At 41.9% G+C, this 139822-nt stretch overlaps 6 protein-coding genes and 1 long non-coding RNA gene across 16 annotated transcripts; 4 read left to right on the forward strand and 3 right to left on the reverse strand.

The window, feature by feature from the left end:
- Nucleotides 1-27621: 27621 nt before the first annotated feature.
- Nucleotides 27622-36385, reverse strand: LOC149919382 (uncharacterized). Of its 3 annotated transcripts, XR_016464035.1 has the most exons (5): nt 36238-36385; nt 32363-32563; nt 31540-31666; nt 30301-30505; nt 27622-29403 (listed from the first exon to the last, which is right to left on the reverse strand). It is a non-coding gene; the product is annotated as an uncharacterized LOC149919382 (long non-coding RNA). The 3 variants fall into 3 exon arrangements; XR_016464034.1 differs by lacking the exon at nt 36238-36385 and having other exon boundaries at nt 32363-32677; XR_016464039.1 differs by lacking the exons at nt 31540-31666; nt 36238-36385 and having other exon boundaries at nt 32363-32677.
- A 63-nt stretch (nt 36386-36448) lies between these two features.
- HSPA14 (heat shock protein family A (Hsp70) member 14) lies at nt 36449-47539 on the forward strand. The gene is made up of 14 exons (XM_031589530.2): nt 36449-36602; nt 36694-36774; nt 36851-36933; nt 37761-37809; nt 38505-38598; nt 38698-38788; nt 39309-39413; nt 40172-40333; nt 40748-40903; nt 42109-42211; nt 43508-43723; nt 44112-44285; nt 45200-45270; nt 46673-47539. Exons 1-14 carry the CDS (start codon nt 36546-36548, stop codon nt 46749-46751), a joined length of 1521 nt encoding a protein of 506 aa, XP_031445390.2. The 5' UTR covers nt 36449-36545; the 3' UTR covers nt 46752-47539.
- Nucleotides 47540-48425: 886 nt separating this feature from the next.
- Nucleotides 48426-58269, forward strand: SUV39H2 (SUV39H2 histone lysine methyltransferase). Of its 3 annotated transcripts, XR_004166414.2 has the most exons (7): nt 48521-48627; nt 49258-49403; nt 50369-51040; nt 52325-52471; nt 53992-54121; nt 54205-54352; nt 55203-55287. XR_004166414.2 is itself a non-coding variant. In XM_031589638.2 (6 exons), the coding sequence occupies exons 1-6, from the start codon at nt 48609-48611 to the stop codon at nt 55310-55312; spliced, it is 1224 nt and encodes a 407-aa protein (XP_031445498.1). In that variant the 5' UTR covers nt 48426-48608; the 3' UTR covers nt 55313-58269. The 3 variants fall into 3 exon arrangements, 2 of the variants coding, with proteins under 2 accessions (XP_031445498.1, XP_031445576.1); XM_031589638.2 differs by lacking the exon at nt 54205-54352 and having other exon boundaries at nt 48426-48627; nt 55203-58269; XM_031589716.2 differs by lacking the exon at nt 55203-55287 and having other exon boundaries at nt 54205-55196.
- Nucleotides 58270-58387: 118 nt separating this feature from the next.
- On the reverse strand, nt 58388-68966 carry DCLRE1C (DNA cross-link repair 1C). The gene is made up of 14 exons (XM_031589439.2): nt 68838-68966; nt 68699-68750; nt 67781-67865; nt 66793-66852; nt 66181-66236; nt 65825-65926; nt 65464-65536; nt 65163-65303; nt 64571-64672; nt 63864-64000; nt 63236-63290; nt 62740-62828; nt 61820-61920; nt 58388-60584 (listed from the first exon to the last, which is right to left on the reverse strand). Exons 1-14 carry the CDS (start codon nt 68944-68946, stop codon nt 59599-59601), a joined length of 2148 nt encoding a protein of 715 aa, XP_031445299.2. The 5' UTR covers nt 68947-68966; the 3' UTR covers nt 58388-59598.
- An 83-nt stretch (nt 68967-69049) lies between these two features.
- Nucleotides 69050-74530, forward strand: MEIG1 (meiosis/spermiogenesis associated 1). 4 transcript variants are annotated; one of them, XM_031590098.2, is made up of 6 exons: nt 69050-69164; nt 69607-69699; nt 70297-70429; nt 70498-70646; nt 72130-72292; nt 73860-74530. In XM_031590098.2, the coding sequence occupies exons 4-6, from the start codon at nt 70543-70545 to the stop codon at nt 73986-73988; spliced, it is 396 nt and encodes a 131-aa protein (XP_031445958.1). In that variant the 5' UTR covers nt 69050-69164; nt 69607-69699; nt 70297-70429; nt 70498-70542; the 3' UTR covers nt 73989-74530. The 4 variants fall into 4 exon arrangements, with proteins under 4 accessions (XP_031445958.1, XP_031445825.1, XP_031445739.1 ...); XM_031589965.2 differs by having other exon boundaries at nt 70514-70646; XM_090135108.1 differs by lacking the exon at nt 69050-69164 and adding an exon at nt 69203-69223 and having other exon boundaries at nt 70514-70646.
- Nucleotides 74531-85997: 11467 nt separating this feature from the next.
- Nucleotides 85998-92114, forward strand: TMEM243 (transmembrane protein 243). 3 transcript variants are annotated; one of them, XM_031590421.2, is made up of 4 exons: nt 85998-86319; nt 89277-89327; nt 90012-90116; nt 91921-92114. In XM_031590421.2, the coding sequence occupies exons 1-4, from the start codon at nt 86242-86244 to the stop codon at nt 92041-92043; spliced, it is 357 nt and encodes a 118-aa protein (XP_031446281.1). In that variant the 5' UTR covers nt 85998-86241; the 3' UTR covers nt 92044-92114. The 3 variants fall into 3 exon arrangements, with proteins under 3 accessions (XP_031446281.1, XP_031446346.1, XP_089991271.1); XM_031590486.2 differs by lacking the exon at nt 85998-86319 and adding an exon at nt 86330-87424; XM_090135145.1 differs by lacking the exon at nt 85998-86319 and adding an exon at nt 86330-87410.
- On the reverse strand, nt 92012-120495 carry DMTF1 (cyclin D binding myb like transcription factor 1). The gene is made up of 17 exons (XM_031590296.2): nt 120303-120495; nt 114674-114790; nt 114047-114166; nt 113652-113746; nt 112906-113020; nt 109907-109983; nt 108554-108711; nt 107726-107758; nt 106495-106604; nt 105315-105543; nt 103481-103632; nt 101807-102022; nt 99194-99279; nt 98369-98527; nt 97328-97714; nt 94567-94714; nt 92012-93747 (listed from the first exon to the last, which is right to left on the reverse strand). The coding sequence occupies exons 2-17, from the start codon at nt 114780-114782 to the stop codon at nt 93638-93640; spliced, it is 2304 nt and encodes a 767-aa protein (XP_031446156.1). The 5' UTR covers nt 114783-114790; nt 120303-120495; the 3' UTR covers nt 92012-93637.
- Nucleotides 120496-139822: the final 19327 nt, after the last annotated feature.

Here is a 139822-nt window from a genome sequence, read left to right on the forward strand (position 1 = left end):
ATGGTGGTGACGGGATGATGGCTGGACTTTTCCAAACATAATGATTCTGTGATTCTAAGAAAGCCTGCGTGAAGCCAAATTCTTGCCACTGTTTGGTAGCTCTGCTAAGCTGCTCCTCATTGTACCATGTAGAAACTGAAGTGCAGTGTAACTGTTTTGGCTACATGCCCTCCAGTTCCGCCTGCACACAGGAGACTGGCAAAATGAGTGAAGCACAGCAGTGGAAAATACATATCCATTATCTTACTACCCTTTGCCATCTCCAGAAATCCATAATGACTGAGGTCCAAAATGCATTAAAAGCCTTTGAACCACTCATTTACAGAAAATTACCAGCATCATTACAATTGGCTGTTTCTAGAGGTTAGCAGGTGCCACACTGCATGCTATGATACAAACAAGAAATGTTAGAAGGGACCTGAAATTGGTAGCAAACAATAACACTGCTGGAAACTGTGTTATGGATTAGAATTTATGGATGTATAATAACTATTAATAATTTTAGCAGGGCTAATCAAAGTTTTTTTGCCTTGGCTTTTTTCTTTGTTTTGTTCAACAGACAAATCTTTATTAAAAACAGAAATAATTTCAGTTAAGATTTATACTTTTTCTTTGGGGGAGTGAATAAAGAATTGAAATTTCAAAGTACATATTCAGGTCTCCATGCTGTTTCTGTTCAAACGTCTTTGGAAGGACTGGGAGAGGATGCAGAATCAGGACTGGTTTTGGTCACCTCCCAGACTTTGCCTCATTTGCAGTTTTTCAGCATAAGGGAGTTTCTCTTTTCCTTCCACCTTTGCCTTCCCACTGAATTAGGAGGCTCACACTACTCTGCCTTTATCTCTCATCCCTTCCCTTCCTACAAGAGCACTCCATCATTATGGTTGAGCCAACTACCACTGACCTTAGAGCCACAAGCTAAAACACCTCCCGAAGCTCATCAGCCCTGAACATGCATTTTTTTTTGGTCTCTTTTGGTGGCAACCCAAGGAGCAGCACCACCAGCCACACCTTGCCAAGCTGGTGGCTCCCAGCACACCAGGAGTCCTAGCATTCCAGATACCCTGATTAAACATAACATAGAATTATAGAATCATTAATGTTGGAAAAGACCACTAAGATCATCTAATCCAACCATCAACCCACCACCACCATGCCTACTGACCCATATACCTCAGTGCCACATCTGCCATTAGTATTTCTCATTACATACTACATAGCTTTGCTAAGGCATTTTGAAGGGCAGGTTAGGTTTTACTATTGTGAAACAAGGGTAGTTCAAAGAGTAACATTAAGAAATAAAAGATGAAATGCAGGCTCAGAGGAGAGGAAGGTAAGGTGTATGGGAAAGTGCTAAGGGGCCAGACTCAACTACTGCAGGAGGTTTGAGAGCAGAGGCTGGGTTAAAATCACGAGCACTCTGTCAGAAAATAAACTCATTTTGCTAGATTGTATAGACTCAGTTCCTCTAATGCCTTGCCCTGGCATAGCCCCTCTTGTTACATGCCCATATGGGCTAAATGAGACACTGCTTTGTAACGTCACTGCAAACTACAGAAATGATCATAGCTTTGTCTAGCACCCAGCATAAGTCTCCTAGGAACAGCACTAAAGCAAGCTGGGCTCCAGATGCTCCTTTATATATGAATACATGCATTCCTCTCTCTTGGGGTTTCAGATCTAACCAGGCAGATCTTACTGAGAAATTATCCCTTGCACATGTGATTCTGCTGATTTTGCTAAAAAATCATGCTCCTCTCTGTTGCTGGTAACATTTGTTAATAAAGTGGTGGTGAAGGGAACCAACACAATGGGATTCAACCAGCATTTGTATCCAGGGTGTTTCTCTGCAAAGCAATTCCACAAGCAAAACTAATGATGATGAAAAATGACATAAGTGTTAATATTATTTCTGAGAAAATGCTAAATTGCACTCGCCTGGGGTGCTGCAAGAATGGTTTAATAGAAATCTCCTTGTGTCAGTTTTCTTTCCAACACGTGCAACTGAAGCCCACTGGGAAAATCCTCCTGTGGAGAAGACAAATCCCCCTGGAAACAGGAAAGCTCTCCAGAAATACTGCCTCTGTGTAAAATAAAATATTCCTAAGATCTAACCTAAATCGCCTCTCTTTTACTTCAAAGCCATTCCTTCTTGTCCTGTCACTATCAGACCACGTAAGAAGAAAGGCAGAGCAGCCTGCTATGTCTTGCTCTGAGAGGTACCAGCTTCTACTGAATGAGCTGTGGTGTGGTGGGAGAACAGAGCTGCCCTGAGGCACACAAGCCCTCTCCTGTCCTTTCCCATCATAGAAGCAGCTTTGATTTCATCCTGCTGAGGACAGGCCAAATAAAGCACTGGCAAGTCACAACCAGAAACCAAAGAGGAATTCCTGGAACATGGACATTTCTAGCAACAGTTATTCCCTCTGGAGCAAATAGTGCTGAAATCATACAAGGAGAAAAGAAAAAAAAAAAAAAAAAAAAAAAAGCAATCCAGAGATTAAGGGAAGGAACAGAAGAGATTAGGGGAGCAATCAGTTGCTTTCAGTCCATCTGCAAGAAACCATGAGCAAGAGGGACCCAACCCACCATGGTCAGTCCACAGCCAGGAGCATAGACCTGAAGGATATGAACTGTAGACTCCTGAGCTGGAACAGCTTAATTTGAGCAGGCAGGAAAGGCCCAGCTGTATTTGGAAAGTGCCTGAGGGAATGTCCCAGCACACTGTGATGGTGGATGACTTCAGCTGTTGAGGTTGGGCCAGATAAACCTTGGCAAGATGAAAGCCAAGAGAAGGAGAGGAATTTCAAGGTGAAGCTGCTTTGTACACCGTTTCTAAGCTAGAGAAAGGTGCTTGGAAATACCAATCTCCAGCAATGAGTATTTCAAAGGGTATTTCAAGAGATGGTCAAGAGGTGTTTCAACAGTTACCAAGACTTTCACATGGCATTTTGTGGACACTGGAGTGTTCTTCTCCTGTCCTTCTACCTCAACTATGCATCTACTCATGTATCAACTTGTGGCCATTTTTGTACCTTAAATGCTGCTCTGTTTCACTCAGTCACATGCAAAAAGACTCACTTCTTCTCATGAGACAACACTATTAATCTTCTGCCTGTGGATGATGGCTCAGGATAAATAATTTTCATTTACTCCTTGAGTTTATTGTTTGAGCTTCACAAGAGAAGGAACTGCCGCTGCTTCCTCTCTGAAGCTGTGCACGGTTTCAGACCAGAAAGGATCTCAAGATTTAGTACTTAATTTCACATGCTTTTCTGTTGAGCAAGCCAGATGATAAACTGCAGAATTCTTGTGCAGTGGAAACAGACTTGTCTTGGAAATTATGAGACTGTAACATTCCAAATATTGTGCATTATTATATTTGGCTGAAACAAGGACAATCTCTTCTGTTTTTTTTCTTTTTGTGCGTGATTTTCTGTTGTTTCTTTTTGTAGTAGCAGTTGTTGTGTTTCTAATTATTCATTTGCAAATGCCACAATTAAGAAAAGCTGCAAAGGGTGGAGGCTGTATGTAACAGGATCAGCGTAATGAATATTAGATGCTTCTGTCAAAGAGATAAATGTCTGTGGAACGCCTGATTGAATAATTGCAGACAAACCTGAATAAAAAAATCTTATGTATGTACCCCAGAGAGTGGAGAAATAGGCTACATGAAGGACTGAAGTTCACTCGGGTTTTAAGGTTCAATAGAGAAAGCAGAACTGAAACTATTTCTGCAGTACAATATTTACATTTTCTTTTAACCTTTTGAAAGCCACGTAAGTTCCCAGCAAGGGCAGCTGGAACCAAGAAGTTTAGGCCTATAAAGGGGAGCAGGCCCACAGAGAAGGACAGCAGCAGACAGAAGAGCCTTCAGACAGGTTAGTGGAAGCAGTGGAAGAGTTGGGCTTAACACTGAAACAAGATCTGCCTAGGAAGACTTCAAGAAAAGGTGGATATGTCCAACCGCCTATGGGGTTGGTTCCTATGAATGGTGAATTTGTTGACTCTTACCTTTGCTTTGTTTCTCTACTCAGAGCTTGTAAAATGTCAGGACTAGAGGCAGCTATCAATGTGTACAGGTGTAAAGGATGTGCTGTTCCAAGAGAAGGCAACATTTTGTTGGTGCTTTGTTTCAGGGCAGCACAGCTAAGGGTCCCTTCTGCTATTGCTGCGACGTTTTCCTGCTTAATTAAAGAGTTACCAAAAAAAGCACTAATTCAAGCAGAGCAGCTGGAAAGCTGTGGCTGCTTGTGTTTGGACAAGAAGATGAAAAGGGCTACATTCAAAATGCATAGCTGGGCCCAAATTACAGGAACCTGCTATTATTCCTGGAGGGGTTTTAGTCTTTGTGTGCATCCCTAACCTAAAAGAAAGTTCCCTGTGCCTATTCTGAAACCTTCTGAGGCCTGTGAATTTCAAACAGCATTTTATGTCTGATTCTCAGGCACTGAAATCGATGACAAAGCCTCTTGGGATGAACCCACCTCATCAACCACTTATGTCCAGCTGTGCCTAGTTGTTTCATTAGAGGAACTAATGGCCCAAAACATTTGTTTATATTTGCCACTGTTGGCACACTTATTCTGTAGTCTTAATGCTTCCATTAAGATTTTTGTAAACATCACTATTTAGGCATATTGTTTGGAGGGAGGTTGGATGCTTGCATCATTGGTGAGTTGCTGTCAAGCTGTTGCCATTCATATACGTTTTATGTTATCACTTAGCCCTGGTATGTTAAGTATAGTACTTTTACATAGTATAGTTCTTAACCTATAGCTACAGGACAAATAAGAAAAGCAGAAGTGAAAACAAACATTTTCCTGTCAGAAACATTTGATGCCATAAGGCATGGTCTCAGAAGGTCTCAAAAATGTCACGGAATCATAGAATCATTTGAGTTGAAAAGGACCTTTAAAGGTCAGCTAGTCCAACTCCCCTGCAATGAAAGGACATCTACAGCTAGATCAGGTTTCTCAAAGCCTGGTTCAGTCTACTATATCTGGATACAATTATATATCTTTAATATACACATAGTAGATTATCTGTTAAGTTCTGGATTTATTGAACACTTTGTCTCTGGGTCAATGTACAATCATGTTCACGGAAAGCTTTTTTATATGCAAAGTTCATAGAGTCATATCAGAGCCATAGAATGGCTCAAGTTGGAAGGGACCTTATAAAGCCCATCCAGTTTTAATCCCTGCTGTGGACTGGGTACCCTTAATTAGATCAGGTTGCCCAGGGTCCCATCCAATCTGGCCTTGATCGCCTCAGGGATGGGGCATCCAGAGCTTCTTCTGGGTTGCCCATGCCAGTGCCTCATTACCTAAGGTCCTACAGTCTACAAAGCAACTCCTGAAGGGCTGATGAGCAGTTAGTTGCTGGAACAGGCTCTTCAGAGACAAGCTCTTTGACTCCTGAAATTAACCCCAAACCAATACAGCGCAGAGGAGCCTCAGTGAAAACATTGGTCCCAAGAGACAATCAAAACTGAGCTAGGATCTTGTTAATCTTCTGTGCTTGTTAAGCTTCTGTGCCTTGTGGTTGGAGGTAGTCACCCAGGCTCCAGTGCAAGCTTAATGTGTGTCTAGTCTCGCTGGCTAGGTTTATCTTACCTCAGCTCTCTGATGGAGAGAGCAGTCAAGACTTGCATGGTCCTAAACTCTTACATGGTCCCTGGGAAGCCATGTACCCTTTTACGCATCCTGAGCTCAGCTCTTCTTCTTTACTAAGGAAAGATTCCACCCCCCAAGTGTCAACTTGTCTCTTCCTCTTGCTGCCAGCGATGTATGGTTGTAGCTTCAGCAAAGGGGAAGGCTGCTTAGCAGCCAAACCTGGATCAGTAAGAACACACAGTATTGACAGAGTTTGCTTTATCAGTGACACAAATGCTGCTGAGCCACAAGACAGCTGAGCAACGATGTGTCAAGTCATAAATAACTCATCATGAGGAAAGTGTGCACTGTCTGGGCATAGAGCCATAGCATTCATCCTTAGATACGCATTCAAATCAGCTCCATTAGTATCATATTCTTCTGTAATTACTCCATTGATTCAAACTGCATCTTATCTCCTCTCCAAGGGCTGCTAACACCCTTTAATTTACTGGGGTGCAGGATGAAAGGCAATGCTGATGTAACACCCCTATGTGTTCAGAGCAAGGCTAGGGACCACATACAAAAGGGCTATGAAAACCTACGAATGCCAAGCAATATCAATTCTGCAGGTGCTAAACTCTGTAAAAGCAAAAGCAGTGCTAATGAGAAGTAGTTATTTCCATTGCAGCATCCCAGGACCCTCATGCTCACCCTAAGAGGAGAAGGGGTATGAACTCTTCAGTGATCCTGTGCCTGTGATGAAACCCAAAACCTGTCAAGTTTCATGTGGTCTCCAATTTCCTCACGGAAGTTTCAAAGCGCTCGTGTTACGTTACCTTGTTTTCAGAAGTACTTTTCATGAAACTTCACAAATTCTGCTCCTTAATCCCATTTAAATGAGGCTCTTGTGACTTCTAAGATCTCCCTGAAAGCTTTGCTATTCCTGTTATTATTGCTGGCACACAGGAGGCTCGTTACTACTGAGAGCTGCTGGAATAGGTTTCAGGGTGAGAGGGGGCATGAAGGAAGCTCTTAGGCTGTCTCTCATCACTCCAGTATGCAGGAGCTGTCACAGAACAGCAGCTGAAAGCTGCATGACCCCTCTGCAGAAATAACCCAGCCAATGGAAGCTGAGAAATGAGGGGGTAGGAACCAGATATAAGAAAGAAAAAAAAAAGATTTTTTTTTTGTGTGTGTGTGTCAAATAGAGTAAACTGCACCATTTTGGCCAAAGTCACATCTGGAATAGCAATTTCCTGTGAAAGATGAAGGGGGGTTGGCAGAATGGAGAATCCTGCAGGCATGAGAGGGGTAATGGTGCAGAGATGTACCAACTTGGGGTCCTTTTGATTAGAACTTGCTTCTATCAGCAAGATGGATTTTGTGTATGCTCAAACCATGGAAGTAATCGAGTTTTATGTTGGCCAGGATGAAAGGCTCTGCGCTGCACAATGCCATTACCTCTGTATTTATGTGGGAGTGGAGAGCAAAGAAAAAATGTAATGAGAAAGTCTGGTTTCATTTAGGTGTTGTTTATATTCAGAGTGAAGAATTCCTAGCCCACACACACTCTTCCCAGACACTGGGGCTAAAGAATCAAGATTGAGAGGAAGAGATGAAAGGAAAACATTACAGTGCTGTGTGGTAGTAAGAGAGGTTTCAGTGGTAAAGCACAAGAAATCAGTCACAAAACTGAATCCAGTCCAATGACTCTCTCAGGCTTCTTTGAGGGCTCTGGCCAAGTCGCCAAGGCCATAAATTCCCAGCTGAATTTGCCTAAGCGTTAAAATGTAAACATCATTAAAGTACATGGCAACATTCTTTGAGGTGCTAAGCTCCTGAAAATACTTGGGAAGGCAAGGGTGTTAATGTTCCTCTGGCAAACAGAGTGCATAGCTGAGTGCCCAGTCTGAGCATTTTAAAGGGATGGGATTTAACCTCTCAATTTCATTTGCTTGAATGAAAGCAAATTTGCACCAGAGTATGCTTGCAGAACATGAAGATAGATTTTACCTGTTGAACTGGAGAAAAGACTATCCTCATGTAATGTCCATGATAAAATGATATTAATACTCTTCTGTTGAAGGAGGGAAACCTTCACAGAGGTAAGCATACAGTTCAGTATCAACCAGCAACTGGTCTCCAAGTAATGCTGCTCCTCTTCTGCCAATCATTAGCTGTTAATTAGAAATCAAAATACTTAACCACTTTCAAAATTTGAAAGACTGTACTTGGACACTGTGGTCCTGCAGGACCGTCCTGCACCCAGGGAGGCTGAACACCAACACTTGTGCCCATTTTCCCATTAGCAGTGCTAGGAACTTGGCCCATAGCCTCCCAAGAACAGCATTTCTAGGAACTGGTTCTACAAAGCCACAGATATGAGTCAGGTATGAGTGAGTTATCAACCAACCATTCATATTCTCCATGTGTTTATGGAGTTCACCTATGGGCTTTACCTAGGCAGCCTCTGGTATGTACCTCCTACTCAACTGTCCTCATCTCATGTAGTGCTTTATCTCCATGCAACAAGCATTTTCCCCTGCTGTAAATATGTGCTGTAAATATGTATAAATTGTGATCAGGCTCTATTTTACTGTTGATCTGTTGAGTTGTGCAAACTGCCAAGCAAGTGGAATCAAGCTTGATTGATGCAATGCATTACTTAAAGCTCTTAGAAGTGAACTGTGGCTACATTGTCCAGAGAAAGAGTCACAGAATAAAATGGGGATGATAACAGAAATTTATCATCTTCTTTGTGTGAAGAAATATTTATGAGGTTTCTTTTCATTTTCCTTGACAGCTGTGAATTTGGGAGCCTGACATCATTATCTCATTATCTTGCTATTCAGACCAGTTCTGATCCAAAATCTAGTGTTTCAGAGGCTCAAAAATGAGCATCATTGGATCAAATGACTCTCGAGGTTCTCAAGCAAAGAAACTAACCCAGGTAACAAAAAAAGCTTCATGTGAAAAAGAGATGTAGTTACACAGTGAAATTTTGAAAGTGGCCATAAGGTCCTCTAATGACGTCTACCTACTGTAGGAGCATGACTGACACTTTATGTAGAAAAACACAGGTAAGAGAATTGACTTCAGTGAGGCTCCCTGGGTACAGTGGGAAGTATAGCTTGTTCATCAGATGTATCCCTCCCAGGATCTCTCATTTGAAGTCACAGATCCTGTGTTTCTGGAGTCCCAAACAGCTTGAAAGGGCAGAGATGACTCCATGATGCACTGGAAGATTTTTGAGTTTCTTTTGGTTTAGAAAAAAACAAGCTGAACTCTGGAGGTCAATAGTGTTCTAGTCAGGTGAATGCCATCACTAGTTACAAAGCAATCACTAATACGCTTTTGTTGACATGAAACATTTATTGCAGTCACAGTTGTTGGTTCAGCATAATAGGGCTTTCTCCTTAGTTTCCACCCTTGAGTTTACCAGTGGCTAAAATTGGACTTGGAAACAAAATACAGGAATTTTTTTGATGTAGCTGTGGTAAAAAACTAAGCAAGCAAGTTTCAGAGTGTAGTTTTGGCAGCTCTGATTTATGGCCTTGTAATGGCTGATAAAGACCTTTCAGATAGGACAGAAGACACAGAAGAATTAATTCCTTACATGTCAGAGTCAGGAGAAGATGCTAGATGTGAAGAACTTCATTGACTTTTAATCATGCCTTATTACCAAGGCAATCTGCAAATGTTAAAATGATGGTCAGTTATTTACAAGCACATTGCTGCCACAGGAATTTGTTATAAAACAAGTCTAACTCAATCTCTTCAGTAATTATACCAAATCTAATTTTTTTTGGAATCGTGTATATATTGGATTTAAGGTTGGCTCCATCTGGAGCAGATGCAGTCTTCACATAAAGAGAATAATTGATCAAATTTTGGATTTGGTTACATGCATGCAACTCCACTGTATTACAAAGTGTGTGACTACATGTCCCAGTGGGGAGGGTCAGCTGGAAGAACTTGTTAATTAGTGCATTATGTGCTCAGAGTAGAAATTTTATGTTGCTATTAGTTAAAAACGAAACTGATTCTCTGCTTGAAAAGGGTTATGCTGACAGGTAGGCAGCACAACTCTTGGTACTGAAAGTCCTCAGTATATTAGTCCTTAGTCCCTTGCTGATTTCAGTTCAGAAATGAAAGAGACAAATTAGCATATGCATTTTTCTGCAGGTGACTTCAACATTTGCTTAATATTTTTTTGTGAGATCGTGAATTAAAGGTGTCTTGAATAGCACTGTGAGATTCTGGTGTTGATATAGCATGTTTGCTTTTTGCCACCTAGCAGTTAAAAGTTATTTTAATGTAAAGGTTTCAGTATGATTCTGTGGGAAAGAGGACAAATCTTGACCATTAGATAGCTTGAGAAACTGAGATATAAAGGGAAGTTCAGCAATGTCAAGAGGGAAGGAAATCTGTGTCTTCCATTGGGCTTCACTGGCTCCTTTAGCAAAGTTTGGGTATTGTTTCGTAGACTCATAGAATCACAAAATAAAGAGCCAAAGCTCTATCCGAGTCCAACTCCTGGTTCCATGCTCTTGACTGTTTTTAACTTCTCTATTACTGATGTACTTTGTTTTGTCAAAGCAGTGCGGATCAGCTGTCCAGATTGGAGCTTTCTGTATTGACACAGACTTGCATTAGCAGTAGAAGGCCTGCCAGCTTGTGATTGTTGGAACAAAAAGATGGTTGTAATGGTCGGGCACTGGCACAGGCTCCCCAGGGCGGTGGTCACAGCACTAAGCCTGCTGGAATCTTCAAGAAGATCTTGGACAATGCTTATTTAAATATACATCAGTTATTAAAAATATGTTTGGTGAAATACTGAGGTGAAAACTGTAGATAACTTTGGTCAGTAAATGTTTGGTGTAGTATTTCTGTATCTGTATACTTCACAGGCTGCAAGACCTTTGGTGCTGCTCGTGCAGCCCATCAAATACCAAGGGATTTGCTTGGATTTCCTGGGTGGAATGAAGGAACGTGTTTTAGGACAGGCATGAACTCTGCTTTGGGGACCAAAATGCCTCCATCCCCTGTTTTCAGGCTTCCCTGGGCCTTCTTATTTCCTCTCTGCCCTCCCACAAAGGCTGCCCATGCCCTCCCCATGAAGGACCCTGTGCTCCCCTTTCTCACCCTATGGTCCATATGTTCCTTCAGTCCTGCATTACAGTCCCTTCCCTCAGATAGATGCCAGATGTCCATCTCCTTTTCTCTACATCTTCCTCCTCCTCATGCCAGGAGCTTTGTGTGGTCTCTACCCCACCACACACCATGACCATAACCTCTCTTTCTCTTCATTATTGTGCTCTTCTCTATTCTGTGCTGCAGTCCCATTGCTGGGGCCGGCTTCTTTTTCTCCATATTTACCACTCTTTCCCTTCTGTGGCAAAGATGCTCCTTATGTTGTGGGGATTTCATGAGTATCATGAACAATACCCCATAGACCTTGGCTGAATGCTGAAGGGCAGCAGAAAGCCCAATTCCTAACTGCAACCAGGAGTTTCCTCTCCCATTGACAGGAAAATGTCAAGATGCACAGAGGAGGTTCAGCAGGACCTCAGGCAAGAACACACATCATCCTGATATATGTGCTTTTGTAGTTTATTCTTAAGAAAAAAAAAAAAAGTTATGGACACATCTGTGCATCAGTACATCCTCAGCCCTTCAACATTGCCTTTTCCATCACTGACCTGTGAAATTTAGTGGTTGAAGAGCATTAGAGGAAAGACAGTGTGAAGTGGTTGGAAAGGAGCATGTCAGAGCAGAAGGAGGGGAGAAATTGTCACAGAAGTGTTATTAGGCCAAAAGCACCATCTGTGTTGCTGTCTCAGAAAAGAGTCCGATCTCAGTCCGACTCCATTTGTGTGTGTGTGTTAGCAGCATATAAGCGCCGATACATCAGAATCACAGAAATGCTGGTTGGAAGGAGCCTGAAATAGTGGTCTACAGAGCTGGGGTTCTGGCAACAGTAGCATAAACCAACTGAAAACCCAGTAGCTCTCTTGGTTCTCTTAATACTATAAATTCCAGCTATATTTCATATTAAACCGTTTTCAAACACTTCTCCCGCAAGGTCAGGATCTTTGCCAAGCAATGATTATTTGATTGTGAAAGAGAATCAGAGAGACCATCTATAATCATCTATACCAGGCATAATGTGATCTGGCAGGGAACTTGCTAGAGAAATGAACTACTAAAATAAAAGCTGTAGTATAAAACTGTTGAGTCACACATGTGGCTTCTATTCTTCCTTGTTTATCAGTGGAAAGAAAAAAAAAAAAGCACCACATGTTCTCCAGTTACCTAACCAAGAGAAATTGAGAACAGCTTTATTTGCCTATCTCTATTCATTATTTTAATGGTATCAGTGGCAAAGTATTCAACTTTGCGATCTACTCATTCAGGCAATATACTAAATTCACCAAAGCTGTACTCAAAACCTCACTGTTGCCTCCAAGCACATCCAAGTTTAAAAAAAAAAAAAAAAAGGAAAACAAAGGTTCTCCAACCACTAATGTTACAATTTCGAGATACCCGGCTGAAGACACAAAGATGCAGCATTCACTGGAGTCAGTGTTAAAAAATGCCTGTTCCTGTCAGGGGATTTTGGATCAGATCCAAAACAAGTGAGGATCAATAAAAGATAGGAAGAATCTTGACAATGAGAAGCACTGTAAAAGTGCCTGGTATTATTACCAACATTCCACAAAGCTTCTGATAATAGCACAGGAAAGCAGTATCTTTTCTATCTATTGTATTATTTGAGTAAGAATAACCCATCTTGACTACATTCCAATCAATACAAGATAAATACTTCTATGGATTTTTCCCCCTTTTTATACTTTGTTAAAGAGAGCCAATTCTCTTACCTTGCTGCACAGTAACTTCTAGAGAACTCACCTTTGGCACGTGGATGATGGATGGTCGGGGGATGTGAGTACAGAGCGCAATAGCATCATGGTTCAGCTCATTAGCAGCAAACACTGATGGCTCTGTGGTAGCAGACAGTGGCTGAACTGCAGTATGATTGCTAGAACTGCTGTTTGTGCGGCCGTGCTTTTCAGAGTACCAGAGAGCTTTGAACATCCCCTCACTGCCCCTCTCTTCTGCCTGCCTGAGGCTGCTGGCTGCTCGTGCAGCTGGCTGCTGGCACACAGCTGAGGTCTCCTCGGTCTTCTGCTCCTCCATGGCTAGAGAGCTTGTGTTGGGCTGGTCAAATGGAGTGTTTTCGTGTGCATTTCTGAAGCAGGTGAGCAGGGCTGAGCAAGGGAAAGGATGCATCTTGGATGACAGGTTATCGGATCCGCTTAGCCTGCTTTTCACAGCAGCATAATCAACAGGCTGCAGAAGAGAGCCCAAAATGAAAGCCCAGGCATAATGTCCTTACAGTCTTCCCAGACTGAGCATCCCCTTTTTGGCTGCCAGACGCACCCAGAAGCGGGGTACTGCATGCACATCCCTTCTGCCCTCCACTGCAGTCAGCCCGTTACCTCCTCGCCTCTGCCTGCTCCTATTGTCAGCAAGCCAAAGAAGTGCCAACACAATGAGAATGTTTGCAATAGTTGCATGCTCTTCCTCTGAGTTGTCAGCAGCTAAACAAAGCCCTCACAATAGTCCCATAACCCTGGCAGGCTACAGTTACAGAAACGGAGGCTGCAGCATCAGGCGGTCCTCAGTTAATAGTGCTGCAGCCTCAAGTTACCTGGTGAAGGAGGCAAAAAGATAATGTAGCCCGAGCTCTCCAGCCATAATAGCATCATCATGTGTATCAGTATCATCATAACAATAGTATAACTTGCTCCAATTACACTGCTCTGATATTTATTAGCCATAAAAAACCAAAATTGTTCATCTGTCACCGACTTAGATTGGAAATGCACTTTCAAGTTCTGGTGTGGTTGTTCATTGGGAAGGGAAACTGAGAGGTAGCTGTGGTCAGGGAGGAGAAGACAAGGTGCTGTGGAGACACCTCATGTTCATGTTCTCTCTTTTAGCATGGACAGTGGAAGCTCCTTCACTGCAATGCAGCATCACTGCTCCCAGGTATACTCCAATAGCACCTACTACTCTTCTGACCCTCTGCTTTTTGGGGAAAATCAGGGCAGCATGCCATTGAAACTCAGCTGCTGTTGAGTGGACACAAGAGGAGATGTTTCCTTGTACAGTGTGAAGTGTCTTGAGGCTGGCTGCTAAAACAAGAATATATGGGGAGGAGGGAAGGAAGGAGGGAAGGAAAGAGGAAAAGTTTGTGCTTAGAGCATCTGTCTCCATAAAATACCAAGTCGTCTTCTTTTTGTGCTGCCACCAGTTTCCTGTGTGGCAGTAGAGATGTTATTCAATATCTATCTCCATCTGTAAGAGGGTGGAGAGTAATTACTTCTTTTTTTTTTTCTCAATGTGTTGTTTCAGTCTCATCGTGAAGGGTTATAATCTCTTGTTTTTGAGATGGTGGTCTAAAAGATGTAATCTCTTAATTCAAATGTGGCTTCTATCTGCTAGCAGTATTCAAGGTGAAATCTTGACTTTTGATCTTTTCCAAGAAACTCATGAAGTTTTTGAAACTCTAGAAAGTTTTCTGTGTTATCTTCTAAACTCAGCTCTGTACTTTTGAGAGTTTGCCTCGCAATTGGGCTAGATATGGTACTCTTTGGGTATTCATTGTCTCTGCAAGCATTTCACTGTGACTGCATTGAAAACAGCCCTTCCAGCAAGGGCTAAGCACTTTGGTTATTTGGAGAGCCTATTTTGTAGCATATGTTCACAACACATACAGAGAAATCCTGGAGACTGGATGCAAAAGGCTTTGTAACCCACTGTGGCTGAGACCTTAAGTATGAACGCTGAGCTAGTTGAGGCTGTCCCATCAGTATTGGATTGTCCTATCACGATCAGACTGTGTAAAAAGCAAGTCTCCCTCCTGTTCATAAGCTCTCTTGAAGTACGGGAAGCTTGCAAAGTAGTCTCTCTCGAAGCCTTAGAATCATAGAACCATAGGATTATAGAATCCTTAGAGTTGGAAGGAATCCTTAAAGGCCAACTAGTCCAACTCCCCTGCAATGAACAGTGACATTGTAGCTAGATCAGGTTGCCCAGGGCCTGATCCAACTTCACCTTCAAAGTCTCCAGGGACAGAGCATCCACCACATCTCTGGCAACTTCCAGTGCTTCACGACTCTCACAGTAAAAGACTTTTTCCTTATATCTAACCTAAATCTCTTTAAGCTTGAAGCCAATTCTCCTTTTTCTACTACAACAGACCCTACAAAATAGTCTGTCTCCTTTCCTGCAGCTCCCCTTTAGATACTGAAAGGTTGCTATTGAAGCCTTCTCTTCTCCATGCTGAACAAGTCCAGCTCCCCCAGCCTTTCTTCATAAGAGAGGTGTTCCAGCACTCAAATATAAATATAAATATAAATATAAATATAAATATAAATAAAAGAGATTGAGATATGTATAATTGATCCCTATATGTATAACTAATATGTGTAATCTTTCCCTGAGTTTAAAGACAATGTGAGAGACTGTCACCAGTGGAGAACTTCAAAATGAACTGGTGGTACATGTAACAGGTGACAGTTATGAGCCCCAGCAATCAAACCCACCCTTTGGTCTTCTCCATTTACGATGTTTGGTTTTGGCTTGAGCTCATCACCGTAGCTAACACTGATGATATGATTCAAGGTTAATTTCATTTGAGCCAATCTCTTTGTATGCATTAAGCAGTTTGCTAATCCCAATTTTACTTGTGATGAGATATTATTCAGACAAGTGATGAGACTTGCTTTATTTCTCTTGAATTTGCTCATAAATTACTGATGAGTTAAAATGTGCGGGCTTAACGCCTCAGCAAGCTGAACATTTCAAGTTAATGGAGAAGGTGAATTTCAGCCAACTCTTGACCTGTCTTTGGTATCATTCCTGCAAGAGAAAAATTTCCTTCAGGTGGTTGATGGATATTATAATCTTTTCTTAGCAAAAGACATCGAATTATCAGGCATGGCTCAGGCATGCTGTTCTTCCAGCAAGGGCTAAATAAGTTGGTTATTTGGAGAACCTATTTTGTAGCATGCCATCTTGCTTGCATGTATATTATCCCTTTTTTCCTCACCACTGTGCCTTTACAGTACCACTGATTCTCCAAACATCTCCCAAGTCCCTGTTTGTCTGCTGGGAGTTTCTAGTAGCTTGGTGTTTCCCTGCTGCTCCTCTTTGTCATCATGCTTTAAGCCCTAGCCTGTATCTGCTCTCCCCATGCTAGCTGCAGAAGGAAAATGTTCATTGTGTCAGAGTACGTTTTAGGCTAAAACTGAACTGGTAATGACCAGCACAGCTCCACCATGTTGGAAGCTTTTTCTCCCCAGCTACTTATTGTCCAACATCCTTTAACATGGTAACCATTGTCATAACTCTTCAACGTCATATTCTGTCCCACAAAGACAGGAGCATACACAGTCCACAAAGTATGGAGGTCAGAAATGGTGAACTGAATCCTGCTTCCCGCTGACCATTTTTCATAGCCTGTCCAAAATTTAGACAAAAATCAGCTAAAGTTCTGGCTTCCTCTACTTAATATACCCTGTCTATAGATGCATAACATATATGTTCTATAGAAAAACATGAGTAGGATATGAAGAGACTGTATCTAAACCACAAAACACAGCTAGGAGCAGCATAGGAGTACTGAGATGGAGCTTAATGGAGGGCAAATCAGAGAAGAGCTATGCAGATGGCAGAGGACCAGCTCCAAGAGAAGGTTTAAAGGGCTTAGTTGGACACACAATAAGAAAGCAGTAAGATAAAACACTGTTTTTATTTGCAAAGCATAAGGATTGATGTTAAAAAAATGATTCTGGTAGTCCAAACACTCCAGTTTTTTTTTTTTATTATTCTCCTGTATGAGGCATCACTGGGGATAAGTGATGGGATTAGAGGGACCATCAGATTTACAGAGTTTTGGAAGTCCCCATATTTATAAACAGGAAAACGACCTGAGTAGCAAAAAGTAAAAAGTTACTTAATTGTAAGCTAGTTTAAAAAAATTCACAGTGACTCCAAAATCTCACTTGTAGGAGGTTGTGAAAAACTCATTCCTTGTTATACTTAAAACCCCATTGGACTAAATGAGGTAGAGACCGAGTAAGCTCCCCTCTTTGTGGGACAGAATATGATGTTGAAGTGTTATGACAATGGTTACCCTGTTAAAGGATGTTGGACAGTGAGTAGCTGGGGAAAAAAAGCTTCCAAAAGCTGCTACGAAGATGAAGGCAGTGAAGGACTTATATCTTTCTCAACAAATTGTGCCCTCCTGCAGCATTTCAAAACAAAAAGCACGATGATAGCAAAAGTCTGATGGATGCATACATGTACTCTTAATAACAATTGAGAGTCCTTGTTCAGATTTTCTGTTTTCAGCTATGCAAATAAAATTCAGACTGACGTCCTGGGCGTGGGAGCCAGCAGCTCTTGTGAACTGGGTCTTGATATTGCTGTTGAAATGGGTACAACCAAGATGATAATGTTTATTTAGCTATCCTCCAGCTGGGCAGTGAGAGCTGGGAAAATCTGAAAGTTGCTTATACACAAGTTTGTTTTTTTTACAGAAAGCATCAGTTTCTGAGGAAACTTATTCTTCAAGTTAACTGTATAACAGCCAGTTGGCTGGCTTAGCAGCAATTCATGTAAAACTTCCATCTGAGCTGAGGTTGTCCTTGAGACAGGAGCAGAATCTCTTCTGTCTGTAGTTTAATGGATTCGGGATTAAAAACTGTGTTACTGTTTGTAAGTAGCCTGTTGTGCAATGCTGACACTCAAAGACTCTGAGCCAAAAAGGTGTTTTCATCTGATGCTCTTTGAATGATCAGGTTCATTTATGATCTACGCTGCCCTCCTTTACACAGCTGAACTTCAAAATTTCATACATTTACAGCAATTTTCCATTTTTTACTCTCACCCACTAATATTAATGTGGTGTGACCACACAGCAAATCAGAAGATTATGTAAAACAAAAGTGCAATGACAAAACACTTATTCAGCTTCACTGATTTTATTTTATAGATTTCTTTTGAATTTATCAAGAAGGATGCCAGCCTCAGTGCAGCCTTTTTAAAATACAATAGGCCTGCCTCATTTTTACCCCAAAAGGCAAGTCACATTCAAGGAGTAAAATAAGAGGTTTATCCTGTGTCTCATATGCAGCAGGTGCAGCCCTGGACCCTCACGGCCTGATCCAGCACCAACCAGTTCACAACACACCTTGCTAGGACTTGATGAGCACTGGATTGTGATCTACAGAAATAGACATTCTCCAGCCAGCTGCAGGGCAATGCACAGGTTGGCATACGGCTGCAGCAGATTGCCAGAAGCCCTTTTGGAAATGGTTGTGCTGACTGCCTGTGTCCCAGTGGGGATTTTCCCCGACAGCTCTAATGTTCTCAGCTTCTGCACAACTGGCACGTGGGAAGGGGTTTCAGCCTTCCCTTGGCTACTCCACAGCCATGTTCCAGCTCCCTGCAGCAATGGGCAGGCCCTAGCATCAGCCAAGCAACTGCGTTTGGGGCATCATCCTCTGGCTGCCCCTTCCTGCTCTGCTGGCTGAGCCAAACCCCTTCCTGCCACACACCACAGATGGCTAATTAGTATCATGGGGAGAGCAAAGCTGCTCTCTGGCCTTCTGTGCTGGAAAACAACTAGTCATTTTGCAGATGACATCCATTGCTACTCTGCCTTTGCAGAGTGCAAATCCAAGCAGCACAGACCTGCCCTCGGGCACTGGTGAGCTGAATGGAGGACACAGAGAAATGAGGCGTGCAAAAGAAGAGAGCAATGTCTGGAGCATCTTGTCATTGAGAGCATGGGTGAAGGGCCTCATGGAGGTGCCAATAGCTGCCCTTGCTAGATGTCCTCTCTGGCTCCCGTTCACTCTCCTCCTGCTCCACAGTTCTTGATGACCCTTGGAGATTTTCCTCTGGCAGGAACAGTTGGTTTTCAGGATCTTTGCATTCCCACTGACCTCTTGTCTGAACCCTACCCAAATCCACCTAAAAATACCATCAGAGCTACCATCACAGTCTCTGACCCTTCAAATTGTCTCTTGTCGCTTGACTATGTTAATTACAATGTGCCAATTAGCTCTCAGTACAAATTCATCCAATTTCTTTGACTCAGAGCCCTTCACTGACCAAGTCTCCAGGGCCAATAAGTCTGGGAGATAATCTATGGATCTGAGAGTCATGGATTTGTCTCACACAGGCACAAAATTGCCCTCTGAAACTGCTGATGCCTGGAGAACTCCTTTCTTCCCTCACTTAGGCTTGAAAGACACCCTCACAGGATTTTCACATATTGTTCTTTGCATTCTGCATGCCTGCTGAACAAAACCTGACCTTCATCTCAACAGAGTGACAATTTGTAACTAATAAAAATAAAATCAACTTAAAAGGGGAACATAATGAAATATTTTTTGAAATGTATAATTGCAGTTTGGTTTATATTTCCCTGCAAACCTCTGAGTGCCTTATATAAGCACTTCAAAAATGCTAACATTTCATTTATATGATGAAAAATATAATCTCTTTTTCCTCTGTTAAAAAAAAAAAAAAAAAAAAAAAAAAAGTTCTCATCCTGGCAAAATAACAAGAACAATAATAACAATAATAATAAATTATGGATAAATAAAAAAGAATACCAAAACAATTACCACCTCTCAAAACCATTTGGTAAATGATCGTTGTTTGGGGAAAGCCAATATTAAAAAGAATCTATATAATGGCTGTGATCAGAGCCAAATGATTACTTCAAACAGAGTTCAGAACCATTTTCTGTTCTCAGTCTAATTTTGGCTATGTCTGCACATTGCTTGGCTTTCTTCACTTTGCAATGTCCATGATTGATTCTTGGGAAAATGAAGAGCAGAGTCTGTGGCTGTAGCTCTACTGAACCAAGGAACAAGCCCAGCCTCTAACTGCACAAATCTCACCTCATGTAGAAGCAAGTGCAACAAAAACTTCATTTACTGAGTCTAGGAATCATAGCTATCAGCTGTGAGTGAGATCTACATAGTAAAATTTGAGCCCTGATGGCTGGGGCTGCCCTGCAACACCGTGCTTACTGCCTATGCAGTGTAGGCAGTTTGGGACCAACAGGCTGAAATACATATGTGTATTCATGCAATGCACTTGCTTGAGATTTGTTTACAGTGCTGGAAGGAAACACAGATGGTGGGGTTTGCTCCTGCCTCTGCAGACATTTCGCTGACTCAGATCCTTGCTTAACCCTCACAGGCGACGATCCAAAGGTATTATTGTAATATTCATAAAAATAGATTATCCAGAACTTTACCCGCAGTTCCCCACCTACAGAAGTTTTAACAGAGGGATATCATTTTTACAGACATTTGGACCATGAACAGGTCCATGACAGATCTATCGCCACTGCACCTCCATACCACTTCCACACTCCGCCTATCGTAGTTTAATTGAGTTCCACAATTAAAACATCTTCTTTTTCTTACACCCACAGCTCACAGGTGCAGCTTTCCACCACTTGACTTGCAGGGCTGGATTCTGCTGGCTGCAGCTGGCTGCCCAACTGAGCCCAAAATGCATCTAGCAGCTGTCTTGCTCCCACAGATCGCTCCAATTTCTATGAAAATAGTTTCAAATAGCTGTTTTCCCCTCACTTTCAACTTCACGGTGATACGATCAGGTCATGACAAACCACAGCGTGGGTGTGTTTTGCTCTACCTTCAAAAACAAATATTTGGCAAGAACAGAAGTCACTGGCATGCTCAAGGTGCTTCAGGATGGGAAAATATGGCCCTTTATATACATGCCTCGAATATGAAAATAACAGCCAAGTTTCAGCAGCAACTGTGAAAATCTCATTGCAACTGGGTCTCTCTGCATCAGGTGTGGGTATGCAGGTGGCAGAGGAGCAGCTGAGGCTGCTGTGCTGCAGAGGACCAATGCCTCACATCTCCTACACCCAAACACCCTTAAAACTGCTGATCATAGGAGCTGGTCTTATGCAGACAGAGAGGGCAGGCATTAACTGGGGGTATTAAGAATGTGAATTCTAGCAAATAAATAGATGTCAAACTTGGCTGGCCTGAAAGTTGCCCAATGCTGGCTCTGCCCGCCCCATGCTCTTAGCTCCCTCCTGGGATTTTAGTTATTTTGGGATAGCTACCAATTTCATAGTTGCATTTTGAGATCCCATGAAATCTCTCAGTTTGCAAAAACTCCTTAGAAAGGCTGTGGGGAAGCATTCACTGATAACAGTGTCACATCTAAGAAGCTCTTGGCTCAGCACAGCCACATGCCTCCAATGCTCCCAACAAGACACTGCTCTATCTCCATCCATAGGCACAAGCACAGCCAGAAGGTCACATCCCCCCTGGTCCTTTGAACAAAATCTCTTTTTGTAGTTCTCTTTCCAGCAACAGTATCCATTGCTTCAAAACTTCCTCTTGCTTTCTCTCACCATGTGATGCTGGGAGACAGAAAGCCTCTCTTTTTCCAGAGTCTACAAAATGGTGGTCTCAGCAGTAGGGAGAAAATAGCTTTTCAGGCCGCTGAGTTTGCTGGCATCAGCAAATGTTCACTTACAGAATGAGACTCCTCCAGAATGCTGCAGGCTGATGGCAGCTATTTTCTGCATCAGCTAATTGGGTATGGGAGTCCCACCTGGTACACAACACATTTCCAGAGTAAACATTTTCCTTCTCCCTATTTTTAAAACTATTTCTTAAACATGCAGATGATGTGAGCTCCTTTCCCACCAAATAATTTTGCATAGGAAACCCTATCAAGCTGTGGTACAATGGAAATTTTGGGGCTCTGCTGAACTCATTTGACTCATGGCAGCAGTGAGTCTATCCTCATGTGATGCACAGCTCCATGGTCACACATCAGGCAAATGAAGTCATGGCTGCGGACACAAGAAACGTGGAACTCAAAATAAATACATGTTCTTGGCCACGAGGAAAACTGGTTCTTTAAAAACTGCAGGCAATGGGTTTCATTCATTTAGTGAATTTTTTTGGCAATGAAATACATATCTGTGTTTTTTGTACATAGCTTTACCTCACTGCAAAATGATACAGTAACTTTGGATAGGAAATGCAGATCATCTTACTCAGGTACACTTGGGAGGAAAATGGAGGTAGGAAGAAAGTTTCAAATAAGTTCTGCTTGGCCAGGTCCCTAAAGTTTATACTCCCCTCCTTTGTGAAGTGCTAGAAAATCTTAACAAGATGGAAGTGATGATGTGCAAAGGCACACGTCTGGAAGACAAGTAACATCATCACCAAAGCACGGCCTTCATTCACTACCAGCTGACACCCAACCATCCCAAAACTGAGATTTTACACTTCAGGCCATAACTCCTACTCAGTTTCTTCCTACTGAGCTACTGTGAAGCTCAGCTCAAGCAACATGTCCCAGACTGGATGGTGACATTATCTGCTGCAAGTGGAAGGAGATCTGGTCAGAAAGGCAGTTTGACTGATAACTGATAATTACTGAATTAGGAAAAGAAATCTGGTGCTTCTCAGAGGTTCTAGCTGCCACTTTGCTTTTCTTCAGTCTACGTAAAATGGCAAGTTCTGTGTTACATGAAAAATTGCTCCCTTAGTCCCTTTCTCAGGGAGGAGAAATCTGCCCTGTCTTTTCAACAAAGCTGCACCAGTGGGCAGATGGATTCAGCCCTCCAACTAGGTAAAAATAAAACAATTGGGCTGTAAGAAAAACATACAGCATTAGTGTAAAATCTGTTCAGAGTCTTAATGTGCTCAGTGGAGCACTTCAGCCGCATTTGACACATTCATTTCCATGCAGTCCTGCACCTCCTTGTTTAGTGCAGATGTACCCAAATATCTTACTAATACATACTGTTTTTCTATCCATCTATCTGTCTACTTATGTTTGTGACGAGAAATACTGAAAACTTGCTGAGAAAACAGGCAAGACAGGCTTAATTCAGTGACTTCAGCACATCTCTCTCATCCAGTGCAGGCTGACATGATACAGGACCTCCAGCAGATGCACATCCTTCCAGGCCAGCTGGAAGTTCCACAGGGTCTCCTGGGGCGTACTAAATGGCACTAGAGATGCTCAGACAAGTGAATCAAATCTAAGTTTACCAGACAATGCAAGACTGTCAAGGGTCAGAGGTGAATCCTTAGTTGCTTTTTTAATTTGTAACACATTAGAAGTTTGGTCATTACTCCTGGGAATACAGGAAAGGCTCTTCCCTCCTGCCTGTGCTACATACGTGCACTCTGATTCTCTTATTCTTTTCCTTGTCTTTGCCAAATCTCAGTGACTTAGCTTTGAGTTACACCTAAGAAAAAGAAAAAAAGGATCCTGCAGTTTGGCCCATCCTCCTAGGAAAACACAGGCACAATGCCTTCCCACTAGTCTGCTCTAAGACTGCATCAGTGCCTATGAAAATTACAGCATTATGAGTTCATTAACCCCAATATTATGAAACAGAAAGCATGCCTACAAGTAACCACTGAAACTGAAGAAAATGCAATCTGAATCCTTTTCCTACAGGCTTGTGATGTGGCACTGAATATGGAAATAACAGCCTATTTCAAAGGCATCCTACACACAAAAAGGCTTTTTTCCTAAGTTCTGGGTCGTGTTTTATTTTTCTCCCCCAGCTAGCAATAAGCAGGTCTCACTTTTCCAGAGTGGCTCAATCAGATGAAGGTTTTGTCCTGCCACTGCTGCCAATCTCAGGCTTTGGGACCAGCCCACCAAGGCTGAAGCTGCTCACTCATGTCTCAGTTATGAGTCTGTCCTGCCGATTTTCTCAACTTTCCTGGGCACAACAATGCAGGCTGGGAGATGGCACACTTCCCTCTGGTGGGGTTAGAGGGGATTCTGCTGACTCCAGTGCCAGGACAGGAGCTTTCTAAGGCAAAATGAACTCTGTTGTCCGTTTATGAGTTGTACTGATCTTCCTGCATCATCTATTTCTCAGCTTAAAATTCGGCTGTACGGGATCTACCTGTATGGAGGGCTAATAATTCATTTAAACAAGCAAAACGTCCTGGACTAGCAGGATTTTTAGGGAGGGAAGATTTAGGTTGGATGTCAGGGGGAAGTTCTTTACAGAGAGACTGGTGAGGTGCTGGAACAGGCTGCCCAGAGAGGTTTGGATGCCCCGTCCCTAGAGGTGTTCAAAGCCAGATTGGATGGGGCCCTGGGCAGCCTGGTCTAGTATTATATGGGGAGGTTGGTGGCCCTGCATGTGGCAGGGGGGTTGGAGATTCATGATCCTTGAGGTCCCTTCCAACCCTGGCCATTCTGTGATTCTGTGATTTTCTGGTTGTGTGACCATCCATTGTATAAACACTGAATAGCAAGGGATTTGAAGAATGCCAAACAAAATAAAATGTATCACAGTAAAATATTTCTTGATCTTAAATATGAGAGATGAGAGCTCAAATTATATTGAAATCCTCTGAAAACTTCAGTTTAGCAGAGTAAGCAGAGGCAGCAAAATCCCTGGCTACCTATGGATTTTGGCAGAATATAATACAGGTAGACAGAGATGTATCAAAAGAGTTTAGTGATCTATCAAAAGAGATTAAATAGTTTATGTTTTAATTTATGATTGCTTCTAAGCTGCTTTAGACTGAGTGTATGTGGCAAGACTCTGCAAAACAACAAACAAAAGAAAATGTAGGATCGTTCAATAGTTATTCCCAAACAAAGACCTATGGGGTATGGAATAAACCCCATGGTAAATCACAGATACAGATTAGATGAGGCATTCAAGAACTGTGGGGAACTTTCTGACCTTCCTGAACTAGTAGGAAAAATTCACAAAATCAAACAGATCCATACCTTCCTCAAACCAGTCTGTGCTTATGCTGTATAACTGCAGAATCTATCACATTATCATTCTGGCATTGGAAATTTTTGTTTTAATTAGAGCATAGCATGTATTTACGCCCTACTGATCATCCCATCCATGATAAAGATTACAAGTGAAACTCACTATTCCATCCTTTGTGCACTACAGTCTGGCTTTAAAAACACAGACTCAGACTGTTTTTCCAGGATTTGGCTTTATTCAGCAATAGAAAAAGGATATCTGCAGGGTCCCTGCCTCTCTCTTTTACCACTAAAATGAAAGGAACGAAGCTTTTAGGAAAGCCTTGATGCTGCCCACAGAAGGTGCAGCCAAATAACTCTGTATGAGATTACAAGCTTATTTTTCCTAAACCTCAGCTTCTGATAAAACTGCATGAACATACAGTCACATGCCGTGTTTTGTCAGAACTCGCTTAGCCACAACCACCAGCAAGCTGAGAATGTATCCTCGGAACCCTCCCTTTAGCTCCCAGCCTAAATCTTAGCAGAGCTCAGAGGCAGCTCATGCAACATGGCCAGAGTGATTTAAACCTGCCTCACGTCAGTATAACTCGTGCTTGTAAATTACAAACTCTACTGGTGTCGGCCACACTCAAAATCAATGGAGAACCTAATCTCTGCTCCAGTTGGGTATTGATTGAACTCCATTGACTTAAATTCAAACCTACTAAATCAATAGAGCTCCCTAGCACCGACACAAAATCTCAGGTTAGAGGTACTTCTATCAATGTAGCTTGTCCAAAGAAAAATCATTTTAGCAAGATTAATTTTTTTTTGCCTGGGTTTTCCTGTGGATATGGTTGGACAATTGCAAGCAGGCAAGTTAGTTCCTGAAGGCATTTGAGAGGAAACAGCATCACTGCAAGGAAGAAACCCCCACAAAAGACTGGAAAAAGCAGAAGGCAGAACACCCTGCATGGTCCTCCAAAGCTTGATTGTCCGTTTGCTGAGTGCTTGTGCATAACAATGTGTGTGAATACTGTCAGTTTTCTGCCAGAGTAAAATGAAAAAATGAAATAACCGAACCACCTTGCAACAAAGGTTTGATGTTAGAAGCTGAGTCAACCCATCATGTGGATGGGTTTAGGTCAGCCCAGTGGACCTGGAGAGGAATGTGTTCTATGCCAGCTCCTAGCAAGAATTTCTTACTGGATTCAAGGCGAAGAATAATAATAAGAAAATCAGAAGAGCAGATGCATACAAATAGTGGTGATGCATAGTGAGAGGCAGAGTGTTTCCTAGCAACACAGGCTTAGGGTGGTTAGTTTTGGTTAGCATTCTCTGGCTAACAGCTGCAATTTTCATCTGCTGCTCACTTGCCCACCCGTGCTGAAAGAGAGAAGAAACAACAGAGAACATAGGATAGGATCCATCTGTACTAAAGCTCATTTCTGAAAGTGAGATTCCTGCTTGTGTGGGCTCCTAACTGATGGATCGAAAGCAGCTCCAAATGCCCATTCCTGCCACATGTGATGAGCTCAGAGCTGGACCTTGTGCTGCAGGACACACAACTTTCACCTCAAATCTGCTCTGGTACTCCCCTCATTCCCTACCATCATTCCACAGCACTGGAATACCCCGTGGTAATATCTGTTTTTACTGTCAGCAAGTCGAGACCCTGGACTTCACCAGTAATAGGGCAGAGTCCTCGAATTTTATTTATTTATGGAATTCTTCTGTGGCTTTACTCACATCATGTTATTAGCAAATAACATAGGAGAACTGTGTGTGTGCGTGTGCCTGTGCAAGTGTATGCACAGGTCATGGCTGATAGGGACCCTATTGCAAGGTAAATAATTCATGATTGCATGTCTGTTAATAACCTTTTCTGAAGGTGTTTGAAAAAAAATGTCTTGTGTTGCAAGGTTACTACAAAGGCAATTCCTAATAAACTCTGCAACAATACCTTCAGATAGTATCTGTGAGCAATATGTCCTCAGTACCAGTGTCTGCTCTGGGTTTTTTACATGGGCACTGAGGATTCAACTCCATATTCAGGCTCCCAAGTTCTGCTTTCCCCATAACAATTCCGCTCACTCCTCCCCAGCCTGTCACAAACCTCAGGTTCATCCTTGCTCATCCTGGAAAGCTCCATGGATTTTAAGTCCAGTTTCCTTTCTGTAAGAGGAAAGAATGCAAGAGATGCTTTAGAGAGCACGTAAGGCTTCACACTGTCCTTAGCCCCACTGTTCTGCCAGAAAGGAAAAAAATACATAGCTGCTGAAAAATTGCTGAAAGGCAGGCAAGGAGAGCAGCTGCTGCACCCCAAGCAACCTGGGCTTGCAGTCTTCTGCCCTCCAGCCTCCCGTGCTTAAAGTGTTTAAAGCTCAGGACCAGTGCTTTGGTGGTCCATGACACTCCTAGAGTTGGTGGCAGCAGCTTCTCTGTCACATTTCTTTTCCCCATAGCTAAGAGGAAGGCTGGAGAACAAATTTTATCTGCCCCAGAGCAATTTCTCAACAGAATCACAAGATGTGCCCAGACATGAGAAGTGCCAACCCTTGTGCATTGCTGAGACAAAAGCAGCAGAACCACAGGACAGGAAGCCATGGGAAATGGGGCTCCATTCACTCCCTGTGCTGGCTGCTTATATGCAACATTCAGATTTTATCTGCCACCACACACTGTCTGAGTAAGAGGAGAGCAAGTGAGTTTTTGACATATAAAGAAAGCAAAGCCTAATTAACTGAAGGGGAAGAAGAGATTTCATTTATTCAGGTTATTTAAAACTCTGCAGTCTTTGTTAACAGCTGCTCAACTTGAACAAGCAACCTCACTCTCCAGGATTCAGCACCGCTCCAGCTTCATTGAAGAGCTGGGAAAGTACCCATCCACGTGTGTGAGTCATCCAGACTGCTCTGTCTGGGATGAGAATACAAGCCCCAAACTCTCTTTTTCCTGGCCTGATCCGTAAGTAGACACAAAAAGATTATTTCCTTTTCTTCTTAGGTTTAAAAAGTCAAAAGAACGGAAGGAGTCTGTGGGCAGGGACCCAAGAGCGACAAACAAATGTGACCAGAAAAGACCTCAAAGCCCAGAAATTTGCTTTAAAACCTCAGCCTACCTACAATATCTGACGAATATCAGTCTTCTTAAACTTTTCACACATCTTTAGCAGGGGTACATGGTCACCAACTGACTTCAGCAATGATTTTTGCAGGCAAAGAGGGGAACATTTTCAGCACTTTTGAGAACCCACAGGTGTAGAAGATGCACCCAAAAATCAGGGGCTAACTTGGTCAGAAGTCACCTTCTGCCACAAGGATGGGAATCCCTTTTCTGTGGGGTTAAAACATCTCCTGGCAAAGCAGAGAGCACAGAGGTGCCAGAGACCTGCTAATAAAAAATGCCCATAACACGCAAATAATGACTTCTCTATTTCTAGGTGGTATTGAATGATGTTATTATCATTTTGTTTAATTTTGTATCTATAATAAATCCTATTGGTAAACCTTGGATTGTGGCAGCTTGTCACATGAATAAACATAATGAATGTTCAATTAAATGAATTAATGCATAAGGTAATGCACCAATGAAATACTCCTCTCTCATGCTGGAGTGCATCACACAGAAAACAGTGGGGGATTTCTGCTAACTTTTACTGTGTGTGGAAGGCAAACAGACTGCCTGTGGTTTTAATCCAAGGATGAGAGCCTACTGTCTCTATCTGTTTGACCTGCCCCACTGGGACCCATGGTGAAGAAGCTCACTTCAGCACAGAAGTGGGAATTCCTGCTGGCTTGGCTCACATCTTTGCTTTTCACTTTTTTTATGGCTATAAGTTCTTCAAGATCTTGTGTTTCTTTCTCTGTTGTAGAACAGAACTCAGAGGAATAATACCTGGACATAAGAACAGCTCTAGGAAATCATCAAATGGTAACCTGGAAAAATACAGACTTGAAAATTCATTTTAATGCACTTCTTCAAAGGGTGGTTCCGTGGGAAAGATTGGTGCTACTGATGGTGTCTGCTGTGTGGAAGGGAGAAGACAAAAAGCAGCTAGTCTTCTGCAGCAGCTCTTCTGCAAAAATCTCAGGGGCTGCCCCACACTTCCAAAGAAGTGAGGAGTCCTTGCAGCATCACTGCTTAACATCAGAGCACCGAGAGATTTTACAGTATAAATGGTGTGATTGCACAAAGCTCCTGCAGTAGGACCCACCAACAAAATGAGTCCCAATGGTGTGGTCCTCACATCTGCCCTGAAATTATTTCAGCCCTCATAAGCATGCATAGCTTTCCACAAATATGGGAGTTATTTTCCTTATGTGCAACTGCCTGGACCCAGGTGGGTAATACCAGTGACAAATAACAGGTGCCTGAAATACATCAGCCCTAAAGTTCTCACCAAGGGAGAACGGGGCAGTTGTCACCTGATAAGAAGTGCAGTGTCCCTCCTCTGCACACTTTGCTTCTCCCAGTTTCAGTCTGGAAAGGTAAAAGGGGTTTCAGTCCATCTATTCAGTCATCAGCTGCTGAACTGCCAACAGCTATGCTAATTTTCTCCTGCTGTAATGTGGCGTTTAGTGTCCCAGCCAACGATCAGGGAAGCTGCTGGAAAGAGTCCCACTGATTTCAATGACTCTCCAACAACATGGAGCCATACACACTGAAAATTAAGCACTGATCCTCCAGACTCATTTCACACAGGCCACAGGACTGTCCTCTGTTACTAGTAATTATCATTATTATTGTCATTATGGGATTTGAAATAAAGCCCATGAGAGCAGATGGACAGTGATTTTTATCTAACAGAAATTCTGCCATTTAAGGAGGACTTTATCAGAACCTAAAACAAAAGAGAATGGTTCCAGATGCTGTTCTGTTCTCTTTCCATCCTCACAGCTGCTGACCAGTTACGGTGTCCACAGCAAAATTTGAATTTCTTTCAAGTGAAATGCAAAATCTGTCAAAAAAAAAAAAAAAAAAGTCCTTACATACTGCAACAAGAAAATAAAAGCCTTAAGTTGAACAGCAGAAACTGGTAAAGCTGCCAAAGGAAAATTAGCAAGTTAGCTAAAGACAGGGTTCATTAACACTTTTTAATTTTTTTTTTTTAATTAAAAAAAGAGAGATGATTGCACTGTAGTTTAGAAATAGAACTTTAATTTCATCTTACAGAAAATGGTGGGCTTGTGGGAAAGGAATTTGTTCTGTCAACTCTGTATGGATACCATTAACACTTTTTTTTTTTTATTAAAAGGAGCTCAGAATCTATCAACACTTTCATCTCAGTTCAATAAAGCTAATCCTAGAGTCAGTTTTAACATGGGCATTTAATTGTGTTTAATCACCTTCTGCAAAAATCAATTTAGGTGACACGATACTGACCAGGACTGGTCAGTAGAGATAAGGAAGAGTGATGTTCTAGCTACCCCAGCCTATTAAACCCACCTCTAAGCAGGCAACTAATTAATGTAGTTATCCTCATAACACCCTTGGGAGGAAGGGAAAATGCTACGCTTGGGGTTTTTTTCAGATGAAGAACTCAAGAAACAGTAAATTTTAATGACTTCCTCAAGGTCACACTGCAAATCTCTGACAGCATGCAAAGTCACCTTCTTGTTTCAAGCTTGTACCCCCATTCCTAAATCAGTTTTTACACCTAAAATTAAGGTACCTGTCACTGACTTGCAGCTGAGTGTGACTTATTTTGGCAATCAGCTCTTCCTACACTGCTAGACTAGGCACCATTCTGTTTTGTAAGGAAGTGATACTACAGTGTACGAAATTCACCCAGTGCTCAATGAGCACCAGGTTTTCCACACACAGAGCACAAAAGCAAATTTCATTCATGTTTTACCTTGAAACCAGCTTGGAAAGCTCTGGGATTGCACCATGACATCTTCTCTCATTCACGTTGTCACCCAGGCCTGCATTATTAACCAATAACATTTTATATTTACAGAGCACTCTCCAAGAAGGACCTCAGCACACTTCCTGCCTATTATTAAAACCTTCCAATGTCCCTGTAAAGTGATTCTGGCATCATTTATGAGATGGAAAACCTGGGACATAGAGAAGAAAAAGGCAAAACTGTAAAACGGAGTTATCTGAAGATTTTTCTATTATTTTTCATGGGGAAAAAAAAAAATTGAATGCACATTTAAACATTGTCAGATATTACCTAAGTAATAAAATTGTTTAACCAACCATGACCATCATAGATGTGCCTAGAGACAACAGCACCTGATGAGACTACAGCAATTCTCAAAACAGCAAAGAGAATATATATTTCTTGCTTTATTAACATGGATTGTGTATGCAATTATCTGTAGCACAGGCTTATTATTACTCTAAAGAAAATCATACATATTTGATTTTCATAATTGTGAACAGAGCTTCCTCAAATGTCACTTGTGTGACTTCTCAATTCTAGCAATGAAATATATTCCGTGTTTGTCATTGGTGCCTTCCTCTTCTGTTGAATAACCTGCAATTGGATGAATAGTGACAGAGGAGAACAGTGTCAGAGCAACATGGAAGAGGTTTGTATCCTTGGGACAATGTTACTTTCAAACTGAGTCACTGGCAAATTCCCTCAGGAGACTTCAGAGTATGGGTTGACAGCTCTTTGTATGAACATTGATCAGAGTTCCAGTCTCTTCCTTCTCTGCACTATGCTGGTAAGAGCACATCTGGAATACTGAGTCCAGTTCTGGACTCCACAGTTCAAGACAGGAAACTGCTGGACAGTGTCCAGCATAGTGTCACAAAGATAATGAGGGGCTTGGAGCATCTCCCTTATGAGGAAAGGCTGAGAGACCTTCAGTTTGGAGAAATCTGAGTCAAGGATTTTATCAGTGCTTATAAACATCTAATGGGCAGAAGACAAGAAGATGGGGCCAGACTCTTTTCAGTGGTGCCCAGCGGCAGAACGAGGGGCAATGGAAACTGGAACATAGCAAGTTCCACATGTACACGAGGAAAAAAATTACTTTGAGGGTAACAGAACATTGGAACAAACTGCCCAGAGAGGCTGTGCAGCCTCCTTCTCTGGAGATATTCAAAACCTGCCTGGGCACTTTCCTGTATGACCTACCGTAGGGAACCTGCTTTAGCAGGGTTGTTAGATTGATATCTCCATGGGTCCCTTCCAGCCTTTACAATTCTGTGGTTCTGAGACTTCCAAACAAAAGCAAATTGATGTTCAATAGGCTTTATGTCACCTGAAGAAAAAATATATCTTCTTGGGATATTCTCTAATAAGCATTCTAGTGTAAGTTAAAAAAAACTGGCTTCAACTTTACTGCAAACCTGCTGAGCCAATGGTTCAACGTTGTAGATGATTTGTAACATTGCAATTACATGCTGTGTTGATGCCACCTGCAGGTATTAATGCCAGCCTTTCAGCAGATTTGCCTGCCAGGCTTTCTATGTACTTTTTCTGCCAATTCTGATTCTGCAATCAGAATCTTGATCCATAAAAGCACTCTGTCCAGCTTATTAAACATTAAAACAAGCATTTAATTCACTGATTAATCACAATATTTAACTATTGACCCACTAACTGAACTTGCCTTGTCCCTGTCATCTAGCTACTATGATCATGAAGCAATGAAGACACTGAAATAAAATTTATCATGTGCCTTTTGCAATGGATGGAAAGTGTTAAAGCAAACCCAGAACTCATCTGCATCCTCTACTGAAAGCCAGCAACTTCAGGTGAGTTGCACAGGTATCCAGGAATCTAAAGCAAGCAGTGCTTTAGTTATTCCTAAATAACGATGGTATAACTGCTTCTGAGGATTTAAGCAAGCTGTTTGAGGAGCTTATCGTATACAAATGTATATATATATATAAGATGCATGCTTTTATGAAAACAAGTGACAGGGGGCAGACATCAGTAGGATGGTAGCACCTACCTGTGCAGTCTCATGTTGCCTGGGGAAGGCTCTCTTTTTGAAAACCAAGAGGGAAGTGCCACCTAGTGGATCTCTGTCCAGGTCTCCTCACAGCCAAGCTCTCCCCAGAGCTTTTCTTAGCAGCTCCGTTGACCCCAGTCCCATCCCCAGGCTGGAGATCACAGTCTTCCAGCTGCTAGATCCTCCTTGGAGCTTAATTTCCTGACAATGAAGTCAGAAAACACATAAGAAAATTAAAAGGAGTTCTCTCATCCTTACTTTCTCACCCCAAGGGACATTTTAGAGTATATACACTATTTACCAGCCACAAAACAGTCTGTTGTTCAGAGATACTTGCTCTTATTCTAAATACTTAACAGATGTTACTGCTTTTTTTTTTTTTTTTTTTTTCTTTCTTTTTTTTTCGTCTTCTATAATCTCCATGATTTTCCTGCTATGGACAGTAGCTGCAGGCTACCTGGGAGTACAGGCATTATTTTGAGCAAGTTCATGTCACACTGTGCTGGCAGCTGGTCTCACAGTGGCAGGCCTGGTTTTTGGATGGTTGACAGATGTGCCACAGACTGGGAGAGAATGTGCACATCTGAGATTCTGACCTTGTTTCAGGTAGAGAAACATTTTGCCACTGATTTGGAAATAATGCTAATACGTTTCAGTAGCATACCAGGCCAAACCTACAGTGTTGTAGCAAAGGAGCATGGTGGGTACACATATGTACCTGGGAATGTGTGGGACATTAAGCAGACTGGGGATGGGTCTTCATCCTGTTCCTGACCAGAGGAAAAGCTTTGCCCAGGGGTGCAAAAAGCTATCTTCTACTTGCACCCTGAGTCCAGACTGCTGCTGGCATCAGTGTTCCCCTCTTTCTTCCTACGTTAAGCATATTAAGGCTTTCACTTACTCACAGAACCACCATAACAAGTAGGGCAACCTTTTCTTTAGAAGTGGGTTGTTACCCTATTTCTAAATTAACTCCAGCCCAGTGCAACTTCACAATTTCCCATTAGCTAAGGGAAACATATGAAGCACACAGACAGACAAGCTCTTTTTACTCCACTACTACTGGCTGTCGCAAACAACTGATAAGGCATTTCCAGCTGCTCACAGGCAGGTTCACTTACAACTGGAAAGAGTGTTAACTGCTTTAGTTAAGATAAGCAGAACATCTGTGTTTCTGTCTTGATGTATCCATGGCATAAAAACACCTGGAAAATAACTGTAGATGTGCTTAGTAGTGTAGGTGATGTTGGTAGTGTGGCCACAAGCACTTTTCCACACACACATTACACATATCCTTTTAGGGTCTAATCCCATCACCAGTCTTTTCACGTAAATGGTGCTAATGGCACTAGGATAGAAAGCACAAGAGAAATAAGATTTCTGTTCTCCATGATCACCTCATGAGCACAGACAGTTGCAAGCTAAGCTCCTGCTACAGAGCTCTTGGTTAGCCTTCAGCAAGCTCTGTTAGTGAAAGGGCAATAGTCCTATGACTTAGGAAACAAAACCCTCTGTAGTTTCAACTAGTAGCAAAGCTGAGCACATATCCCAGAGATGCACAAGTCAGTGACACAACCAGTCACAAAGGCTGTCCAGCCAAGAGCTACCTTCAGGAGCATGTACACACAGGACTCACATAAAACACACACAGGCAGGTGTGACCCCTTTCACCTTATGACTGTTGCTTACGGAAGTTCACCAGTGCAGTCACACAGTGCACTCTCCACATTCATAAGCTCTCAGACATTCACATACCTCAAGTACCAGCATGGCCCAGCACCCCTGCCCAAATCCTGGGCCCTTTACCCACTTGACACATCTCAGACCTCTTCTCAGACCAGGGACCTACAGCACAGACCCATGCCAGTATCTGGCACTGAGGTTCACACAGCCTCATCCAGATCTTGCCAGTATCTGGTAATTAACCTTTGCAACTTGCATATACACAGGAGAGAGGGTGCAAAAACACATAGATTAGTGTAACTGAACAGAGTTGGTTCCCATCACTGCCTCCCTTTCTCATTATCCCTTGTTGCCTTGGAAAAGGTCCTTGCCCAGGTGCCTTCAAAGGAGCAGACAGTCTCCTCTTACACATCCTTATATCTATCAAGAGAGATCCATCAACACACACAACCAAAATCACGCGGGAACATGGTTTTTGGTGACTTCCATCTGTGTTTTAGCTCAAGTGTTGCAGCCCAAGCACATTCTCTTCTCTTTTCACAAAGCAACCCAACATCTACAGCTGCTAGACCCACGTCCCTCCCTAATTCAGTGAAACTGCTCTGAAGAAGTAGAGCGCAATGTATTTTGTAACTTGTCCTTAGAAATAGCTGATTTGAAAAAGTAGAAACACCATACATTTTAGTAGCATATTTTAGAAATAAAGTTGCTGAATTATGTGATTCTCATTTGCAAAACTGCAAGTTTTCAAATGTTGTGAATAGTGTGAGTATAGTATTATAGACCAAAAAGCATGTTGCAAGGCTATTCTGTTTTGATAAGAGACCCTCAGCAAAAGAGCAGCAGGCTTATCAAATGTCAAAGAAGCCAGGGACTCCACACAATGCCAAATTGTCTTACTCTGGGATTAGGATGCGACTTGGAGGCATCAGAATATTCCCTCTATCCTCCTTCCAAGATTATCCCTATCCAAGGACAAGCAGATGTTCAGAAATAATGGCTGAGTGCTGAGTGAGCAAATGTCATGATTTTGGCACCTATAATTTACTTATAATTGGTATTCCCTTACTGAGCATGCATCAATGAAAAAAGTTCATCTAGAGGATGAGCGAGGAAGACCACTGGATGAAGTAAAAGACTGTCAGTTGGTCAGCTGGACTGTCACCATGCTAAAAGGGTGCTAGACAGTAGAAGAGATCATGGAATAGGAGACTGGAGACCTCGTGAATCACTACCTGATAGGAGTGTTAATTGTCCAACGCATAATTAATGAATATGTATTACCTGTGGAAATATAGAAGACTCTGAATTATATAACCTTTGAATCACTTATGGTGAAAATACCCCCAGTTCTTCCCAGCACTGTAATAAACACACCTACTTTATAACATTATGTGTGGTATAGAGATTGATTCTGCACATCAAAACTCTCCAACATTAGGGAAAATTTCCTCTCAGAAAGCGGTGAGGCACTGGCACAGACCGCCCAGGAGGGGGTGGAGTCACCACCCCTGGAGGTGTTCAAAAACAGGACAGGTGTGGCACTGAGGGATGTGGTTAGTGAGCATGGTGGGAATGATGGTTGGACTACGTGCTCTTAGTGGCCTTTTCCAACCTTAGTGCCTCTTTGCCTCAGAAACACAACAGCCAGGATTTTCAGAAGCTGAAAGCGAAGCACTGGGGCAGTGCTGCTGCTGGGGACGCGAGACTTCAGCACGTCAGTAGGAAGCGAGTTCTGCCTGCATAACGTTAAGTCTCCCTAAATTTTGGGCGGAGTTAAAAAGCACATTGATTAGTAAAAAATAATAACAATAATCTGTGGTAGTGCAGATGGATTTCTCCAGCAGAAGTGGACACAGCATGATATGGAACGTTTGAGGGACACGGTTTAGCAAGAACCATTGGTGATGGGTGAATGGTTAGACTGGATGATCCTGTGGGTTTTTTCCAACCTTAGTGATTCTATGATTCTATGATTCTATGATATACTTTCAGAAGTTCGCCACGCCTGGTTGGGCTGTGCAGAATCAGCACTTCAGCACAACCGCCTCACTGATAACGACGAGACTTGGCTAAAAAAATATTTACACTGTCTGCATGTGCTTCATTAAGTAGCCATAAAATCTCCTTAGCATATGCATGAAATAACTTCATTCATTCTTCTCCGTTTCAACTTCTGTTTTCGTAATAACCTGCTCTTAAATTAACTCCCGCCTCCGCGTACTGCGCTGCCCTCAGCAGCCCTTTCCCGCCAAACGGCCCGCCCCTCACACAAAGTCTGCCTCGTTGCCATAATCAATGACGTCACGCTCACCATTTTTCTTACTGGTCGCTCCGCCGATGACGTCACTCACAAGCTGCGGGGTCGCAGAAAAGGACGGACTAACAGTGCGCTTCGTCGCGATTGGTTTAGGAGGCGGACTTTGATTGGTGGCCGGGAAGAGAGCAGGAGCGGGATTGGTTGCGCGGGGCATTGTGGGGTGGCGGGCGCGCGTGGCTGATGGCGGCCATCGGCGTTCACCTGGGCGCTACCTGCGCGTGTGCCGCTGTCTACAAGGTGCGAGCCCGGGGCGCCCGCAGGATGGCGGTGGGGCTGGGGGTGCAGGGTTGCGCTGCAGGGCGGCTCACGGTTTTGCTTCTCTCTGCAGGACGGCCGCGCCGATGTGGTCGCTAATGACGCCGGAGACAGAGTGACTCCCGCGGTTGTGGCTTTCGCAGAGAACGAGGAGGTGAGGCTGCGCTCGGCGGCGGGTCGGGAGGGGCTCTGCCTGGGAATCACTTCTTTTTTGCACTTGTTTCATTCAGGTTGTGGGCTTGGCTGCAAAGCAGAGCAGAATAAGGAACATTTCCAACACTGTGGTGAAAGTTAAGCAGATCCTGGGGAGGAGGTAAGTGATGTAGTGAAGTTAATCTGACACTAAAAGGTGGGTACACCCAGCGTTAAAGGTTAATTCATTGAATTGTTAAAGCTGGAAAACATCCCTCAGATCATTGAGTCCAGCCACTGACTGATCCCTCCCGTGCCTGCTGACCACCTCACTGCCACCTTTCTTCAGCATCTCCCTGGCTGATGACTGCACCACCTGGGCAGTTCCATTACCTCACTGCCAAGAAGAAATTTGTCCCAGTATCCCACCTCCCCTGGTACAACTGAAGTCTTTTATCTCTTCTCCTCTCACTGTTACCTGGAAGAGGAGGCCAACCCCCACCTTGCCGCAGCCTCCTTTCTGGCAGTTATAGAGAGCCATGAAATCTTCCCTGAGCCTCCTCTTCTCCAGACCAAACGATGCCAGTTCCCTTAGCTGCTCCCCATAAGACTTGTGCTCCAGACCCCTCGTAGCTTCAGTTGCCCTTCTCTGGACACAGTCCATGGCCTTGACATTTCTCTTGTAGCGAGGGACCCAAAACTGAAGACAGTACTCAAGATGCAACCTCATCACTGCTGAGTATTCACCACTGCTGAGGGATGATCACTTCTCTAATCCTGCTGGCTACACTATTAGTAGTTGAAAGAGAGAGGCAGTCAGAACATTCACTTTGTTTTGTTGGTTTTTTTTTAATCTCTATACATGTATCTGCAGCATGAGAAGAGAAATTTTGCCTAAAATGTAGCTTAATATGATGTTGACACTGTAAGAAACACTAGCAAGATGAACTTCTTGCAGTTACTGTTAAGCAAACAACTTATTTTGCTATTCTGTGTTTGTCTTGACAGTTCTGGTGACCCCCAAGCAGAGAAATATATTAAAGAAAGCAAATGTTCAGTGAGTATGATCTAGTTTTTTGTTCTCAGAATAACTTGTTTCAGTTTACACTGTTCTCTGCTGTTTGTGTTCTGTAGTGATCAGCTCTCACTGTATGAACTGTTTGCTCTTGTATAGAACATGTTTATCTCTTTACATAGTGGAGAATGTCATCACTTTCTGAGATGCGTTGCTGTGATATAGTCCAACACAAAAATTACATTTCTTGATTGCATGAAGAGAAACAATTCTTTTAATAACGTTGTGTTTCTTAGGTCTGGTAGATGATGCTAAGGGTAACACATCTTATGATTAGAAACGCTTTGCCATTTGATTTAATCACAGTTTTTAGTTTGGACAGTATTTGCTAGTTACTAGAGACTTCCTGGCCCCTTGTAATATTTAAGGAGAAAAAGCATCTTGGAACATACCTTCATTAAGATGTGTGGTTTTCCTTGGGTTTTTGACTGTTGATATCCATAGGTTTATTTTCATGGAATAGAAGCAGGCGAGTAGTTTAGTTGTTGTCATACAGAAGAGATTTTGATAGCGAGAGGAAATTTACAGCACCGTGAATGTCACTGTTCTGTCTGTTGGATAATACAAGCTCCTCAATTTTTATTCTTTAGCTACTTAAAACAGAAACTAAATTGAACAGTACTTTCAGTAGTTACCTAAGTATGCATCTAACAAGGGTGTGTTGTCTTTCTTTACAGGTGGTTGAGAAGAATGGTAAACTTCAATATGAGATAGATAATAAACTTATTAGCCCAGAAGATGTGGCAAAGCTAATTTTCAGTAAAATGAAAGGTATGTAATAAATGTTTTTAAACTGTCCTCACAGTTTTAAGATATGATATGTTGGTGTTTTGCTTTTAATCAACATGTTCTGCCTATGTTTATAAACAGAAACTGCTCAGTCTGCACTGGGTTCAGATGTAAATGACGTTGTTATCACTGTACCATTTGATTTTGGAGAGAATCAGAAAAATGCCCTTGGGTAAGAGGATTAAGATTTCTGTTATTTGATGTGCCTAAAGCAGACCTTCTGGCAGATCAGCAATGGAAGTTCTGCTGGACTTCAGCTTGCAGCTGTCAATCAAGACGTTAGGTTCCTGTTTGAAACGGGGAAAATGTGAAGATAGGAAATAAAATCCTGCCTAGTAATTTTTCATGGAACTTACCTTTGTGAAATGAAATTCTCAATCAATTGAACTGAATGGGAGTTTTCATATCATGAGAAATAAGACTTCATTTGATATGCTGGCTCTTCTTTTTATGGAGTGTGCAAGTCTGATAGGTCAGTGTTTTCCCTGACAAAAAAGCATACAGCAGATCCAGCTACCTGAATACAGAAATTGCAGCTGAACTTCTGTATTTTTCTTTTCTGGTAATTTCACTTTGTTAATGCCATAATATAAGCAAGTGCTGAATTGGTTGTGTATCTAGTTCTGGTGAAGTCTTAATGTGCATAACTACAGTGAAATCACTCAGGTAACTGCTGTTATGTGTTATCACAGGGAAGCAGCTGCAGCTGCTGGTTTTAATGTTATGAGATTAATTCATGAACCCTCTGCAGCTCTCTTGGCTTATGGAATTGGCCAAGAGTCACCCACTGGGAAAAGGTAAGTATTTTACTACTCGAACTTAAGCTGCTGTGATTTAAATTTATAGAGATTTAACACATCACATTCTAGCCTGAGAAATCTTAAATGAGGGAGTGCTGCATTGCCAAATTTTGAGGTTGGAATGTACAGTGTTTAAAACCTCTTTATTGTTCTGTTTTTTCTCTTTTTTTTTTTTTTTTAAAGACAATATCCTTAAGATTTGTCCCTGGATTGTGTTGTGCTTTAATGAGTTGATTGGCTTGAAGAAAAATGTATCCCTCCTATGGTAGATTTACACATCCAGTTGGGGGAAGTGGGATCACTTTACATATACTTGAAGACTTAAAGGTTCTGCCTGGAATGTGCATTGAGTTCCCCCCAGGAAAATTCAGATAATTCATAAGGTTTTCAAAATAGCCATGACTGCCATCAGTGAAAACAGATGGCTTTCTTTCCTTATTGGCAATTTTTTATTTTTTTTACCCTTTGCGTATAATTGGGATCCATAACCTTAAATGCAGTGCTCAGTTGTGTTGTAGGATTAACATTGACTCTTGCTGTGTAGAACAGAGTAACTTGTTCTTTAGGACACATGGTCAAGTAGTGAGTGGTTACAGGATAGGTAAATACAAACAGCTGAAATCAAACTTTCTTGGCAGAACTGATTAAAACCTGCAATTCATTATACAGTCGTGGTGATTTTAGAAGTTATGCCAAAGTAAGCATAATTTTAGATGGCTTATTAATGCTACTTTCAATTTTCTTTACCATGGCAGCAATGTGTTGGTTTATAAACTTGGTGGAACATCGCTTTCTATCACAGTTATAGAGGTAAACAGTGGAATATATCGAGTGCTTGCTACAAACACAGATGATGGCATTGGCGGAGTGTGCTTCACAGAAGCTTTAGCACAACACTTAGCATCTGAATTCCAGAGGTAGGTTTTGAATGCCAAGTATGTTGTCAAGACAGGACATTCATTATCTGATGCTTGTTTTTAAAAAAAGAATTCATATTAACTTGTCAGATGTAGCAGAGTGAGTCCTTTTACTCACAAAGATAGGACAGGAGCAGTCAGCTATTGGAGCTGTTGGAGCTGAGAATCAGTTCAGAGACGTGAATCTTTGTACTTAATATTAATGTCTAAGTGAAGGGGAGTGGCTCCACACAGTGTTTTTTAGTTAAAAATGGAATAGATGCTCTCGTTCTCTGTGAATTTTCAGTAGAGTCATTGTAGATAATGCTAAAATGTCTACAGACAAATGTTAACAATTGAGTAATTTTTTTTTTCAGCAAGTTAATGTTACCATTCAAATGCTTGCCTTTCTAAACAGACTTTTTTTTAATGTAGGTCTTGTAAGCATGATATCAGAGGAAATCCCAGGGCTATGATGAAGTTAATGAACAGTGCTGATGTTGCAAAGCACTCATTATCAACATTGGGAAGTGCAAACTGTTTTGTAGATTCACTGTATGATGGATTGGATTTTGATTGTAATGTATCCAGGTAAAACAAACCTTGAAGCTACTACTGTTATGTGAAAGTGTGCTGTCAGAATTTCTATTTTGTATTTAGAATGTTAATAAGCTTTGGGATTTGGTGATGCTAGTTTTTGAAAACAGCTGCAAGATGGAAGGTCAGCTTGTGGTTTCTTTTTTCTTTTGAGCTGTCTTTCGTATTGATTCTGTCATGTTGTGATCTATAGTAGCTGAGCAGTAACGCTAGAAATGTTTCTGTAATGGATAAAAAAAAATACACTGGAAAGGTACATGAGGATTCTACTTTTGGAATCTGGGCCCTGATGAAAGGCAAATAGATACTAAATTACTCAAGATGTTTCTCTCGTGTTTCCTCCATTCTTCTTTTTGTTGCTCTGTTTTTTCTTCTTACAGAAAAGCGTTTTGGGACTCTTAGCTAAATGAGCATTAGAATAATAGGAGTCGTGGAAATCTTGATGTCTTTTTGACAGCTGAAATGAAAAAAGTTTTTTATCACCTTGTTTATACTACTGTGTCCTTCTCTAAGTACTTTATTTCTTGGAAATGATCTTTTAGTGAAGTATTTAGTAACTTTTTATCATTATTTCAGTCACCAGCAGCTTTGGCGAAGTGAAATTGGGCTTTAGTATTCTTTTTTTCAAAGCTGTGCATGCATTATAGCAGCAGTTAGATCTGGTGAAGTCAGGCACAGTTTCTCCAAGCATGAGAAGCTCTGCTATATAGCATGTTTGGCTTGATTGGGATAATGATACTTGTGTCACGGAATTTGACTTACTGTGTTTTCGTGGAGTGAAAGATCCTATTCAGGTTTGAAAGAGCATGAATTAAGCACTGGTTGCTTTTTAATTTTACGAGTACCTACCCCTCAGGAAGCAGCTTGATTGCCTCTGGAAGTTTAAGTTCAAATATTTTTGCTTCTTTATTGTTGTTTTCATGAGACTCTTTTTTTCTCAAAAGTACACAAAGAAAAATGAATCTAAATTTCCTAAATGTGTTAATGATATAATACGTAGTACAGATACTATCTTAACAAAAGTAATTTCTTTAAGATTAATAAATCAGAAATAAGATCTTGACTGCATAAAAATAGAATAAAATGAAGTATAGCTAGAGAAGTAAATTATATTCTAAGAATGATTGATCTGTTTTGGGTGTTTGTTGCTAATGAATGACATCACATGGTTTTTATTGTGGTTTTCTTTTTCTTTTTAGGGCCAGATTTGAACTTATCTGTTCTTCACTTTTTAGTAAGTGTGTAGAAGCAATTAAAAAGCTCTTGGAGCAAGTTGGATTTACAGCTGAGGATATCAATAAGGTAATAATAATTGTCTGTGTTATGCCTTATAACTTCACAAGAAAAATTAGGGGATCTGTTTTCCTTACACTGAGCTATTTCTGGATGTGTTTATGCATTTTTAGCTCTGATGCAACAAAGTGTGTACATTCCAGGTCTTTAAAGGGTACTTGAACTGAAGTGCAAGGTAAATTCAGTCAGTTATTTTTTTGTTGATGCCTACTGAGTGCATGGTAAAGATTTGTCTGTTAGGTGTGTTAGTGTAACTCTTGGTAGATCTGAGGAGTACTTCCTGTAAGTTCAGTATGTAGGTTTTGCTTTCACTGCATTTTGGATTGGGTTAGCTGAAGAAAGACCAAGTTTTAGCTTGTTCTCATGAGTTAAACAAGGTGCTGAATGTCTGCTTGGTGCCACTGTTTTTCCTCCATTCCTCCTTGTTAAGACATTAGATGTGAAATCAGTGCTTTAATGTCGAAGGTATTGAGTAAAAAAATAGTAACTATTACTAGTTGCTTCAGATATCCTTTTGGCTTTGGTACAAGAGAGCAACTTGATCCTAACTGCTGTGCTGCAATCTGTAGGGAATATTGCTGTACTCGTTACTCATGGAATTGGTGGAAGAAATTTAACAGCAGTTTGCCTTTGCAGCACAGAAGGCCAATCCCATGCTGGAGTGTAATAACGGGAGTGAAGTCATCAGTGTTGAGAAGCTTTTCCTTCCCACTCTGACAATTGCATCTGGATGGCCATTTCTGTAATTCACAGAAATACTGAAACTTGTGCAGCAGAAAGGCTGAATCATAAGATGTTCAAGGGCCAGGAGAAAGGTGTTTTCTTGGCTGTTAGAAGGCTCAGGGGTAGATTTTTGTGTTGCCTACAGTTGCCTGGTTGGAAGGCATAAGTAAGACAAAACGTGACTTACACAAATAAGTACATGATGAAGTAGCAACCAGCACAACTTGTGATGGGAAGAAACAGGAGAAGGTTGTGGTATGAGGGCAATCAAACAATGAAAGTAGAGCCTGCAGAGAGGTTTTGGAATCTGTATCTCTATAGCTGCCTGTTGATGAGCAGGAGACTGGACTTCGGAGGTCCGTCCCAGTCTAACCAGATTTTTTATGATGGATTCCTCAATCTTTAAAATGCTTCTTCATCTTCTTAGTGCTTCTTATGAGAAACTTTTTCAAGATGCTATTTCAAACTTGAAAGCAGTTTATGGTTCTCTATTGCAGGCTGTTGCCTGTCTTTTTTTTTTATTGTTGTTGTTTGCTAATTCCTTTCTGAAAAGAGATTTGAAAACACTGTCATATTTTCCAGGTAGTTTTGTGTGGTGGATCTGCTCGAATCCCAAAACTGCAGCAGCTGATCAAAGACATCTTCCCAAATGTGGAACTACTGAGCTCAATACCTCCAGATGAAGTTATTCCCATTGGTGCAGCGATAGAGGCAGGAATCCTACTAGGGAAAGAAAACCCTTCTCTAGAAGAAGAAGCATTGTTTATTGAGTGTTCTGCCAAGGATATTCTTCTTAAGGTAAGGGTAGAATTACTTGAAAATGTTACTGCTGCAATGATTGTATAGTGCTACTTAATGCATTGATGTTAAAGAAATAATATTGTTTTAATAAATTACCACTTAACACCTGACAAGTATATATGTATTGGTATTGATAGAGCAGTTCCTCTAGGCTCACAAGAAGATGGATTGTGAGCTTGCTATTTCCTTAACGATTGCTGTGTCCTTGTAATTGCTGGATTTTTTTCACTTCCAGAAACTTTTTTTTTTAAATGGAATTGTTGCAATGGTAAATACATTCCCTCTGCTGTATCTGGCATTTCTTTTCTCTTGGAGCATTATTACAAAGCTTCTGGCTCACTAAAATACTTAGAAAGGCATGAACTTTTTTTCTTTCTTTTTAAAGGGAGTAGATGAGACGGGGGCTGACAAATTCACAGTGCTATTTCCATCAGGGACACCGTTACCAGCTCGAAGGCAGCACACCTTGCATGCTCCTGGAAACACTTCTTCTGTATGCCTTGAACTGTATGAGTCATTAGGGAAAAGTCCTATGAATGAAGAAAACAAATTTGCACAAGTGAGTGTATACACATGCATGAATGCTTGCAGTACAACCTACTTGGAAATCACGTGGATATAGGGGGTAAAAAATTAAAAGCAGCCACACTTCTACTGTGCCTTGTTACAAAATTAGAATGAAATGCACTTCTCTTGAACATTCTTCTGTAAATGTATTGTGAATTACTGAGTGTTTTTAAAAGAAATTCAGGTTTCCCTCTTAAGTTTATAGAAGTGTGTCTGGTTTTAAGATATGGCACTACTGTGGTGCAAACAACTTGTCTGGGATGGGACACCATAACAAGTCTCTCTTGTACCTACTTAGAAATGGAGGTAATAAAGAAGTTGGTGTATGTACTGTAATTCCTTTATGACTTTCCTAAATTAGACAGGATGTTGGGATTGAAACCAGTTCAGATCAAGTGAAGATTGAATCATATTAACACCATGAAAAATGAAAAGATAACACTTGGAAGTCAGCCTTTTGAGAGGCTTGTTTCAAACACTGATTTTAGCTTTGCTTCAGTGTACTTTTACAGCATCAAAGAGACTTGTGGCTGAAACTGACAGAATGTTTGAGCGTAACTTTTTTCTTTCCGCCCTGGTCCTGCACAGGGTCTTAGAGGATAGAGTAAGGAAGTTGTTCAGTAAGTATAGAGTTGATATAAGTTCTCCAGCTATCTTGCTGATAGGCTCTCAAACATAAAAACACTGAAACAGTCAAGCAGATGTTATTTTTTTTTTATAAAAAGGGAGACTTTTACTACAGGTGTGTGCAGTTTACTGGGGCATGCTTTAATGTTGAATATTAATACCACATGTTAAACAGAATAAATTGCATACTTCAGTTACTGCATGCATTGTTTTTCCTTTAGATTGCTGTGCAAGAAAGATCTTAGAGAGCTTAATAAAAAAGTATATTTTTCCTTCTAGATTGTGCTTCAGGATTTAGATAAAAAGGAAGATGGCCTACATGACCTATTGACTGTTCTTACTATGAAAAGGTACACAAAATATTTATTGTTCTGCCATTTAACTTGTTTCATCACACTTCTAACAAATGGTTTAACTATACCTGAGAGCAGTCACGTTCTTGGTTGTCCTCTGGAATGTGGTCTGGTAGTTCTGCCCAATGCCCTCTTGGGAATGATGGAAGTGAGATCAGTCTGTAGTAGTTGCTAATAAATACATGAATGAATTCCTGTGTGTGCTGCATTTATGAAAAAATCTGGTGGTCCTCTCCTTTTAGAGGCATGTTAAGCATGAAAACCAGTGCCATGGGAAACTGGGCTTCATAAATGTCCTTTTTAGAGAATTACCTGTTTGTTGTAAAGGATCTTACAGTTATGATAGGGGATGGGGAAGGGGATTAACACTGAAGAGTTTTTGCTGACTTTCTAATGTCTTAAAAAGTTGAGTATTTGGGCTGATGTGAAATAGTCAAAATAGTTTATAAAGATATCCAAATGTGGAATTCCAACTAATGAAAGCATGTTTGTCTTCTGAGGATTCTCTTGAAATCAGTACTGGTTTTCTAAATAATAAGAAAGTTCTGGTATTGCTGAGAAACTAAATTCCTACTTGCTGTTTGAGTGCAGAATACTTTCATTTTCTTATGTTAACTATCAAGCATATTTAATTCTATATTAATAGACATAAATACTTCAGTCTTGCAGTGAGTACGAGTTTGCATTGGTAAGAGATATATCTTAGGATCCATGTATGTAGTTGTGATGTAAAAACTTACTAATTATTTTAAGAGTTTACCATTTTTTGTAAGTAATATTATATTTTTCTAGGCATTACTTAGATTATTTTTAGGAGTTCTCCAATTCTAAGTTTAAAATATTAAAACCTTAAAATAACTTAAGTATTAAAAGAAACATCAGTGAAAGTTTACTAGAACACATTTCTGTCTGAATCTTGCATGTGGCTGTTTTATGCCTAGATTAAATAGGATTTGATATAAGCTTTTTCTTAGGAAGTTTTATTTCTTTGAAGGAGATTGTTTGAAGAGTGTTTTGTAACAGTCCTCATGTTTTGAGGAAGATGCACTTATCTGTTGATTGCCATTTCTCAGAATGACTGTTCTGAATATTAGTACGTACTGCATTTCCAAATCTGCACTAACTTAGTTAAACAACAATACAAATATATAAGCTACATTCCTGAATCAATTCTGTTATATTTGGGGAAGGCAAAAGGTTTAATGGAGAACAAGTGGTATGTATCTAAATACTCAACACAGTAAACTAAAATTGAAATTAAGTTTAAATAAGCATATTCTTCCCTGCATGCTCTGCTAATCTTGATTCCTTTCATTTGCACAAGACTGCTGTTTCTCTGGGACATGTATTAACATACTAAGTGCTGTGCTGAGATGGTCCTTTCTCATTTTTCTTTCAGGGATGGATCCTTGCACGTTACCTGCACAGATCAAGATACTGGAAAGTGTGAAGTCATCACTGTTGAAGTGGCATCATAATCTCATTTGAAAGGCAACACCTTTCTGAGTTAATTTTTGTCTGTTGCTGGCTTGTCCCCTAAAGTGATGTCTGAAACATGTTTAATGAATCACAGAGAACTGTAATAAAAAGTAAAAGATTAATTTGCCACTAAGTCTGTTTGCAGTGGAAAACATGTCAGGCTAGGTGGTAGGCAGCACCCTTTAAAAAAAAAAACACCCTTCATATCTTAGGTCTGTGGCTCAGCATCAAGCACGTTATGTAGTCCAGCGAAACGTTTTTTAGACTAATCAGGTCCTGTACGTTTTCAGAGAATGTACCTGTGGTTTCAAGGACTAGTAAGAGCTAGATATGTGAAAATCCACTCTCAAGTAATTGTGTAAATTGTGCTGAAGACTTGTGTGGGCTTGATGCTGCCTGAAACCATGGAGCTTGTGGCAGGATCTTGAGCAGGATTTTTCTGGAGTTACTTTAAGATGGTTTTGTCATGTTACCTGGAAAAATGTGTAAGGGTTATATGTGCTTATTTATGTGTTTATTAATAAAAACTTTATACAGATGCTGTCATCCTCTATGCTGTGGCACTGTTCTCATCTGTAAATTACTATATATTTGGATATCAACTGATGCTCTTAATTCTGGGTAGAGGAGTAATAAAAAGAAAGTGGGATGAGGAAGTATAGTTATGGGCTTTGCAGGTCTCAGTCTAATGCTTAGAGAGGCTGCAGTTCAGCTCTTACAGCCCCATAGTCCAGAGTGACCAAGTAGCTGCTCAGAAACACAGGCACCTATAGATATTAGAAATAAATGCCAGTTTGGGCTTCAAGCAACTTGGATGCAATTATTGCTTTCCTAGAGACTTCCAGATTTTAGTCTCATGCTCCTCTATTACCTGCTTGTGGGTTGTATGTTTTAATATTCTTTCTATCTTACAAAAGCAATTTTGTATAGATAGAAATCTGTGCATTTCAAACAAATCTGTGTGCTGTCTGGCTTCCCAGACTAAACGTGGCTTTGAATTTTTAATGCTCGTGGCCAAAGTACTCCGAGTTCTGCCTCCCATACCCCTGCCTCTGTGATCTTTTAAAGTTAAGTGAATAACACGGCGGTACATCTTCTTTTAAAGATGTTTTTCTTTTAAAAGAAGTCTTGGAAAACCCAAAGCCTGGTTCTGTCGGGGCACTGCCATCCCTTATCCCGCTACGGGTGCACCTTTCTTCTCTGGGCTTTCTACCAGGCTGATGAGCACCAGCTAGTGGCTGAACGTGCCTAATGGCTCTAAGTTTTACTGTGCATAACTACACCTCGGTGGGGCTTACGGGGTTTTGGATCGAGCCGAAAGCTACTTGAGCCGCGAGCAGCTCTTCTGAGAAGCGTATTGTGACGAGGGAACGCTTTTGTTTGTTTAAACCATCTGAAATCTTTCTCTGTGACTCCGAACTGTGTCGGGGCAGTGTGGGAGCGGGGCCTCCTGGCCGCCTTTGGGGCCTTTTGTCCCCCTGCCCGTGCGCTGTTGCGGGAGCGGTGCCGTAATCGAACAAAGAGCGGACGCGTGGGGCTCGTTCTACCTGGCACGCGATAGAAAAGCGAACTTAATGGAAAAGTGCCTTTTAGCCGCTTGAAACGTACAATACCGCTGCTCGCTCGGTATCGTTTACTGAAGATTTTAATCTTTCTTGCTGCTTTCCCTCCACGGGAAGGGAGGCAGCGAGCGCGAAGGTACCGCCGCGGCGCTGCCAGCCTACGAGGGAGCAGCGCGCCGCTCCGTGAGGAACAGCCGCGCGGGCGCCGGGAGGCGGCCGTTACCACAGCGCCGCCCTCCCCCCTCTCTCCTCCCCCCTCTCCCGCCGCCTGCGGCCCTGCGCGGCCCCTCCAAGATGGAGGGCTGGCGAGGAGGTGAGGGCGCGGTGGCGGCGGCGGTTCGGGCCGCGGCACGGGATGGGGACGGCGGCGCCTCGCCCCGATCTCTCCTCCCTTCTCCTCGCGCTGGGCGGGCCGAGCGGGAGCGCGAGGGGAGGCCGCGGGAACCGCCGCCGAGCTCCGCGGGACCGTTACCGCCGCCCGCTTCGCCCTGCGGCGCCGAGGGACGGCCGGGGGCCTCGCGCGCTCCCTGGGGCGGGCTGGGGGGGGCGGGGGCGCCTGAGGTGAAGCCGCGGCGCGCGAAGGGGCGGCCGGGGTGAGGCCCGATCCTTCCCTGCCCGCTCGCCCTCCGGGGTGCTTCCATTACACGGCGCTTATCCCGTCCCGTTCCTCGTGCGGTTTCCATTTGCAGAAGCGTGGTGCCGCGGTGTCTGCCCTCCGGCAGGGTTGTTTTTTTTTGTGTGTCGCGCACATCCTTGCCCGAGGAAGGCGCAGGGAGGGAGCCGTGGTGTCCGGCTTTGCCCCTTAGAGCAGCGCTCAGTGTGAGACGTGTGGCTGCGCACGAGGCGGTAACGTGGGGACTCCGGGGTGAGGCGAAGCAGTGCGGGATGGTTTCCATTCAGGCGAGACATTAAATAGGATTCTTTCCCGATTTTCTTATTGTAGCTTGGTATGTGCCATGTCTAGCTTCACATGAGACCCTCCAAGAATTATGTAGGAAGGAAAATCTGAGATGTAAATCCATTGGAATCACCAACAAGAGTCTAAAGAGTTATGAGGTGGAATATTTGTGTGACTACAAGGTAGAAGAGGTAAGAGAAACACGCAGACCGACCTGATCGCTCTTTCAGCTGCAGTTTGGAAGCCAGACTGAGGTGGCTGTGCTCGTGATGTAAAGCAGCAGGCTGCCAGCACAAGGCTGTTGATGACACCAAACAAAATACCTTCTGAAGTTTGCAAGCAGAAAGTGGCGTAGCTGAGCACACGTTCAGCGTGCTGAAGGAAGCCTTTCTGTTCTGAAATTATGGAGATTTTGGAGCATAAAATGTTTCACTTTATATCTAGAAGCAAAGCAAAACGCTGACGCTTTTAGGTTGTATGTTATGGATCCTTGTTATGGATTACAATGCTTCTCTGTTTGCAGCTAACTAACTGTGCATATTTTTCTCTGCAAAGTTGTAGTCTGTTTGAAAAGTTAGGGCCGTGTGCTGCAACTGGATTCCTACAGCTTGGTCCTGCTATTGGAATTCAGCATCAGGATTTGACCTTGTTACAGTTATTACAGTTGGCCCTTCTAAAATGAATACCAAGCACGTGCTTCTTGACTGTAAATACAGCATTAAGCATTTTGAACAGATTGCTTCTTTAGGAGCACGGTTGATATAGGACGAACAGTGTTTGTTAGGTGTTAGATAAGTTTAGGATTTGTTAGGTTTTTTTTTGTGTGATACAACTATATTCTTCCTATGCATGTAAGTCATACAGCCAGATAGCATAACTTAACTGCTTTAATACACTAGCATCCCCCAGCTTAACTGCTTGTGATCTGAGATCTTCACAGCTGTGTATTTCCGTGCCCCTTGAGCTGATACGTAAAGTGCACAAAATTGTGGTATAAATTAACTTGCAAACAGAAAACTTGTTTTTTCCTTTACTTCCAGTTCTAATTGTTTTGTGGACATCAAGACCTTTCTGTACCATGCTCTAGCACTCTATGATGTTGTATTTTGGTGAATTGAATCTTGGCTAAATCTGTTATCTGTTTCTGTATTTAAAGGGCAAAGAATACTATCTTGTGAAATGGAAAGGATGGCCAGAATCTTCAAATACTTGGGAACCTCAGAAAAATCTGAAATGCCCAAAACTTCTTGAAAACTTTCTTAGTGACAAGGATGAATACTTATCTCGGATGAAAGAAGGCAAAGCACTGAAAGTGAGAAACAGTGTTAAAGCTTTGAAACCTGCAGTTGCAGATTACATTGTAAAGAAGGCTAAACAAAGAATAGCTCTGCAGAGATGGAAAGAAGAACTCAACAGGAAAAAGAATCATAAAGGAATGATTCTGGTAGAAAACACTGTGGATCTTGAAGGTCCTCCTATAGACTTCTATTACATTAATGAGTATAAGCCTGCTCCGGGGATAAATGTAATAAATGGAATAACAACTGGCTGTGAATGCTCAGACTGCCCTGCTGAGAAGTGCTGTCCAAAGGAAGCTGGTTTTATTTTGGCTTACAATAAACGAAAGAAGCTGAAAATCCAGCCTGGCTTGCCCATCTATGAATGCAATTCATTTTGCAGGTGTGGTCCTGACTGCCCTAATAGGATAGTACAGAAAGGTACACAATATTCTCTTTGCATCTTCAGAACTAACAACGGCCGAGGCTGGGGAGTGAAAACCCTCCAGAAAATTAAGACCAACAGTTTTGTGATGGAGTATGTTGGAGAGGTATGTATTTATATTACATGGGTTATTTTGAAGGAGAAAACAGGAGAAAATCTTGACGAGCTTTCTCTCAGTTTCATCACTTCCTGACTTCAGCTGTATAAATCTACTTTTGAGTAGAAGAATACACTGAATAGACATTTGTGCTAGCAGTTAAATTATATTGTCCAGAACGTCCTCCATTCCAGAGGCTGGATACGAAGAGAACACATCTTTTGTGTCAGTAAATAAGTATCTTTGGTAATTATTTCAAAATTTCAGCATTTCTAAAAATGGATCCTCCTTTTCTTTCTTGGCAGTCGCATTCTTCGTTCTTTCCATATCTTTATTGTAGTTCTTGCTGTTCCCCAGACACAGTTGTTACCAAACTCTGCACCCAGTCCGTCAGTCCAGTTTCTGTTCTGTCTGCATAGCCTCTCTCATACTATTTCAGAACAGAACTTTAATGCTCTAAAATGCAGAGCTTGAGTTCCTCTTATTACTTTGTGTTACCTGGTTCACCCTCTGTTATGCTTCTGGACCCTTTGCATCAGCTGCTTCTGGCAGCCTCTCCGATCCTGTCTGTTGTGTTTCTGCCACGTATCTGCTTTGCTGATACGATGACTCAAAACAATTCAGTCTGTCCCTGCTACAAATGCTTGTGATCTTCACTGTATTACCTCCATGCTTTGTGCCCCACGTCTCCCAACTTGTCGGGTTTGTACCCTTTAAATTAATTCCTGTAAGCATGCAGGAAGCTGCTGTGATTGCAGAACTTTGTTGCTTAAAGCAGAGATGTGGCCTGTCAGAAAAATATTTTTTTCCCTTACTTTTTATGTCTGTCCTGCTGCCAAACTGTGGTTTCTTTGCTGATGGTGCACAATGGGATACCTTTAATGTAGTGGGCTGCAGACAAAGTTTTTAAAACTGTGGCTTCTGTCAAACATTGCTGTAGTTCTTCTGCTCCTTCAAGGGTCCTCTGGATTTCCACCTCTGGTTAGCATTTACCAACATCCAAGTACTTAACTCAGGTGATGGTATTTTTATTTGTTCCTGAGTCAGAGTGCTGTGCATCAGCCATAGACAAGTTACATCCAAAGAAGCCACAGTCACTAATTAATTAATTTAGCTCTATACATGTGTTCTTTATTCATTATATACAGGATACTACTATTTCAACATGAAAAAAAGCAAATGTGATATTTTTCCTAAGCAAAATTTTTCTAACTCATGATTTTAATTTTTATTTTAATTTAGTAATAGTTAATAATATGATGCAGGTTTCTCTTTGTTTTTATATTTTTGTAGGTGATTACAAGTGAAGAAGCAGAGAGACGAGGCCAATTCTATGACAACCAGGGAAATACGTACTTGTTTGATTTGGACTATGACTCAGATGAGTTTACAGTAGATGCAGCTCGATATGGAAACGTGTCCCACTTCGTGAATCACAGTGTAAGACCTTGGTTTATATCCTAAGTACTTAGAGAATTATCCTAATTGGGCCAGAAATATCTTCTCCTACTGCTAGTATTTTCATAGTGCGTTCCGTAGTGTGTTCACGATTCTTTCTCAAGTTTTTCATGCCAATGCAGTCCAGGCAGTTAGACAGCACAATGTAATGAATAGAATGCAATACTTTTACTCAGAGTGAGAGTACATACAAAAATCTGGGAACGTAAAGCTGCACAAAGTGAGTATCCAGTGGTTCTAGGGTAGTCACTGAAATCTGCTGGTTCTAGACAACCAAAATAGGGTTGGTTTGTATGTTGAAGTGACTGAAAGGCACTAATTTGATTCTTAATCAAACTAGTGAGGAGTCAGAGATGATGGAACTGCTGCGTTGTTTTACAGCAGAGCAGGATTTCTAGGGATGTGAAATGTCATCCATCAAACATCAGTAGCTGGAAAAAAAAAAATTCCTGTGCATTCTTTGGTATTTCTCTTCTGTGAGCAACTTATTTTCCTTCTCGATATGAAATCTAAACTTGCCAGGGAATGTAAAAGTAGATTTTAGACAGGAAATTTTTTGTTGTGTTTTATTTGCTGTTGAACTGAAGTACATGAAAAATGAAACCTGAAGTGCGTTAGTAAAGAAATTGTAGTGATGTTTAGTTCAATAATGATGTGCTTGTTACTGATGTATGCAGTCTCTGTTCTACAAATACAGTACACTCGCATCTTCAAATCTGTGAGCTGATGACATCACTGGTATTTCATGCAGGCTTGGTGGGGAAAAGCATGAAGAGTTTTAGGTACGGCCTGCTCTTCACTTTTGGAAATGGAAATGAAGTATTCTTGCACTTGTAAAGTTAAAAGTCTAACTTCAAGTTTGGCTTTGTAATACGGGATGTGTTTTTCTTCTAAAAGCACGTGTGCAGTTTAACAAGTGACTGCTGTCTTCTGATACTTCATCTGTCAAAAATGAGAAAGCAGCTTATAGCTCATGCTTAGTTTGCCTGACACTGCTCCTCCTGCCTGTAATGGATCATTCAAAGCTCAGATTAGCAATTAAAAATAGTTACCTGCAGTATGAGAATATTATTTCTGGCCTAGAAGCAATGTTTGCACTCATCATTCTGCATTTACGTTTGTGTGGCTTAAGGTGCTAGGTTGTTTTTCATTCATATTATTGGTATTATTATTAAGCTTATTAATTATTTTTGTGGATTTAATAAGTAGATCTTAACCTTTGTCTTATTTTTTGCCATACTTTGAAGTTACAATTATTTTACACAGGCTGTTAGGTATTATTATAGTCTTTGTACTGTGTGAAAGTTGCCTTCTTGAAAGTGCTCTGCTTTAAGCTCTGAATGTTCTCCTTTAATGCTATTTCAGATCTGTTGATTTCAGAAGATAGAGGACTTGATTTTTAGACTTCTGTCACTAAGAACCATTTCTCCTTCTGCTGAATACTTCAGTGAAACTTAGTGTGCATTTTTTTAACAGCAACTACATTAATTTTTGCTTCACAGTGTGATCCCAATCTTCAAGTCTTCAATGTATTTATCGATAACCTTGACCTGCGTCTTCCTCGAATAGCATTGTTTTCCACAAGAACCATCAAGGCTGGAGAAGAGCTGACCTTTGACTACCAGATGAAAGGTCTGCACATTTTACGTTGATCTTGAGGGAAGTAGGGGGCACTGGCTAATTTTGTTGCAGTCTGACTAATGTCAATGTTTTAGGTCAGGCATTGCATCTCACTAGAACAGATGTCCCTCACTGACAGCGCAGACAGCGCACAACCAGAAGCTTTGTGTGCACCTCTAGTGCATTACTTCCTTCAGCACTCCTGGTTCAGAGCAAGGGGTTGTGGTTGGAACCTCTGACAAGGTAGCTTGCTTTAAAGATTTGTCACAGGGCTGCTCAAAATAGTGGTCAGGACAAAAAAACATAGTTGGAGACGTTTAGAAAAGCTTCCTTTTATTGAAGCTGGCATTTCAGGTAAACCACTTTTTAAAGAATCTCCTTAGAAGTAATTGCTTCAAACTGACAGTTATGAAGGCAGTTGTAACAGCTGAGTGATGTAAGGTACTATAGGTGTGTACAGCGATTGTTATGCAGAGACTTCAGGAAGAAATATTCTTGGTAAAATGTTACAGGCTTCTTTGATAACTGACTTTCCATTCAGGAATTCCTTTTTATTTTTATTTTTGCCCAGTACCATATGAAACGTTTGAATCTGGTTGGCAGTGGTGTTCTGTGTGTCAAGCTTTGCATGCTTGCAAACCACTAAACCACAACATATTGTTTTTCCAGCTATTTAATTTCCAAAAAAGTATTTTTATGCTTCAGAGCTGTACCACATTCTTGCAGAAGCTCTCTTTCAATACTGACCAAGTTCTTTTATTGATAACTCTTTTTAAAACTCCCCTTTTTTTTTTGTGGTGCCTGTGATAGTGATGTTCAAGGCGGACTGCAGTCTCAGCTGACCAGTACATGCCTATAGGCTTGAGCCTAAAGGGCCTGCGTTCATTGAGCTTTGGATCCTGACATGTGTGACAAGTGTTGGAAAAGCAGTTGTAATGTGGGTGTTGATAGAATTTAGCATAGCTTCACACACAGTTCTCTTAAGAGCTGGGGTGGTAGAAGGCTTTTTGAAGCCATTTGTCTATCTTGAATTCCTAGCTTAATTTCAGTCCTTCCATTAAAATGTCCTTAATTGTGTTTATCTGTGTCACAGGTTCTATAGATCTGACTTCAGACTCTGCTGATGGTCTGAGCCCATCCAAAAAGAGGATCAGAACAGTCTGTAAATGTGGAGCTGTGTGTTGCAGAGGTTATCTCAACTGAGTTTGAGTACCCAAAGTCACAAATACTTTGTTCTCTTCTAAAAGAGTTTTAAGGAGACTCTTCTTTCATACATATATTGTTCTTACAGCTTATGTAAACAGATACAATGAAAACAAGATGTTATGTTTGTAATTGAAATGGCATTGGCCAAAGAAAGAGATCTAGTGTTTCAGGTTGAAACTGATAATGTGGATTAAAATTTAATTTTTCTATCATCGTTATTTAGGAAGCAGTAAAGTATATGGTAAGAAAACTCTTTAAAATGTACCTTGATTTGAATATTAAATGTAAGCTCACAGTGGTAGGCCTTTTAGGAGCTGATTTCAGTGAGATAAAAGTGGTGTTGCATATTTTCTGTACCTTGCAAAGAAGGTATTAGAAGGCATTCAATTTGAGTCCTAAATCATAGCAGACAGTTCCTTTTTTTTTTTTCTTTTTTTTTTCTTTTTTTTTGTGCTGGTGTATAAAAGAAAGCTCAGAGAGAGAGTAGCAATAACATCTATGGCACCACAATAAGAGGCATCGGACCACGTCTAGAAGGCGGCTCAGAGGAATGCAAATTGGAAAAGCTCCACTGAATTCCACACAATAAAATCATCGGTATTCGTTGAGTCTGGGGGTCTTAAACATCTTTATCTGATGTCATGTTGTTTAGGAGCTTTATGAATAGAACTTCTTAAATCATTACATTCTTTTAGTTCAGATTCTGTAGGAAGTCTTCTTTTCTGCACAGAATTTGTAAATATTGGGTTATTATTGGTAACACACACTGTTTTGTTTTCATTGCAGAAATTTGGCAGTCATTGCTGAAAAAAAAAATACTGACTACAGTTTGGGAATAGAAAATAAAGTAATTTAAGGAAAGCAGCCTATTGCCCATCAACACTGATGCATTCTGGAGATATACTTAGTTATCTGTTAGGTGTAGAAATAGCCTGGGAATTGATTTGTATTAACAGTTGTTTTTGCTTAAGTTTTTACATACTGTGACTTTTTTTTTTTTTTAACCTAGTGACAGATTTTTAAGATATTAGGCCTATTTTTCTCGTGTTGCAAAAATATTAACTTCAGTGAAGTTAGGCTAGGGTTGAGCTACCCATTTGCTGTAGTCATTTGTAACATGTTCTTGAATGTAAAGGCTGAGAAGAATACTGTTCTTCAGCTGCTTGAATCATTTTATTATTATTACCTTAAAGTTGTCTTGATCTGTTCATAATATGTGCTACGTTTTGCTTGGCTTCAAAGACACTGAAGAGCACTTGAGTTTGGTTATCAGAGGAGTTACAGCCAAGGCCCATGCTCTGGGGATATTTGAAGGGCTTTATTCTCATGGATAAAAAAGCTTGTAAAACTTGCATGTTGCTTACAAATACTTGCTTACAAAATGTTGACAGTCAGGCAGAATGTTGTTGCTCCCTAAATGGATGCTAGCTATGTATCATAGGTCAGCTAGTTGCCTTTATAAGGTGCACAGCTGTTGTCTCAGGTGAATGAAGTCAAGTACCCAGCATGTATCAGTTTCCTTAATTTGTTAGAAAATGCCTTAAACTTCACACTAGTTCTCAGCACTCCAAGAAGAGTGTTTCAGAGGATAACACAGGTTGTCTGTTGATTAAGAAGCACCGTTGCATTGGCACTGAACATCTGGCTCTTTGGCAGAAAGTGTCATTTTTTCATGCTTAGAGACATTAAAATCAGTTTCACAGTTGGAGCGAAGAGTGTGGGCCACTCTAAGTCCTGTCTGAGTTTTGTAATCAACAACATGAAGAGATAAATGTTGAAATTGTTGTTTTACATGAGTAGGAGGAAACTTGCTTATGTTTAAAAGTTTTTGACATTAACAGGCTCAGCTGTATCCACACACTTGGATAAATGTTCAATCTAATCAATTCATAAAATGTCACTTCTCCAACAATTTTTAATTTATTGATGTGGAATGTTGGAGCTTTAACAAACTCTAGATTATCTTCTGTCATTTGGAGTTGTTTGCTTTCTCTTGCATGTAGCCCAATTTAGAAACGCATTCCACACGGATGGAATCTGCAACCTCCAGCTCCTGAATCTGCTGCAGTCTGCAGCCTTTCCTCGGTACAGTGCAAGAGTTCTGCAGCAAGACATAGATTCCTTACCTCATCGGTTTCTCTGGCCTCTTCTGTGCAAGTTGACAGAATGGTTTGCCACCCTCTTTGATTTAAAAATCACAAATAAATACACATTCAAAGATAAAGTCTTACCAGTTTTACTTGAGTTCCGTGTCTGCCTTTTTCCCAAGGCAGTATATGTTATCACCAGCATTGAAGTGACAAACACTGTTGTTCTAGAAGGATATGTATGTTACCTCTTGTGTGTTAAATAAAGGACCTTTAATTTATGTTCTGGGAGGTAACAGTATTTTGTATTTATTTGAAGTAAAATCACATATCCAGTTTCTAATTTAGAATACTGAACAGTGTTTATATCTACGTATTCAGTGCATTTGCGATTGGTAACTGAGCTTAACTGAATACTGCATCACCTTTAAAACTCCTGCTGTTTCTATGAGTTCAGGGGGGAAACAGCCAGATTGGAAAAGAAGAAGAAAGGTATTTTCCATTTCTTAAGGAGCCTAAACCAGCCTAGTTTCTGCCTTTGTTTTGCTTTGTGGTCTGTTAGCATCATGGCCACTACTTCAGTTGTGTATGTGTACTTCTTAAGAGTCAGGTAACCTGTGCTCTGTCATCTGGCTTATTGTTTTTGTTGGTTTTATTTTCTGAGGTAGCAGAACTAATGCTGCAAGATTATCTGTAAGATTGTCTATTTATTTAATCTCAAAGTTAAATCAAGTCAATCTTTGGGTTATTTCAAATGTATGTCTTAGGACTGTGTACTTTAGCATATGCAGTTTGTAAGCTCAGGAACATTTTCTTCTCATAATGTGTGATCTCTAGTATTGCTATCTTCCTACAGTTTTTGACAAAATAAATTAAATTTAGTTTTTTTTTTCTTGCTGTTGTCATTTTTGGGGAAGAAAACATCTTACACTGTTAGCTGTAAGAGTGCAATTTGTTGCTGTCGTATACACAGATGTTTTAGCACTGAGAGGACTGTAGCAATCATGAGGAAATCGTGTGTTTCCTATTCAGTTCATGGCAGATTGGAACTGGTATAAATAAGTGAGGCTCCCATCTACTGAAGCACACTGTAAACTCAGCCCTGATCTGAAATTTATCATACAGTTAAGGAATCAAGCCAACAGACAGAATTCTGCTCTCTGTGACTTTATTCAAAGGTAAATACGACAGGAGTGTCATTCATTTTAGCCTGCTTAAAAAAAAAAAAGTTGATAGGTCTGTATTTTGGACTTTAAAAAAATCCCAGGAACAGAGAGTAGGCAAAGTGACAGTGGAAAAAACACATGGATTTGAATATAATTCAAATCATACACAGATGACAGCAGTTTTTTTTCCCTGCAACTGTCTGCAGTAGCAGGATGCTGTTTTTTTAATATTTGCATTTCACTCCAGATACCAGAAAAACAGATGTATGCAGTGTGGAGAGCTGTCATGCTGAAAGTCTTTTTAATTATTCAGGCCTTAAGCCTCGTGGACTGGGAAACTTAGAGGTTACTTCTGTTGTTTGGATCTTTTTTCCTGAAAGGATTGAAGTTTAACAAGAACCCAAAGCTGCAATGCCAAACCAAAACAAAGGAATTAACAAGTGGTTGCGTGTTAGATTTAAACCACAGGCACTGAGATACGCTATCTGCTCAGTTTAAAGAGAGATGAGTTTGATTGTACAAAAACACTGCTGTCATTGGCTCATCTGTTCTGCAGTTCTTTAAAATAACCACAGTGAAAAGCTGGGGTTTCAGGAAGTTGAAGGGCAGCTCATTTCAGTGTTTGCATGGCCATTCAGGGAAGATGCCATATTCTTCCCCCCATAATTAAACATGTGGTATTATATTAAAGCTTGAGATCATGTGTAGAAGGCAAACTCTTAGAGCTCATGATGAAAGAAAACACTAAATTTAATTTAGTGTTCCACCTCTAGTTTTCTTTGGTCTGTTTTCAATCTAGTTACACCCTTAGAGAACCAAACCTTAGGAGGTAGAATGCTTTTATAGTCCTTTTCAGAAACACTTTCAATATTTCATGGAAAGAACAATAAAGTTATACAGACTGCAAGTCTATTTGTAATTGTAGTACAAAAATTGCATAGATTAGCATAAATGCAAATAACAGCAATAAAAGGAAGAATAATTTCTTATTTAAAGAACAAATTTCACTATTACCGTGATATAATCAGTTCTACCTCTTTTCAGGAGAGTTTTTTCTCATTATGCTTTCACCTGCTGCTAGCTTCTTATATAAGTAGTGCAGTTTATCTCGTTGAGGTATTTCAGCATCTGGAGTTAAGGGGATTTCAAAGTCAGAGGAGCTCTGAGAGTCCCTCTTCAGTTCTAGATCAGGAGTCCTGGAACTGTCACTTATTTCCACCAGCAGATCTTGAGTTGAAGCAGTGCCAGCTTCTGCATCTTTGTCACAGTCTTCACTTTTCAAGTCACAGATGACATCAGAAGCACAGGATGGATTTTGGCCATGTGGTTTCCACTTACTGTCGTCAGCTTGACTGTCCTTGGGGGTCTCGTGTGATAGCAAAGCTGTTCTGCTGCCACATCTGCTGAAGCAGCTGAAGTCAGCAGCATTTCTCTCTTGGGAGGTAATGAGAACTGTGTCCATTTGGCTATCCCAGCCCTGGCTCCCTTGCTCTGATATGTGTGTCGACTGAGAAGAATTCTGGGAGGAGATGTGAGTTGAGTCACTCACTCCATCCGAATCACTGAAGAGTGACTGGGACCCACCAGCATCTGCTGAAGATGGGAAGTTGTCCTCATTTTCAGAGCTTTCATCTACTTTGTTACACTTAAAAAACATATCCCAGCGAGGGATATCAGCATTAGACTCCTGTTGGTTGCTAGGTATTCCATTGCAACTTGTTATGGAATTGGCATCTGGCTCATGGGAAAGAACCTGAGCTGTGTTTTTTTCAGAATCATCTTCTTTGTCATCATCGTCATCATCATCATCATCATCATTTGACTCCTCACAGTCCACGAAGTCTACCTTGAGAGAGGTGTAAGTTGTGTTTGCTCTGTAGCTTTCTGTGCTCTCATTTATGTTTCTTTCAGCATTTTCAGACTGTGCAGTTTTGGATGGCTTACTTTCTTCTCCCTGATATCTTGCAATCTTAGGCTTTGCAGAGGTTAGTTCTGTATCGAAGAGCTCATCTTCATCTGTCAAGGAAATTTAAAAAAACAAAACAAAATAAAGAAAATTTTGTTGAGAGCAGAGTTTGGACAAAAGATAATTTAATAAAGTTATTCAATTCAAAAGGAAGCTTAGCAGGACTTTAGTGAGCATGCTTACCTTGCCTAAAACCTTACAATCTACAGCAGTTATTCTACCATTTTGGTTTTCATTATTCACAGTGTTACTGAATTCAATCAGAACCTTCTTCATTGACTAGATGCCTTAAGTTCTAGCATTCTGTTGGAACAGTGACTGCACTGGTAAAGGAGATCTCTTAAACAGTAACCCTCAGAGCCATTACTTGCCAAATCAGATACTTAAAAAGGAGAAGAAATACATCAGCAAAAGGCACTATTTAAAGGAAGTGGGCTGCATGTTATTAGCAAAGTTATATCTGCTTGCTAGACATAAACACAAAAACCAGAACTCTTTACACTAGAACGAGGAGAAAGTTAATCATAGAAATAAAGGGGTCTCTAAGAGTGTCAAACATCTATGAAGTTCTTGTTGCTGAAGGAACTAATGTCACTTTTTCCATGTTTTGAACAAAGGCTGACTCAAACATAAAGTCAACAGGTGGGAGAGTTATAAGCTGGTAGGGCAGGTGCCCCTCTGGCCTTCATATGCATGGTGCAGATCACACATAGTGCTAGTGGATACTGATCTAGATTCGTTTATCCAGACCTCAGTCATGTTTTGCCAGGACTACATCTACCCTGCATACCCAGCACTTTGAAAATAGCTGAAAAGAATGCAGCATGCCCAAAGTCATCCTCTAGTTATGTGGGTTTCCAGAGGCTTTATGGAGCACCCACTGCTGTATATAGCAACCATTATAATTTCAAAAAGATACTAGGTGCTAAAAAGCCAGCTGTTCAGGATAATGAAGAGGACCTATTCTTCTGAAATACCACACTGTCCTTCCACAGGACACAGGATGTGATGCAGGGAAGTTTAAAACTAGCTTTATTAGTGATAGTCTAGGATCGTGGAACAGAATCCTAAAAATGTACAGGCTGTTAAGTACATTTTAAAACTGCAGTTAAATGCATTTTACTATCATCACCCTCCTGAAACCCGATTTCATTTAATTTCTATTTCTCTTTTCTAGCTGTACTTTTTTTCTTGCTTTGTACACAAGCTATTGAGCGCTGTGGCTTTTGGCTCCTCTAGTCTTTGACTTTCAGTTAGGGACAGTACCATTATCAGAACTTCTCACCTGTATCAGATAAGTTTCTTTTGCAGGCTCTCTTCAGTGTTCCTAAGGGCTTATACTTGGGTTCTGTGTTTCTCCTGTATGATCTGCATAACGGCTGTAATCTGAAGTTAATGAAGAAATCAGCATTGAGAACTCAGCAGATATTTTCAGGCACAAAAGCAACTCTTTTGACATTGCTTCATGCCTTTAACAGGCACTGCAGCAAAAGTGTGAAAGCAAATGCAGCAATAGGTGGGGAAAAAGTTACCACTTCGGTGAGCTGAGACAGCTTAAAATGCTAAAAAAAAAGATCTGACATTCTTATTTATTTACCTTAACATGTACAGCATTTGTAAACTACCTTTTAGGCCCTTGTTTAGAGAAGATAAGATGACAGAGTTGAAACTCTGACTGCAGGTTTATTCAATTATTGCAAAGCATCTCCTTTCCTATTAAGGAAAAAACAAAAAGGAGCAAAGAAAGAAGTCCTCATTTTGTTCACATTGAGTAATATCACTACTATTCTACTCCGTAACACAACTAAGCTGCCACGACCTTTATCAGCATGTGACCACAGGCCTGTGTGATACTGTACATGGGTGCCTGCACAGAGACTGGGAGTTCAAAGCGCCCAAAGAAATTCTTTCTTAGAAATTTCTCAAAAATAGTACTGACAAGCAGAAATAGGTCAATAGGTAAAGAAAGTGGGATAAATGTATATTCAGATGCCACCCAAACACAGTTATCAAAAAAGCCTCTACATAGACATAACTAAGAAAGAAGTTTAGAGAGCTGAATATAGATTAACAGAACTGCTTTATCAGTAGAGCTAAGCAAAAGGCATTGGTCTGCTTGAAAGGCTGGGATTCAGGAAAGTTGTGATCCTTGCAAGGACACGGATTAGCTAACCTTCACTCACAAGTCAGCTTACTGTCACTTACATTTCCATAACTTTGTCTTCTGACCCACCCACTGGCAGTACGTTGGGATATACATTCACAGGACAGATATAGCTCAAAAAATCCTTAATCTAAATTGAAGAGAGGGAGAAACTGTTTAAGAAGTTGGATCAACAGTTAATAATTCCATTTAAAAACTGCACAGTAAGTACTCTCCAATTATGTGATATAAAGAATGACCCATAAGTCAGATACTATGGAAGTGTAGCAATAACAGGTCTGAAAGGATGCTAAGAATTCAGAATTCACCTAACCATCACACAATATCACCAACTTCACAGACAATCACCAGCTCTGAAAGAAAACATCTGACAGACAGCAATGATGACTCCAACAAGTTCCCTGGGATTCAGTGCTTCCCCATCCTCACTACTGCAGATCTTATCAGTCTTGCATTCTTCCTACTGGACTCTGAGTCCTTACTATTTGCAGATGAGAACATCCCTTGCAGTCTACTCAGCACTACAAGTATACAAACCTCACTGTATGAAGAGTGGAAAGAGAAACAAGCTCGGTATGTACTCTCTCCAGTCCTACAAAAAGAAAAATAAGAGGCACATAAATTAGCTGGTTTTCAAGCTCACTTAACAGGCAAGATTAACTTAATCCATAACAGTCCATTCTGAGATTCAGTTACATAAAACTTTGGCAAGATACACACCTAAAATGGATTTCTGTATGGCCTAATGCTCATAGAATCATAGAATGGCCTGGGTTGAAAAGGACCACAATGATCATCTAGTTTCAAGCCCCAGCCATGGGCAGGGTCGCCAACCAGCAGATCAGGCAGCCCAGAGCCACATCCAGCCTGGCCTTGAATCCCTGCAGCGATGGCACATCTACAATCTCCTTGAGCAACCTGTTCCAGTGTCACTACCCTCTCTGTGAAAAACTTCCTCCTAATATCTAACCTAAATCTCCCCTGTCTCAGTTTAAAACCATTCCCCCTTGTCCTATCATATCCACCCTCGTAAACAGCCGTTCCCCCTCCTGTTCATGTGCTCCCTTCAAGTACTGGAAGGCCACAATGAGGTCTCCCCAGAGCCTGTTCTTTTCCAAGCTAAACAAGCCCAGTTCCCTCAGCCCTTCTTTATAGGAATGCTCACCTCACTATTACATTGGTCTTCTTGATCCTTTCTCCAAACCACATAGTGGAGGGTTTGATGCTAATTACATGCAAGGGAGTTCCATTTTGGCAAGTGATTCCACAGGGCAGCCTGTTCCCTCGAAAGTAGTCATCGTCCTGTCAAATACAAAATCAAATTAAGTCCAATCTTGATATTTTCCCCAAGAAATTAAGCCACACAGTATCTAGCCAAACCAAATTTTCACTTCCAGCTCTTCTGAACACCATCTCTTCTCTGTTGCATTCTGCTTTCATAGCTGACAAAGCAAATCAAAGACCAATGCCCCAGTGCCATGTACAGTTCTACCTGCCACTCTTTCAAGTTGCAGCCTTCAGCTTCAGACATGTTGGAAAGGGAGGGTCATAAATTTCAAGCACACAGTGCACAGCTGCAGGAGGCATCATACAGGCTGGTTTTGATATATGAAAATGAATGGTACCTGACTGATTTAGTCTGCTGTTTGTCTTACTTCATTTAACAAGTTTCAGAATGCAGTTCAACTATTTCTAGCATCATCTATTATCTTTTCTAATTAAAAGAAAAAAAAAGCCTTAGCCTGCTAAAATCCTCATTTTCTACTGCATCAAGCAACTATTTGGGCCAAGTTTGCTCTAGGATAGCAGCAAAACATCTACAATCAGTTCTTCATTGCAAGGTTAGCAAAGGCTTTCCAAAATGATACACACCTTAGGATGTCGACAGGCATGAATCTGAGTGTATCGGTCTGTAGTTATATGGTAGAGGATTTCTGGCATATTTTTGAACATATCAAGCTTATTCACATGTACCTAAAAAAAAAAAGGCAAAGTTTACTTCTTAATTAGCTCACGGTGTTTGCCAAACTGCAGCTAGAGCACAGATATGGTTCTGCTCTCAACAAATGCCAGTAGGGATTTATTAATGGGTAAATATCCAAGTGGAGAAGTGTCTTGGATATATAGAACAAACAGAATGTAGCTCCTGTGCTACAGAGGGCTGAGTACTCATCAGAGAAAATTAGAATGCATCTGCTATTTCTGTTGTGCAAATAAGAATTTTACAAGGTATAAAAGAAAGAGGTAAATGCTGAGCTGAAAAATGGGGATTAACTTCTCCCTTGAGAGTCTAGATGTTCCGTAGATGTCACACACTGAAACCAAATAGTTAACTCACTTCTGAGCACAACTGTAGTTTTTTTTTAAGCACGGTGTGCACACCATTCACATACAGTAGTTCTCTAAACGGCCATTTCCAGTTCAGTTCATAGTTACTACACAGGATCTGTTCTAAAACAATTACCTTGATTCCAAGCTCCTCACTGAGGTTTATGAATAAATACTCATATCCATAAGCAGCTTTGCAATTCAGCCACACAACATGATAGCGACTGAGCGAGGTCCAGCTTCGCACTAACTCTAAGATCCCATTTAAACACTCCTCCTGAAAGGTGTAGAGAAACACTGTGATTTGTCTCAGAAGATATCTGTAAAGTGCTATGATTTGAGAGGCAATACCATTTCACATTTTCAAGATTTAGCTAAAAAAAGGCTCATTAATTTATTAGTGGCTTTAGGACCTTTCACAGCCTACTTAGACTTACCCTGCTTGGTATATGATAAAATCTAGGATCACAAAAAGTGGTGTCCAAATAAACACTCTGGATGTCTTTTACTCTGAAAGAGAAATGTGATATCAGAGTGAGCAATGCATTGCAGCACTAAGATACACTACTTCCTCTCTCCTCAAACAGGATGCGATTCTTCCTCTTTATTATAAAGAGCAAGTCAAAAAAAGCTTGTAACTGAACTGCTTACTGCAAATATATTTAATAAAAAGTATATATATATATGAAATAATTCCCAAATTGCCCACGTTCATACGACCTTTTATTCGTTCTAAATCCCACAGATAGACAAAACTCACCAGGAACTGAATTAAAATGCTAGTGCTTTTTCTCATACCTGGTCCCTGAATGCAAAAGCTCCATTCGGGCTGCTTCTCCTTTTGCAAGCCTGAAATCCCCTGTATACAGCACAGTGCCATTTTCACCTTGAAACAGAAACCTACACAGAGAAACACTTCCATCAAACTCAATGAAAAACATTAACTGTCAAGTGTCAATTTGTTACTTTGCTCAATACATGTCTGTGTGAGCAGAATAAGGCATAACAGCAATACGAGGCTCAATTTTGTCCCAATAATTCAATCAGTATGGGATAACCCAGCTATCCACTGCATCCACAACCATAGTATTTATTGAGAACTTTGTAGGACAAATCTCCCAGCAGAAACACTTAGAATACTGAATAAGACATACATGACTGATCCTGGACAGTGGCCAGCTGGCAGGAGTGTCACCTCTATGTCTTCTTTCTGCAACAGAGGAGTTAGCATTATTTTCACACTGGAACAAATACTACTGGTACTTTCTCTAACAAAGTGAAGGCAACTCTCCACAGCCACCTGCATCACTTCACATTGACTTTGAATGAAAAGACAGTCTCTTCACATTCCAGAAAGCCCTGGAGAGCAACAACTGTCTTTTCATGGCAGAAGAGATGACTGAACATTGGTGCTGATGAGAGTCAGCCAGAAGACAGCCCTATTTCTTTGGTTCCTAGCAAACAAACATGGAAACATCCTGGTATATGCTTTGCCTGGAGATGATCCACCAGACCTGCAAGTTCTACACTTAAATTTGGGTGAAAAATCACAGAAACAATGCATAAACTTGAGATCCCTAATACAGAGGAAAGATATTATCAGAAAAAGCACTCTGATAATAAGAAGAGTGGAGAAGAACTCATGTGGCTACACATTTTGGAGGAAAGAACAACATATATTTTAAAATAGCTTGTCCACTTCTGCTGTTACAGATAAACTTTACTATCCATTACAAACATATGATTTTTCTTTTTCTTTAACTTACCTCACCAGTTGTTTCATCTACTAAAGAAATCTGAGTAGGAGTTTCAACTTCCAGTGCAACCTGTAAGAGTGAATAAATGCATTACATGATTTAATGAACACCGTGGTTCACGTTTGAATAAGATTTCATTATGTAAACACCTAAATAGTCAATATCTAAACAGTAAAATTAAGCTGACTTCCTGTAGAAAGTCATACATTTCTATTTCCAGTGGATAAAAAGGTTGATTTCTAAAAATGGAACAGAGATACCTCAATCAATGTGTGCACACTTAAATAAGTATGTTGGACTCTCAACAGTAAGCAGTCACACTTCTCTGGTGGGATCACATGCCTTGTTTTTAGATAACTGTAATGCTCAACTCCTCAGTCCCAGAGCACACCAGTGATCTTGCAAGGTTAGGTCTCCATGCTGCAGCACAGCTTCTCACTGTTCCCTATTACCAGAAGCAGAGTTCACCAACTGCATGCAGCAAGCCTTCCTGTGCTTGTACAGAGGAGACTAATTTAGAGATGGCAATTAATCTCCCTATTTTGGCATGCCCTATGTTAACTCAGAGTCCTCCAACATACATGCTCTGTGCCTTTCCCATCATATTTGTATGCAGCTGTTTTGCCAAGAAAAAGCCAAAGTGAAAGACTCCTGTCATCACCCCTCTAGGTCTGACCTCCAGCTTCTCAGCTTCTCAGCCCGCTCAGAGCAGGTTTACTCTGCATCTGGATTTTTTTTTTGTGCAGTTTTACTGCACAACTGGATTCACAGAACACCCCATCCCAAATTTCTGGGCAGTTCCATGTGATCCATCCAGCAGGTACTCACAAAAGCTGAGAACGTATGGCTTCTCCAGCACAAACAAAAATGCTCATCAATCAGACAACTGTCAGACTCCCAGATTGCTCCAAAACACAGATATGCACGTCAAAAAATATTTTATACTAAGAATTCAAACCATTTGGAATTTAAGAATTAAAAATTAAAGAAAACTTACTATGTGATTCTCCCAAAACTCATATTTCGAGTTAGTCAATAGCAATTCCTTAGTTACTGGAGAGCAATATAACTTAACTTTCAAGCTGTAAGGGAAAAAAAAAGAAAAAACATGAGTGCTTTTGTTTGTGTTCTTTTTAAGCAGAGGCAAGAAGCAATCTAAAGATGCATCAGATGCACCAAGCACACCAAAACACACGCACACAGGCCCCTCTGTCACCCAAAAAAGACCTGCAGAACAGCAAGCCAGCAGTAGCTGTGCTGCACCAACCTGACGTGGGATCAGGAGGAGCTGCTGCACTTTTGCAGAGCAGGCTCTTCTTCAGTGCAGCAGACCCAAAATCTTACCTACGTGTGTCTGTGCACGTATATTTTGATGCAGGCATAAAGGAAGCGTGTTGTAGGTGGCCACATGTATGGATATCACTGCTTGTTTGCACACACACCAAGGTCTGCTCCAGATGTTCATGCTTTCCCTGGAATGCACTGGAACAGGTTGCCCAAGGAGGCTGTGGATGCCCCATCGCTGCAGGCATTCAAGGCCAGGCTGGATGTGGCTCTGGGCAGCCTGGGCTGCTGGTTGGTGACCCTGCACACAGCAGGGGGTTGAAACGAGATGTTCATTGTGGTCCTTTTCAACCCAGGCCATTCTATGGCTCTATGATTAGGCACTGGGACAGTTTGCAGCCAGCAGAACACGGAATAGATCCTACAAAGCTCTGGTTTTTGCACAGCACAGGGTGATCAAAGTGATTCTTTGCTTGCACTTGAGGAGATGCAGCATCTACTCTAATAGCTGCAGCAGTGCCCAGGACCCCGGGCACTGAACCTCAGTTATCTCTGCGTTCAGCAGCTGGGCTGCTTTCACTACTGCGCTGCTGCTCCGTGCCGGCTAGCTTCCTTCCATACAATTCAATACCTGCTCTGCAGCCTCCTCCTCAGGGCGGGCGCCTTCAGCCCCTTCATGTGATCTGAGGAGAAACGGCACAGCGGTCAGGGCGGGGAGGACCGCGTGGGGGGAGATACCATAGAGACGGGCGGAAGGAGGGGAGGCTCACCCTTGTGGCAGTGCGACAGGAAGTAGGCGCGCGCGCGCAGGTTGTCGTGGTCGAAGCGGTCGATGGACAGCTGAGGGTATTCGCGCAGCCGGCCCCCGAACCGGCTCATGGCGGCCGCTTCCGCCTCGGTACGCCCTCACCGCCTCGGCCAATCGGAAGGCGAGCTCGCATCATGCCAGCCAATCGGAAGCACGCAGAGGGAGAGGCGGGAGCAAGGGCTTAAAAGGGCAACGGCGGGAAGCGGTTGCTTAGCAACGGCGCGGTGCGGTGGCCGTTGGTGCTGTGAGGAGGAGCCGCCGTCTCCGCCTCGTCCCGGCGGGCACCGAGGTCTCTGAGGACAAGGGCGTGGATGTGGGAGCAGGCTGTGTGGTGGTGATGGGGCGGTGGTAGGGCTGAGAGTCATGGTGATAAGATGGGGATGAAGTCGTTCTGCTGGTGGTGGTGGTGGCAGAGGGGCTGGAGTTGGTGTGATGGGCGTGGGGTGGGGGGTTGCTTTGGGGGTGCTGTGTGGAGACCTTCCTTAGGTGCGATGGGGCAGGAATTGCATCGGTTGGGGCTTGGCTGCCTTTAGGCCTCGGGCTTCAGAGCAGGGTTTGGATCTCATGGTTGGGTGGTGGGAGCCTTGTTCTGCCTTCATGCTGAGCTCTGCCTTAGGAACTGTGGACACAAGGTATATTCTGAGCAGTTTGTTCTACTGTTGGTGGTGGTGACTGTTTAAGTGCAATCTTCTGTTGTACAAGTTCTGTTCTTTTCCGTTGTGAATTTTAAGGAAACAGAAGGAAGAAACTTGGGGAAAGAAGCAGCATTGAGGAGCAGCTGATTTAATGAGAGGCAAATACACAGCTTCAGTAACTTGAAAGAAGTACGTAGTCAGTTACTTCTAGTTTCTCAGCTTTTGGTAGTGCTTAATATTGTTAAGCCAGACACCAATGACTTCAAATATCAGGGAGTTCTTCTGTTCCAGTGCCACAGAAGCAGGCTGCTGTGTTTCACTTTCCATTAGGTAGCTGGTATGAGAGTTATACTTCCAGTAAGTGTGCCCATTCTCACACGTGTACAGCCTGAAAGCATGCACAGACTGAAAACAATGCATTTACTGGCACCAATGTAAATATAAACAGCACTTATATAAACATGAATTATGCAGACCATTTGTCTGATTTTCCCTCTTCAGCTGATCAGGACTGAGGTTCACTTATGAGGTGTCCACACTTTGTTATAAATACACCTGCATTCACAAATCTTTCAAATATTAGCATTTTACACTGGTATCTGTCTCGTCTGACAGTTTCCCATATGTCCAGTAGTTATTTCATGTTCTGGATGAAACTGAAACAAGGGAAAAGAAGAAAAAACTCTGAAAATGAATTAAAAAACAAACAACAAAAAAAACCTTACTATGCAGGTGACAGAGTGCTGACACAGTTTGTCTAGAGAATTTATGGATTCTCCTTCCTAGGAGATCTTCAGAAGCTGCCTGGATGTGATTTGGGGCACCCTGCTCTGGGTGTCCCTGCTTGAGTGGAGGCTGGACCAGATAGAACCAGAGGTCACTGCCAACCTCATCCATTCTTGGACTTTGTTCAGTCAGGGTAGTATCAGGCTTTATAATTTTTATAATTATTGAAGTCACCAACCTGACACTTTATGTGACACTTAGACGTGTTTTTGAGCAGGAAGACCTGTGGGCAAGCAATCCAAAACAATGGTGAGTCAGGAAATGCCAACTGCATCGAGATGTCTTGAAGAACTGCATTCATCAGATGAATTCAGCACATCCTCTAAAGAAGTACTTAAGCCCAGTAACATGTGAGTTATCATAAGATGCTTAATAAGTGCTGAACTATTGTTAATTTAAGATCTAATGCCATTACTTACAGTACAGTCTTTCTCAAGTCCCAGATTGACAGCATATGCAAAATTCTATAATGGCTACGAGAGGGCCCTCTGCAGCAAGAGATGAAAGAATTATTTTGAGATAGCAATACTACACTACAGATTTATAATAAGGATATATACTGAGCATCTAATTTGTATTTGACACCTCATAACTGGGTGTGAAAATTACTTTTTTAAAAATTATTATTACTAAATGACTGCCTTCAATTACAAAACATCAGTAAGAGCTGCAGAGCCCTTACTACTTAATGGTTTGGAGTGCTGAGCTACAAGAAATAGATCAGTGTTGCTAGAAGAAAGTCTTTGTGCATATTTTTTATTGATCTTCAATGAAGCATATGCAGTCAGGGATGAAAGGCCCTTTCTTTCTTTCCCAATGGCTCATACGTTATATGACAGAGATGCAGATTTCAGTTTCCACATTATGGTAGCAATTCTTGATATCATTTTCCTAAAGCAGTGTAAGCTGCAGTTTTTTCTTTACTGGTCTTTCTAACTGACTCATTTGATAAGCCACCAGCTTTCAACTTTTTGAACTCTCAGTTGACATTGGAACTTGCTAAGTAAGGAAATTCTACCTTGTTTGCAAAAGGGTTTTGTGTGGGGAGAGAGTCAGTAGCATCAGTCAGATTTTGGTTGGGCAAGCACTGGCTAGGATGAATGTTGGTAGATTGTGTGCTTTTCTTTCTTACCCCATCCAACTGATTTTTTAGAACCAGTTCTTTGTCATCTTCACTGTGGCCATATAACTGGCAGTGCATTCCTTCCTTCTGTTCCTCATCTATCCTGAATGTTTCATTTTGTGCTTGCCATTTTGGTGTTCCTTCAGTAGGAGGAAAGAAAAACTTGAAAAACTTCCTCTCTCAAAGGAGCAGTGACTATGGACATGCAAAATTTGAAACAATTACTGGGTATTCTTTGTTTATTTATGCATCTCTGTGCACCAGTAAATTTTAGGCAGCGCTGTTAACTCAGGGTGGCAAAAATATCGTGATAACAGTTTCCTAGAGAGAGAAGTATGGGTGTCATGGGTTTGTTTGAGATCGAGTAGTGCATTTAATTTTATTCTGATTGTTTATAATTATTATTTGCCCAGAAAGGTTGTGGACGCCCCATCCCTGGAGGCATTCAAGGCCAGGCTGGATGTGGCTCTGGGCAGCCTGGCGACCCTGCACATAGCAGGGGGGTTGCAACTAGATGATCATTGTGGTCCTTTTCAGCCCAGGCCATTCTGTGTTTTTTTTTTTTTCTTTTTTAATCTCAGACTTGGAGAGGAAGACATTGTATAGGCTGTACTTTATTGTTTCAATTTTGTTCTACCCATCCCTGTTTCATCCTAACAAGATCACTTGCTTTTGTCTTCTCTATTTCCTTTTCAAAAATCTAATTTCAGGAAAATGTCAGAAGTTTCTGCAGCCGTGTCTAAAGCTGACATCAAGCCAAAATCTATACGTCATGCCAAAAAATGGTCAGATGAGATAGAGAACTTATACAGGTTCCAGCAAGCTGGGTACAGAGATGAAGTTGAATATAAACAAGTAAAACAAGTTGATACGGTAAGATTTAAAACTCCGCAAGAGTTCTTACACTGAATTTCTCTCTCATGTTAAATTATTAAATAAAGCTGAACGTGCCTCTTGTTTCCTGTCATTATGCTAGTTTTTGATACAGTTTTTTTTTTTTCCTCCCAGATCTGACTTGAATTCTTGTGCAATTATTAGCCATGCAGAGTAATTTATTTTACGGAAGCAAAATAGAAACATAAGCCAGCCTGGTTTTGTTCCCTATGTCTTACACACTTACAAATATAACATAGGTTTCTTTGAATAGATGTAGCTGCTGTCCAAAAGACTAATTCAGATTTGAAGGAAGGAATATATTAAAGGTAATTCTCTGTGAAGTCTCCCCATATCTCTGCCAATGGGCCTGATAGGAAACACATCCATTGTCCAGGTTGTCCTGTGCTACTGCATAGTAGCATAATCAAATGTCATGCACACTCAAAATTTGGTTTCTATTGAATCTAACCAAAATAGAAATATCTGATGGCAGCTGTTGTGTTACAGGGAGTTGTGTTACAGGCATCTGCCAACAGAACACATCTAGGACTTGGTCTTCTGCTCACTGCAGTTGATGGCAAAACTCCCTAGCACATCAGATGAGAAATTCAATGGTTTCCTGAGATTCAAAAGAACAACAGAGGCTAATAGAGTAAATAATATGCTACCTGCGTTGAATTTCTGTAATTGATCTTCCAAAGCAACATATATAATATGAAACATACAATTGTAAAAGATCTTAACCTCCTGTGTACATAAATGCTGCACTTAGTGTGGTAGGATGAGTCCATTCAAGATTTATGGCAGTATGTAACCACACATAATTAAATCCTCATAAAAGCTGAAAAGCATCACTTATGCTGATTTAAAATGTGTGTTCTGTTGAAACTTGCCAGGATCTGGTGGTTCTTTTCCAACGTACACATTTTGAAATGTTGTATTTACTCCATATTATGATTCCAGACTGCAGTTATGATTAATGATGCAATTACAGCGTAGTTGTAACAAATGTTAAAGCTCTTATCTTCAGACAGAGGATGCACATAATTCAACTGTATGCCGAAGTAATGCAGAATTAAGCTACTGCTTCTGGAACTCTCCAATCAGAGAATGCTGTAGTTTAATATCCTATTCTCAGCTCTGCCTGGAAGAAAGATGGGATTCTTAAGGTTTGGGCTGATCAGAAGTAATTACAGTTGTTCAAACTGGAGATAGCTGTCAAAACCATAAAGCTCTTAAACTAATGGCCGGAGCACTTGTATGTTCAGAGCTTCACAAAGTGAATAATGAACAGCACTATGATAGTGCTGGCGTCCTGCAGGACTGATCCTGCTTATTCGAAGACGTCTCTGATCAAAAAATTATTTATATTAGGCCTGAAAACTCTTTTCTAACATCTTGTTCTCAATCTTTTTAATACTTAAGGAAGCTAATGCAAAGTCTCTTCAGAAACAGTGTTGTTTTCCCATAGACCTATACCCTATATTCTCTACAACACAGGGCACAAGCTTCACTCAGTGCAAACTTGTTCCAGTGAATGAATATCATTTTATTTTCTTTGTAGGTAGAGTGTTGGCCAGAAACTGGATTTGTGAAGAAGCTTCAGAGAAAGGACAACACCTTCTATTATTACAATAAGCAAAGAGAATGTGAAGACAAAGATGTTCATAAAGTGAAAGTTTATGTATACTAATTTTGCTACTTTGCAAAGTTTGTACGTTTTTAAATAAACCTCTTTGTTAGTTAGGATCTGTAAGTAAATGAGATTTGTATAATCCAGCATTTAAAACATAAATATCATTCTTGGATAGAATGGGGAATACAGAACATATCAAATTATTTGGAACATCAAAAAAATAAAAAGCTGCAAAGGGACTTTGTATATTGGGTTTGACTGTGCAAAGTCCATTATAAGTAGACTCATTGATCTTTACTCTGAACAACATAATCTTGTTGATATCAGCTAATGTCAGCTGCAGTCTCTTGGTATAATTAAGGGCTACAAGGCTCCCAGTAAGTCCAAAAGGTTAATTGTAGTGCCCTTGGAGAGGAGCCACAATAACAAGCAGAAAACTTTCTTGTTTTAATTTACTGTTTATTTAGTTATTGTTGTGTCAGATCTATTCCCTGGTATGTTTGCTTAATGTTTCCCTTTCTGCCCTTAGCAGCCCAATTTAGGAGTCTTCCATCAAACGGCTCTACTCAAATAAACTTTCTCACACTGTGTGTTTATCACTGAGACTAACCAGGTCTGTTTCTTTCGATTGTTTCCTCATTTGGAAGTTCTTGATCAGATAACCCTGCTGGAATAAACATTCCCATATGCCACTTCTTGTTAATGAGGGCAACCCACCAAGTTTGTTTCTGGTCACTGCCTTTGTTAACACCAATGGGTCAGGATTTCTGTCTGTAAGTGCTTGTTCTTTTTGTTTGCCTCATCATCCCAATGTTGTGAGGCCCTTAGCCAATTGTACATCAACAAATAAACTGTCTCGCACACCACGTATCCCAACAGCATTCATTGATTAAGAAGGTTATGCTGTTTTATGGAGGAAAAGAAAAAAAACAATTGTGGATTTACATACAGTGGGATCAGGGAGTACAAAACTGCAGAGAGAACTTGGAAAACATCTCAAGTAATATTTAAGAGTGGGTAGCCTACTTAAATGAAAAGGGGGGTTTCTGGGCAGAATTCATCTTACCTGACTTCAAATATCCCCTTGTCAATATCTACAGCTTCTTATTTTACACCCTTTGTTCTGAACAGAGGACAATTGGCTCTTCTGGGCACAATGCAATTCTTGTCAACGTTGGTATGTAGCACCAGCCTGTTGCTGTGCCATCAGCTGTGCAGAAGCTGTCCACAAGTGTTCCTGCATTGAGACAGCTGGTAAATGTGAGGTACTCATAGTTACCTTCACTTTAAGTATAATACTTGAATCTGCCCCAGCTGTGGGTAAGTGAGCTGCTGAAGTTGACTCAAGTAAACCAGTAGCTGTGTTCGTGGTAGTTACAGATGTTATTAATTTCTCCTGTCTTTAGACTAAAGGACAGGATGGTCTCAACCAAGTTTTAGGCATGGATGTAGATGTTGGCAGGACATTATGTATGGCACTGTACATTTTAATATTTATAGGTTAGGGTTATTCTTCACTTGAAAGTAAGGCACAGGCCAGCTCAATGTGCAAGGTAGAGGGCCACAATAAGCAGCATAGATACAATGTTCAAAAGATCTTGTTGTCAATAGGTGGCAGTGTTCTAGTCACCTTATTTAGACGGCTTGGAGATTTTTAGGCTAGATTTGCATTGACTGTATTAGAGCAACAACTGGAAGGTACTCAGAAGCAGCTGTGAAACTTTTTTGCCCCAGGAAGGTCATTGTGTTGTATAAACAGAGTTCTGCAGTGATTGCAACAAAGCATTACTGCAGTTAATTTTAGTTCAGATTTTTTTTTTTTTTCTTTTCGTTTGATTGCTTCGTGCATACTTTGTAACAGAGCCCTTTTTTTTGTGTGTTTTGCAAAGAAATAGCAGGAACAGAACAGTTATAATCCATCCATTTTGTCACTTTACGATTGAGGCTCTCCCTTTTCCCACAGATTCCAAAACAAGAGATCTTCCAGTGGAGGTGGAAAGAGACATTCCCAAAAAACACGTAGATAAATTTATCAGCAGAAATGACTGAATTATTGCCATCAGCACACACACAGTAAGTGAGAATGAATTTGGTGCTGCCGCTTTATCAATCTATAATAAAGACAGAGTTGGGTATTCAAGCAGAATTAAAACAACAGGAAAGTTTTTTAAGCTTATTTTTTCACTATTTTTTAATAAAAACCTTTTTAAATTGAAACAAATGTAAAAGGTTATTCTGTGTTCCCCTCGTTTTACCTGCTGGCACCGAATGTTTTTGCAGTGCTGCAGATTTTTTCTGCATTATGCTTTAAAACAGTGAGCACGCATTTCATACAGCCCACGAGGGCTTCTTTTTGGTTCAGACAAGTAGGACAGCAATTCACACATCCACTTTGGAAATGCTTTTTTTTTTGTATGAGTCGGCAGATTCCTCATGCTTAAAGAGAGCGAGCAGCCTGGATTTTATTACTAACATTTTTTTCTGTTCTGTGTGTGTTGAATCTCACTGTCATATTTAAAAGATTTAACGGGGTGAAAAGGAAAGAAAAGCCCTGTAATCAGTGCAGTTTATGGCATTGCTTTAATCAGCCCCGATGCCATGTTTGAAAGTTCACTCACTCCATTACCAAAAAAGCAGGTCTTGTATTGACGGTGACAGTTTCAGCTAGGCTTGTCCTTTGGCATCCAGACTGTATTCATATTGCAGTACAATTTGTGCCAAATTTAAGATTATTGAAACCATGTTTAAGACCTCAGCTGTGTAACGGCCCTAGCTGTGAAGCCAAAGCAGTTCCTTTTCTGCTGAAAGAGAAACAGATATGGGGCTCTTGCCTGAATTCAGCTTTGTGATCACAAGATAGCATTAATCTAGTGTAAGGCTGCGTGCTTGAGTTATTCCTCCTGAGTGGATTTGGTATTGAGCTCTGCTTGCTGAGGAGGACAAGGAGCAGCAGAACACCCAGGTGCAAGGTTGCCTGTCAGCAAGCCCGACCAGCTGCACAACGTCTGAGGTACTCAGGCTCATCCTAATTCACTTTGTGGCTTTGTAGCAGACAAAGATGGATGCTCTCTGTGTTTGCTGAAGATTGGAAGAGGTGCTAAAACAAACCTTTCCAACACCTACCTTTTGGGCTTTTTGTTTGACAGTTTCAGATGAAATGGCAAGGGTGCAACCCATCTGAATTCATCTGGTCACACTGAGGAAATAAAGCTGTGTTTTTGTATTTTAGGCTGTTTTTCAACGTTTTCAGCCTTTCCTTGAATTCATTATGCAGCTGTATTGTCTGAAAGTGATTCTACAGTTGATTGTCTTACAGTTACAGTTCAACTACCACACAAAATACCAGTGTAAGCATTTCACGGTTCATTTCAGTTCTTGGGTGGACAGTTCCAGTTCTGAAGGTTTTTGAGTCTCAACATTTCAACTTTTAGACATCATTTCCTACTTCCAGGTTGTTGGGAATAGCTTCAAACGTTGTTAAAGAGAACTTGAACTCAGCAGCTGCCAATGTCACCATGCCTCACATTGTTGAAAAAAGAGTAAAGTCCGTCTGGAGACAGTTTGAATGGAAGTGCTGTATTTTCTTTGCAGGTTCTCTCATATTTCCCTGGTTCCACAGGACTCTTCCATGCGCTGCAGTTATTTGTGTTAGGTGCTGCCAGATCAGAGGTCGTTTTGTGAACTCAAAGAACCATGGAATCATAGAACGTGTCGAGTTGGAAGGGACACACCAAAGGTCATTGAGTCCAATTCCCAGCTCCACACAAGACCATCCAACATTCAAACCCTCTGTCTGAGAACAGTTGTCCAAAAACCCCCTGAACTCAGGCAGTTCGAGGCTGTGCCCACTGCCCTGGGCAGTCTGTTCTATGCCCACTGCCCTCTAGTGAAGAAAGTCCCTCAAATCTCATAAAATAACCCATAATATTCATGCTAATCATGTCAACAATTATAAACAAAGGCTGGATTAATTCTTCTCATTGCCCATCAACCACATCAACCAGGAATTCTGGCTTTTTTACTTATCTCTGTTATCACTTGCTTGTTAATATTTGTGTGCATGCTTAGTTCAGCATTATCCTGATATTTGTTATTTCTGTGATTCTAAATAGCCCTTAACCAACATCTCATTGGCCCAGGGCATGGGTCATGGAGACAAAGGGAAAGGAATGCCTAAAAACAGGAAGTGGAGGTCAAGGGAGGAAAGGATAAACGTGTGTAGGGAGTCAGCCAAAAGATGCACAGAGCTTTGGTGAGGCCTTGGCACAGGCAGAAAGGTGTGGATGCCCCATCCCTGGAGGTGCAGAAGGCCAGGGCCCCCCTTGGGCAGCTTAATCTGGTGAGGAGCAACCAGCCCACAGCAGGGGATTGGAACAGGATCTGCTTTAAGCCCCCTCCTAGTCCAAGCCATTCGGTGACTCTATGATTCTATCATCTGGTACCCACACAAACCTCCTCCCACACTGGCAGTAGTTCCACTCTGGCTGGCTGGGAGGCGGTCCCAGCTCCTTGCTGCAGATGTTAGTCAGATGCCTTGGCAGGAACACCCAAACACCTCATCCAAAGGCACAGTGCCCTGCCTGGGCTGCTCTGTTGGCAGGGGACAGAGCACGAAGCAAGGCATCACGTGCAGCTGCTTCTTTGGGTTTGCTCAGCGTGCCCAGGAGGTGTCAGATCAATAAGGAACATCATTACACTTGCAACTACAGAGACAGATTTGTTTAAAAGTCACTGGATTCATATTTTGTCAGAGCAGAGCACTATTTCAACAGAGAAGGGAGATTTATGTATCTGGAGGATGAGTTCAGATACAAAATCAGAGTATCATTAAGGCTGAAAAAGACCACTAAGATCATACAGTCCAACCATCAGCCCATCCCCACCATGCCCTCTGACCCATCCCTCAGTGCCACATCTGCCCTTTTTTTGAACACTTCCAGGGATGGTGATTCCACCACCTCCCTGGGCAGCCCGTGCCAATGCCTCACCGTTCTTCCTGAGAAGAAATACTTGCTTATATCCAACCTGAACCTCCACTGGCTCAACTTGAGGCCATTCCCTCTCATCTTATGGCTGTGTTACCTGTGGAAGCAGCTGGTGTGGGTTGGAGCACCTTCCCCTGCTCTTCACAGGGAAGCACACAGCCGTGCCTCTGCTCACAGCCTGCCAGGAAAATGAAGAAAGAGAAGAGCTGGATGCTACTTGTACATATATCACATGCAAAAGAGGGAAAATTTCATTATTAATATTTATATTTAATGAAGTATTTCTCCATCTGAAGATATTTTTTTCCCCCCAAAAAATGATTTCTGTCGATCTGCCTTCAAATGCTGTGACCTTCAGTTGAGATTTCATGATGGGAAGAAGCAGATGGCAAAGCCAGCAAGGGATGCCATGGGATGGGGCTGCGTGCTGAATCTGTGAGCCCACGTCTCCCTCTGCTGACTGCTTCCTGGCTCCCACAGCCCCTTCCCTTATCGTATAGGATAAAAAGGCGGTGATTTTTGTTACTGTTTTTTCTCCTGCTGACGGATGAACGCCCTCCCCACATTCCAGCTGCTGACCACAGCACACGTGCAAAAGGAGCTCCTCACATCAGCCCCCAGCACCGGGTCCCAGTGTGTGTCATCTTAGCAATGCTGACTCCACTTTGGGTCTCAGTGCCACTGGATCTCCCCATTCACTGTGAAATAATGCATGAATCCTCAGCTAAAGGAAGATGTCCAATTACAGTAAGGAAGAGACTCAAGGCAAGTTGCTATAAGCCAGGAGAAGCAAGAAAGAACCCTTTGCTGGGTTATTGCATTAAAGATGGATTATGCTAGAAATGCCCATGCAGAATTTGGAATTTGTTTTCTTTTTCAGTTTGAAAGTGTCTGTAATTCCACTCAGTGCCAGTTTAGAGACCCCTCAGTCCTTACATGCATCCATGAGTACAGCTAGCCCTGGTAAGTGCTCTACAAAAAGGACCTGGCTCCTGCTTTTCCCCACAGATAACCTTCAGAAACCCTCAGCGGGGCACATCTGTGCAGCACATGCAAAATCAAACGTACAGCCTTAACGTGGACAAAATCGCATCCCTCATCATGCAGGGGACACCAGTGATACTGCCAGCCCTTCTGCTCGTGGCAGAACCATAGAATCATGAGCAATGGCTCATCTTGGAAGGGACCTTAAAGCCCATCCAGCTCCAAGCACCACCCATGGGCAGGGTTGTCAACCACTAGACCAAGCACCAGCTCAGGCTGCCCGTGGCCCCATGCAGCCTGGCCTTGAGCACCTCCAGAGATGGAGTATCCACAGCTTCTCTGCACCTGAACACCAGGTTCCTTGGAAGGACCTGCAGAGACCACAGCTCAGTGATGAGCTCAGGAAGAACTATGCAGACATGGCACAGACCTCCAGCAGATGGGGTTGTGCAGGCAGCAGCATCACTGATGAGGATATATAATTAGCCTTGGGATTGAATAAAATTTTCATGTGTGTGCTGAATGAAGTCTTCACCCAGAAAGGAGAAAAAGCCACACGATGGCCTTCAGAATAAATAAAATATTAAAGGAGAGATTATGTATACTATTTATGAATTTGTGGTGCTGATGTTCTGAACAGAATCCAAAGCTCTCTGCGATTTATGGGCCCAATCTATTTGTTGGGAGCAATGCCAGGGCTGTTTTTGAGCAAGGAAAGCTCAAGCATAGGGAGTAAACCTTGAAACAGCGCAGGCACTTCAACACAGCCAGTTATGATAGAACCATAGAATGGCCTGGGTTGGAACTTAAACCCCACCCAGCTCCAACCCCTGCCATGGGCTGGGTGCCCCCACCAGCTCAGGCTGCCCAGGGCCCATCCAGCCTGGCTGTGAGCACCTCCAGGGATGGAGCACCCACAGCTTCTCTGGGCAGCAGTGCCAGTGCCTCCCCGCCTGATAGATGAGAGATGTAATGCATCTTAAACAGGAGCAAGGGAAGAGAAATTGCATCCAACCTGACCACAACAAACCATGAGAAACCATCTGAGATGTCTTTTTGTATTATTTTTCCCATTAAAACACAGTTAGCCTTTTACTACAGAGAAACTTTTCTACTCTTCACCAAAAATTGATATATGTTCTTTAAATTGTACAAAGCAGTGACTCAGTGTTATGGGGCAATAAAATTGTGGCAGTCACAAACATGCTTGTTTTGAACTTGATGGTGACAGTTTGTTGTTCTTATTTTTTTTTTATATTTGGTTTGATTCAGTTTTTGCAAATGGGGCAAATCATTCAGTGGCTGGACAAGATGACCTTAATGGTCTTTTCCAACCTTAATGATTCTGTGATTCTATTACTTTATAATTAGTTCTATTCTGCCACATAGTCAAGAGGGCACAGGGGATCCCCTGAGCTTAGAAATGTGACAAAAAAAAATCCTAAACCACAGCTCTGTTGCATGATGTTGCATCAGTGAGCATTGGTGGAAACGCCCATGTTCATCACCCTCCCACGTAAGGTATGAGATGAGATACACACTAAGGGTATTTCTAGCATTTGTTCTGTGGATGAGATGTATTTTGACTGCTAACATAAATGTTAGGCTGGATTAAATGTTAAGGAGTTTAACCCCATATGCCAGTGCTGGAGGCATGATCCCACTTTTCAGGGGAGACTTCATGTTTGACAGATGTTGAAAGATGAGCTCAGAAGGTAAGGGCAGAGTGAAAACTAAACCCATAGCACAGGCTGAGCCTGCGCTCACATTCATGATGCCAGTGGGATTTGTGATGCTGGAGCTCTGGCTGTGGGTGTGAGGCCACACCAAATGCATTTATGTGCAACAGTATCTGCTGCCAAATCATCTTTTTGCTGAGCTTGGATCTGTGGAAAGCAGACATTGCTGAAAAGGACATCTGATTTCCAGTGCTGATTCCCTTTTCTCACCTTATTTTATTTCTCATGAGCCAACCAAACTTCATCCTTTAAGCAGTTTTGTTTTCTGTTCCCACAGCTCCATCTGAAGGGCTGTCCTGAGCTTCCCTCCTTTGACAGGCTGAAATCTCCCAGTCTGAACATCATTCACAGCCATTTGCTTCCATGCCAGCAAAACCCATTAGCTTAAATATTTAGCTTGTTCCCTAGCATTTACTCCTTCTCATTGTAGAATAAACCCACAAAATCTCTTCTTGGCCACTCAGCAGCCAAGCTGAACTTTCCAGTCTTCTCATGTGAGACAGCCCCTGCCTGGTCATACATCCTGCTACCAACCAGTGTTCTCCCCTGCGGACTCCTGCTACAAAGAATTATTCATCTCTGGCCTCTGAAGGATTCAGCTGTGTGTGCAACTCGTGGATGGGGCCACGTGCAACATCCCAGAGGTCCCACTGAGATACGTGCTGCTGGGGGGTATCACCTCCTGCAAAATCAGACCCACAGGACATTGCTTGCATAATGATCCAAACATGTCCAGTTGGGAAAGAAGACACAGCTCTGTGAGACACTGCGTTTGCCAAACAAGTGTTGCCATCCAGTGAAAGAGACATAATTTATCATAGAATCACAGCCATAGGGAGCCTTGAACTGAGCTGTACAAGTGAAACCAATATTGAAACAGCAGGTATCTACAGGGGGGCTATGGGGAAGAAGGGGACAGACTCTTTATCAGAGTTGGTTGGGACAGGATAAGGGGAAATGGTTTCAAACTAAAAGAGGGCAGAATTAGATATAAGATATAAGAAAAAAGTTTTTTTTACAATAAGGGCAGTGAAGCACTGAAACAAGTTGCCCAGAGATGTGATGGGTGCCCCATCCCTGGAGATACACAAGGTCAGGCTGGATGAAGCTCTGTGCACCCAATGGAGCTGTAGATGTGCCTGTTCATTGCAGGGGAGTTGGACCAGATGACCTCTAAAGGGCCTCTTCCAACTCAAAGCATTCCATGATTCTAAATGGTTGTATTGGTCTAATGAAACCCAACCACTGTAGAGTGAGCTGAAGTGCAATGATTGGTGTCTTCAGCTCCTCCATCAGCATTACAGATGCTATGCATGTTCAGTGAGGGTTGGTGCTTTCATCAGTTTGTGGCTGGATTTCATATCTGTTCTAAATTATTAGTATTTAATTGGCAGAGAAAGTTGTGCCCATTTTTAGCCATAACTCCACGACCAAATGCAGCACACAACACCGGGGCAGCCACAACTCCTGTCCTCCAGCAATGAGGTGCATCCCTGGCTCCAGCCAGACCTGCCCAACCCTTGGAACTGATCCGGGCAGAGCTCAGGTATAGAAACAAGAGCTGAAATACCAATGCAAAACTAACTGTAACATTTCCATATGTCGAGAGCACTTGCTCAACCTATGGGATTTATTTTCTGAGCAGATCAAGATGACGTGAAGAGCCCTCCACAAGACCCTTCTTCACCAACCAGTGAGCGTGGGAGCAAACGCCTGAGGGCTGGAGGAGATTTTCTGACTTCCATCCAGCGCTTCAGCTCAGGACAAAGGCAGGCTCAGAAAACCCTCCATCATTTGATTGAACTTCTCTTTCATCTCTGAAGCTGGAGTGCTTTGGTCTTCAAACGCGGTGACCGTGAGAGGGGAGAGGCCAAGTGGAGATGAAGAGCACTTGGGCCCTGTGTACACAGCGTGCGCCCCAAAGCTGAGGGCCCAGCATCCCCTCCAGCTCCCATAGCTGAGATATTTTGCAATAAAAGTGCCCGGTTCCCTGGCTCAGGAGTTGGGAGCTCCCATGAGTGGTGACCTCTGGCTCAAAAGGGACTTGGGATGGTTGGGTTCATCCAAACTGGAGCCTCAAGCAAATGAAACACATCGTTGGTGGGGGATTTTGTTTATTTCTCTGTTTTATTTTCATCCTAAAATGCACTTGGAGAAATGCTGCCGTGATTATCTGGGGTAGTCACGAGGAAACATATTTTGTGAGACAAACTGAGGGAGTTACAAACAGTAAGAAAAACAATCAGGATTTCATGCACCCAAACCCACTGTCAGAGGTGAAGAAGCTGCTGCAAATTATATGGTAAGTAGAGGCTGGGAAGGTCTGTGCTGGAGTTCACCTGGCAAACACGAGGGATGCATAGAGCACAATGTTCCACTGCCACAAATGTCTGCTCTAGCAATAACCACTCCCTTGTAGCTACTTCATGTACTCAGCACAGGGAAAAGGAAGACCCCAAAGCTCATCATTTTTGAGCTCATCAGATGTTTTTTAAAAAAAAACAATAGTTTTAATCTGTTGAAATCACAATATCAGCTTCAGTAATTAGATCTGCTTAAATAACACAGGATCAGTGCAGTGACATTCACCTGCATTGTGGTGCTAATCTGGGCAGTTTCCTTTGGCAGCATGATTGGAAAACTTTCAGAAAGGAAAATGATGAGTTGGGATGGGATGGCATGGGATGGGATGGCATGGGATGGCATGGAATGGCATGGGATGGCATGGGATGAGATGGAATAGTATAGGGTCAGTATGGTGACATTCAGCTGCATTGTGCTGCCAAGCTGGGCAGGTTCCTTCTACAACATAAGCTGAAAACTTTCAGAAAAGAAAATGATGGGATGAGATGGGACAGGATGGGATGGAATGAGACGAGATCACAGAATCATAGAATCACCAAGGTTGGAAAAGACCTACAAGATCATCCAGTCCAATCATCCATCTATCACCAGTAGTGCTCACTAAACCATGTCCCTCAACACAACATCCAAACGTTCCTTGAACACCTCCAGGGTCGGTGACTCCACCACCTCCCTGGGCAGCCCATTCCAGTGCCTGACCACTCTTTCAGAGAAGTAGTATTTCCTAACATCCAGCCTAAATCTCCCCAGGCGCAGCTTGAAGCCATTCCCTCTAGTCCTATCACCAGTTACACAAGAGGCCAGCCCCCAGCTCACCACAACCTCCCTTCAGGTGGTTATAGAGAGCAATAAGGTCTCCCCTGAGCCTCCTTTCTCCAGACTGAACAATCCCAGCTCCTTCAGCCGCTCTTCATCAGGCCTGTGCTACCAGATGATAAAGGATGAGATTGGATGGAATGGAATGGAATGGAATGGAATGGAATGGAATGGAATGGAATGGAATGGGATGGGATGGGATGGGATGGGATGGGATGGGATGGGACGGGGTGGGATGGAGTGGGGTGGGGTGGGGTGGGGTGGAGTGGAGTGGGATGAGATTGATGGTATAGGGTGGGATGGGATGAGATGCAGTGGGATGGAGGAATAGAATTATAGAATAGAGTAGAATAGAGTAGAATAGAGTAGAGTAGAGTAGAGTAGAGTAGAGTAGAGTAGAATAGAATAGAATAGAATAGAATAGAATAGAATAGAATAGAATAGAATAGAATAGAATAGAATAGAATAGGAAGATGTCCGGGGGACTGGAGCACCTCCCCTATAAAGACAGGCTGGGGGAGCTGGGCTTGTTCAGCCCGGAGAAAAGAAGGCTGCGGGGTGACCTCATTGCAGCCTTTCAGTACCTAAAGGGAGCCTACAGACAGGAGGGGAATCAATTCTCTGAAAGGTAGATAATGGCAGGACAAGGGGAAATGGTTTTAAGTTGAGGGAGGGGAGATTTAGGTTGGATGTCAGGTGGAAGTTCTTTACAGAGAGAGTGGTGAGGTGCTGGAACAGGCTGCCCAGAGAGGCTGTGGATGCCCCGTCCCTGGAGGTGTTCAAGGCCAGGTTGGATGGGGCCCTGGGCAGCCTGGTCTGGTATTAGGTGGGATGGTTGGTGGCCCTGCATGTGGCGGAGGATTGGAGATTCATGATCCTTGAGGTCCCTTCTAACCCAGGCCATTCTGTGATTCTGTAATTCTGAGAACAGAATAGCACAGAACAGAAATGGAAAAAAAAAAAAAAAAAAAAAAAAAAAAAAAAAAAAAAAAAAGTAGAATAGAATAGGAACAAAATAGAATGGAGTGGAATGGAACGGAATGGAACAGAACAAAATAAATGAAGTAATTAAAGAATAAAATAAATGAAGTAATTAAAAAAAAACAAACCCAACATAACAGAACGGCGATCGCTCCTTCCCCTCCCCCCCCCCCGCTTCCTCCCCTCACCCTCTGGGCCCCGCGGTCGGGCCGTTCAGCACCTGCGTGCGGCCGCAGCCGTGTGTGTGTGTGTGTGTCTGTCTGTCTGTGTGTCTGTGCGTCTGTGCGTCTGTGTGTGTGAGCAGAGCGGGGCCGGACCGGCAGCGGGGGCGGCGCCGCGGGCGGCGAAGCGGAGCGGAGCGGTGCGGGCGCGGAGCGGTGCGGCTCACGGAGCGCAGCATGAGGGCGCGCCCCCCCCGGGCTGCCCCAGCGCCCCCCCGCTATGGAGGGTTTCGCCGCCCGGAGTTACGGCACGGGAGGGCCGGACAACCGCCCGCTGTTCGGGGAGACCTCGACCAGGGTAAGGGCTGCGGCCGGGGGAGGGGGAAAAGGGGGGGACGCGGATGGGCTTTGCTGGAGGAGTACCCCGGTAATGATGTCCCGTAGAGACAAACAGCCCCAAATAAGGAGGAGTATCTTCCCCCCGGCACCCCCGGGACAGCAACAGAAAGCAAAGAAATGACTGCGAAGCTGCCCGCAAAAGGAAGAAAAACAGAAAGACGCTGCCGGATTGTGAGAAAAACAACACCCTTTGAATGTGCGGAATGGCAAAACCAATGTATGCGCTCTCCTAAGGAGTCCCTGCCGACAAACATGCGCTGCTCACGCAGCAAAACCCCGACCCAGAAACTGATGTGAGGATGGACCCCCAAAGCAGGGCTGCTCCCACATAAAGAGGAGACTCCAGGATCCCCCCACAGCCCGAACTTCCACTGTCACTGCAGGGCAGTTGGACTGTTTGGCCTTCAGAGGTCCCTTCCGACTCTAAGGATTCTATGATTCTGTGTGATGTTAATAGTGGGCACAGCCTGGCAGCACTGGGACGCAGCGCAGTAGGACTGGCTGGGCAGGGCTCCTTCCAGATAGGCAAACCCCAAATTCATCATAGAATCATAGAGCCAAAGAATAGCTGGGGCTGGAAGGGAACTCAGAGCCCACCCGGCTCCAAGCCCTGCCGTGGGCTGGCTGCCCCATCCAGCCTGGCCTTGAGCATCTCCAGGGATGGGACAGAACTCTCCATCCCTGGGCAGGCCTTTGGTCCCAGACTTCTCATCTCTCTCCTGTTGCTGCTCCGCGTGCAGTGGGGAGCAGTCAATAAAAACCACCGGGCGTTAATTTGAGTTCGTGTGCTGCGTTGTGGATCCAGCATCCTGCACATCTCCTCCCTGCCCATCTGCTGTGTTTGGTTTTTGGAAACATGCAGCATGGGACAGGCAGAGGTCCACGTATCCGTGGCAGCGCCGGACAAAGGATCTCTGTGCTGGTGCTGAATGGTGCCTTGGGAATTCCCAGGGTTGCTTAGGAACAAATGCCGGAGGGGTCCGAGTGAGAGCTGACTGTGCCTCAAGATGGGAGCGGGTTTGGAGGAGCACCAGGGCACGAATGGGGCTGGTGGGGATTTCTGGGTGGGTGGTGGGTGCCTTGATGTGCTGTAGGGATGGGGAATGGGACGGGGCAGGGAGGTGGCCTTGGCCATGGGATGGTGATAGTGGTGGGACCTGTGGGAATGGCATGGAGCTGCCAAGGGAGGGGCAGGGGGTGTTAGGGTCTGCACCAGAGGGCGGTGAGCATGGAAAAAGGCCAGGGCAGCCTGAGCTCAAAGTTCAAGTTTGGCCAACACTCTCAGACATAGGGTTTGGATTTTGGGAGGCCCTGAGGAGCTGGGAGTTGGGCTTAATGATCCTTGTGGGACACTTTCCAACCTGAGATGTTCTATAAGTGTGGTGCTGCTGTGCTTTGGTGGGCTCAGAGCTGAGCTGGCGGAGCATCAGGGACCATGGAGGTCTGCAGAAATGGCTTCGGGATGTCAGGGGCAGCGCCCAGGTGCAGCCATATGGAAGTTATCAGTATGGGGAGATGGAGATTCTGCTGCTGTTACTATGGCTGCAGCGCTGGGTAGCACACAGTGCAAAATGAAGGCAGGAGAGGCTATGTGACAATAGGCAAAGCAGGTGTGGGATTTCTAGAGGATGAAGTTAAAAGAGGAAGCTGCTCATGTTGCTTTGTGGTGGGAACGTTTCAGTATAGCTGAGTGGGCACTGATTGGTGCAGGTGGGAGCAGAAGGCAGTTAGGAGGCTGAGCAGCACAGGGTGGTGATGAGGAGATGGTGGAGGCACGGCAGACATGTGGCTGGAGGAGCTGAGCTTGGTTCCTGTAGTGTATAGGGTCATAGTGTCTGCAGTTCCGTGCAGTGTCACCTGGCTGTAGGCTAAGGTGTCCTCTATGGCTGTGATAGGCTGGAGTCATGCTGGGAGTACTGCTGGCCATCTGGAGCTGTTGATGTGAGATGTGACAATGGCTCTTCCATCATGCCTGTGGGTCACGGAATCATAGAACGGCTTGGGTTGGAAGGGACCTTAAACCCACCCAGCTCCAACCCCTGCCATGGGTTGTTTGCCTCCCACCAGCTCAGGCTGCCCAGGGCCCATCCAACCTGACCTTGAGCACCTCCAGGGATGGGACATCCCCATCATAAATGAGTCCCCACGTTCAGGCTGTGCTGGCACAGGCAGTCTTCCTGCTTAGCTCCGAGCAGCCCGTACGCTCACGGCTTGGATGTGCAAGTCTAATAATAAAGTGATGCAGATCCCGGAGGAAAGTCTCCCTAGAGTGGTGAATGGTGCTGCTAGTTGGAAACCACCCATCACTGTCCCAGTCTGTGCTCTGGGACATGGCCCGGAGGTGAAAGGCTCCATCATCCCCAATCCCCTTTAGCCGTCTCGGCCTCTGCTCGTGTATTTTTAACCTTTTTGCTGTGCTAAGCTGCCCGGAGCTGAAGTGGCCGCGGGGAACACAGCCTGTCAGTGCTCTGCCAAGCCCGGGATTTCAGGATCAGTGCCTCTAATCTCTGTAACCTGAAATACCTTGTTCCACCAGTGGCCTGCTTGGAAAATTTCAGCACTCACAGGAAACCCTGACCCACAGGGACTGGTGCCATGTGGCAGAGTGTTGTGCTGCTGGTGCCTGAATGCAGGTTCTGTTCCCCCTCTCCAACCTGAGACACTCAAGGTCAGGCTGGATGGAGCTCAGAGCAACCTGATCTAGCTGTGGATGTCCCTGTTCAGTGCAGGGGGTTGAACTAGGTGGCCTTTAAGGGTCCCTTCCAACTCAAACAATTCTACGATCGTGCTGTCACTCTCAGGCAGTGAGGCTAAAACGCATTTTTTTTTGATAACAGGAATGCTCACTGATTCAGTGCTCTATGTCTGGTTTATGTGCATTTTGGCGTGTGTGTAATTCTCCTCTCTCCTCTTTAGGACAGGATCATCAATTTAGTTGTTGGCAGCCTGACGTTCCTGCTGCTTCTAGTAAGTACCCCATGTCCCGTTCTGCATGTCTCCTGTAGGTGATCAGGTGAAAACCAGAAGCCAGTGCTGATTATGCTCCCAGAAAACCCATCCTTGAGTTTTCGAGTGAAAGTGTCCCTTAGATGCCTGTGGCCTGGTTGCTACACAGCTTTCTGAGCTTTTGCCAGCATGACATTATAGGGCTGATAGTACTGAAGCAACCCCAGCTGATAAGGATGGGAGCTTATGTCCGTGCCATGCCAAGGTATAGAGGGCTTAATCCAGGAGATTGGTTGTTTTCTCTTTACATCTCTCTATGTATAGATACATACATGTTTTTTTAAAGAAGTCACTAGGTCTCAAGCTATGTCTTCCCCACACTTTCAAGACAGACCAACCACCACAACAAATGGAGTGTTGGTTCTGTAGTGTATGGGAGGAGACAGGGATGGGCTGGGGAGAAACTATAAGGGTGGCTGTAGGGAAGGTTGGCTTCCACACCTGGTCTGTGTGCACTCCTGTGCCTGCTGGCTTCCTTGGAGTTGACGTCTCACCCTGGGGAGGCTGATGGTCTCTGGGTTTCCAAGCGTTGATGAGAAACTTGACAGGCAGCTGTGGTGCTCAGCCAATGTGGAGAACCTTGCATCTTCACAGAGATGAAGGTTGGAGAGATCAACTTTTTCATCTGTGTTTTCCTCCTTACAGGTCACTTTGATCAGTGCTTTTGTCTTCCCACAACTACCTCCAAAACCTGTGAATATATTTTTTGCTATCTGCATCTTCTTGTGTTGCATTTCTGCCGGCATACTTGTAAGTACCTCATCTGCTGTGCATGCTTTCATGCGTCACTGTGTGGAACATGAATAAAAACTTGTTTACGTGATGCCTTTTACTTTCTTACACTCCTGAGAGACTGGTGAGATCTCACTGCTCTCACAGGAGGCCTTGCTAATGCACCTCTTCCAAGGTCAGCTTTAGGTCACACTGCACAACCCAGATGTGTTTCTAGTTAACTTTTCACACTGCCCAATTCCTCCTCCTACAAAGGGAAGAGGAGCAGAATGGGGACAGGCATGGACAGGTTACCTTTCCCCTTAAATTTTGATTTGTGTGAGTCAAAAAACACCATTTCAGTTGGCTTCATTTTTTAGTGACTTGAAGACCATTTGTCCTTTTACAATCAGCTTACTGCCAGTTTTATTTTCTGTTTGCAGAACAAGTGTACTCCTGCTAATTAGCAGCTGCTTGAGGAAGAGTGCAGGCATGATCTGTAATTACTGTTGTGAAACTTTGGTGGCAGCTGTTTTTGTGAGTTGTGGCGTTGCAACGTCAGCAATCTTACAATGCAGCAATGTGGATTCTGCTGTTCCTCGAATCAGTGTTGCTTAGCCCCAGATGACTGTCTGTATTTCTATGGTCTTGAAAACAGCTTCTAGCTTTGGGAGGACCCTCCCTGTGAGTCATTCAGCAGATAAATCCCCATGTAATTCACAAGATTTTCTGTAATACTACTGTAGGGAAAACAACCAAACACTCCTCAAGCGAGAAGAGGCTGGATATAGAGAAAAAGATTGGATATAAGGAAAAAGTTTTTCACAGGAAGGGCACTGAAGCACTAGAACAGTTAGCTACAGAGGTGGTGGGGAATCCATCCAAGGAGATATCCAAGGTCAGGCTGGATGGGGCTCTGAGCACCTGATCTAGCTGTAGGTTTCCCTGTTCATTCTAGGGGGGTTGGGCTAGATGACCTTTAAGTGTCCTTTCCAACTCATACAATTTTATGATTCTGTGAAAACAAAGTCTCTTCAAGAAATGTGAGAGGACAACCCATGTCTTCATAGAATCATAGAATGGCCCGGGTCGAAAAGGACCTCAAAGGTCATCTAGTTTCAAACCCCCTGCTATGTGCAGGGTCGCCAACCACCAGACCAGGCTGCCCAGAGCCACATCCAGCCTGGCCTTGAATGCCTGCAGGGATGGGGCATCCACAGCATCCTTGGGCTTTTCCAGTGCTTCACCACCCTCTGTGTGGAAAAACTTCCTCCTAATATCTAACCTAAACCTCCTGTCTCAGTGTAAGACCATTCCCCCTTGTCCTATCACTATCCACACTGGTAAACAGCCGTTCCCCCTCCTGTTTGTACACTCCCTTCAAGTACTGGAAGGCCACAGTGAGATCTCCCTGGAGCCTTCTCTTCTCCAAGCTAAACAAACCCAGTTCCCCCAACCTTTCCTCATAGGAGAGGTGCTCCAACCCTTTGATCATCTTAGTGGCCCTCCTTCTGGACTCCTTCCAAGAGTTCATGGCCAACCTGATACCTTGGTTTCACTGACAGTCATATTTCGGAGGAAACCACCTTGCCAAATTCTTGTTTGCATATTCCACAAGTATTCAAGGAAAAGAAAAATGCTGTATCTTAACTATTAAGACAATTTGCTGGACTCAATATTTAGTTTTCTCTAGTTGGACAAAGCTAGGTTGCTTAAGAAAAAAACAAACAAAAAACCCAAACCCACCCAATTCTAGAAGATGCCACTTCAGTTTCTACAGAAAGTTTTGTAGGAAGAAATATCTGACATTTTAACTAATCTAAAAACTCATTCTTTCTTCTAGATCTACTGGTATCGACAGGGAGACCTGGAACCTAAATTCAGGAACCTAATTTACTATGTATTATTCTCTATCGTCATGTTATGTATATGTGCCAACCTGTACTTCCATGAAGTGGGTAAATGACAGGCATTGGGAATACCCAGCGATGACGCTGTTGTATCAGACTGCTTTCAGCTCAGCTCTCAGCTCTACCTGAGACACATAAATGAGTACAGTTAGCCTGAAAGAAGTGGATTGTGCAAGGACAAATCAGTACATGATTTTCATGTAAATGTATATGTAATGTCCCTCTTGTTGGGGAGAATTATTGCCATAAGATGTGACATCCTGCTTTTTTTTGAAGAGCTACTGTTGCACTTAATAAACATTCCAGTTGTACTGATGTTTCTGAATGGCACAAGCTTTTTCATTTTTGGAAAAAAAAAAGCATTTTTTATTACTGTACAAATAAACTGCAGCATTGCAAGGATCTGTAGCAGTATAAATAAATGGCATCTTACAGTTACATAAGACAAATACTCTTTATTTTGTTTAAACTGAATATACAATTACTTCTGTTCCCTAGGCAACCATTTGAAACTACAACTTATTTTTCACATTAACAAAACCACAGACTGAAAAAGACCAACTCTTGATTATGAAGAGCTAATTACAGAAATAAATAAAATAATTTATACATGAGTCTTTAGTTTCTATAGCTTTTACTCTCAGTCCCTAGCTAACAGGCTGCTGCTCAGCCTAGTGTCTGTTGCAATCCTTGAATGTAGGAATTAATTGGCTTCCTTTGCCTCAGGGCTCTGTGCCCAAGTTCTCACAGAGCTATTTCTCCAAGACTTTGCCACCTCCACACCAACCTCCCATCTACTCCCTTGCTGTGTAAATCACCTCTAGAGGTGGCTGGTAGTGTCATGTAAACAGCGAGACCAAACGTTCCAGCATACTCACAACGACCTTCAAAATAGTTCAGGGAGAGGCTGGTGGGTAGTCGTAGCTTCCCTTTCTCATAGGCCTTCCCTTTTTATTCAGCTTAATGTAGTGATGAAGGAAGGAAAACAAAAAAGATTTTCCACAAATGATCTTTCTGAGTTCTCTCCGTTGCCAGCAACGGACTACTCAGGAACAAGCAGACCCGACAAATCCCATAAGCACCTGTCTTAAGTCCTATGCTGTAGACATACTAATGATGAGATGGGAATACAGACCATTTCTTTGCGATGCTACCCATGCTCCCTGAAGTCTTTGATGGAACACATTTCTTCCTGAAATGTAACAGTCTTGCTCCACATATTGCAAGAGTCAGTAAGTGCAGAAATCATCACCCATTCTTCATGAAACATGTGCAAACTATTTCTTGCTGTGGCACTAAGAGGCTACGGTCCACAATCTCTGCCTTCTGTCCAGTTTTTGAGATGTGCAGTTCAGCACAAGTCAGATCAGAATTGACCACGTGGCTCCTAGCAGTGAGCACTGCCAACAGGGAAACACTGGAACACCCTGGCTGGGTCGTAGTACATCAGGCTTCTATTGGCTCCTCTGTAACCCTTCACAAATGAGGTAAATGGCCTGAGCAGAAAAAGTGCACTGTCGTTATTTCAAACTGTAAGTTTCTTTTTAAAGACACAGACTGACTGCTTTCTTTGGAAACGTGGCACAGGGTTGTAACTAATTTCACAATGCAAACACAGTCAATACAAAATGGACATGATTACTGCTTCTCTCAGTGACAGCTCACTAGATCTTCAACATCTTTCGAATCTTCTGAGTCAGGACTGCCCAGTGATGAGCCAATAATGTGTGATCCATCTCCATGATGCTGTAGGATAGGATCTGCCATGAGACACAGTAAATTAGAACTCATCCATTATTTATTGTTCCATTATAACAAAATGTTAAATACCTACGACACAGAAAATGCAGTCTGAGCTTTGGAACAATTTTAGGCAATGTTAACTCAAATGCAACTAGTTCTCAATTTCTAGTTCCAAGTGAAGCCATGACTAATACAGAAGCAACTAGTGTGACCCAGATTTAGACTCCCCAGCTACTGATGCATCAGGCCTAAGGCTGATCCTCAGATGGCTATGCAAGGAGATCCTTCCTCCAGAAAGGATTATTTGTTAGGTGCAGCACTGGGAGAATATTCCTATGCTGTTTCCAAGTATGAGATTACTCCTGGCACTGGAAAATGTGGCGTAAGCTACCAAGCCCTTCCAGGTGAGCACTGTGCAAACATCCCAAAGAGCCCAGCCTCTCACTATGAGAGTAACAAGTGGCAAATTGCATTTCTGATGTCTCCAGTGTTCTCTCAAATGGGAAACCAATATCATTCTATCAGCAGGCATGAAGAAATGTGCACTAAACAGTTACTCATTAGCCTATGTGTACTAATTCAAGGCTCAAGGACAATAGGAACAGCTCAGCAAGTCAGGAAGCACCTGCAATTCTATTGCTTTTCCCATGAGGTTAAGTGAGACTTTCTTCCCCTTCCACTGATATAAGTGAGCTAATCAAATTGGTTAAAGTTTCATAGCAATGATAAGGAAAACAACTCTAGAGAAAGTAAGGATCTGGATCTATGAAGCGCTGTTTAAAGGAACTCAAAAGTGCTATTCTGATGTAGTGAATCCTACAAAGGGACTGTCATACCTGTTAGAGTTGTCAGGGGCAACACTGATTCACTGTCGATATCATCTGATGTCTGGATAAAACCATGGGAAGAAGGAACAATAAGCACAGTCTCATCATCTATTGTAGGCTGATCAACTTGTTCTTCTATTGTTGGAGAACCCAGGTCCTGCAAAACACAGAAGGAAAGGATGTGTGGGTATTATTCTTGGTAGCACAAACAGAACTTTGCTTTGGCCTGCCATACTCCAGAAAAAGCAACAGATGAATTTTATCTCTGTAAGTTGAAATGTCAACATCTGAGCTACTTACTTCAGCATTCGTAGGGTACATTTCATCCTAGGATAGGCATTCAAAATGAGATAAGAGAATTCTACCCTGTGAACAGTATCGGGGACATGGGGAGAGGAAATGAGAGACTGCACAGCAGTGATAAAACCATCTCATGTAAGTAACAAATTCTGTCTATTAACAGGAATAATTAATTCATTCCTCTATTTGCTCCCTAGATGTTCTGAGAGACTGAAGCAATATCTTTATAGCACCTACCAACTCCACAAATGTGATAATAGGTTTACTTGAGCTTAATAACTTTGTCTCATAGCTTCTGTGACAAGTTTTAACTAATGGACACACAGCTCAGAAGACCAATTTTAAATGTTGTGTCTTGTCCTATAATTTGCTGACAGAAGGGTGGCTCAGAACTTTTTTGGTTGAACCACATTATATCAAAAGAATTGGCAACACACTCATTCCTTCCAGCAAGCTGTCAATATCCCTACTTTCTTGTAGTCCCACAGCTGCTGTTGCTGCCTCTTTCCTTGTTGTAGTGCTAGCACTGATAGGAAATAATACACTTGGCTTACATGGTGTCACAGCACACTCCAGTGGACTCCTGGTTCTGCATGTGCAGTGGAAAGACATCCTAGTTAATACTGACAGGGTAACCAGATATTTGAATTCCAGTTTGTGTGTGCAACGTGCGTAAGGTTCATTCAACCTTCAAGAATTACTGATGCAGAACAATAGCAAATGCAGCTGGCAGAGTGAAAATACAGGGATTTATCCCTGTTTTCAGAGGGTACAGGAAATGTTTGTAGAGATAGCAGCCCCTTCTACTCAAGAAAATCTCCAGGTTCCAGTTAGTTATAGGAAAACTGTTTCCTTATATAGTTTCCACAATGTTTTTGCACAGGCAGCATCCTAAATACTTTGTGCTGTGCTGCTGAAGATGAGTTGACTACCTGTGCTGCAGCTCAATGATTTAAGCTCACTCCAGATGCGTACTCATTCATGCAAGGCACAGTGTGCCTGAGCTGCAAAAGTCAGTTTCTGCAGAGAACACAGATAAAAACCTGCCCGTGAAAAGCATGATGTGGCAAAGCTTAAAACTGAGAAAAGGAGGTGTGAAAAAACCTGAAAATGCCACTGTGACAAATGGGCACCTTTCCCAGGCAGAAATAACAAATCTCTGCAGCACAACTCAGTACTTCCCACTGCCCATACTCACAGCAACAGCACAATGCTCACAAGTGCAGAAGAATAACACTGGCTTAAAGTAAGCATAATTTAGACCTGTCTTTGTAGAGTGACATTTCATTTAGAAACCCACAGACAGTCTCTGTTTCCTGGAATTTAAGCACACAGAAACTTGAATTTAATTAGAAGGATAAAGCAAGTAAGAATTATAAAGAAGAACAAATTTTACAACTGTTTCTACTATGAGACAAGAAAGAAGAACACAGAAGAATAATCTCCATCTTTGGATGCAATAGCAGACCTTTGAGAAATACAAAGATCCTCCTCTTAGTGAGAGCATAATGGATGTGCAATGCCTACTCAGTTTTGCAAAGCCAAAGTCTAACAAAGTCCAAATATATTAACAATGGATTTTTCAAGATGGATATAAAGCAGAATTACAGCAACTGTAAAGCTTTCTGTTTTGGAGAATAGGAGGCAGTATTTGAATCTAACTCATTGCTTGCCACTGTCTAACCTAATCCAGCTTCTAAAGAAAGAGTTATTTTCTACCCGCTAAATAGCACTGTCTTCTTTTTCATATTTCCACTTTCCTTCCCCTTATTTTCTGTGATAGTTTCAGTAAGTCAAAGATGGAAGAATTCTATATAAACACTCCAAATGCCTGAAATCATTTGGATATACTTGTTTTTGCATCAGAGATATCTGAGCTGAATGAGATGGAAGCAACAAATCTAGATGGTTTAAATGCTTCTCATTCCTACATAACAGATACTTAACTGGAGTACACTGTTTAAAGGAAGTCCTCAAAAATGGAAACCAAGGTAAGTGGTGCATACAGAAATACACTATTAAATTCGTAGAGCAAAAGTTGAATACTCTCTCACCTCCTTTGCTCAGCAGTCTACCTACCTGTAAAATACATGCATCAAAATTTCACGGTCTGGTTTAAACAGCATCAAATGGTAATGAAGACAGCTGTTCCATGCCACTAGCATCACTACTTTCTACAGTCACCACTCCAAAGTACCCTGAGTGGTGAAGCAACTCCACAGCTAGGGAAGTATTCAGTGCCCAAGATGAAGTCAAATTTAAGCCCAAGTTCCAAATTAAATCATACCACTTTCACATTCATAACATATTAATGATAGAGGATTTAAAAATAAAGCCCTCAGAATTATAATATGCATTAAATCACTGACATATTGATATGAATAGACTAGCATAAAGGTCAAAGATGCAAGGAAATTGTTCTCAATATAGAAGCAGGGAAAAAAAAATCAGGTATTATCCACTCGATTACCTCAGTGACGTACGTGCTGGGTAAATCAGAGTGAGAATCCTCTTCCTGCTTCAGGCTGGCACCTGAAATCTCCTCTTCAGTTCTTACCATAACTCCATCCATCAGTTCACTACTATTCCTGCTGCTGAATTTTGAGGCATCATCTTCATTATACGCTGAATGCTCTTCATCACTCAGCTTGGATTGATGGATATCATCAGGGAAGCTGTTTGTTTCCAGGCTATCAGGTGGATCTGTCAGGTCAGCTGCCTGAATGTCTGAATCAACAGTAAGTTCTGCCTGAGTGACAGAGGAGGAGATATCTTCAGCAGCAACGGTGCGGATGATGACACTTGGTGTGTGACACTGCACTGTGACATTGTCACTTGTATTCAACAAGTGCTCTGGCTGCAAGGAATATTTGGGAAAAAAAAAAAAAAAGGAGATACAAAAACCCTTCAGGTATCTTCACATCTTTCAGCAATCAGAAAAGAAGCCATTACTAAGTGTAATTGAGGTCTATATGTGTAGTGCATCAACACAGATCACATGCTGATCTTGTGCTAACTGTATAAAGTACACACATAATATGAAACCAAAGCAACTGTTCGGGTGAGGATTGCCCCAGATTTTTAAAAGGTTAGAGATGTTTTCTTTTCCTGACTTTTACATTGCATTTGTTATTCAATTTTCAGTCTCCTCTTACTCTCCCCCTAATGAATACCAGGACTCCCACTATAAGTTTTGTAAATATGAGTATTTGCTTGTTAGAATAAATGAAACATCGGGAAACTGTAGTTTTGCTGGGACAAACCACTAGATGGAGACATCATGTTCAGCCACAGTAAGAACTATCTAAGCCAAATTTTCAAGTAACATAAAGAGACTTAAAAAAACAACACAAAAAGATATGCTCACATTTTTAGTATTTTAAGTAAAGTAACATTGCTATGTCTTAAGAACTGCTTTACAAATTTAACATGCAAATACAGACAGATACCTGCACTGTCAAATTTCCCTCCCTGCCCAAACGTCAGTCATTTCATTGCTCAGAATACGTACAGATAAGGCATGAACTATGATCTGTTCTGGAGAGGCTGGAGCAGCAGCAGCTGTTAGGGTCATGGTAGGACTAGTTGTCAATGTTAAAGGAAGGCCTTGGCTTGAGCTTGTCTGTAGCAAGTATGTACCTGGTGTTCCTGTAGGTTGGAGATGGAAAGACTACAAGAGACAACACAAGTTTAATACCCAAACATACTGCCTTCTTGGGCCACACTCAGCACCCAAAGCATGCTTATTTACATGAACTAGCCTAACTGTAACGCCCCCTGCAAAAAAAACAACCCAAAACCAAACCAAACCCCAATTCCTGCTGCACCAATTGCTATACTGTACTCAAGAAAATAAAAACAATCTCATCTATGGCCTTAGGCCACAGAGACAGATATTAAGTCACGTAGGACTGTATTATGAGGTACAACAGCAGGTAGGATGTGAATACATTCCACTTACTGTCAACACTGAAATGAGACAAAGTGCTATAAATCCCAGCACAGTGGAACTAAAGAATCTCTACTTGCTGGGAGCTTCCTCTGCCCGTTATGTCAGATTTCAACAAGACATAACCATGAAGAGAAACTTCATAGCATTAAAGCATCAAGACAGATTTAAAGCATGTAACTGCAATTCACATTGTGCTCCATGGTCCTAAAAAATTAAAGCTCTGGAAATACACTTCGCTTACAACCTTTAGAAGCTTCATATCTGTTAAATTCCTCTTTCCATTTGAGACTTCTTTTTCTGAAAACGCCCAGTTCCAGTCTCAGAAATAGCTGAGCTGAAGAGAAAAAAAACAACATAGCCAACCACCAGTTCTCTCTTACTTACTGGAAGAATCTCAAAGGTCTGTAGTGTTCCACTGTTTAGCGTTATCGTCTCAGAGTCAACTGTAGCAGCAGGGGAATCTGTTGAGGCTGCAAAAGGAAGAAAAAAATTAAGGGTAAGTGGGTAAACCAAAATGTTTTGGTGCTGCAGAGAGCATTACATACTATAATTGCTACACAGCAGAAAATTGTTAATTCTAGTAATATGGAAAAGAAAACTGACTGCAATCCTAATGACAAGGCTCTCTAGTTTGGTACCTAAGGTACTATATCATGTACAGAAGGCTCCAAAGCAGCAAAAGAAAGTACACACAGTGATAAAAGCAAACACTAAACCTGACATCACAGAATCACAGAATGGCCTGGGTTGAAAAGGACCACAATGATCATCTGGTTTCAACCCCCTGCTATGTGCAGGGTCACCAACCACCAGACCAGGCTGCCCCGAGCCACATCCAGCCTGGCCTTGAATGCCTCCAGGGATGGGGTGTCCACAGCCTCCTCAGGCAACCCTGTTCCCGTGCTTCTCCACCCTTTATGTCATCTAATTAGTTAAACATCATCTAACTACTTAAGATATGTATGAAATTTTTAAGTTCTGGTGTAATGATATCTTTTGAATCGAGTATTATTTTTTTAAACCACTGTCAGATGTAATATTGAGATGTTTATTTTTATATTACTTTTTTATTTTTATTCTTGGTTTTAACTCTTTCTGCTCTTCACAGTATGTCAGCCACTGATGACAGATCAGACACTCCCCAAGGTATCTTGTGTGCTGTGGCTGAAATGTAGAAAAGCTGTCAGTATTCTCATCACTCTTATCATGTGTTACCTTATGATTCTATTACTCTATGATTACAAGTATTTATGTAATTACTTCCATTCGTGCTAACAGTAGCTATGAAAAGCGTAACATATAGTTTATGTGTCACATTTAAGGATCACCATGTCTAAACAAGTAGTACTCCAGGCTTTAAAAGGTATCAAAAACTCTGCTTAGAACCAGAATTAAGAACTTTACTCTTGAAAAACTCAGAAGTTCCAGGAAGCTGATGACAAATTAATACTTTGTCTGAGATTATACAGTAACTCCATACTTATAGGGCAAAAGATATGACGACAGCAATGCTACAAGCACTGAAAACTTAATCATCTCAGAGTCTGTGCTTTCAAAGTAGACTAATTTTGGTTGCTAAGACAGGAGCTCTGACTTTGAAACTTTTATTACTGCAGTGGCATGTCCAAGGTTTCCTGCTGCAGATTTCCTGGCATCCAACAGCAGATAGCTGTGAGGTGTGGACTGTCTGTTACCTAGCCAGTTATGTCCAGAATACTTATAGGAATTATCCCTTTGAAACACAGAGTCTTCTATCATATGTAGCTGCAATTGTCTAATAGGTTTAGCTCTCATGGCATAGAGAAACAGACAGAAAAGTCATGATAAAAAATTCACTTTGATTACACAAGCAAAACTCTTCCAGAAAGCAGATTAGCACGGGGAGGAAGCTTGTTAAGCAGACAGAGAGGCGAGTGACATCACAAAATAACCACTACAGAACTCTGAAAGAACTTAAGGGTTACAAAATACCAGTTGGCTCATCAAAAACCAGTAGCTTTGACCAAGTTGGGTAGAACTTATGACACTACTGATGTGTTACTACAGGTAAAACATTCTAAGCATTGTAGTGCATAGCATTCTAAGAAATAAACTAAATAAAATGAAGATGGCACTTAAGTAGATTAAGACAGATTAATCTAGTGAAATTATCAACAGAAATTTATTTACCTGACTACTCATACTCTGAAGAATCAGTTCTTAGCCTAACTAACTAACATTTTAATCAGTAAGCTAACTAAATTGAAGAATGGTAGTCAATGGAGATGACAGGCTGTTTATGGGGTCACAGGATTGGAGTAACTGGAGTTACCTAATAAGATTAGCTACAAAACCAAACAAAAAGAATGACAGTCAGGATAGAGCTGGTAATAAACGTTTGCTAATGAGTAAAGCTCTTCCTTAAGAGGATGGGAAGCACCAATTTAAAAAAAATGGTTAGAGAAGATCATCAGCTGAACTCATGAGTGTGAATCAGCAACTAACGCTTTCCAGGCTGCCTGTGCCTAGAAATAACTGCATAAAATGGAGCAGGACTGGAAAAACTACTGCATACCTTCTTCCTTCAATGCCCCTTATCAGAAATTAGGCACAGCAGTGTAATGTATTTCACAAAAGATCTTGTAGATTATATTCCATATTGTGGACAAGAGTTACCAGAAAAAAAACTTGAACATTAAATACAGCTACTGCATTTTCCTGAAGAGGCCTCTGCATGTTCTCAAAAGGCCTTTTCAAAAGAGGCTTTTCCAACTAACATGTTATACAGCACACTCTTCTGTCCACGCAGAGAGAAATCACGTGTGCAGGCACTCCAATTGCCATGTCTATCTCCTATTCTCAGTTGCAGCTAAATCTGCCTAACGAAGTTAGAAATGGGTAAACTGAATCTGAAATTATGTCATGGCCAAAGCAGAATTAACTCCTCCTTCACCTTCTTAACGTAAGAAAGCTTTAGTTTCATTAGAGGACAGCAAGTCGTGCATTTCAGCTACTTACAGACATGTGTAATCTGGACTGGGATCTGCAAAGCTGTCACAGGGCCTGGTGTGTTCCCTGCATTCTCCTCCAAGCGAGCCACTCGAATCTGCACGTGCTGAACCCCTGAACTGGAGTTACTGTTTGGTAATCCACCTCCAGATTTGTTCTCTGAAAGCTGGTGCCCTGGATTGTTTTTTTGGTTCTCATGCAGTTGTTTAAGACCCTTTATCAGCACTGAAAGAAAGAATATTCATGCTCAAGTATGTTGAAGAAGGACATTTGAAATGCTGCATGTGACATTTATCCAAAATGAAAAAAAAAACAAAACAACCAAATCCTTCTGAAGTTGGAACCTAACTAATTCAGAGAGATTTTAAACTAGAAAGTTATTACATACATACAACACATTTATAGTTACCTACTGGAGTGAGCCTGAATTTCTTAAAGAAACTAGATATTTCAGCATGCATGGAAAAGAAAGAAATGCTCATAATATTTTAGACCTCTTCAAAAGCTTTTGCAGTATCTTGCCAAGTTAGAATTAAATGTTGTACCACTAGTTGGGCAATGTTGCTGTAAGAAGTAAACCTCTAATCTTGCAAAAGATTGGATTGGATTTATTCATGTAGTTGACAGATCTGTCACTGGAAATAGGGATCATGAGTCAGAATTAATCTCTCAGCAGCTGCACTACAATCTGCATACAAAATGGCCCATTACTCCAATAAAACCACCCACCTATTTTCCCTTACTATCACTTTGGTCCCTCTGAAGTTGACATAAACAAAGTGACAAAGCTGTGGTCTTTGTTCTTCTAGCATGCAATTAGAGGGAACTGCTACACATCTCCCATTCTTGACAGCACGAGCATTTTTCATCAAGGAAACAGGAACAGATCTTGTGGATTCAGTCATGTATTTATATTATCAAGTATTTGATACAGCTATCTACTAATATACGTTTGGTACCATATTAAGCATAACAGGGACACCCTCTCAACTGCATCCTCCCATTATGTTATACCTTTCATTACAATATGACTAATTTCTATGTTTCTGTGATTTTTTTTTCCTCTATCCACAACAGAAAAGAAGGAGTGAATGAAAGTTCACAGAAACTTTGGCTCTAGTTTCTCTGACCAAGAATGAAAGGAATCAGCGACACATTTAGAGAGCTTTATAATCCCAATTCTTCCACTCTTCCTCACTGTACAGCAAGTAACTGATTTGCCTTTCGCTGCAGTCAACATAGAGCCAATATTTAACCTCACGTAGATTACCTTTAAAATGATAAATGCAACAGACCTAATCTGAGGTGACACTGCTAGGCTGCAAATCCATATCCTTCTGAAACTGAAGGGGCTGCTGCCCTACATACCAAACACTGTCATCAACTGTGACCTGCCAGCTGATCTGCTTATCTATGTGCTCTCACTTAAAACAAAGATAAGGGACTTGGCAAAATCTACAGTTAAGTTGTATACAACTATTTGGCTTGTTTCAACAGAAACACTCAAGAGACTGGATGTGGATGCAATTTAGCCAGCGGATAGCAAAGGGCTGGTAACTTCCAGCCTACAAAGCAATGTGCTCTTCAGCCTGCAATGCTTTAAGTAGACAAAAAAATCCAGCCTTATTCCTTTGATGCTTGTGAAAGAAGTTTTTTCAGAAAAGTGCACAACTAGTACATTACCAGGGAATGAAACATCTTTGTGGTTTGCAATCTGTCTTTTGATGGTCCACCATTTACTCCGAAGCCACTGTGGTGAGCGGACACTACTCCATCCTTCAGCGAGTAAATCCCAATTGATGTCGTTTTCATCAGAAACTTCAAGTTCCGCTATCCTGACAGGATATAGAAAACATTCACCTGTTAGAAACTACCCTCTGGACCAGAAGGGGTGTTGCACATCTCTGGTCTTGTCACATGTAACAGAGGCAAAATGGCATGCTAGTGAATAGTCTGCCAGAGCTCATGTATCGACATACGCTTCCAAGGCTCCACGCTGCCAGAGGTCAAGCAAAATCATGAACAACAGAAAATGGACTAGACCTGTTAGATGAGCCAGTCCATCTCCTTGCCATGCAGGATTATTCTCCTTATTACGTATACATTAGGGCTTCATTCAGATTATTGTTAGGCATTACAAACAATGGCATTTGTGTCTTTTATTCTTTGGAAAATCATTCCTCAAACACATCTCCACAGTGGGAAATATTTCCTGAGATTCACTCTGAACGTTCACTTAATTAATTTCATGTTATGTTTACTTCTGTTTTCTCCTAAATAACACTCATCCATCCTTAATTTATTTATTTATTTTTGCCTCCTCTCAAATGCTTCTTAGCCAAAGTAGATAAAGATGAAATTAGCTACAATATTAAATGGTTCCTCATAAATTAATCCCATCAGGCTCTCCAGGAAAGGAGCAGTCTCCACACAGTTCTGGCAGACGTTACGCACAACACTGGATTCTACCAGAATCTGTCTGAATACTGTTAATATCTCTGAAGTGCCTCCTGCTCATCTGTACCTGGAGCACATGAAAGAGAGGTGAAAAGCAAGAAGGGAAAGGATTTTTGTAAAAGTTAAATTCTCTTCATAAATCAAGCAATGATACTGAATATTGATAGCTAAAAGAAACAAACAAAAAAAAAATGGAAAAAGGTACCAAAACCAATCCTGAAGGATGACTGTACTATAGAGTTAAAAAGATACCACTTGTGCATAAATACTAGGAATTACAGCCAGCACATACTGAAATGCAGAATCAGGTTACTCATTTTGAGATCAGGTCAAACAGATTCAGGAAATCAGTGAATAGTGCTCTGTAAATAATTTTTAGATTCCCTTGTATGCCCAGGATTTTTATTCCCACCCCCGACTATGAACCCATAAAAATCCACTGGCTAAAAAGCCTGAGTTAAAGGCATTTGAAATTGTGAGGAGGACTGGAGAGAGCAAAAGATTTCCAAAGTTACTGAGCTTTTCACTACCAGGTTGCCAGTTCAAATGGAGTCATCAAAAATGCTGAAATTCAATCAATGTTTGTCAGCCTACATGAAATTAATTTGCAGTCTCGGTTTAGTTCTTTGTAGACGAGATGTCCACATCACAGAAACCACCACCACACTTGACCCTTGTTGGTCATCTCATCAGAGAGGCCAAGGACTGAATGGGCAGGGAGACTGAACTACCCTCCAGTTAAGGGTTAAAGCGCATTGGTGGGGCAATGTGTGGGAAGCTTGCACGGTCGCTGCCTGTGCTGTACCTGTTCTGTGGAATAAAGAAGACTTCAGTCTCCAGGGTTTTCAATCTGACACCTTTCACGAGCACTAAAATTCACTAAAAAAACAAAAAACAAAAAATATGTTCAATAATAAATCTCTGGGAACTGTAAATGCAGCAGTGACTTTTGGAAGCTTCTAAAATTTTTAAGAGTCTAAGAGACCAGCAAAAGGGACCCCAATGGAATCCTGCTAGCATCACATATTCTCAACCTTTAAAAGCAACTAAAATAACAAACCTTAAGATCAGATTTATTTCATCTTCCTTGGTCCACTCAGTCCCCCCACTTTGTTTCCAGTTGAGATAGTTGAGCCATTTAGAGCGGCACTGTTTTTCAGAGCGTGTTCCGACCCGTTCTGCTACAGCAGCCCACGATACACCTTGTGTGACAATGTCACCTGGTTCTGTGCTAGTTAGCTCGTGAACTACTTCTGCTAGTCTCTTTTCTTCTTCTTCTGTCCACTTTCCTGAAAGAGAAAAAAGCCCTCCAACTTAACCAGCAGCAGATGACCTCTGTTCTGACCTGTGACATCAACTGATACATTTATCTTCATCACCGAACATCGTATTCCAGATACAAGTATGGACTTGTGAAGAAGGTATGATTGTTCTCATTTACCAACAATTTACAATATAATCCATTCTTAACTAATAGGGTTAGGGTTCATAATTCATTTTTCCCATGCTATTGTCAAGTTATATCCTCTCTTCTTGTGGATGAATGAAGCCACACAGTACTTATCAAAATATCAAAGCAAACTGGTCCAAGCTACATGACTTATACGAGTTGAAGTAAATTAAACACATAAAAACTTTAGCTTACAATAACTACATGAGGTCCAATGAAGTTTTTTCTTCCATTTAAATATATAAATTACAAAATAAACAATACTTTACTCATTAAGTGCTCCTGTCTCTTAATTGACATAAAGACATAAAACACTCAATACAAGGCAAAGTATTTTTAATCCACTTCAATAAAATATGCTCCAGTGGCATAAACATGATGGATAACTGACTTCAGAACTGATCTTTAAGATGATAAACAGCAGAAACTTATACTAAATGCATTCTAAAAAGGTCCACAGATTTCACACTTTACTCACTCAGCCCAGATTTGCACATCTGAAAACAGGATCACAGAATGTTTTGGGTTGGAAAGAACAAAGATAATCCAATACCAAACCTCCTAACACCAGCAGGAATGCCATCCACTGGGTCAGGTTGCCAAAGCCCCATCCAACCTGGCTCTGAACTCTTCCAGAGATGGGGCATCTACAATTTCCATGGGCAACCCATTCTGGTATCTCACCACCCTCATAATGAAGAATTTCTTCCTTGTATCTAATCAGTTATTGACAGAGGTGGAGATGGGACAACTCTAACTGGAACATGTCACTGACTGGCATTTACCTCACCTGTGTTGCAGGTATCCTTCATCAATCTACATCGATCTTTTACAGAAGAGGCACTTCTCCCCAGTGCAGCTCCTATTGTGGCCCAGTCGTTGCCGTGCTTTATTCTCAGTCTGAAGAGAAACATGCCTATTAGCACTATATCTGTTTATAAGATTACCAAAGTAACTCTCTACAAAAGTAGGAAAAACGTGCACTTCACAAACTTAAAAACAGAATGAGAAGTCACTTTGTTACTACTGTACAGAATTTTTAATATATTTTCTGTTATCACTGATAATTTTTCTATGTATCACTAGAAATCTTTTCAGTGGTATAGCTAAGCCTCAGGATACTTGCTTTTAAAAGAAGTATCTATAACTTATTATCTATTTGTCATTCAGGTGTGTTGTGAAGCATAATTATTGCGTAAGCACAGTATGAATGTTTAGATAAACATGCAATATCCCTTCTACACAGGTTCCCTGATTTTTTTTAAAGTGGTATAGAGACTGCTTGAGAAATCTAAGTAATGCCTAATCAAAATCCAGGCAAGCTATAACTTAAATGAGGCAAAATAGTGTAAATTAAACTCATAATTTTAACTTCTATTTTCCTGCCATACACAGGCATCTTGTGAGTGACAAACCAGCTAAACTGACCTAAACAAATCCATCAACACAATGTAATGAACCCTCTGCCTTCCTTCAGCCCAGCATGGTTTCTTCAGACTGGTTTCTTCAAGCTCTAAGAGGAGATAAAGCCTGTTGCCCTTCCCTCTTCATCTAATGGGTTCATGACAAAACCAAAAAGCCTTATTGACAATTTATGTCTCTCTCTCATACTTCATAGGGAAATCCTACCCATGATCAGTGAATTTCTTTACAAACAACCTTTGCAGGAGTTTCCTCCTGCAAGAAGAAAAGGATTGCTGTTTTTCACTAGCACAATCACAACTGAGCTTCACTGTGCTTGTAAAAACAATGACTTGTTTCAGCAGAAGGCTTATTTCAGGCTTTGCTGCACGTTACTTAAGTCTTGAATATACACTAAAAAATAATCAAAATATATATTTGATTTCTCTTCAGAATAATTTAGCAGCCACAACTTTCTGATAGGTGAAGAACTCAAATTTACACCTGACTTTATAGGTGATTTGCCTGACTTCATAAGTGATTTCAAGTGATTCCATACAATAAAACATCCTGTTACAACCACTCAAAGTACTCAATATGACCCTGTTAATAAGACTTACTCTTTAAGCCTTTCAATTTCCTCAGGTGTATACCTAGAAAACAGGTAAACAAAAAGACATCATTTTAAACAGAAAGCATACAGCACAAATATTTTTGTTTTACTAACCACACAGTAAATTTTAATTACCATGAAGATTAAAGAATTTCAGCTCTAAGAAACAATGACAAAATGCCTGGAGAGAACTCAAAGAACAATTGTCATTTACCACGGCAGTACATTTCTAAGGCAATCTGGTCTAAAATTTCTCTCATTTGCCACTGAAAATCTCCATTCTCAGTGAAGTCACTTTAAAAAACACAATTAGAATGTCATCTGTTAGTCTCTAAAACAAACAGCTACTTTCTTTCCTTTCTGTCTCAGTACACAACCAGCATAAGGCAGGAACCAATTAAAAAAAATCACCATTGGGATAATATTGTACTTTCCAACCACCTTTAAAAACTAAAACCACATGTCCTTAGCAGCACTTCCAGATCGCACCATACCCACTGCTTTACAGACAGGGAAACTAAGGGCAGACGGATTAAGAGCAATTAGCTCAAGGTCACAGTTCTAGGAAGAAACTATACCTCAGCAGATCCATGCTTGTGTCAAAGTCTTCTAAATGCATCAGAATCCCCTCTGCAGTCTGCCTTTTAAGTTGTGGATACCATCAACTTAACTATTATCACGGTTGTTCAAGCAGAATTCAGCAGAGGTCACTTATGATCAGGAAGAGCTGGGTCTGTTTGGCTAGTATCTTCTGTGTCACGCGTAACATGTCAAACATTAAACAAATGACTCTACTCATACCAATAAAACCATGCAGCATTAGAGGTTTTCATACTTTCCAACATGGTTTCTGTCATCATACATGCGAAGAACTCTTCTATAAACAGCAAAGAGAGGCCGATTCAGACCCCAAGCTATTGTCCTGTAGAAATCTTTTCTTTCATCTTTTGACATTTCAAATATAATTTCAGTGGCATCTTTTATTCCACGGGCCTAGAGGAAAGTATTTAAAAAAAAAGCTTAGATGAAGAGTCCTAGAGCTCAAGCAGAACATTCAAGAACTGAAGCTTCACATACCATTATGAAGTTTTCCATGTATTCCAAATAAGGAAGCCCATGATTTTAACTGAGTATTTATAAATCAGCTGCTTTAAATAAAAGTCTTGAACATTTGGCTTTTAACACTGAAACTTGGGCAAAAACTGAAGCTCTAACCTTTCTCCACATGAAATCCGTCCAACAAATTATCAGAAGTTGAACATCATAATAGAATTAGCTTGGTGTCATACAAGGCAAAGTTGTCAAACAGTTCTCTAACAATTTGTTACTTTACTTTAGATATTCTTGATCGAAAAGCTACTCTTTTTCTAATGGAAATTGCAAGCAGATTTTAATACAAAAAAGCCAATGTAATTAAGTATAAAAGGAAAGTTTTTGCTTCATCTCAGCTTCAACAAAAAAACTTTAACAGTTTATTTATTGAAAGTACTACATCTCCAAAAAACAAGAAGCAAGATAAATGGGAAGGTATGAATCAGACAAATTAGCAGTAACTCAGTTATCTAAGTGACTTAAAAACATTCATCTAGATTTAGAAAAGTATTACTCACTATGAACGATTTAGTTGCAGAAATTCTAATACAGATGTGGGTAGGCACAAGTTGCTAGAACCAACACCAAGGATTTCTATGGCAGTGAAGACTGAATTCAAAGATATTCTAATCCACAAATACAGGATGGTGAACCTGTAATATCCAGCCTATGGATTTGCAGCTGCACACACTAAGTAAGCTCAAATATTCTCAGCTGTAAGCAAACCACAAATGTGACTTACTGGTGATTATCACTGTTGGCATGTTAACTGCATGCCTGTTTCTATGCTGAACTATGATACTGGTATATTAAGGGTATGAAAGCAGATATTCTATTAGTATTGTAAAAACAGGTAAGATATGGTATTAAGTCTGGAAGTTAACTCAACTTAGTAAGGAAAATCATCTTTGCAATGTTCATTCTGTAGTCTTAAATCTTGTGTACAACTATGTTATGTATTTCAAATAGGTAATGACAATTTCTACTATGTACTGATAGAATCATGTATAGAACATTCTGTAAAGTGCTGAAGGAAACTGATTTCTAGTAGCAGCATAGCTATACCAACAGGCAGATAACATACTTTAACACATACCTTTAAGTAACGTTCAATGTTACTCATCAAAATGTCAATTTCTTCCTTTGACCACATCCCTTGCTTCCACTTATGGCCTTAAAATAGAAATGAAACTGAAGTGAAAGTCAGCAAAGCAAAGTATCAGAAAACAGATCCCTCATTACTGCAATGAATTAAGAAAGAAAAAGGAGTAGTAATTTTAGATATTTTAACTAGAATTGATTTCAAACAGATGTTATTTCAGAACTGATAAACGATACTTAGTGACTTATCAACTGCCAAGAAATATTTAAATCAAGCAAGTCAGATGCCTCATCAAAACCATTCTTTTTGCAAATAACACTGATTTCTTTATGTGCTGTGTGCTCATGTTTTCAGGGTCTCTCTTCAAACAAAACTATCACAGAATCATTAACGTTGGAAAAGACCACTATGACTATGTGGTCCAACCATCAACCCATCCCCACCACGCCCACTAACCACATCCCTCTGTGCCACATCTCCTCACTTCTTGAATACTTCCAGGGATGGTGACTCCACCACCTCCCTGAGCAGTCTGTGCCAATGCATTACCATTCCTTCCGAGAAGAAATTTTTCCTAATACCCAACTTGAAAAACAACAACAAAAAAGAAGTAGACACCTGAAAACCTGGAACTTGAAAAAAACTAGAAAGATTCTGTCTTGAAACTGACAGAAATTACTATGCACTCAGATGATTCCAAAAGCTGAAACTTAAAATGTAACTCATAATATTACTTTGGGAATTGGCAGCACTTTGGGCTTCTCTTACATGCCTTATTGCTTCCCAGTACATGAGTAGTGCTATCCACCAGTGCCTTCCACATAGGCATTCTCTTTTTTTTTCCCATTGGAAAAAAAAAGTGGGCACAGACAAAAGAAAGACTCATGTCAAGTGTTCTATTTCCCAAATAAAAGTGGCAAATCAATAGAAATAAATGTTATGCTTCCTGTCTATGACCTTAGTCACTTCAAGGGCAGCTAAGCTCTGACAGTAAAAACAATTCACATTATTCAAAGGAAAAATTCCAAGGATTGGTTTCAATAAATCATTAAGACATTCCTCACTTGAATTTATGCATAGCTTCCTCTTTTTCCCCTCATAACATACTTAATAGCAATGATCACTTAAGATTATGCTGGTGACCCAGTATACATCCTGGTGAGTGTTGGCTACCTGCCCATCTCTGCTCAGAGAAATCATGGTACTTCCTTCTCAGCTTGCTAATTACCAGAGCTGAGAAGCAGTACACACCAGAAGATTATTTACTTAAATTCCAAGTACAGGCATTATTACTAATTCTGTTCAAACTGATGAGAGAGCCTGTGCATGATGATTTCAAACTCCTCTTCCAAAGCTACAGAGGCAGAACTTAGCACTCTAGCTGTGATTCATGCCATTATCAAAGCACCGGAACTGACCTCTGAAGAGACAAAGCTACTTCTTTACATGGAATAACCTTTAACACCCTACTATTTTAGGAAAGGAAGTCCATTTTTGTACTTAATGTTTGCACATTTAGAGCCAAGCTTATCATACTTTCTTTTCCCCAAGACCTGTGGGCATTCTTAACAGGTGGAGATTATTATAAGCTCAAGTATGTCAAACTTCCAGCTCATATAAGAGGAGATAAGAAGTGGGATTCCTTCACAGCTGATCTCATGGAGACCTCGGAAGAGGCTCAGCTAGTATAGTTTCACAAATAATTTCCTAAGTATATTTCACTGGAAAGGTCTTCCCCATGCTATTTCTCTTAATTAAAATCACCACATTTAGTGCCCTAATTCATCCACAACTGTAAGATGTCACTTGTGATGTCAGATGATATGGCTGTGAGAAAGCTACAAAAAAAAGGACCAAACGCAGTAAGTTTCTGACATGTTTTGCAAGACACTCATCAAATATAAGATCACCAAGCCACATGCAGCCATTTTTCTGCCAGATCACCAGTATTTGCTCCTTCAGCCAGAGCTGAGAATGTGCTACTCTCAATGTAAGTCCTTCACCATTAGCTATCGAAAAAATGGTAACCTTGGTACTCTCTCTCATCCCAGAGCACAGAAATGTAGTAACATGCTTGTAACACTGCAGAAACATGACAGTGATATAACAGACACGGACAGAACTGCTTGGCTCCCTTCCTCTTAATTTTCCATATCCAACACCTGGACTTTTCATGCCTCATCCATATTTTTTCACAGACTCAGCAGCGCTCTGGAGTAGAAATCATTGTGTAAGGGACCATTTGCTTCTGTGAGAGAAAACCACTGCCTTCCCCTCAAGTTTTTTAACAATAAAGGATTTTGCTTTGAACTGATAGAAGAGAGATTTTTTTCTGTGAAGCAGTAAGGTTAAGATAAGACAAACAGTGGAAAGACTGAGGAATTTGGAGAGGTGTATTCATTTGACATGACGTAAGTTGCTTAGGCACGCTTGGGAGGGTGGAGGGACAAAAAAAAAAAAGTCAACAACAAACCTCTGAAGCTCAGCAACTGCTGAACTGCTTCCAAATGACCACGCATTTGGAAAAGGAAGAATATTGTCAGCTGGTAGTTTTAGGAGTAGCAGTGTTCGTTTCAGTATTAATCTGTGCACAAGTCCAGAAATTCATTTTTTCACAAGTACCTACCCTGTGACTGGTGCTTCCTCCCAACCAAACAAATGGAGCCAACACACAACCATGTGCCTCATCTGTGCTGAGAAACATTACCCACAGCAGTTCTCTACATGGCCATTAGAAACACTTTGACCACTTCAAGGATAGCTTCTCTTCCCTTCCAAGTGTATCTGAAGTCCCAGCTTTCTTGCACACAAAGTGTAAGAGAGATGGTGAAGACTTAAGACTTAATGCACTGCATTTCTCTGCAGTTTTAGAACAGGTCTTCTCAAGTATCTACTATAAAAGCCAGACCAAAGATTACTTTATGCAACCTGCAAAATGTTCTCAAGGACATTTTGAACAGCTTGCATTCCTACAGAGAATTTAAGTGTCCTACCTTTATTTGTCAGGGAATCCTTATCCTCTTTGGTTGTGAACCAGGCTTGACTAACAGCTGACACTTCTTCATTGCCCATTGGAGAGATTTCATCCAGCTGTTCATTCTGAAGGATCTTGAAAAGATAAGAATGAAATGGCATGAAATCTTCCATTCTTTCTATCACGCTCCATCTAACATAGAGGCATAACTTGAAGGAAAAGGAAACCATCACATCTAGTTACCCTGTTGAATGCTCAGACAGTACCAGATGTAGCATTAAAAGTAAATTCACTTCTTGAAGGACGTAAGTAAGATTTAGCATCTTAATGGACAGATGCTGTGGGAATTAGGCATACAGCAGTCTTCATACTGTTTAAATTATAGTGAATAGAAAGAATATCATGGACTTTGGTGGAAAGAGGACTGTAACCAAGTTCTCCAGTATAGACCTTTTAAATATGGTACACTCACAAGGAAAACAGAGCATGACCATTAGGACTGGTGACAAGCCTGCTTAACTCTGTTATAAAGTTAAATTTATAACTAAAAAAACCCCCAACAAAACAGCAGAAATATATACATAAAATGATCCAACTGCACTTTTACGTAATGTTTACAAACAAGGCCTGCCCTCAAATGCATCAGTTTCATACTAACAGTAACTTTACTCTTTTAATAAGACTTTTCTGCTCTTTGTTTCCATTTTCACTTCAATTTCTGTAATGATATACATGAAATAGGTCAATTTTGAAGTTTTACTCTACCTGAATCTGAGTAACAGTTCCTTCGTTAATCTCATCTTCAGCTACCTCAGCAGTAGCAGTCATGGTCACCTCAAAGCTCTGATCATTTTCTGAAACTTCAGAATAGGAAAGTCAGTCACATACCTTATTTCTGTAACATTTTTATGCAAGCTATATGGGTGAAAAACTTCCTCCTAATATCTAACCTAACCCTCCCCTGTCTCAGTTTAAAACCATTCCCAATTCTACTGTAGATATAAGTTGCTGCAAAACATCCAAGACTCTAAGAGGTAAAAAATATAAACATGTATTAATAGAATTTGTAAACTGAACACAAGATATTCAGCTTACAATCCAAAGAGTTAACTTTTAACTCTTACCAACAGAAATAACTGCTTCAACTTAAAACAACTTACTTGGAACTGCAACAACAGAAATGCAGGGAGCTGAGTCATCAAGGCTCTGGTCATCCTCTGACAAGCAAAGTCTTTTGTGTGGAGGTTCGGCGCTGTCTTCAGAGTTTACTTCATCAGTTTCTAGCAACAAAAACATACATGGGACCCTTTATATCTGCAAAGCGAAGGTCTTGAGAAAAACTGGACAATGACCAAATCAAAAGCAGAAGCAATTGTGAGAGGTTGGTTGAGATGGTTATTACTGCCCAGGACCTTAACATCAGTTATGGGCATTAACAGTTCGTATACATATTCCATGAAGTTTTCTTCATAAATTCCACCCGCAGATTGTTATCCTTCAACTCCCTGCTGCATAACAAAACCCTTAAGCCCACGGAAATTTGTGTGTGTGCTCAGTTCTAAGAACACATTTCCAATGAAATAAATGAGAACAGCTATAGCCTTGTCAGGCATATACCTACAAAATTTGGGGGCTTACATATGACACTTCATCTTTCTTTAAATTGAAACAGAATCTCAGCAATATAAGCAGAATCCCAATAGCTTGTCTAATTGGAGGCAGGCAAGAATCATAGAAAGATCAATGAAAAAAAAGAAGAAATAATACCGTGCAATACAATTCAATACCGTTTTGAGGGCAATGAAGTATGAGGTTTCCTTCAGTGTCCTGAGTCAGAGTCACGGAGTTCACTGTTTCTACTGTCACTGTGTCAGACTCTTCTTCAACTGTGCTCATACTCAAATCTGAAAGAGCAATGCACACGTTAGTTTCCTTCAGACTGCTGCCTTGCCCATAATGCTGCTGCCTTTTTCTCAAACAGCCCATCAAAACCAACAGAGAGAATGACAAATCTCCATCTGTTCTTTTAAAAGAATAATTCCAGAGTTAAAAGAGATTTATCTGCCATTGCCACTTCTTCATACTTATACACTGCACAGAGTAGAATCTGGTAGTTTCAAAGCTACTATTCTAGTTAAAATAACACTCAACATTCATACTCAGGAGCATTTCAGATCTACTTTGTTGTTCTTTTTATTTTTGGAATAGAAACCTAAGCTGTTATTTTTCAGCATCTTTTAATTTTTGCCCCTTTGGTATTTGTAACATTTCTCATTTATTATTTTACAGTTACATAACCTTGTAAAGCCAGTCAACACTGAGAAATACTTCTGTACTCATACTGCTCATAGCTGAGCTATTTACAGAGTGCTAAGGTGCAAAGTTTGATTCTCCTTTCACGCATACAAATAACTGCTAGTGCTTCTTCTCCACCAAAGAATGAACGTAAGCATCAGAAAAGCTGAATGTAGGTAGTCACCATCATAAAAGATTACAGAAGTAGTGCCAGGGGTAAGCAATATGGACTGAAGTGAAGTGCAGCACTACAAAGTGTTCCTGCTAATTTCACTGCCATCACAGAAGCACTGTTCAGAAACACAAAGTCTGAACAAATTTCAATGTAAAGTAATACTGCTACTAATTGGAAAAAAAAAAAAAAAAAAAGAAGTGTCTTCTCAAACATTATCAATTAAAAATAAAAATAACTTGTCATCAGAAAACACGCTCTCTGGCATTGAAGATTGCTGAGAGCAGTACTTTCTCAGAAGGACAAAATCATGGCAGGTCTTTACTAGCTGTGATGTTTGCTGCGTGGCCAAAGCACTGACTGTTAAGAAGCAAAAGAGGAAACCTTAACTCTAAAAGGTGAAGAACTCATTGGTACTTTCTGGATAACTTTATGTGGAGAACGTTGTTCATCCAAACCTGAGATCTCCACTGCAGCTGGGGAAGAAGGTACACCACGACCAGCAGCTGCTATACAGAGATGGAACAGGAATCCAGACAGGTAGCTGCTGAGGCACATCTAACAACAGCATCGAGATCCCAAGTACTCCTTAAGCAGCACAGAAAGATGTGCACAGCACTGTCCCAGAAGTTGAGATCTGCTAGGAAAGAAACATCCCTTGGTGTAACCCCTAGCCTGAGCAGGGCTTTTGAAACCTTCTGCCATTCTCCCAAGAGTGGTTCATCCCAACAGTAGGTGCAGGCTTTACAAGAAACAGAATCATATTCTGTGTTTAACGCTCCATGTTTAGCATATGTCAACTTCCCTGACTAAACACATAATTGGGCCTTGGTGAAAAGTGAGGAAGAGCCAAATTCTTCACCTGAATGAAAAAATTCAAATCAGCTTTAATGGATCAGCTGGAACCTCACAAAAAAAAACACCTCACTGTATAGAACATGAAGTCAAAGCCAAGTGGGTCTTCCGGACATTATTTTTTCATTAATTTAAATGCACGAATACAAGGTAAACTAATGGAAACAAAGAAACTTGTTCTCTCAAGATACATTTACACCAGGACACCAGCACTAACCTACAAGACAAGTGAATAGAAAACAGCCTGCAAATTTCCAGGCTTCACAAAGATTTCCAGCTGAGTAACAACAGAACTAGCACGGATGCTGGAGGCCCATCCAACATGATATAGGAGGGGACCACCTGGAGCTTATGGGGTGTGCAGCGGAGAAAGCATAACACTGCTCCTGGTGAGAATGCCCTCACATGGCTGCTTTGACCTCCAGGTCTTCCATTTCTTGCAGGTTGACAGCTGAAGCCATGCGAGATAATGCTGCACCACCACAGAGACCTTCTGGGATGGGCCATGCAAGTTCCATTTAATTTGTACACCTGCATGTCAGCCATACATCCACTAATGAGAGTCAGCAACAAAGTTAATGACAACCAATAGTTTTTAAATAAGTGAGACTGTAACAAGCAATCCCTTCATTTCCAAAAGTCACCTTATTTGTATAACATCATTGAGAATATGTGAATATCATTTGGAAAATTCTCTGCTTCTAAGTAAAAGATTTCGTTCATTGTAAATGTATGACCCAGGACGTTTCTTCAGCCTGGATTCCAATGCTTTCTTTAGAGATACAAATCTATCATTAATTTTATGTTCTGGAGGAGAGGGTTAGTTTGTAGGGAAAGGGAACAGTGCTGAACACACGTGCACTAACGGTGTGGATATAACAAAATGCAGTTTTAAAGACTTAAGATTTTTCTATTTCTAAGCTAAGAGTTGAAAAATAAATGCAAAATTTAATAAGCAGCTTATAGTGCCTTGATAGACTGTTGGGTGTGTTTACCAAAGCTAACACTTTTCACAGTTCCTGACAACTTTAAATAGGTTTCAGTGCACAACTAAAGAGATACGAGAATAATTTGCCCACAAGAATTCTTTAATATAGAACACCAGTGTTGATTTACACTACATAATACAGCAGTTCTTACCCGCTTTAAAAAACAAACAGCAGATCTAGGCAGAAAATAACAAAGTTTATTTTATACTGAGTCTCCAAAAAAAAAAAAAAAAAAAGTCTTTAATACAAAATTTCTGTAATTCTTAATCATCTTCATCAGGCAGATGGGCTCAATTGTTCTGTGGGCTATGAAAATTAAGTGCTTGTAAGAAATAATATTCTTCCATGCAGACAAGGCTCTGTCACAATGCCTTGTTGTTAACCAAATCTTATCTCTTCTGTGAACTGATGGGCATCTTTTAAAATTTCAAAAAGCAATTGTGTAAAAGGTAGGCAAAAAGTATATTTCACTGAACTCTGAATGAAGCAAGAATTAAAGCACACTAAAGGAGAGCTACTGAAGTGAGCGTTCCCACTGGTACATAGGATGTGCTGGGACTTCAATGTGTGACTCAAGAGTGACACAGTGGAAACAATGTCACTCCAGAACACCACACATCTTCTATTGAATAAAACCTGAATGTTTACTGTATTCCATAGCAAGGCTTTTGTAAGGTCAACACTTCTGATGCACAATCAGGAGATATTGCTATTTGACTAGAGCCAATTCTCTTGCTATTATTTGATGAAAAAAATAAAATAAAATAAAACCCACAAAACTTTCTTCCCACACTGCATGGGTTCCACTCCAATCTAAATCGAAGTCACAGAGCAACTGACTTCAACAGCTGCAGCAAGAACCTAGGAAGGGGACCAAACTGCACAGATATCAAACACAAGGACCCAGAGACCGGATTTCAACATACACAAAGATTTATTAAACTGTACTAACATGAGATTGCAGTCCTGCAAGAACAATTAAGTTCTACTCATTTGTGGTATTTAAGGAAGCAGGCCATCACAAAAATGGGAATATGCTGTAGTCAGTGGGACAAACTGTTCTCATTTACATTGATGCACGCTGATTTACATTTGGCAGAACTCCATGAGTGCTGGCCTATCCATCGATATTTTCATAAAAAGCACTGAGCATGCTTAAACGTCAAAAACACACGAAGTGAAGTTAGCACTGCTTCAAAAGGGAAGACAAAACAAAACAAGTGTCTCCCCTTCTGTATAACAGGAAACAGCCCTCAGGCACAAGTATGGGTATGGATAAGAATCTTGCTAAGACTGAGGTGTACTAAAATAATTTCTTTCATGTAAATCCAGTTTCATTTGAAGCATTAAGCAATCAACTTTTTTACCATTATAATAAAGAGGTAGAAATTTAGGATAACAATCACATTTTGGATGCTAACTGTAGAAGGCATGAGATAAAACCACAGCTCTGCTGCTTTATGTTAGACAGGTGAACAAACATAGCACTAGTTCTCACAAACGGGGGGCTGTCAAAAACGGTAAGAAACAGTACAGACACATGGTAAATGCTTCATAGAATCATAGAAGGAAGGGACCTTAAAGCCCACCTAGGTCCAACTCCCTGCCACAGACTGGTTACCCTCCCAAGTAACGTGTTCAAGGAATGTTTGGATGTTGTGTTGAGGGATATGGTTTAGCGAGTACTATTGGTGATAGGTGGATGGTTGGACTGAATGATCTTGTAGGTCTTTTCCAACCTCGGTGTTTCTGTGATTCTGTGATCAGACCAGGCAGCCCAGGGACCAACGCCTCCAGGGACGGGGCATGCACAGCTTCACCACCCCCCTAAATAAAGAACCTAACAACTAACTTACACTTCCCCTCTTTTGGTTTAAAGCTATCCCCACAGAATATCCAAAGTTGGAAGGGATCCTTTAAGATCATAGTGTCCAACAGTTCTATTAAATGTCCAGAAAGCAAGCACGAAGTTGCTGCCGCTTCTGAAGTAGAAGCAACCACCTTCTTACTAAGACATCTCCTGTTTTTGCAGTGGACTTTAACCATGCTGTCAAGGAATTAGTTGCATCTATTGCCAGAGCAGTGCTGGCAAACAAAAAGGATTTTCTAGATTGATTTGGTGTATTACTTACAACGGCCAGGTGGATCTAAACAATGGTGAATAAAAGCACACAAATAGTGTGAGCCAAAGACCTGAAGTGTAACACACTTCACTGTGCCTAATACACACTCACAAATATAGAAATCTCAAAAGGAAAGGGGGGGAAAAAAAAGAGGGAAATAAAGGAAAAGCTCCACCCGAATGGGCACCGTGGTGTGTAACGGTGATGCTAGGAAGCTTGGTCCTGCTCCTGGATGCAAACCCTGATCCTGGCAGAGCAACACATTTCAGAACCCACTCAAAGCCCCGAGCAACTTCATCACCTTCAGTGGATAAGAAATAACGAAATGAAGCAGATAAAAGCCACAAGCTTAGGCTCTGGGCAGCCTGGTCTGGTGGCTGGCGATGCTGCACATAGCAGGGGGTTGAAACTAGATGCTCACTGTGGTCCTTTTCAACCCAGGCCATCCTGTGATTCCATAATACCCGAACCACACCGGAGAGAGGAGAAACCGGGCGCTCTAAACGCGTTCCCGCAGGCTGCCCTTTATTACAAACACCGAGATAAAGCGAAAGAAGTTTAACACAAAACCCGCACGCCCCTGTTCCCGACCCCCTCGCCGTGCGGCTCTCCCAGCTTCTCCTCACTTTCGCACCCCCGCCCCCAAACGCCGCCCGGGTTGGCGGAGAAGAACGGCCGTAACCCCCGCCTCGGGGCCGCCTCAGCGCCGCTGCCCCCGGCCGCCAGCGCCGCCATTTGGGCCCGGCCCGCAGCCGCCGCCATTTTCCCGTCCTCTCAGCGGCCAGCGGCGCCGGCTGAGGCCGGTCCGGCCCGACGCGGCCCTGCCCACGCCGTGCCGGCCTCGGCTAAAGCGCGGGGTCGGAACGCGGCCGCCTCCCTCCTCCCGGTGCCCTCGGCTCGGCCCGCCCCGCGCACCGCCGCCACCTCCTCGCGGCCCGGCCGCTCCCGGCCTTTGGCAGCCCGCAGGCCCCCGCGCGCTTACTTCCTGTTTTGGGTCCGGGCACTTGAGAAACCAGGATGGAGACTCCGAAGTACCAGGATGGAGGCGCCGAGCGGCAGCGAGCGGCGGTGGGGGAGGAGGAGGCGGAGGAGGAGGAGGCGGCGGCGGGGCAGAGCGCAGGCAGCCAGCGAGCCCGCCGGAAGGGCCCGCCGCCCACCCGGCGCCGCTTCCGCCCCACCGCGGCGCCACAAAGCGCACGGCGCGGGGCTAACCGCTGTGGCGGCGCCACAAAGCGCACGGGGCTGCGGGCCGAATGCCTCTCCGCGTTCGCGGCGCCGCGGGATGGGCGCCATGGCTCGGCTCTGCGCGCTGCAGGAGGAACGCCTCCTGCTCCTCTGCTCTTTCCATCCACACTTTTATTTCCCTCTTGCCTCATTACCTGAGAAAAAATATACGTATCGTCAAAAAACGAGCTTTAAAAGTTGAATAGAGGCACCTGGCAGTGTGCGGCTCATGGTGTTCGTCACCTCGCGAGCCAGGTACATGGAGGTGGCCCTTGGTAAAAAGTCACCTGCCGGGCTTCCTCACAGACCAACCTCGTAAATAAATGAGGGCACAGTGGTTGTATCCCAGAATTGTCCCTGGAGGTTGCCAAGAAAAGGCACTCACTGTGCATTAGTGGGCATGGTGGTGATGTGTTGTTGGTAGGACTGGTGGTGGTATTTTCCAGCCTTCATGATTCTAGGATTCCATGGGAATGAAAGGTGTCCCCTGCCCATATTTTCCATGAAGTCAACTCATTCCATTTTAGCACAAAACCTCGTTTTGGTTGCTTTGTCTTACCACGTCCTTTACCAGACCTTCTCAGAAGCTTTAAAATGTGTCCATGCCATTGACAAATTGCTGTTGTGCACGCCTTCCTTGGAATGATCCCAAAGATCACCTTTGGGTGATCCCGAAGAATCTGTCATTTTTTTAATCATAAATCCAATTTTACTAGCAATACTTTTATAGCAGGTCCAGCAGTAGTGCTCAAGGCCAGTGAAAATGGCTAGGAGTGATTTTAATTGCTCAAGAGGTATGGTTTCATCTGCTGTGAGAAGGCATTACTAGATATTTAAAGTTTAGGATATCCTGAGTTAGAAGGGACCCATAAGGATAATTGGGTCCAATTCCTGACTCCAAGCAGCAATGCCCCATAATCAGACCATGTGTCTGAGAGCTTTGTCCAGATGCTTCTTGAATTCTGGCAAGTTCAGTGCCATGACCACTGCCCTGGAACGACTGCTCCAGTGCCTGAACACCCTTCAGTGAAGGACCTTTTCCTGATTCTACCCTGAACCTCCCCTGTTTTAGCTTCTTGCCATTCCCTCCAGTTCTATCATTGGTCACTAGAGAGGGGAGATCAGCTTCTGCTCCTCTGCTCCTCCACGTGAGGAAGCCATAGGCTGTGTTGAAATTTTCCCTCAGTCTCCTCCAGGTTGAACAAACCAAGGGACTTAATAGCTGTACCTCATATGTCTTTCCCTCTGGACCCTTCACCATCTTTGTAGCTCTTGTTAGTGTGGTGCTGTGGGGACAAAACTGTGAAGAGACATCACTGGAAATTCCACCCAGATTTAACCACTCTGGGAGCCTCTAAAAATCACAACCCATGCTATCAGGAGAGATGCAGTTTTCCATAACATCTGGTGGCCCTTCATACTTTGAAACCTCAAAGTCATGAAGGTGCCTACCTGGAACTGTTGAGCATGACCAAGGAAACTGCATACTTCTGAACCAGCAATGGGAGGGAGGCTAGGCAGGAGAGAGACCTCACCTAGTCTAGGATATCTCAGTGTCCATGGTTCAGCAACTGCATCTTGCCAAAAATCAAATTTCAATTCACTGTGTATGCCCTGAGCATGCTACAGCTTCACGATTCAGGGGTAAATAGGGTCCTCCCTGCATTGTTTTTTCTGTAGAAGAGAACACATTAAAATGTAGTCATGAAGAAAAGCTGGAGGCTTTCATCTGTAAAACCAAGTTTTGTATTTGGTACATGGAAGCAGAGGGGTGAAAACTGAATTTTAATAGGGACACAGGAAAAGACAGGGAGGAGATTTTGCCCATAAAATTACGGTGATGAAAGATGGGGAAGAAATGTATGGCTGGGACAAGAAGGTAGCTGGAGTAAGCTGCTGAAAGCAGTTCAGAATGTACAGAAAGCAGTAATGTTGACATTTCTTATAATTCAGTCTTCATCAAGTGAGAAGCTCTATGAAGACCTCATATAGTAAGCAGCAAACACGAAGAGGACTCTTTGCATACCAGGCTTCTTTTTCTATGTGTTATCACCTGAATAAAATGCAAAGTCTTTATCCTTATTCTCCCTTTGTCATACATATCCAAATGTACTTTGTAGAAAACAATATTTTAACAGGAAAATCTTTGGCTGCTTTTATGTAGTGATGTTGTTCTGCGATGTGTTGTTGTGAGGTGTGATGATGATAAACCATTGCTGTCAGGCCACACTGAAGCATTTAGTGGGCTGAGGAATGGTATAAACCATATTCAGAAACATCTATTTTATAGTGAGTTCAATGCAGACCTATGTGGAAGAAACAATGGCTTCAGTTCTCTGTTGTTTCATGAAATCTCTGTAACAGGCTCTTATTCTGTGAAACAAATGAGATTTGTGCCTCCTGATTTGTTTTGTATTAAAGAAACAATTATAAATACACATACTTACTTAAGTTGATGAAAGAATCAAACGTAGTTTGCTATGGACCTCACAATTTCTTTTTTAAGCAGCAGTTATTTTTTTGAAACCACTCATACTGTTTATAAGGCCAATTTTCCTGGTAGCCACCAGGTGTCTCTACTGCAAGGTGCTCTTCGGTTTCATTCAAGAGACACAACTTTCCTCCCTTGGCTGTGCTGAAGTTAAAACTAAATTAGCATTACTCTGCAGGTGCAGTCCTCTCATTCCTCATTAGGGAAGAAGTGAGGCTGTAGCCATGCTAGGATAATATTATTATGTTGGCTAAGATATGCATACATTGCTTAATATCTTCCCTCATGGTTTAGGGAGAACAGCATTTCAACACAGACGATGTGCAGTCTAAGGGCTTGGAGGGAATAAAGGCTCCTGGGACATTTGCAGATGGGGTAGGGGAGATGAGCTGACATAAGGATCACCCTAATGCCATGTCAGAACAACTAGCAGAGGTGATGGAGATATTTTGTGCAGCTCTTTATTTCTTCCTTTCTCATGTTAGCTGACTGGGATCAGCATGCCTAAAACCTAGCTGAATTGATTTAAACGTTGAAGTCCCACACATGCAAGTGAGCAAACCAGCCTGCACCCCTGTCTGAGAAGTTATCTCCTAACTTCAGTTTCCCAGGGATACCTGAAGTACATTTGTTCTGAGATGAATGGCTATTTCCTGCTCAGCTCCACTGAGATCCACTTTCAGATGGAGGTTTTGCTTCTTCTCTTGCTTCTGAGAGCACCAACATCCTGGTAGGTTACTACTGCAGAATTCAGCTGTAGTAGACAGATACAGGACAATCTCCTTCAAAGGACTTCAGTGCTGTGGGAAAAATGATCTCAAATTTTGGGAATTTTTTGCCATTTAAGACCAACCCTGTGGGTTACACTCAGGTTGTCCCAGTTCCTTTGGTAAGGTAGAAATGCCAGTTGTGCCTCCTGCTTCTGAAGCAACAAGGTTTTCCATTCTCTATGCTGCAGAAAGGATTGGGATCCCAAGTGTTTTGACTTGTACAAGTTCACATTGCTCATTCAATGATTAAATGCAGAACGGACTGCTCATTTAAGTGGCCTGGTTCTCTCCATGGAGGTCTTCAGTTGCACACCTCTGCACTGACAGTGAAAGGAATTTTAATACTTACAGAATAATGATCCTTATGCTCCACATTCGTTGGCACATTACATATGCCTTGTTTTAATGAAGTCTGTTGTGCTGGGCCCATTTCAGATTACTATTTTTGGCTGTAGTTTCTTGGAAAGATGCTGGCAAAAATCATACCTTTTCCCCAACTTCCTGCAATCCGGTTTCAGATGGGCCTTATTTGGCTGTGTGTGTTTGTATTTTGTGTCATGTCTGCTTAGTGCAAGACATTCCCACTGGCACTTTGAACTTGTAGAGCAAAGCCACAAATTTAAACCACCAGGCATCCACCACTGTAACTCCGTCTGTTCCCAGTGGCTATGACAGGCATCAGGAGTGCTGAGGAGTGGCTTAGGATTTGTGTTATAAAAATACATCTTTGTGTCAGTTATAATTTTTTTTCTCTGGGAAAAAGACAAGTCCACAGAAAAGAGCTTGGCTATTTCACAGAATCATAGAATCAGAATCTGTGGCTGAGGATGGAAGGGATCACTTGGGATTGTTTAGTCCAGCCCTCCTGCTTCAAGCAGAGCCACTTACACCACACTGCTCAGCATCACATCCAGGCAGAAAACAGCCTGGCCCCATCCTGTTGATCCCTTTAAGATATTTGTATGCATTACTAAGATCCCCTCTTGGTCTTCTCCAAGCTAAACAGGCCTCTCTCAGCCTTTTCTTATCAGAGAGTTGCCACAACCCCTTAGTCATCTTTTCAGCCCTCTGTTGGACTCGCTCAAGCTCTGAGTCTTCTTTGTAATGGGGAGCCCAGAACTGCACAGAGCCCTCTAAATGCGACTACAGCAGATCTGGGTAGAGGGGAGGATGACTTCCCTCAACCTACTGGTAACACTCTTCCTAATACCATTGGCCTTCTTGACCCCAAGGGCACAGTGCTGGCTCACAGCCTGCTGTCCACCAAGTCCTTCTCTGCAGGGCTGCTTTCCAGTAGATCATTTCACACAGATTATCCCCTGTCTAAGCTTTTGTATGTGGGTTCTTCCATCCTTCCCTGAGGAACTGTATCTTGCTGTCACAGACATGGGGATGTAACTCCTGAGGGCAGGGAATTTTTGTGTGGAGGTGGAAGCTGGCATAAGCTGTAGGGAAAATACACCTCTCCTCACTGTACCATCCTGCAAACAGTCTGCCTCCTGTTTGTGTATGAGATTATTCATATTTACACGGATTTCACTCTGTATATATGTGTATATAATTACATGTGGGTATAGCAAATATATTCATTACTTATTTATAGAAAAATATGTTTATGTATACATAAACAATCTACTATTTCTAAAACACTTGATCATCTGTATGCTCAGAATTTGTTAGGAGCTGGCTGTTGTGAAGTGCTGAGGCTCTGAAGAGATGCCATGAAAGAAAGAGATTCCAGAGAAAGAGTAATGGAGCATGACATGAACTTGCATGGATTCTCCATTGCAGAGTGAACGTGTTTCTGTAGGATGGGTGCATGAGGAGAAGAGGAGAAAGAGTGAGGTTTCACAGAATCGCTGGTGAAATAGATGGTAGAGAAAAGGAGAGAGCAGATGGGAGGAGCAGATGGATCCCAGTTGGGAAGCGGCTTACTGTGTGACACTGGCATCAGAGGTGCTGATTGCAGGAGGAGACAAGGCACTGCTTGAGGAGAGGGTGACAAAATTTGGTTCTTGCTGTAGGAGGCAAGTCCAAAGTGGACAGGCCCTTTCTGCATGGTATCTTACAGACAGTGTGCATGGGCTACGGGTGGGCAGGGGAACTGCAGCTGTGTAGGGAGGAGAGGGGCATGAGGACAAGAGCATGAGGACAAGAGTCCCTCAGCCCGTGTCACCTATGAAATTCCAGTAACTGAGGCTGGTATGACCACAATCCTGAGCTCTCTGAGGAGCTGTGAGGAGGAAAGTGATGTATTGCATGGTGGAGGAACGTGACCTGTTTTGGAGCTAAAGGTTGATTTAGCTTTCATGTAGGGTCAGCATTTTGGCAGTGTTTGCCACATCCTGGTTACCATGAAAATACTGACAAAGCTCCCGATCCTTTCAAGGGGACAATTTTTATATATTTATTTTTAAGCACATATACTATTTGTCATGTAATTCTACTCTCTGCAGACAGATGGCGTTGCAATATATCCTAGAACTGGGAAACCGCTTTTTCAGCTCGCGAGGGGGATATCAAAGCAGAATCTACTTTATATTTTCATTCTAGTTTGTTTCTAAATTTGCTTTACTCACTACAAAATGAAATTCGTTGCCTCTTTGTTGTTCTGCTTCCTTTGTGTATATAAGCAGATCGGCACATTTTCTTTTAGCTTTGTTGGATTATCACAGAGTTGGCTGACAGATCTCAACTTCAAACTCAGATCTTTCCATTGGAATAAAAGCTATCCACGTTGTTATTCCTCCGATGCAGGATTTTCTTGTGTTTAAAAACGCTGCATTTTGGGCCCAAGCAGATTCTTGCAGGCTCTGTTTCACAGCAGTTTGGAGCTTCTGTCAGCAGATATACCAGATATACCTAAGCAATCTCTCACGGCACTTCTGCCCCAATTTTTGTTTCCTTTTATCTCTCTTCTTGATGCTGTGGCACACTGCTGATGGGTTGTCTTGCGAAGTACACTGTGATTAAAGATTATTTCTCTCAATGCTTTATTTCTGGGAAACAGCAACAAAAAAACTTTTTTTTTTTTCTCAAAAAAAGTGCGTGCAAGTGGGATTAATGAAGGGTAGGATCAGTTTGTTTAATCTCTCAATTTGAAGGCCTAAAAAGCTGCTGAAAAAGCAGTACTAAACCTCATCTGCTTTCCAGAATCCCCTTGAGGTGTTTAAAGTTTTCGTGTCTCCTTGGTTTGCTTGAGGTGTCCCCAGCATTCCTGCTCCCATATTCTTGAAGAATGGCTGAAAATGCTGGAGATGAAGAGTAGGAATTACAAAAAAAAAAAAGAAAGAAAGATGCTATTATAACAACCAGAGCATCCGAAGGCAAAATAAACTTCTGTCACTCGTTTCAAGTGTATCTGGTGAGAGTTTAATGTAAAAGCCTTTCACATCTTAGTGTGCTGGATGTGAGAGCTCTGTTTTTTCCTGCCCAGCTAAGCATCAGGCTTCCTGCCCTGGGCTCATCATATGGCTCTGTGTCAGGATAGGGAGCAGCTTCCCCTGCTTTTACTGTCTGCCAGAATGCAGCATGACCAAAATGGTCCTGAATAACTTTGTTGTTGTTGTTGTTTTTGTGCTTTTCCCTGGATCTTTTCAGTGACACAAACCTGTGAGGCTATAGCAAAGCCTCAGGAGAAGGCTGCAGGACATGTGAGCAGAACTGGCTGCAAGTGGAGTACTTCAGGAATCTCCTCAGATGTTTTCACCACTGAGAAGAACATACCTATGGACTCATGCCCCATGCTGATTAAGAGCTTGGATGGATCCCTGCCAACTTCTGGGAGAGGGACTTTGCAAGCAACTCATATTCAAAAAGACATAAGCACCATGGCTCTTCTCACAATCTTTCATTTTAACAAGAAACCAGACCATTAGAGAACTATTCTGAGGTGATGACCAGGTGGATGAGGTCCTTTAGGGTTCCTAATCCTCTCTCTGGATGCTTCACAGTCAAGCAGAAAAGACAAAAACTAACTTCTCCAGAACTCCTCCATGTGTCTCCAGGGACACTCTTCCCTCCACTCAGACATTTCAAGAAGTGTCTGCATTTACCACAGAAGGACCAAAGGGGAGGCTTATGAGTAATCTTCAAACACTTCATAAGTAACATTTAAAAAACATAAGCCCAATCCTGCATGATTCTGAGTTCTCCAAATACATTTGTCTTACCAGGTGCAACACCAAATGAAGTAAAAAACTACTGAGTATACTCAGTATCCCCAGTGCTAGTGCCCAGTTTTAATGAAGTGCTCATGTTGCTTTTCTTGAGCTTTCTGATGTGTTCAGAGCAAGTCTCAGTGTTCTATGGAATTGTCTTCTGTGCCCGTATGCTGATTTGCTGATGTCAGAGGGATTGTACCTGGGTGCAAGAAGTTCATCTCTTTGAAAATTCATTGAAAATTAGGGTTTGAAACCTGAGCCATCATCAAACTGTCTTTTCCTACTGGAGATGTAAAGAAATTGGTGAGAATAATCTTCAGAAGCAGTACATCGTATTTGGCAATTTACAGGGCAGTGGCTGGGATAGCACTATCCATTTCCAGAAGTGTCAGAGTGATGTGTTTCTGAACCTTAAACAAGTCTACATTTCCATGGGACTTAGTAAAATATGCTTCACATTCTAATCTGATTTCCTGGGCTAGAGAAAAAAAATGACTAAATGAGCTGGTAATACTACCTGGCAGCTGTCAAATGACTTTTTGTCAAGAGAGAAAACGGAAGGACGTATGTTCTGAACTCCTGCTACTTTTGATAGAGGATGAAAGAAATAGAAGGGGTTTAAGTTGGAAATGAGATCATGCATCATGCCCTTTGGACGGCATGTAATCTGGCTAATGGCATCAAGTAGCTATATAAATAACTTCATTAAAATGAACTTGTTTTAAACGAGCTAAATAAATCAGACTCGTTTGTCAAAGAGATGGGATGAAACAATCGGGTTAATTGAAAGCTGTGCACTGTGGGTATGATTCCTGAATTTCTTCCGCTGCTGAAACTGCCGTCAGTAGAGTCAGGCACCAGTGGGAGCTCTGAGCTCAGCAGGAAAATGGAGATGGGGCTTCTGCATCTCCCATGAGCCCCTCTCTTGTGTTTGTAGCACAGTCTCCAAAGTTCCACAGCTGAAAGTATTTGTTCCAGGGCATTTAAAGGATCATTCATAGGTCTTTTCCTTTTGGGGTTGATGTAAACCCACACGCTTCACTGAAGTCAGTTGAGCTGTTCAAATTTAGACCAACTATGTATATGATTCCTGGGACAGTGAATGTGAAAATTGTCTTTTCACACTGCAGGCCATCTGTCTGTCTGTCTGCACACTCTCTTATTCAAACCTCAGTTCTGAATTGCTTGGATTGTCCTTTGGTGGAGCAATAACTGCGTGTACCATCATCAGACATTCATGTGTGACCGGTTTTCCTTTTTGTTGTGAATGAAAACATGGATCTCATAGAAAATGAGTTTAAAATTAGCATTTACAGACAGTCGCCTTTCAAACAAAGGGCTGAGAAATTGATTCTTCACTTATATCTGCCGAGAGCAGAGTTGGGGGCATGGCATGTTGTGCTCTTACGCAACGAATCTGCCCTGCAGTGTCTGTAGCTGACAGCTATGGATTTATCAAATGAGAAACTGGACCGTGAATAAAGCTCTCAGCAATAAAAAGCCTTTCAGCTTTTTAATACATCTCGGTCCCGCCCTTTGGTTGTGCTCCTGCTGTGATCCCTCAGCCCAGGTAAAGAGCTGTGCAAATGACTTCAGGCTATAGGAGAAATTCCTCATTCCCAGGGCTCTGGTTTATCCAGCTTGGTTGCTGATAGCAACCTGTGGGTTGCTTTAGCCCTGTGAGATGAAAACAGCTCCAAGGATCTGTTCACCAAGGTATGGTGAGTATCCAACGCTTTTATCTCTGTCCTCATCATAGCTTCCCAGCCTAGTCTGTACCTGTAGAGATGTACAGAGCTGCTTTCCTCTGCTTTCCTGTGGAGCACTCTGTAGGATTTGGTCTGTTATTTTAGTTCAGTGATTTACAGTTTTAGAGCTTTTGGACCTCGCTTCATTATCAAGATTTTCCCACTGGCTGAGATTTCCCCTTCCTGCTCTGAGAACAGGGAGGCCTTCCCCTCTGATAGATATTAACAAACACAGCAGCTAACCTGGGGCTGACACAGCTGCAGCATTTATGCAAGTCACATTGACATCAAATAGCAGCCATATGCATGGGGCCAGAGGTTATACTTCTGTGGTAAATTTGATGCGATGCGGAATGAAGTGCTAATCCGTTAGTGCTGGCAGCATGCTGTCTGCAGTGGAAATGGGATCATGTCCAAGCAGAAAACTTTGCTTCGACTATGAATATGGTTTGTGATATTATGAGTTTCTTCATTATGATAATGTTGATAGCAGCGGTTTCTCTCTGTAGGACTGAAACACATGATTTTATGAGTAGGAAGGAGTGATCCTCAGGGATCTGAATGCATCTGGAAGACCTTCTCATTATGTGCTTATTTTTTCTCATTCCAGGTGTGTCATATCCTCCCTGCTTATAGAGCTGGATGTATCCCACATGGCACGCTCTCATCAGACAGTCAAAACTGTCAGAGTTAGCCAACAGAACTGCTCTTACTAGTGAAGTGAGCAGGATTTACACTTCAGATATCATACTAAGTCATATAACTCTCTTGTAAAATCTTTCTAACCGCCTTGAGCAAATGTCAGTTAAAATAAAGTACAAAATTCTACTCTCATGAACATATGTTTGCTTTCCTGTATTGTAGCGATGAGTGCTGTACTGTGATCTGCATCCTGGTTCCTGTTACAGTTTCTCTTTTCATCTGCTCACTTGTTTTATGGATGATTTTTTTTTTTTTTCAAATTACATCTGCACTCTAATGAAAATTGTGGGTCAAAGGGAAGAGTATATTCTATGGATGGAGTATGACTGCATCTTTCAGTGCAACCAGTGTCTAGGAGAAGGATGCAGAGGGTGATGGCAGTGGCCATTCAGTGACAACAAAGGGTTTTGAGGGGACATTTCAGCCAGGAGCAAAACCTTCTCCTGTATTTCCATCTCCTTTCATTAAATCAAAAATATTTCTGCAACTTGGAAACACAACCTTGTCAAACACTGACAACAAGGTAGAGCTACCAGCAGAAAATGAGTCATTATATCATTAAATTAGTAATCAATTTAACAAACAGTGAAAGGCTGTCTGGCCTATCTCTAACAGGTGGATTTGTTATCTGAGTAAGAAATCCTTTTTTTTATCTCTGCAGTTGATGAGGCATGGCAGCAGGGATCAGAAGAATCTACGTTCAGGAAATAAAGGCATCTCTGCAACAGGACTGACAAGGAGAAAAAGGAATTACAAAATAGCTCAAATGGGCAGTAAGACAATTAAAATATTCTATCATCAATTAGTTTGGAAAGAAAGTAGAAAGTAGTCAATGTTAAGATTGAAATCTCAAGATCCTCTTCCTACGTAGAAGAGGATCTTTACTGCAGTGTGGTTGTCAATATAAGCAGAATTAAGCATGTACATTCAGCATCTGCAGAATCTTCACCTATTTCAGCACAGTCCAGATGTGAGAGTAAGGATGTCAGCTCAGAGGTTTCCTAGCATGTAAATGTTGAAGTGTATGGTTAACTACGTATCATGGAAGGTTTTGTGAATTTACATGAGGAGGAACCTAATACTTTGGGAGTCAGAGCCATGCACATTTTTTAGGTAATATTTAAGCACTTAGGACCCTATTCAGAACCACTGATATCCTGGAAGTTAAGACCCTCATGCAGTTATTGCAAATCCCTTTCAGACTTTTTTTTTTTTTCATATCACTGAGGAAGATTGCTCATTATATCTTGGACAGCTGTGGCAAGCAGCCTCAAGACCGTGCCTTTAATCCCAGAGCTGTTTGCAGCCACTGTGGCAGCAGCTGGGATCTAGGCCAGTCTGTTTTCTAGGTCTGATGCACACCAGCCCCTGCCTTTTTCCTCTGTCCTTCCCTTTCTAGTAGGGATTCAGCAATAGGAGTCCTAACTGACACTATGGAAGATCTTGCCTATTAACAACCTTGTACCTGGGTCAGATAGTGCAAACTGGGGGATGAAAGGATAGAGCACAGCCCTGCCAAAAAAGACATTGTGGTACTGGTGGACGGCAAGCTGTACATGAGCCAGCAAAGTGCCCTTGAAGTTCAGAGAGCCAACTGTATGCTGGGCTGCAACAAAAGAAGCGCGGCCAGCACGGCAAGGGAGGTGATCCTGCCTTATTGCTCTGTGCTGGTGAGGCCTCACCTGGAGTTCTGCATCCAGATGGGGAGTCCTCAGTACAGGAGAGATGTGGACGTGTTGGAGTGCATCCAGAGGAGGCCATGGCAATGATCCAAGGAATGGAACACCTCTCCTATGAGGACAGGCTGAGAGAGCTGAGAATGTTCAGCCTGGAGAAGAGAAGGCTGTAAGGTGACCTGAGAGTGGCCTTTAGTATCTAAAGGGGGACTGTAAGAAGGAAGGAGACAGGCTCTTTAGCAGGGTCTGTGGTGATAGGACAAGGTTTCAAACTAAAAGAGGATAGATTTAGATACAAGAAAAAAGTTTTTTACGGTAAGGGTAGTGAAGCACTGGCACTAGTTTCCCAGAAAAAGTGGTGGATGTCCCATCCCTGGAGACACTCAAGGTCAGGCTGGACAAGGCTCTAAGCACCTGATCTAGCTGTAGGTGTCCCTGTTCACTGTAACAGAGTTGGGTAAAATGACCTTTACAGGTCCCTTCCAACTAAAACAATTCTATGATTCCATGATCCTACTCTCTCAGGCTAATGGAATTACCTTAGCTTTAGGAAACTATTTACTTGCAAGAAGAAAGTCAGACTTCATCTATAAAAATTATATGCATATTTCCAAAGTGCTCCAAAGCTCTGATTTTTTTCTGAATTGAAAGATGCTCATAGCTGAAGTAAAGGCTGAGAGACAGAAACGGCCAATTGTAGAGACTGCATCTACATCCAGACTTCACCCAGACCTGGTTCTATCCAGATCCAGGAGTTGGGATGTTACTCCTGCCTAGATCCATCAGGTTAAGCTGTGTACCTGAGTCCTGTGTGACACTGAGTGAAGTCCCCAGCCCTGTAACATTCCTGGAGTCAGCCAGTCAAATCCAGTGTTTTCTATGCAGCTATTCTTTATTCTTTCAGTGTGTAATAGCTCAATTATGTGCACAGAGCTGAGAGGCACATGAATACAGCACTGAAGGAGTGACAAAAACATAATGTGCTTTCTCAAGAATTTTCTATACAACTTTATTGCATTGCTTGTTCTCAAAAAATGGCAAAGAGAATTAACTTATTGGTAAATTAACAAGAAAAAAAACCTCAATTTTGTGCTCTAATATGAGAAAAAGGTGAGTCAAATTTACATATTTGTCACAAAGAAAAGAAGATATTTCAAATAGGCTGCAACAACCAGCAATATATATGATAGACAGATGAGTTCAGGAATTTCTGTTTTCCATTGGCTCGTGGCAGGTAATTATTGCTTTTCAATTTGAACAGCTCTATGCAAATTCATTGCAACAAACAACTGGATGTGAGAAACTCATGGTTGCTTAAATATATGTGAAGAATGGCAGTATAGACATAAGGTCACTCATCCTGGTCAAAAATTAGTGCTGCTCAGTTTTCAATTCACTCTTTTCCAAAAATGAAGGTTTTCTCAAAAATACAGTGATAAAGCCATTATTAGTGACAATATTTGAATTTGATCACACAGAAGAAGTTCTGAAATGAAATGTTTTCAGCTTTATTGACAGTAAAATAACCCTAAACATAAAAATATCTTTCCTTATTGTGAGTTTGGCAAGTTTTCCATTTCTGGTGACATTATCTATTTTCTCAACATGCTGTGAAGTCTGATTAACACTGATGTAATAGCCCCTAACTACATTACTGGCAAACACTGGTATTAATTTGTTTCCTGAATTTGAAATTACTTTTTCAATTTTGCATTCTAGTGTGGGCAGTTAAATAGCCACTGCCAGTTTGATGTCATTTGTAGAGCTGAATGGCACGTGGATTGCTGTGTGGAGGTTCAGCCCCTTGTCCATTGCAATTTGGGAAGTGCAAACCTTATTCCGGCATGGGAAACTGGATATACAGCTTGAAGATTCAGAAGCAGAAGTTCCCAATGGTACACGCAGAGCAGAGATGGCAGATGTAGGTGTGCACCAGGCTTGGCCCTGACCCAGGGCAGTGAGCTCAGTCTGCCTCCTGCACACCCCAGGCACTGTGAGTGCTGGCTCATGGCAGGATTCTCAGTGAGATCTTCTTTGCTTTGTCTATGCAATTAAATAACCCTTGGGGCAGTCAGGCATTGCTCTGCCTTGAAAGCAGACAGCTTCAAGGATGTTTGGATGCAAAGGTGTGTTCTCCCAGCCCAAATGAACACATCTCATACAGGGTTCTTGGCTAGTCTGCTGGAAAGCAAGCTGACAGTAAACTCCAAATGTCATGTGATGGAAATAAATATATCCAGGCTGTCAGTGTTCAGGATATTGAACTGGCAAACAATGAAGTAAATATGAAAAATGAAATAAAGGATAGTAGGACAATTATGGGATTTTTCTTGTGATAAGCAGGAAATCTGGTCATTATTACTTCCAGCTATCTGAGGGCTAATGCTTTACCTGACAAACCTGACAGCCAGGAGCAGAACTGACATTCATGTTGTCCAGGATGCACAGCTGCATCCGAAATCTCATATGAGCAGATGTGCAAGAACCAATTACAGTAATGACCTCACCTTCTCTGCATGTGGACGTGTTGTAAACGAACATCCTCATTGTCTGTTTAACTGTTGAAGCTCTTCCCTAAACATCAGTGATGGGATAGCAGTGATCATTCTTCTATTTATTATCAGGGGCTCTGCACATGTTAGAGATTAAGGAGGAAATATTCATTACTTAAAACTCTTTTCCTTGATTCAAAGTGTCAAAGTCAATACTATAACCTCATGTGTAACCCAGTGCATAAAGAAAAAATAAAAAGATGCTTTTTGCATCAAACAGTTTGTGATCTGTTTATCAAAGAACACAAAATATGTTGCTAAAAAGCAAGACTTGATCTTTGTTCTCTCTCTGTTAGCAACCATGGATGTTGCTTTTGACCAGCACCTGAAATTCACTGCTGAGTCAGATGCTATTTGCTTTGGCTCTTATTTGCCCTTTTTTCTGCTAACAAAGTTGGCAGTGGAGGTTTTATGGGCTTCCCTTTCCCTTTGCTCAGAGGGAGAGGCAGAGACAAAAACTCTGTATAGTGTAGATGAAGGCAGACATCCACCGTAACACACAGCACCCACTGTGCTGAAAACAGCAATTGTTGGTAGGTTTCTTGTTCTCCCATTATATCTTCCATTTCCAGAGGGAAAAATGGTGCTCAGAGTATCATCTGCTCAAAGACAGTTGATGAATTAGACTTGGAGACCTCATGTTCCCGTTGGCAGTGGCATCCATGTCTACCTTCAGCAGAGTTACAAAATTAGATTTCAGCTCAAAGGGTCTGCTGTTGCCTCCAACTCTGCTCTTGTATAATACAGACCCCCAAATGACACCCAATAATTTCTGCATGGAATGGGAAATTCTGTTTCAGCTGTGGCAAGGCTGTCAGAACGATATCCAGCTGTGATTTAAAGATTTCATGGTAATATACAATCCACACAGCTCTCCATGTGCTGTTCCATGACTCACCTTTCCTGTCACCTTTCTGTGCCTTATCTTATTTTCAGTGTGAAATTATTTAGCATCAGCTTCCAGCTGGAGCTGATGCTCATGATGTTTATTTTTGGGGGGGTGGGGAGAGGGAAGAAAACATCATGAATTCAAAATATTTTTGTTATTCAGGCAGTGAGCAAAGCACCTTTTAACTTTATTTGAATAAACACAGAAAAAAATTGGCTCCTTTTCCTCTTGCTGTGAGATGTGCATCCCAGACTAATTTAGATTAATGACATGTCTAATGTTTTTCATTTGCAGACATGATTGAACTCTTAGGTGCCTGCATTTTGTTTCCGCCATTTCACAACCTTAGAAAATGTGGCTGAGCTGACAGCCATACCCTACAAATATTCTGTGAAATGCAGATATTGTAGTATATACATCTATTTACTCCTCAGGAGGTTACATGGAGCCATGAGTTCACCTCTAAGCCTCCTCTTCTCCAGATGAAACAACACAAGCATCCTCAGCGTCTCCTCATAGAATACACCTTCCAGCCCTTTGTTGCCCTCCCCTGCATGCTTTCAGGAGCCCAGAAGTGCATGTAGTATTCAAAGAGAGGCTGCACAAATTATATATCCCACTATATTTGGTGGGTGGGAGAATTATAGACTGATAGAATGGCTTGGGTTGGAAGGGACCTTGAAGATAATCTAGTTCCCACCCCTGCTGTGGGCTGCTTGCCTCCCATCAGCTCAGGCTGCCCAGGGCCCCATCAATCTGGCCTTGAGCACCTCCAGGAATGGGGCATCCGCAGCTTCTGTGGGCAGCAGTGCCAGTGCCTCACCATCCTCTGAGTAAAGAATTTCCTCCTAACATCTGACCTAAATTTCCCCTCTTTTAGTTTAATTTTCTCTTCTCTTATTGCTATCAGACAGTATAAGAAAGTTGGATTCTTTCCTGCTTGTAAGCTCGTTTGAAGCACTGGAAGGCTGCAATAAGGTCTCCCCAGTGCCTTCTCCTCTCCAAGCTGAAAAAGCCCAGCTCCCTCAACCTTTCGTCACAGGAAGCATGCTCCAGCCCTCTGAGCACCTTTTTGGTCTTACTCTGGATCTGCTTTAACAGTTTCACATCGTTCCAACACTGGGGGCCCCAGACCTGGACCTATTACTGCAGATGGGGCCTCTTTTGACCAGCTGTTCATGCTGTATTCAGTACACCCCCCAGTACCACTGCTGGCTTATGTTGAGCTTCTGGCACCAGCACCCCCAGGCCCCTTCCTGGTGGGCCCCTTTCCACTTGTCTCAGTCTATACCTGTGTCCAGTGTTACTCCATCCAAGGTGCAGCACCCAGCATTTAACTTTGTTGAGTTTCATTCTGATGATGATTGTCCAGTTCATCACCCAGTGTACCGTGACTCTGTTTGTAGTTTTGGGATTCATCCCTGCTGAATCAATGTGATGTGGCTCAGGCTTAATTTGAGTGAGCAAGATGGGACTGGCAGGGCTGCAGGAGAATCATACGATCTTCAAGGTTGGAAAAGATGACTAAGATCTCCTAGTCCAACCATCCACCTATCACTAACATTGCCCACTAAACCATGTTCCTTCAGTGCCACATCTACACATTTCTTGAGCAGTTCTAGGGACGATGACTCCACCACCTCCCTGAGCAGCCTGTTCCAGCACCAACCACTCTTTTGGGGAATTTTTTCCTGACATCCAACCTGAACTTCCCCTGGAGTAACTTGAGGTCACTCCCTCTCATCCTATCATTAGTCACACGGGAAAAGAGGCCAACTCCCACCTCTCCACAACTTCCTTCCAGGCAGCTGTAGAGAGCAGTAAGGTCTTCCCTGAGCCTCCTCTTCCCCAGACTGAACAATCCCAGTTCCCTCAGCTGCTCCCCGTAAGACTTGTGCTCCAGACCCCTCACAGCTTCACTGCCCTTCTCTGAAGATTCTCCAGGGCCAGCATGTCTATCTTGCAGTGAGGGGCCCAAAACTGAGCACAGTACTCGAGGTGCAGCCTCACCAGGGCTGAGTACGGAGGGATGACCACCTCCCTGGACCTGCTAGTTGAACTATTTCTGATACAAACCAGGATGCCATTGGCCTTCTTGGCCACCTGGGCACACTGCTGGCTCATGTTCAGCCAAGTGTCAACCAACATCTTCAGATCTTTTTCTCAACAGATCTGACTGGAGAGGGGGAGATGAGGTCAGCCCACAGCAGCAGTAAACATTTTTGGAAAAAAAAAAAAAAAAAAAAAAAAAAAAAAAAAAAAGATGTATTGTCACTCTATTGCTAGGAGATGAAATAGCTTGATTCTCTGGCAAACCCTGAAGGGAGTGCTCAGTTATATCAATTATAGTCCGGGTGTTTATATTCCATTTTGAGTATTAGGAATTTAGGTGGAAACAGAGGGAGGAAGGATGGGTAGGGAAAGGAGGAAGAGAAATGCAAGTTTGTGTTCAGATCTGACCTTTGAGCAAGAGCCAACTGGATCATGCAAGAGCTCTGACGTGCTCAAAGGATATTAGACAAATGGCAGAGAACTCACTCTCTACCTGTGTTTAACTTTCATGGGTCTTTTAATGCCATTGGGATGTTCTACGGGGCCAAAATGTTAATGCAGTCTCAGCTTCTGTCTTCCAGAAAATCTCTGAGAACCTGAGTTGACATGGAAAGACATGGGATACTTCAGCTTTGTGTGACTTTAAAATCTCCCTTGCACAAAAGCACATAGACTTGCTTTTCAGTTGTGTTCTTTTGATTTTAAATGAAGAAGATTCCAATATAATCAATGTAATTCCACTTAACTAAGACTAGAACTTGGAACAGAAGGTCATTTTCAGTATTCTGTAACTCCACTAACATCAAGAGCACTGCACAGAGCTGTGGGCTGTCCACGGAGCCATCGCTGTGCTGCAGGATGTGTCATCAAAGGACCGAATCACCCAGCTCCCATCAGTGATGCTACAAGGAGCAGCACTGGGCAGGAGAGCTTTTTGAACAGATGCTCCCTCTACACAAATTAGCTTTCATACCAAACATAAATTTCATGCCTGGCATGCTGCTATTGCAAGCCTGGTGCTCAGCTTTGTGCCTTATTCCCAGAGAAGCAAATGGTTTAAGGCTTTATATTGCCAAGTGGGGAAGCTTGTGCAGTTGGGAGCTCCAGGATGACACACACAGAGGCCAAGGAGGACAGTTCAGCACTGTCTGCTTCCTGACTTTGTTTGCATCGACTTTCATGGGTACTCAAAATGGAAAAAAAATGAACCTAAGAGGGAGTTTACTCTCACCTTTCCTCTCTCTCCAGTGGAAGCATTCACTTGTATCTTTATTAGTAACTATCTGTGCATCCTTTGAGTTTTGCTATTTTACAATGCTCTCCTGAATTTCTGTCAGTGTCTTCAAAGGAAATTGGTTATTTCAGTGCAAACTTTGCTAGAAAATTTGCATCTTCCAGATTGCAATTGCAAACCATCACCATGAATGCTCATTTGTGTAATTAAAAAAAAAAAAAAAAAAGCTGATGGGAATGATTTATTAGGCACATTCCAAATTAATTCTTTAGCCAGCACAAATGAAAAGAGTGAATTTGCCTTCATGAGGCTACAATCATTTCCAGATTGAAATAACTTCATCGTCTTCCATCTGTTCCCTGAGGCCTTCGGGGGAAGGCGTTGAGTGTATCAGAAAACCCAAAGGTATATTTCACAGGAATTAAAGATGGCACTCTTTCAAATTTCATCATGATTTCATCTGATCAGCGTATTTATCTTTGAGGATGTACAAGCACGTCCAGGAGCTAAGCACACCTGGCATCACTGTTATTTCTGAACAAACTATCTGCAAAGTGGGCAACACCAAGAGTTCTCAGCATGCACCTTCAGGAGGACAGACACAAAGAATCAGAGCAAACCTTGTTTGGTCCGATCTGCTATATTTTGGTACGTTAGCATCAACTGCCTTAGTAGCTGTATGCTTCAGAAAGGCTTTTTTTAGCCCTTGATAGCATATACACATCATATTAATGATTATGACTGAAAATGGCTGCATTTGGGGTGGAACATTAGGAACACTAGGATGGATGTTCACCATAATTTCTTCTCTGAAGAAAAAAAGAGTGATGAGACATTGGTACAGGCTGCCCTGTGTAGTCAACATCCCTGGAGGTGCTGAAGAAATGTGTCGATGTGGCACTGAGGGACACAGTTTACTGGGCAATACTGGTGGTAAGTGGATGGTTGGACTAGATTATATTAGAGGTCTTTTCCAAACGGAACGATTTAACGATCCTATG

This window comes from Phasianus colchicus, chromosome 1 (genome assembly GCF_987193195.1).
Source record: "Phasianus colchicus chromosome 1, bPhaCol1.hap1.1, whole genome shotgun sequence".
Lineage (NCBI taxonomy): Eukaryota > Metazoa > Chordata > Aves > Galliformes > Phasianidae > Phasianus > Phasianus colchicus.

What these genes read in the sequence shown, in the direction of transcription:
- DCLRE1C (XM_031589439.2), bottom strand. Translation starts at nt 68,946, where the DNA reads ATGAGCCGGTTCGGGGGCCGGCTGCGCGAATACCCTCAGCTGTCCATC. An exon ending in AGGAGGAGGCTGCAGAGCAG is followed by an intron (nt 67,866 to 68,698) that starts GTATTGAATTGT and finishes TTTCCCTTACAG; the next exon opens with CTTGAAAGTTAAGTTATATT. An exon ending in TCCACTCTTCATACAGTGAG is followed by an intron (nt 62,829 to 63,235) that starts GTTTGTATACTT and finishes TCTTCAATTTAG; the next exon opens with ATTAAGGATTTTTTGAGCTA.
- SUV39H2 (XM_031589638.2), top strand. An exon ending in GTGACTACAAGGTAGAAGAG is followed by an intron (nt 49,404 to 50,368) that starts GTAAGAGAAACA and finishes CTGTATTTAAAG; the next exon opens with GGCAAAGAATACTATCTTGT. An exon ending in TGATGGAGTATGTTGGAGAG is followed by an intron (nt 51,041 to 52,324) that starts GTATGTATTTAT and finishes ATATTTTTGTAG; the next exon opens with GTGATTACAAGTGAAGAAGC.
- HSPA14 (XM_031589530.2), top strand. Translation starts at nt 36,546, where the DNA reads ATGGCGGCCATCGGCGTTCACCTGGGCGCTACCTGCGCGTGTGCCGCT. An exon ending in AATCAGAAAAATGCCCTTGG is followed by an intron (nt 38,789 to 39,308) that starts GTAAGAGGATTA and finishes GTGTTATCACAG; the next exon opens with GGAAGCAGCTGCAGCTGCTG. An exon ending in ACTGTTCTTACTATGAAAAG is followed by an intron (nt 45,271 to 46,672) that starts GTACACAAAATA and finishes TTTTTCTTTCAG; the next exon opens with GGATGGATCCTTGCACGTTA.
- DMTF1 (XM_031590296.2), bottom strand. Translation starts at nt 114,782, where the DNA reads ATGAGCACAGTTGAAGAAGAGTCTGACACAGTGACAGTAGAAACAGTG. An exon ending in AGTCCAGATTACACATGTCT is followed by an intron (nt 99,280 to 101,806) that starts GTAAGTAGCTGA and finishes TTCCTTTTGCAG; the next exon opens with CCTCAACAGATTCCCCTGCT. An exon ending in CCAGCACGTACGTCACTGAG is followed by an intron (nt 94,715 to 97,327) that starts GTAATCGAGTGG and finishes TGTGTTTTGCAG; the next exon opens with GACCTGGGTTCTCCAACAAT.
- TMEM243 (XM_031590421.2), top strand. Translation starts at nt 86,242, where the DNA reads ATGGAGGGTTTCGCCGCCCGGAGTTACGGCACGGGAGGGCCGGACAAC. An exon ending in TCGGGGAGACCTCGACCAGG is followed by an intron (nt 86,320 to 89,276) that starts GTAAGGGCTGCG and finishes TCTCCTCTTTAG; the next exon opens with GACAGGATCATCAATTTAGT. An exon ending in GCATTTCTGCCGGCATACTT is followed by an intron (nt 90,117 to 91,920) that starts GTAAGTACCTCA and finishes TCTTTCTTCTAG; the next exon opens with ATCTACTGGTATCGACAGGG.
- MEIG1 (XM_031590098.2), top strand. Translation starts at nt 70,543, where the DNA reads ATGGTGAGTCAGGAAATGCCAACTGCATCGAGATGTCTTGAAGAACTG. An exon ending in GTACTTAAGCCCAGTAACAT is followed by an intron (nt 70,647 to 72,129) that starts GTGAGTTATCAT and finishes ATCTAATTTCAG; the next exon opens with GAAAATGTCAGAAGTTTCTG. An exon ending in AAGTAAAACAAGTTGATACG is followed by an intron (nt 72,293 to 73,859) that starts GTAAGATTTAAA and finishes TTTTCTTTGTAG; the next exon opens with GTAGAGTGTTGGCCAGAAAC.